This window comes from Thermobia domestica, chromosome 13 (genome assembly GCF_964235325.1).
Source record: "Thermobia domestica chromosome 13, izTheDome1.hap1.1, whole genome shotgun sequence".
NCBI lineage: Eukaryota > Metazoa > Arthropoda > Insecta > Zygentoma > Lepismatidae > Thermobia > Thermobia domestica.
In genome coordinates, this window is record NC_137466.1 from 96,184,554 (window position 1) to 96,321,484 (window position 136,931).

At 35.4% G+C, this 136,931-nt stretch overlaps 3 protein-coding genes across 5 annotated transcripts; all 3 read right to left on the reverse strand.

Annotated features, from left to right (window-relative positions):
* Positions 1-20,672: 20,672 nt before the first annotated feature.
* LOC145668364 (uncharacterized) lies at positions 20,673-90,986 on the reverse strand. Of its 3 annotated transcripts, none has more exons than XM_081736137.1 (7): positions 90,798-90,986; positions 72,817-72,891; positions 56,468-56,618; positions 53,207-53,372; positions 46,716-46,832; positions 43,385-43,469; positions 20,673-22,753 (listed from the first exon to the last, which is right to left on the reverse strand). In XM_081736137.1, exons 2-7 carry the CDS (start codon positions 72,870-72,872, stop codon positions 22,537-22,539), a joined length of 792 nt encoding a protein of 263 aa, XP_081592263.1. In that variant the 5' UTR covers positions 72,873-72,891; positions 90,798-90,986; the 3' UTR covers positions 20,673-22,536. The 3 variants fall into 3 exon arrangements, with proteins under 3 accessions (XP_081592263.1, XP_081592262.1, XP_081592264.1); XM_081736136.1 differs by lacking the exon at positions 90,798-90,986 and adding an exon at positions 90,565-90,602; XM_081736138.1 differs by lacking the exons at positions 46,716-46,832; positions 90,798-90,986 and adding an exon at positions 90,565-90,602.
* A 6,470-nt stretch (positions 90,987-97,456) lies between these two features.
* On the reverse strand, positions 97,457-97,888 carry LOC145667686 (uncharacterized). Its single transcript, XM_081735145.1, has one exon. It carries the CDS (start codon positions 97,886-97,888, stop codon positions 97,457-97,459), a length of 432 nt encoding a protein of 143 aa, XP_081591271.1.
* A 5,401-nt stretch (positions 97,889-103,289) lies between these two features.
* Positions 103,290-124,796, reverse strand: LOC145667687 (uncharacterized). The gene is made up of 4 exons (XM_081735146.1): positions 124,728-124,796; positions 122,050-123,324; positions 120,912-121,491; positions 103,290-103,415 (listed from the first exon to the last, which is right to left on the reverse strand). Exons 2-4 carry the CDS (start codon positions 123,021-123,023, stop codon positions 103,290-103,292), a joined length of 1,680 nt encoding a protein of 559 aa, XP_081591272.1. The 5' UTR covers positions 123,024-123,324; positions 124,728-124,796.
* Positions 124,797-136,931: the final 12,135 nt, after the last annotated feature.

Sequence of the window (136,931 nt, forward strand, 5' to 3'; positions counted from 1 at the left end):
TGTAACAATATTTCAGCCTTTTTTATATTATTCTAAAAGTTACAAGAGTGTAAAGATAAATAGTCCACTAAGTGTGTTCCTGTCACGTTATTTTTCATTTTTACCCTAAGAATGTTAAACACGAGTGGCCTCTAAATAAATCTTATCTACCCCACTCGGGGAGGGGACTAGAAGATTCAAATGACACCATTGTACAATCACTTACCTCTGTTTCTTTTGTGGCTCCATCTCTGGATCACCCTCGGCCTCAATAATCTCTTCCAGTGACTGCTGTCTTGATGTTTCCTGTATAACACCAACGTGTCATGATCTTAAATGGTACCACAAGCCAGTCGTTGAATTTCGATTGTGGATAATACTTCGACAGTAATTGCATTTTGAAGAAACACCACCCTTTTCACGAGTGAAATGTTCCCATATATTCGACTTTCCCATTGTAAATACTTCCCGAAAATATCTCTTCTTGCAGTTCTCTTATATAGTTCGAAACAAACTCTGCGTTGGTAACTGATATAATGAACGTCGGTTGGGTATTCCTCATAAAGAACTAATGCTTCTCCCACTAGGCCAATAAACATATCAGAAGTGTTGATATCGTAGGACACGTGTCGTTTCTCTAAACAACCATCTTATATTGTTACCAAAATATTCAGTCACAGCGAATATGAAACCACGTACCGTATCAGTAAAGGCGAGTACGAGATAGCTAGCTAAAAGAAGTATCAAATAGCTATAACGATTAGAACACGCCGCATCAGCGAAATAAGATACTATTCAATTTCAGTCCACGAGTAAAGCTTATCTGTATGTAATTATGTGTTTCTTTTCTTTTGTTTATAACTTCAATCAAACCAGGCAGGGAAGGAAATGTTGCTCTTTCGCAACTTCAAATTTCTCTTCAGTTTCGTTTCGTCCCTTCGTGTTCCGCCTCCAAACTTTGTCCTTCTGTTTCGATTTTTTTCGTTTTTCGTTTTCCGAAAAATTTTTCGTTTATCGTTTTTCGAAAAAATTTTCGTTTATCGTTTTACGAAAAAATTTTCGTTTTCCGAAATTTTTTTGTTTTTCGTTTTCCGAAAAAAAATCGTTTTTCGAAAAATTTTTCGTTTTCGAAAAAGTATTTTCCGAAAAAATGTGGCCATCCCTATTAGGAATGGTTTCTGCCTAAACGGCTGCGCAGTTTCTGTTTCACGCGAAAATAATGGTCACCGAATGAGAGAAAAAACGGAATGTAAAGTTTTCAAAACTTTTGCTTTTTTCATTGACGTCGAATAAGACACTGAAAAAGATTTACAGTAAAAACTTCATTACGAGATTCCCAAATTTGCTTCCAATTGTCACATTTGGTGCAGTTTTACCTGTGAGTACTGGTTCATGTGAGAGAGGCTTCAGCTGTCTCAACAGATTTAAGAGTGCCTACAGAAATTCACTGAAGACTAACACACTGGGTGATTTGCTGACAATTTCCATCAATAGCCCTTTACTTAAGGACTTTGATCTGAAAACTGCAATCGACAACTGGTACTTCAGTGCAGAGAGAGAGCCTTACACAAAGGTGAAGTCTTAAGGGAAGATTTTAACATGGATATGGGTTGCTCAATTCAAAATTGATTATCCTAAATCTAATTGTCTGATTTTGAAAATTTATACCCTGAGGTAATCTCTTTCTTTGTCAAACCAAAGGCTTGTGTGTGTGTGTGTGTGTGTGTGTGTGTGTGTGTGTGTGTGTGTGTGTGTGTGTGTGTGTGTGTGTGTGTGTGTGTGTGTGTGTGTGTGTGTGTGTGTGTGTGTGGAAGAAGGGGGGTCCCACCATTTGTACATGAGAGATATTGGCGACCATCATTTTTGGATAGGCAAGTGTGTTTAACTTTGAAATTTTGCGCCCTGCAAACTGGTATTATATTGTTTGCCTGCAGGAGTAAGTTATGCAACTCAAATTACAATATGTCATTTTAATTGCCTAACCACTTTATCAAGTATCAGAGGTATGTATCTTGTGACTTGTGTTTTACGAGTTTCAAACTGGGAGGCAATAAATAGTCTAACGAGGGAACCTATCCAAGTGTAACTCTGACTTCGAGTCGAGACTATGGCCGTTGGATATCTTGTCCCAAAAGAACATAACACGAAAAGTGATACATCCTCGATCGCAACCGTTGCGGAGATATAAGCGTGAAAAGTTAGAAATTGAGCTCCATACTATACATTACAAAGTCAGATTCCGGGTCATATTTTTCGGAAACGGTCGAGTAAGGAAACTCAGCGAATACATCAAATTAGTGTGGGGAGCACAGCACCTTTTGAATGAAAAATTTGTGTCCCCGGGGCACTCGCAGGGTCCCAGGCGGGGTCCAACTCAAAATGTGCAAATGGAACCGGGAGTCAAGTAGCATATTGTATGAAAGCTATTGTTAATAAATTTCAATTCTCTACGATAACCCTGTGCAAACGGGCAACTGGTCAAAATGTCAATACAACCTACATCAGAAAATCTATGGCCACGCTTCTAAATCCGTTAAGTTGTGACAATAACAAAACCGAAAAACACGTTTAAAAGTGCACTACACTCAGTACAAACATTTATAAAAGAAAAAATAGGGTATAAATTTGAATTTCAAAACTGACAACATATTTCAGTCCATCTGCGTAATCCTGAACACCTCTACAACGAGAATAGATAGAAGAATGATACTGCACAATTGAGGGGTTGATAAAATAGTCGAGAGCGAACTTCACAATAAGACAGACCTGGTCGGCCATGAAAAGAACATTTGGAATGTCTTATTTGCGTTTCATTTCCGTCACATACATTTGCGTTTCATTTCCGTCATTTCCGTGATGTAAAGTATCACGCATTTTGCAAATATAGGTAACTTCTGTAGTTTAAAATTTACATTCTGCATCAAATTCCCTTTAAATTCATGTATATTTCATTGCATATTCTTGCTTACTTATGTAGAAGCTTCTTATTAAACCTTTCATTACTAAATCATATGCTTTGTCCAAATTTCAAATTACTAGCTTATGCGGTTTGGCCTGAGTGTTGATCAATCAATCAGTCAGATATACAGATATACCGACAACGTTTGGGAGGTGATTCCTGACACCAAGATAAGACAAAAATATAGACCTTTAAAGTTCATTTTTTTCATGTTTTCGGCAGCCTATAACTCCGAAAGGAAGCATTTGTGCACCCAGGTTGGTTTATATTGTTTGCCTTATGTTGGTGTCAGGAATCACCTCCCAACGTTATCGGTGTTGTTTTGAAACACCCTGTATGAGATAGATAGAGAGATAGATGTTTCTCAAACGACTCACTGAGATAGATGATTCTCAAACGATATATGAGATAGATGTTTCTCAAACGATATATGAGATAGATGTTTCTCAAACGATTCATTGAGATAGATGATTCTCAAACGATATATGAGATAGGTGATTCTCAAACGATATATGAGATAGATGTTTCTCAAACGATTCATTGAGATAGATGATTCTCAAACGATATATGAGATAGATTTTTCTCAAACGATTCATTGAATGACCGCCTACGGAATTTCCATTTTCTACGAAATAAATATGCGAGAAGCTAATAGAAAACAGTGGCTTAGTAGGAGAACGCTTACCAGTCTCGGTCATCCATTGTGAAGGGTCCCTGTTTCGATTGCAGACCGTGAGAATTTGCTGTGGACATTATGTCCATATTTTCGAGTTTTTCCTTTGGTCCAGAGGCACTCTATAATATAATAACAAAGTCACATTCCTTTCCGATTACTAATACGATACATATATATATACCGTAAGACGGGGTTACTTTGCACAATATTTAAGCAATTTTAAAGAAAATCGCGTGTAACTTAGAAACGTAATGATTTAGAACACTGTATTGTAAACATATAATAGCTAGATGTATAAGGAAAACATTAGTGGAAGTTCATTAGTAAACATTCAGTATGACCATAGTTATTGAAAAATAAACTTTGGTGCAAAGTAACCCCATAGGTGGGATTACTTTGCACAACATACAAAAAAAGTATGTTCAACATATGAACACAACGTTTCTGTGCAATGTTTTCCCTTCAATATTTATACATTTTACTTTCTACGCAAAAATTCATGCAGTCTACAAATATTGATATTAGAATTAATCCTATGCCGGTATCAGTACTTAGTTTGAATTATCCTTATTTGTAAAGAAAATTATGTATTTTTGGTACCGGCACAGAAACTACATTCTAATTGTTCAGCATACGTCCCAGAAAAATGCCAACTCAGGAACAGGAAAAAATCCCTGTGAACTGATTTGCCTTGGTTATTCCTTATGTCCAAGAATACCATCCCAACCGTAATCAGTAAAAGATTTACGGGGTTTCGGACTTTCAGGCTGAAGTCCACCCAAATTGCATAATTTCTTTTAAAAATAATCTAATGTTAGTCATTCCTATGCGTATAGGCTGTAAGCTCTCCCACCAAAAGTCTAGTGATTTCTAAAAAGAGCGAAGCCTTTGTGAGTGAAGCTCCTCTCAAATTATCTTTCTGGATCCGTCCGTCACTGTTCATAGTTTATTTTTTAACAAGAAATTCATTCTGGTATCTACCTAAATAGGAAATTTATCTAAATTTAGAATGAATGAAGTTCCAATAGTAATATTTTCCTATCTAAGGGGTATTTTGGACCGGTGCAAAGTAAGAGAAGATAGAGAAGAAGAAAAAGATGGTTCGGGATAGAGAGCATAGGAGAAAAAACGGAAGTCTTAAAATACTTATTGAGAAAAGGAGGAGTAAGAACGTGCAGAAAAGGTAGCAGAAGAATGTTAGATGCGTTGCGAACGAGGAAAAAGAAGGTAACACAGATTCAAATGAGTGATGAAGGGGTTGTATATAAAATTAAATGCAAAGAATGTGATATGAGTTATATAGGGGAAACAGGAAAGAGGTTACAAGAAAGGAAATGAAATGAAATGAAATATTTGAGTTTTACGTCCCACGGTTATGCCGGTTAGGCTAAAGGAGACGGTGAAGATGAGTAATGAATGAAACGGTGGAATGAAGAAAGCGGGAGGAAACGGGAGAACCCCGAGAAAACCCACGCACACGGTGTTTGTCCACCACAAAGGTTACAAGAAAGGATTAAACAGCACAGGGACGACGTTCGATTGAAGAGAGATAGTAACGCTATATATAAACATATAAGGGAGACAGGACATGAAATAGACTGGGAAGGCGTAGAGGGGCTGGAAAAGGAGAAAAGAAGCATTATAAGAAAATGGAAAGAGGCAGAATGGATAAGAAAGGAAGGAAGCGAGAAACTTATGAATTGGAATAGCGGACTAAATATACATGATGTATGGAGAAAGATATTGGATAAAACAGAGAAGAAAGAAGAGGTAAAAACAGGTGTATTGAAGAACGGATAGTTAATTAAAAGTTTATGTTTTTCAAAAGTGAAAGTTGATCATTAAAAGTTGCGTTTGTATTAATTAAAAATTGTTAAAGGAAAGGACGAATATGATTGGTTCATGGAATACCTCCTCTCATTTTAAGAAGTATATAAGCTGTAATCTTAGAAATAGTATTTCACAATGTGTCCGATGAAGGCAAAGTTAATTTGCCGAAACTGTAACGCTATCATTTATTAGTTAATATATGCTTTGGTCAGAATTTATCTGTTATTTTATACAAGAAGTTCCAAAGCTAGAATGAGTGGTATTCACATATATTCTATATTGAAACTGACGGGGTGGTAGATTACTACAACATCCGGTTTTAGAAGAGAGATTAGTTCCGACATGGAATATGTTCTTGTGATGCATAATTTGCAAGAAACAGGTTCTCGCTACATATCGTTTTTATTCTATAGCGATCAACGTTAAAACCAGAAGTGTTCGATTTATGTCACTTTTACTTTGAAACGAGAGTCAAGAGAAGAGAGTTAGAAAGCTTAATCGATTCCAAGCAAACCTTTCTCACTATCTCTTATCGTTTTTCATTTGGTTATGTTTAAACATTTGAATTGGCGAACCTATTGCCAATTCGTAAGTATGTGAATGAATGAATGAAAACAAAGTTATGCAAGGTACTCCTATAAAGAACTACTTAACGTTGAGCCATTCCTGCTAGTCTAGCGGTTAGCGCGTGGGCCTTTGGTGCACGTGATTCCAGGTTCAATTCCCGACAGTATAGCACAAAAAATTAATTTTACTAATCACCCGTCCATTTTAGCCTAAAATCGTAGTACGCAAAAATAAAATAATCAATTTAACACTTTAAGCGCCAAGGGTCAAAATCAGAATTTTCCTCTTGGGACCAACTACATATTTTCTATTTTCCCTTATTTGGCCATGTGCATAAATTGTATGCACAAAAAGTTTTTACCTGTGGGCCATGTGCATATATTTTCTGCATGATTCAGTGTACAGATTATAGGCTTGTGTAGAGATTTTCTATACATTTATCGTTGAAACAGATATACACTTATTTAGTACTGGCCCCCGGGAACAACATATAGCGATAGGCCGTTAATTACTCAAAAGTTGGTACCGCTGCAGGCAGTCAAAGTTCATTGTTGTTAGAAGCTAAATTGTAGTGCATTTCAGTTAACATTACGCTGTTGTGAGAAGCACCTGCTCCGTGTAATAATTCTTTTTCACCTCAATATGGCAAACGAGGACGCAATAAGAGATATCTTGCAAGGAATGGAAAGTGATATGAGTGACTTAAGTGAAGATTTATTTAGTAACATTACTAATTCTGATGATCCTCCTTTTTCACCACCCAAGACTGTCAGTGATTCTTCTAGCAGTGAAGAATACGAACATATCCTTAAGCCATGCCGGAAAAGAAGACGTAGATCAGAAAATAGTGAATCAATATTTAGTGGCCTTCAAGTGAGTGATTCCGAAACGGACCCAAAGGAAACCGAATCTGGGACTAGTTCCACAAAAGAAATTGTGTGGTATCCAGTGTCTGGAAACTTGCACGAGTTTGAATGTGATTTCGATAGTGGTGTGGCGGTCGAGGTTATTGACATTTTGCAAGGTACAAAAGACGTTCTAAAATACTATGAGCTATTTGTTGATGACTCAGTATTGGACTTAATTGTAACTGAAACGAACAGATACGCAGAACAATGTATTATTTCTCATATTGAAAACGAAACGTCAACTGATCATGCACGATTGTCCATGTGGTATGATACAGATAAGAGTGAAATACTCCAGTTCCTAGGTTTGATTTTATGGATGGGGTTGGATAAAAAACCAAATATCAGGAAATACTGGTCTAAAAGTCCACTATATGAAAACAATATTAGTAAGTGTATGCCTCGAAACCGTTTTGAACTACTTCTTAGTATGTTTCATTTCTCTGATAACGAATCAGTGGAAAACAAATCTAACCGAATGCATAAGATCAATCCCCTTATTGCCATGCTGAATGAAAAATTCAAGACTGTGTACATACCCGAGCAAACTGTATGTATTGATGAGACAATGGTTCCGTTTCGAGGAAGACTTAGTTTCAAGCAGTACATACCAGGGAAGAGACACAAATACGGACTGAAATTATTCAAGCTTTGTGTCAAGGGTGGATACACTTGGTACGTAAAACTCTACGGAGGAAAGGAGGCCAAATCAACAAAGCAAGCTGTGTCAACAAAGATAGTGATGGAAATGATGAGTCCGTTATTGAATGCCGGTAGAACGTTGTTCACAGACAATTTTTATACCAGTGTTGCTTTGGCTCACGAACTCAACAGCAATCAAACACATTTGATAGGAACCTTGAGGAAAAAACGGAAAGGAAATCCAAAACCAGTAGTTTCAGCGAAACTCCAAAAAGGTGAAATGATAGCTCTGCAAAGCAATACCAATGTGATTGTGGGGAAGTGGAGGGATAAGCGTGATGTTTTATTTCTTTCCACCAAAGATGTGCCAACCATGACAGAAGTTACATACAAGCACAAGAAAAACACAACAAAAAAACCTTCCACGATTTTGGAATACAATGAAGCAAAGTCGTATATTGATGTATCCGACCAGATGGCTTCTTATGCAACAACAACACGGAAGGGAGTGAAATGGTACCGAAAAGTGGCAATAGAACTACTTACTAACACGGCTGTAGTTAATGCGCACGCAATTTTCAAAAAGGTGACGGGCGAAACTTACCAAATTACTGACTTTCGTGAAAAGCTTTCCCTTGCTTTGATATTTCGTAAGAAGAAAGAAGACACAGTTAATCCCGATAGGCAACCTTCTTCAAGAAAACACATTCTCCAAACATCAGATAAGAAAAGGCGTCGTTGTACAGAATGCTATACCAAGCTGTCTCAGAGCTTTGGAAGAGCACATGCAGCAAAACACTCTAAGCAAGTTTTAACCGTGTGTCCCGGGTGTTCAGAGGACAAAGCAATTTGCCAAGATTGCTTTTTTGAAAAACACAGTGTAAGTTTGAAAAACTGAAAAAAAAATGGTGATTTCCCTGCTAACTCTTGAGATAAACTGTAATTTGTTCTTATATTTTCTTTTCTTATATTTTATATCTTATTTTCTTATATTTTGTTATCTCTTGGTTTATAAAAGCTAAGAATGAATATTTAGAAAAAAAATATGAAAAATATACTTGTTTGAAATGTTATCTCCAAATGCTTTGAAATTTCGAGAATTATAAGAACTTATTTAGCCAAACTTTTGAAATAAATTTATCGTAAATTTCAATAACATGAAAATTTACTTCTCAATTTTATCCCAGGGGCCATGTGGATATAATTTATGCACACTCGTATTTTCGGAAAAAATCATCATAAAATATAATCAAATGTATAGAACAACAACAAAATTAATATTTTTTAACAAACAAAGAATAAAAAAAGAGAGACCCGAAACAGAAAAAAATGAAATGTATGCATTGGCCTCCAGCAGAAAACAAAAGTGTGCATAAGATATATGCAATGGCCCCCAGGAACAGACCAAGTGTGCATAAAATATATGCACATGGCGCTTAAAGTGTTAAAGAACGTAAGGAACACTTATTTAAATTAAACTTACTTAATTCCATATTTCTGATAATGCAGTAGTTTGAATTTCAGTTTCTGAGTATTTCGGAAGATATAACGCGTTCTTTATTCAACAATACAACGTCTTTATCTTGTTCTGGCAATATCTCTATAGGTAAATACAGTGAAACCTGTCAACTTGGCCACCTCTTTAAGTTGGCCACCTGCTTATCTTGGCCTAGTTCGTCTTGAACCTGCATTTTCCCATAAGACATTCGTTACTTACTACTCTATAAGTTGGCCACCTGTCTATCTTGGAAGTTGGCCACACTGAAGCAATGTTTACCCTATGATGATAATGATAAATTTACCTGCGTATCCTGGCCACGAAAAATACAGTTTTGTTATTTTTCTTAACTTTTTCGAATTCCCATATGAGAGGCAGATGTTCTGTATTTGTGACTGGGCACAAAAGAAGCATAGATTCGCACGATTTGTTCTTGGAGGTCAATGGCCAGAACACTACCCTCATAAAAGGGTGGTGAAGGAAGATGTGAATAAGAAAAAGCACGTACAGGAATTCAGGAAATGGTTGTACGTATTTGCTTACTCTGTCTGTTTTGGTAAAACCATTAGCTATATCGGCGCCTTTCATCAGTGGGAAGCTTTAGTAATTCCGGAAAATTCTCAAGGTTAAAGCTCAATTGTCATTTATTGGCACCTGACTGCATGTCAAAAGGTAGCGGAGGTTTTGAGATATGAATTCCCTCAAGACTTTCTCAAAACGACTTTTGCTCCGAGGGAAACAAGAGGTAGTTAACTACAATATTAGAATGTGCATATCTGCCAAAAAGAATAAAGCAAATATGTCTAGAATGAACCACCATTCAGTAACAACTGAAAAGAAGTCATATAAATTACATATGAATTTCTCAATTTATAACTTAGCTTTTCTTGTTTTCAATCTGAATAACTCAGTGTGCTATAATATCAATTTCAATAAACTGCGTACACAGGCTTCTATTTAATGGTTGTTTGTGTTATTGTGTTTTCAATCCGAATAATACAATGTAGCAGACTATTTTTCAGGAAGAGGAAGGTATGCATATATATATTAAACATACTAACTTATCAAGAGTGCCGATCCTGGGGGGACTGAGGGGGCCCGGGCCCCCAAAGCTCATGTGGCCCCTATTTTATTTATGAGTATACAATATTTGGTATAATTTGAGTGCAATTTGTCTTAAAATTTTCACATATATACCTTCTGCATCTGAATGCCCCCCCCCCCCCCCAATTTAGAGAGAAATCGGCGCTCTTGCATACTATAGTAATATTTTATAGTACTGTATATTTTTCGATTACTCTATATACATTATTTATAAGTAGCTGTCGTGCGACTGCTTGTTAAAATTTTACAATCAAGTAATACTAGAAATCCTATTCTAAAAATACAGAAATCACACTTATTTTCTGTAAGTTGGCCACTTTTCGATGGAACCGATGGTGGCCAACATAGACAGGTTTCACTGTACGTATAATATTGTGAGAACACCGTAATCCAAGAAAACCCGTTAAATGAAAGCTTGTATGATTGCTTAACTATGAATTTCTTGGAAATCTCTCTTAATAATGCAACCAGCTAATGTATATCAAAACTTTTTCTGATGTTGCAACACTGAGTCATACATAAACAATATAGACCAGTCAATCAAGGGTCGAATAAGGAAAGAAAATGGTGGAAAGCTCGAACAAATTTGATTTTCTTTATAAAAGTGTCCGTAACAACATACTAATTTTGACGCCTCTGCCGCCCTGGATTTGACCGCCGTCTTGAAAAATGGCGGCAAAAATGATTTTTTTTTTTTTTTTTTTGGTAAATATCTCGCATGGAAAGCATTTTAGAGCAAAACATGTTATTAGAAACACTAATCTACAGTAAATTCTCTTCTCTACGATGGATAAACGTAGCGATTATGCATTTATTTTTCAGCATCGTTTTGTAGCAGAGCCTTTACCGGTATGAAAATTTTCTGATACTGTTTTTCTTTTCGTGATTTTTTTTCAAAATAAAATGTAATTAATATATTTTCATTCATTACAGATGTGACTAATGATAAGTAATCAGGTCTATTGAATCATCTACGTTCAAGATGTCATCAGCTGAAAAATGTTTTATCTGTGAGAGACTTCTCAGCGATGGTGTTACATGTATAATAAAAGAAAAGGAACTTAAAACATTAATAGACTGCAGTATTAAAATGGAAGTTGGAAAGGGACTGAAAAGTGTAGAAAAGTTTACACAAAAGCAAGAGGTAGCAAAGTGCTGCTATAACGATGTACTTCTTCACCTACGCCGATAACCCTTAGGTCAGAAGTACTACGATTTAATTTTCAAGAAGCCTGCCTGTTTTGTAGACAATGTACAACAGATGAATTTTTAAAGAGACAAAGTAAAAAACTTGTGAGGGGGCGTGAGAATGTACGTCGCGTCGAAATCATTCAACTGAAAGATTCTATTATCGAACCAGCTGACAGAAAAAAATTACGACTGCTGCAAAAAAGGTGGTATTAGGATTGGCAATGTTCATGAATTAGTTGCTGTTGAAGCCAGACACCATTCCCAATGCATGGAAAAGTTCTGCAAAATTTCTTCTGGAATGAAACGTGGTCGTCCGAAAGATAATGTTCCAGATGCTATGGTTCATGCTTTCAACTACCTTTAAGCTAACAAGGAAGAGTGCAAATTTTCATTCAGTGAAATTTTTCAAAGAGTATGATGATGCACTCGCCAACTGAAGAAAAGAATAAGAACTAAACTGAAAGAAAAGTACTCAAAATATTATAGGTAGGTGCTAGGGGAAGTCATAAGCCAAAAAGTTTATATGGACATATAGTCTATTCTTGCTGGTTTCCGGGATGGGGTACCTTTTTAGACCCCGAAACCTGTTGAGTCTGTTGGTTTACCCTGTAGTTGGTGTAAAAACGAAAATTGTGTCATTCAAAAGATAATGAAGTATGCTTTTCGATGGTGTACAGATCATTCCTAAATGAGGGACGTAACAGAAGGAAAATTATATATATATATATATATATATATATATATATATATATATATATATATATATATATATATATATATATATATATATGTGTGTGTGTGTGTGTGTGTGTGTGTGTGTGTATGTATGTATGTATCAGCGGCGGCTGGTACTATATGTTGCATGATTGTGCAACCATATTTTTAAGTATTAAAGTAGTGTATCAGTAAAAAATAAACCTTTGCTCTTGAGCGCAAAACGGTATTGATGCAGTTCTAAAAAACAATTAAATTAAAAAACAAAGAAAGAGAGTGATTTACATTCCAGTTGCAGAGAGCATTGCCACTGGAAGCAGTAACACTGAGCATATGGCAGCGGGCTCCTATCTCTTAACATGGGGAAGTGGATTTATTCTTGCATCGCTCCTATCTTCCTGTATTGCCCGCTTGCAGTTACACCTTCTTCCGCAACTGGTCAGCTTCTGTAATAAGTTACGAATTCCTCGGCTTGGCAGCGCTTGATTCAATTGATAGGGTGAGAGAGATACAGACGCTCGGAAGAAATTATTCACAAAACACTAACTCGCAAAGAACAAATACAGGTCTGATAATAGCAGAGACGGATCTAGGCTGAACGTTTGGGGAAGGGGGGATCGTTCGAAGTCAATAGATTTTATTTAACATTTATAATACAAAGGTGGAAATTCTTGGGATAAATTTTATTTTTAAAATAAAAAAAATATATATCCTATTCTGGGAGAGGGAGATCGAGTCTCGAGAAGAAAATGTCTTACCACTGGTCTAATTCCTAGCTCTGTCTATTTGGTGCACATGATTCCGTGTTCGGTTTCCGGCGGAGAGCATAAAAAATTAATCTCAAATCATTTACTTTCAATAATCATCTGTCTTCTTTAGCCTAATTTGCTGGAATCTTAAACTATTATTATTATTCATTTTCGAAGGAAAACATCTTAGATTTCAAGCATCTTTATAGTAGAACAGCAGACAAAAATACGTGGTTTCTGAAAATGGACTTTTTGTTCCTTATATTCATACAAAGAAATGCTAACAAAATGCACATTGTCGGAAGAGAGAGGTGTTTCTGTACCCTAAAGAAAAGAAAGCGGAAAATATTTGCGGTAGCGATGCTTTCTATTCAGAAAATCTTGGCGAGCAGCATTTCAGATTTCAATGAAGTCATAGAAAAATTTGAAGGTCGAAAAGAACGAAGAAAACTTCCATTTTAAAATAATGCATAATTTATATAATTAAATAATTTTGTTTAACTGCGTGCATGAATATATGCAATTTTCTTACTTTTTTCTTCTTTTTGGATTAACACCATCATTCATGGGTTACAGCACATGCTACATATTCGATTTTCTCTTGTTCAATAACATGAGTGTAGAAGTTTTGCACATAAATAGTGTATAGACGTACATTGATAGTGGTTGTTTGAAAAAAAAAAAAAAAGGAAATAGCTTATATATTAAAACAATATTAGAGAAATACTTTAGTCAATAATATAGAAAGAGAGCTTAAAAGACTTTCCTCCTCATATTTCCTGAATATTTTTTGGATACAACTCAAGAGTGCTGGGGAAGGGGAACACTTGCGCGCACTGTTAAATTCAGACATTTTCACATGGGGGAAAGTGAACTCCTTAGGGTGAAGGGGAGTTTGGGTAAAGTAATTTCTACATTTTGTGATTGAAATTTTGAGTTTCTCCGGAGGGACATTTCCCCCGGGATAACCCTGAATTCATTCCTGCTTGCGCGTACCTACATACCTTTGATATTGCAACATTGCAACCGGTGCTTGTACAGACCACGATTCGCTACTGATATATATTACAATTATCTTCTGTTGCTGAATAGAAACACTGTGTCACAAGAGCAACAGACGAAACTGGGTGGATACTACTCTCTACACCGATGATGATTTAAAAAAGTTATCAGTACGAACGGTAGCCGATAAAAAAAATCATAATGTAAGTATACGCCGGTAAAAGCAATATTACTTGGGCCTTGTGACTGTTTATTTCAATTACGTTATTTAATAATAATTTATGATTCAAAAATAATTTATTTACAATAACGGTGCCATGGGAATTTTATTAAAGTTACAATACAAAAAAAGAGTAAAGTACAAGAATACAGTATATATAAAAATAGGAAGGTAATGTAGATGTAGTTGGACGCAGTTTCTGTGATACAGTAGGAAAGCAAATTCAGTAAAAGGAGATATAGAGCAGATACCAAATAGAAACCTGATGTCGAGATTTCCTATACAGTTTATGGTATGTGATCAAAGGTTTCCAAAAATATCACCATTTTCGATGCAGTTTGCAGTACGTGTCATTATTTGTCTTGTTACCCGTCCGATGTCTTTTATGCGCTCCTTGAAAATAGTGAATGCCTGGACGATTGAGTTAAATCTTTGTTTGTAAATAATGTCTTCAAACATCCTAGTAGGTGTTAGGTTGGGTGAATGAGGTGGCCAGTTAACTGGTCCTCTCCGACCGATCCAGGGTCAATCCATATGAAGTGGTCCAGAGGTGGTTGCTCGACCATCTCCGAAAATTATAAAAATTTGAGTGTGGTGACCCTTGTGTATGAGAAGGTCAATACCATTATTCAAGTTTTCGTATGTGCAAGTGTTCCTAAATGTCGGCCACCTTTGTCGTCGGTGGAGTGCCAATTTTTGCATTTCCAAGCGTTTATGAAAACTACAGTTGCTCAGGACGTAGGAATCAGACAAACACCAAACAAAAACAAATGTTTACAGGAGAGACTGAGGTACACGGGAAATATAAACTTTTGCGTCTACATAAATAGGCAAGTTTGCAAACCAATACGTGAAATCACCAGAAAAACTACATAAAATTACACTTTTAAAGGGGCTGTATTTTGGAATGGCATAAAGTGGGAGGGAAGGGGGTCTCTAAGTTTTGTGCTGAATACTATTGCATGTAAAGAGTATGCTAAAATATCCACAGCCAGGGCTCATAGTGGTCTGGTCTCTTGTAAATAGTTGAAAAGTGACCAAAAGCACACGAAAAAGTGACCACAAAGTGACCAAAAACACGAAAAAGTGACCAAAATCTCATCATGCCCCTTTTTTCCTTTGTCAATTTCTCCATCACCTCTCTCTTTGTTTGTTGTTTTGTTTAATCCTTTCTTCATCTTTTTGAGCTTCCTCCTCTCTCAGGTTTTCTAAGTATGTTTTGTAGTTACAGTAAGCAGACTTAGCAGATGTAAAAAGCTTCTGAGTAAGTGGAACCAGTTCTGGCCTATTTCCGAATTTCTTCACCCCCAGACATTATATTTAACTTAGCATTGAGAGTTCCCAAAGCCATGAAATATTCAAATTCATCACCTACTCTTAAGACGAACATACAAGTAGCATAACACAAGACGAACATGATGAACCACACAAAGACATGATGAAGACACAACGTTGAGTGGAGCGTTAACTATTACGAGAGAAAACTAAAGACTTATGATAGAAGAAAGAATAGACACAGAAGGGTTCTCAACCCCACCTTGAGAGCTTAAGCATCCACCAACCATCCACTGTGCTTTAAAGAATAAAAGCTGAAGTGAGAATAAAACTGACTGTTTCACATGTGGCAGAGAGTACTGAAGTTTTCAGAAGATTAAGGAGTAAGAAGTTTCTGCCTTTTTTCCATTTATTTTTATATTTTTCTTAGAAAACTGCCAAAATTAAACATAAATCACACGAAAAAGTCACTTTACCTCCCAGAAAGTAACTTTTAATGACAAATTAAAAAAAAAAAAAAAGTAACTTTTAGTGACCAACTTGAAAAAAAGTAACTTAGTTTAAAAAAAAAAAAAGTGACTCTCTATGAGCCCTGCACAGCTATGATACTGCTAGCACCGTAGATTTATGGGGGTTCGAAAATTGTGATTTTGATGACATTTTTGGGGCGTGATATCTCAGGAGGCCAAAGTGCTAAAAATTTCTTCTTATGCCACTAAGTAATTCTACATATGAATAAACTATTGCAAAAAATCATGACATATTACATGGATAAAAAAAGTCAAGACATTTTAAAAACGAGAAGAAAGTACGTGCGTTACGATGGTTGTAGTCAGGATAAAAATTAAATGTTTGAATAGGTTTCATGCTAAATCTTAAAAAGTATGCATGGTGCAGCAATTAGGTCTGGTTTGTTTGTGTTCAGTTGTGCGAAAGCTTGCGAGTAGTGTTTGTTCCATCTTTTTAGCTCCATGATCAATGCCACGTCTATATGGTAAAGGGTTAGCTCCCCCTTGCTCCCACGACACACATCGTCGAATTGGACCGCAGTATTAAGGCATTTAATGTATCAGTAAAGTATCATTGAAATTCAATCACAGTTACGGAAGTTAACATGTTCATAAAGTATCGTTATATAGGATAGACCAGTCTTTGGCTAGCTGGGGACTCCGCCCCTAGACCCCCGCGTTTGCTCGGCCTACGGCCTCGAACCTCTGAAACCTAAATTCTACCAAATTTCAAGTTTCTTTTTGTATTTCAACTATCTAGAAGATAAGATTTTGTGTCACAAGAAAACACCCACTTAAATAACATGGGAAATATTTCATCCCTCGAATAGATACCTTAATATATATATATATATAATAATTCACTTTTGACAATTTTCCTGTTGGTTAGCCCCGGAAGTCGACAATCATGCCAAATTTCATCATTCTAATCCTGCCGAAAGTGCCTAAACATTTTGGGGTGTAGAGAGATGTAAATACAAATAACATTGGGAATACTTTTCAGTTCCCCATAAAACCTCCCTACGGTTGAACTTTTATTTTTGGTGATTTACTTAAGTAACGCTAATGGAAACGTACAAGCATATCAAATTTCAAGTATTTATTCTAAGTACCCAAAATATGAGATTATAAGTCCAAAAAAGGGCTCATTTAAATAACAGATTTTTTTTATATCCCCTTTAGACCCCTTAAAAATTAAAAATATTAACTTTTGGCAATTTTCCTGTGAGTTGGTACTTGAAAGCTACAATCATGTTAAATTTCAACTTTCCACGTCAACCGGAAGTACCCCTTTATTTTATGTCAGTTCATGTAGTTTTATATATAGTTAGGATAGATAAAACGCAACCTTTTGAACATATTAACTTCCGTATTGGGATTGGATTTCAATGTCACTTTGCAGATACATTAGCATGAAACATAATTCAAATATTTAAATTTTTCCGGGCTACGACCATCGTCACGCAAGTGCTTTCTTATCACTTTTACCATAACCTCACTTTTTTTATAGAATTACTTTGTGGCATAAGAAATTTTTAACACTTTGCCCTCCTGAGATATTACGCCCCAAAAATGGCATCAAAATCACAAATTTCAACTTTCGGACCCTATAAATCTACGGTGCCAGCAGTATCATAGCCAAGGATATTTCTGCAGACTCTTTACATCAGGGATGCAAATAAGCAACAAAATTTTACTAGACAAAAAACTAGCCCACATCCCAGTCTTTACACTTTGAAATAAATAATAATATAAAGTCGCTCGCACAGATGAGCCACTCGCCCGGGCGAGTGGTTATTTGTATCCCTGCTTTACATGGAACAGTATTCAGCACAAAACTTAAGAGCCCCCCCCCCCCCCACTTTATGCCATTCCAAAATACAGCCCCCTTTAAAAGTGTAATTTTATGTAGTTTTTCTGGTGATTTCACGTATTGGTTTGCAGCCTTGCATATTTATTTAGATGCAAAAGTTTATAATCTCCGTGTACCTCAGTCTCTCCTGTAAACATTCGTTTTTGTTTGGTGTGTGTCTTGATTCGTACGTCCTGAACAACTGTAGTTTTCATAAACGCTTGCAAATGCAAAAATTGGCACTCCACCGACAACAAAGATGGCCGCTATTTAGGAACACTTGCACATACGAAAACGTGAATGACGTTATTGACCTTCCCATACACACGGTTCGTCACACTAAATTTTTTATAATTTTCGGAGATGGTCGAGCAACCATTTTCACCGTTTATGGACCACTTCAGATGGATTGACCCTCCAGCGACTTGGAAATTTTTTAAATCTGTCTAGACTTTTTAAGACAACTACATTGTTTCCAATATTTTACATTGTGTTCATATGTAACTAATGATATTTCGATTATACTATTATTATAAATTATTACTGCACTTAGAATGGAGAAGTTCTTGAGCTGGTATAGAGCTCGCCGAACACGTGACGAGCGCACTACGCTTGTCCGATTTTATAGATACACCCCTGTTAGCAGTAGTACGAACTCAGAGATTACACCACCACTTTGTATGAAGGGGGAGTGAAAATAGTACTGAGAAAATACTGTTAACACGTTGAGCATTGTCGGGGATGTGCACCGAGGAAAATTTCGTAGTTCTTTTTTTTTTTGGGGGGGGGGGATAAAATTTCTTCCCCGGGCTATCCTTTGAAATCCTCATTGTTTCAAGCAACTCCAAAAATAGAAATAGTAGTATTGCAATGTGACCTGAAATATTGCTAACTTCTCATCAAGTCTGTTATTGAGCATTTTTCCAGCTTAAGGGAAAGACATCTGGAAACCAAAAGGGATTTCCAGATGAGTCAGTGATCTCTGCGCCTCTCTGTTTTCTTCTCCTTCAATCAACCTTTATTCATGTATGTGTTACCAAAGTTCACTAGTTTGTGAAATCCTAAAGTTTAATAACAGTGATCTTATGTTGTAGGAGAGATCTGTTTCAATGTATAATAATTTTTGTGACTGATAGTTGCTGTTGTAATTGTGGCAATACATGTAGATATTGGAATAGTTGCATTTTCTTTATGAGTTGGCAACACACTTGCAATCGAGTAGAAACGAAAAGCTGTCTGCTGGCTAGATTCACAAGAGATTTGAATAGTAGTACTATTATTAAATAACATTACTGAAATAAACAATCGCAAGGCCCAAGCAACACTGCCTTTACCGGTGTAGTTACATTATTATTATTATTATTATTATTGACTACTGTTCATGCAAACAACGTGAATCTAATATCCTCCTCAACATAAAATGAAGTATCCAGCCACTTTTTTCTGTTTCCCTAGTGACAGTATTTCTTTTTATAATTGCAAGAAAAAGGGAATTTTAGAAGGATTTTTAAAAAAATTTTCCTTTGCCACTTCCCTCTTTCAGGCATACTTGCAACGATCTGTATACTGCCGGAAAGCTTACTTGATTACCTTTCGAACAAGATATATTATTTGTCTTTACACCAAATACAGGGTGCGTTACACGCAATTAATTGAAACTCAGATTTCAAAAGCTGAAAATCTAACCCCCTACTCTACTTCGGAAACCAGAATGAATAGACTATATGTTCATACAAACTTTTTGGTTTAGTATACCTTCCCGTAGCACCAACCAAAATATACGTACTTCTTTACCGGACACCCTATATATCAACATTTTTTAAAGCGGTATCGTATTGCAGTTTGCGATACAAAATCACAGAAATGCGACGCAAACGAAATATTTCATCACCAAATGCGATACATTTCTGATTATAATTTATTATCGAAGTCAGGTGCTTTTGCAACACAAACTGTACATCATTGCCTTTCCTTCAAGGGAGAAGCATTCTTTTGATGTCACACACACTAGTAAACATTCATTGGTAAATTTCCCTTTGCTCGAGAACTCAACCTTTCCCCGTTGTGTGTATTTTAGATACTCAATAATACAAACCAATGCGCTTTGGACTACATGTGATATTACTGGAGACTGGTCAACTGCATCTGGAAATAAAACGCCTTAATCAGATTTCGACATGCAAGATTCCATTTTAGTTTTAAATCTTGTAGAGATGCGGGATAATTAATAGGATCCGAGAAGCATTTGACTACAATATTAGGAAATTAACATTTACGTGAAATTTACTTACTGCATCTTTATCGCAAAAATGAATGTTCACTTTGTCGACTTTCCAATTCTCAAAACTCGATACAGACACATGCAAAACTAGCTACAGTTTTGACAATATATAGGACAAAATTAGCAGTTTCTTTTTTTAAAGAAATACAACTGATTTAATATTGCTTTGCATTATCACTAGTGATTCTTACTTCCTACACTGCCAGAAATGATACAAAACTTACAAACTACGATGTAAATTTAAAACTGCCTAGCAATTTGCGACACAACAAAATCTAAAAAAATGCTGATTTATATTATATATATATATATATATATATATATATATACACATGTATGTATGTGTGTATGTGTGAGTGAGTGTGTGTAAATATTATGAATACAAGATAAAGTAGAAGTCTTGTTCTGTTGAATATAGAAAGGCATTCAATCTTTCAAAATATTCAGAAATTGAAATCAAAGCTCTACATTATCAGAAGCATGCAGGTAAATAAGTTTAATTTATTGCTATATAGTTAAACAATTTCATGTAGCGTACTCAAGAAATTTCCCGCATCACATTCAGAGTAACATGCATACAGAAATATCTGCTATAAATGAAGAAAACTGTCTTAGAGGATACTTACTTTGATGATATTTCAATCCTTTTGACACATGATTAGGGAAGTTCGAAAAAGTTACAAAAATTGAAGTACTGAAAATAATAATAAACAAGAGAACTTTGATTTTTTTCATTTAAAAAAGTTTACAGTTTTCACTAACTGTGAATTCAATATCTGAGCAAACTCTATTACACTATTTACACATGAAGTATCTTTGTAACCAAAACTTTTACACAAACTGTGTATTACATGCAACTAATTTAATTTTTAAGGGCAAATAAGTATTTCAAAATTCACATAAAGGAACGTAATTTCTTTACAAAACTTATACACATAAAAAAAATATATAAATACGGTATGCTGTCACACACACCACACAATAAAAGAAAATAATTATTTTCACAAATACATACAAGCATTTGCCAGACAGTTTGCACATTTTAGATTAGAAAATTTAAGAAAATTAATATTGAAAATAAATCATATTTAAAACTTTTTCCATTATCTCCAACCTACTGACATTGTCATTTGATTAGGGACATCTTTTTATATTTTCACGTCAGTCGCCAATATTGCGTCAATCACCCACTAGTCCCGTGAGTCTGATGCACAAACCTGTGGAGGTTATGTGCTTGTTATTTGTAGTAGTCACGTTAAGTACAAAGCTAAGTGAAATGACAACTATTTTTACTGATTTTTTATTGGTAAACATTTTTCATAATTTGTTACAACCGAAATTCAACTGAACTCGCAGTACAGAAATTACATTATGCTAGATGCCCGCTGTCGAATCAAGCAGTTGACGCTAATGGCGTCAATAATAATAACTATTATTACATTAAAGTTAAATTTTATTGTTCGTGCTCTATGTGGTGAGCCAAAACGGGAGTGAACTTAAATTTATGAATATTAATTTTTATGGCGACGGTGTTCATGTTCCCTATTTTGATACAAAAGTCAAGTATTATTGTATATAAAACCTGTAATATGGCTTTAAGTACTAAGGATATAGAAGGCCGCTGGCGACAGAAACAAAACACATACGCACCAGACAGAAGTAGATAAAATGTTATTCATTTTAATTAGAAGATACATACGCCTCTGCCATCACCCGACGCACTGCACTAACTCGGTACTTGATACAATACACACCATCCGAAGTGAAACGACATTCCACGGGTGAAGATTAAAATCTGACACTGTGTTTAACTGGATGCTTCACAGCTAGGATACTTTATTGTTCTTTCAGCTTTCTTTTCTTCCTCTACTTATCTGACGATAGGTTAAGTAAAGCCTTTCTCCGTATTGTGATTATTTTCACTACTTTCTGATACAATGTTCAATTTCTATTCCCGTTTTAAGGCTGCCTTGTTTCAACCATTTCGTTAGCTTTAGAATTTAGCGCAGGAGACAAGCACAAAAATACAACGCAACAAACAAATTACTAATGCTTCGAGAGAAAACTAATACAGGTCTCCCAAGGGAAGGAGGCGTTATCATAAACACAAAGGAAAAAGAATATGTAACTTATCTGGCAAACATTCATATGCATCTGAACTAATATAAAACTCAATACGTGTTAATATACAATTTTCACACTTTTGGTATTAGAATGTTGTGTTAAATCTAATGTTCCATTACAGGATTCTTCATCGAATACCACAATAACGCACAGCACCTAAGTATTGTCTCTTCTTATGCACGTACGAAGGTAAACAACGTTTAAATACACACAGCATTAATAGGTGTCTATTTCTTCATGAACACAGAATATGACCACACTTTTTTTCTACGGATCGTTAGTCAATGGCAGTCAAGTATTTAAAAAAAATAAGTAAAAACTTTTATGAAGAACGGTAAAGAAGCATTATAGTTAGTTTCGTAGCATCGCGAAACAGGAATCGCTATAAGCACTTTGTTTAATCATAGTTTTGTTTGCTTTACTGATTCACGTGCTATTTAAGTTCTTTGTCCACATTTAGTCCCAGTTTTCCTCAGTTGACTCATTCATGTACAGATCTAATTCTTTGTCCAAGTGAGATTTTGTACTGGCCATGTACTCATCCAACTGCATATCTAATTCTTCCTTCGTTGGGAGTTTTGCCTTTCCTGCCTGCCCTCCTCGGCCACCGCGACCTCTGCCGCCGGAAACCCCAGAAGCACCTCCTCCGCCTCTTCGTTGACCTCGTCCCCTTCTGGGAAAACAGAAAATATACTACTGTATCAGGTAATTGAAACGTTATTGGATTAAGGAAAAAACAACAAAAGTATTATTTTTATACAACTAGAATCAATAAAACACAAAACCCGTATTTTTATACAACTATTCTTCAATCGCTGAAAACAAAAGAACAAAAACGGAATACCACACACCAACTAAAGATTTTTATCCGTTACACAGCTAGTCAATGTCCCATATTCCAAGGGTTACATAAACTTCGATTTCGACTAGATGCCTAATACAAATATGAAGACACACACTAAAGCTTGATTTATATTTTATTTACTTTATTTTCGAAACGTGTAAAATGTCTATCGTGGTATTCAGCAACACTATCGTTATTTTACGAAGGCAGAAAATTCTCTCTATTTAGTGTACAGGATTGCTATACAAACTATGGTAAAGAATTCCCCAACTTTTCCCAGTTTTCCGGAACATTTTTTGAAATTTTCCCTGGTATGTAATTAGCCACGCAGACTTTCACGTGTTGATTGAAAAACAAGACCAAGAAAACATGCCAACTATGATATACAAATAATATTTATTTTCCCTACTCAATTAGAATAATGAACGATATAAAAACAAATACAACGTATTTTATCATAAAATTACAGAGCATACATCTAATAAAAATTTCTGTACAAAGCAAGAAATCAATTAATCTGTAACTTTCGTCACATATGAAAGGAAAGTGTCTCAGTGAGACACCCATCCAAAAAGGGTGGATGTATGAACATAAACGTGGCAACAGTATATTAATGACATATCTTTAAAAGAAACATCGATGGTTCACTGAACTTCTTCAAACCCTTTATTTGCTAATCAATATTGTGCACATCTTCAACATTTTAGCCTTCTTAGCTTTAAGCTCGTTCAGAGTGATCTTTGTTTTCCAGCCGTCAGCTTTTTCTTCTTTCGTCGTTTATTTGTTGCTTCTGCAAAACGAATACGCGCATTTCGTGTATAATGATTATTCCTGGATTTCCTTATGGAAAGTTTAAGGCCACCCAAAGAAGCTCCTGAATTATACACAAGTCTCAGTTCTACTAGTTTGTTCTTTTAAATTATCTGCTACACATTGTGCATTGATTGAAAATCCACTTTCTAGATTTGAATTTTCAGAGAAATTCAAGACAATTTTAACATCATCTTCAATCATTTTACTCTACAATATCAAAATTTTTTAACAAAAGTCATCCAAACACTCACCAATTCTGACTCATAACTGTTTTATAATTTGGATTTGAAAAGGAAGAAAAAACTCTCGACTGCTTCACTGTTTGCCCTGTTGCTGTCTAAGCAATTATTTTCAATCAGTTTAGCTAAAGGAGATTCCATGCGATTCACTTCAATATCAGACATTAAATGAAATGAAATCTTTAAGATTTACGTCCCACGGTTATGCCGGTTAGGCTAAAGGAGACGGTGATGATGAGAGATGAGTGAAATGGTGGAATGAAGAAAGTGGGAGGAAACGGGAGAACCCCGAGAAAACCCACGAGCACGGTGTTTGTCCATCACAAAGTCCACACGGCGCGAGGTGGGATCGAACCAGGGACCCCAAGCACCGGAGGTGAACGCTCTACCACTGAGCCACCGCGCCCCCATCATCAGATATTAAGTTCTAAACACGAAACAGCTCTAGTCAAATTATAATTTACAGGTAACTTCTGGTCCAGAAGTTTAAGAACAAATTTCTTTCGACATTTTCCGCAATTTCAGCGAAAATCCAGAATGTCCAAATCCGCTATTGGTTGACGTTTCTTTATGGCAATGTGTGTAGCAAAATCAATGTCAACGTTTTTCACAGAAAGATGTTCTTAATTTTTTATATCAATTCTTAATGCAAGAACTAACTATTACAAATTTATTTTGCATCACATTTTTATGACGCCCGATAAAGTGTTGTAAAGAAATGGCCTGACAGAGTCAGTTTGAAATTCACTAAAGAAACGCCAAGTGAACTTTGTGGTGGACAAACACCGTGTGCGTGGGTTTTCTCGGGGTTCTCCCGTTTCCTCCCACTTTCTTCATTCCACCATTTCATTCATTACACATCATCACCGTCTCCTTTAGCCTAACCGGCATAACCATGGGACGTAAAACTCAAAGATTTCATTTCACTAAAGAAAGGTTCCACTTCTGAAGCAAGTGTTTCACAAAATGTATGTTTTAGAATCAGCATTAATTTCTTTTAACTTCTGACATGACGTGATAGGCAGAGCTCAAAACTTTCTTATCTTTCCTGATACAACAGAATACACGAATAAATGCCAGTGGGTGGCTGGGCAACACTGTTTTCAAGTTAACACAGAACAAAACTTCACTGGAAAATTTTCTGAGCTTCTATAGGAGTGTACTAGACATGTCGTCGTGGAACATCCTTAAAATAAGTTATGCAAAGCTCTTAGAAATTCAACGATTCTCTACCTCAATTGCAGCCTTAAATCCACGTAAAGTAACCAACCCAAGGTTTCCTATATAAAGTATTAAAAGAATCATTTGGCGACGTCTTGTGATATCTGACTTGAAGATATGCAGAAATGTAAAGCTTACATTACAGCCATCCATTAAAATTTGAAACCTACTTTTCAAGGATGAACGAGTCTCTCTGAAAGAGATTAAAAGGTAGAAGCTGTAGAATTCCTTAAAAACGTCCATATCAAATATCGCGTGCACACTTGTTCTTTTACGCTACTACGGAATCGGAAATCTCCCTCAATAACTATATTACGAGGGGTGATCGAAAAAAAGATACAAAGCATGCAACTTCTGTGTTATATATGAACTTAACGAAAATTTATTGTAGATTAATATCATTTTGCCTTGTTACAAAGTTTGAGGACTTCAGATTCTGACTACGTACATCCGAGAAGCTAACGTTTAAAATGGTGACTCGTCTGGAAAATTGGTCATGAGTAGAAGTGAGGTTAGTGGTGTACTTCCTGAGGGAGAAAAACATTATATCTCCTATCTCCTGGTAGCCATAAGCAGATTGGGGAGCTGCATGAGCAGGGTTCAATTTCAAGACAAAATGTAAGGAAATGGTGTCGTGCCTTCAAAGGATGGACCAATGTTAATGACAACCCTGGACACAGTGGTAGATCCAGTACTCAACCACTGACGTGAACTGCGCTTGTGTGAAGAAAAGAACATTACGGTTTATATCAGCTGAGCTGGAACTACAATATGGTATTGTCCAGAACATTGTGATTAATGTCCTTAAGAACAGAAAAGAGTGCCACTGGCATTATCCGAGAACCACAAGACAACCAGAATGGCAGCGTCATTGAATATCTTGCAGCGTTAGGCGGTGGAAGAGAACAATTTTCTTCACCGGGTAGTGACTGGAGATGAAAAAGAAAAAATATATTGCACCTGTTAATTTCACGAAAAAAGGACGCATCCATGTAATGACAGCATGGATTTTCTCTGTGGAAGAAGAAATTCAAAAAGGTTGCTTCGTTCAGGAAAGTTTTGTGCACAACTCTGGGACGTACCAGATGCGCCTACTGACAGTCTGAAAAACCCAGAGTATTTTTGAAGAAAGAAAAAAAAAAAAAAAAAACACATGGGCCCATATGGGTTTTTTCGCGTTTTATTAGGTTTTTTCGAAATATTTCAATGTCTTTGGGGTAAAAGTGTTAAAACGTGATTTATAATTCAAGATTGTCATTGTTGCAACTTGCAACAATTTTCTGTTCACTATTGTTTTGAAAAAAAAAATGACCGCCATTTTGAAATTTTATATTGGAGCGCCGAGACAATCTATACAACAAATTTACAATGTCTCTTGCTTCTACCCTCAAAATTTCAACTTAAAAGTCCGAAAATTGCACCCTGTAGCGTGGATACCCGCTACTTTAAAAAATGGCCGCCATTTTGAAATTTTACGTTGGTATGCCGCCAAAATATATACAGGAATTTTAGTGCGTCTCGTGCTTGTGCCCTGAAAATTTAAACGTAAAAGACCGAAAGTTGTATCCTGTAATGTGTGTGTGGTACAGGAAGACAAACGAACAATGTAGATTAAGTCATCCCAGAGCCTTAGTAACGTTCGCCAAATATGAATACCAAATATATTAATTTAAAACAAAAATACAATTCATGTATTATAAAATAAATGTTTCAAAATGTCTTATATGGCAAATATTTTCCAGAGTAAAATAAATGGTTTCATTGTTGAAGTATTGAACTTCCGATACTTTGCACGTTTAATTACGGGAATTTCCCTACCACTAGCAAGAGTTTTTCCCTGAAAATGAATTTAAAACAATTAACAAAGAGATAATGCATATTTTATAAAGTTAATGTTCCAAAATGTCTTTAACAAAATTAAATATCTTCCAGCTTAAAATAAATGGTTTTATTGTTGAAGTATTCACTTCCGATGCTTTGTGCGTTCAATTGCGGGAATTTCCTGAGCACATCTTTCCCGAAAATGTAGCTTTCTTTACTGTACATCGACACTTCCATTAGTGTGAAAGTTTAAATTCAGCACTTTAAATAGTAGCATTACATACATAGTCTTCGGAACTCCGAGAATTGAGCTTCTTAAATTTGAGAAGAATATTTATGCTATTGCTGGTGTTGATTCTGCAGAATGCTTATTTGAAGAGTAGCAACTAATGACTAAACTAAACTACTGTTGTTGGAAAACCAAATTTTACTGAAGAATACTTGTGTTACCATCAAATGTATGAAATAATACTAATAGTTTTACTAATCTATTTACATATTTACTGGTGATACAGGCACCTATGGTCTTAAACTCGTCAAATGTATGAGGGATAACATCCATCAGCGTCGCCGAGCACACTATTCACGGAAAGAATTTTTTAAATATAAAACTGCATACTTTACTTCAAATAGGCTATAAGCATAATCCATATACATTAATTTGTTCTATAATTATCTCAAGCTAAGGTAAGCTTTTTTATTCACTCAGTGCAGTCAGAACTTTATTTAGGTCTAACGTTGAATACTGCTGTATACTTTAACATGAAAGCATCTAATTCGCCCAAGGAAAGTCCAAAATCCGATAAAAATCACTTTCAATGTGATCACCATAATATACTAACAAAAAGCTCAAAAACCCAGGTGGGTTTTAAAGTGGGTCCAACCCTGCCTACTGACCGATTGTTTCAAACAGGCAGAGACTGAATGCTGAAAGGTATTGGAGAACACTTCTGAAGTTGCGGGATGCCACTATTGTCTGACATGTGATGTCGCAACTGCTGTCTCACAGCAGCTACGAGAACTTGGTGCAGATTTCTGTGCAACCGGTGTGGAAAACCTCATCTACCGTTGAGACAAATGCTTGAACAATAGAAGTGTTTACATCGAGGACTAGTGTTGAATGCCTTGTCATCAGATGTGTGTTCATCTTACAGCTATGTATAACACATAAGCCATAATAGGCTTTGTAACCTTATTTTCCCCGCTTTGTAACTTTTTTTTTCTCGATCATTCCTCTTAGTTCACTTCTAAAGTATGATAAATGTCTATTTTGTCACTTGGAAGTTGAACTTAACCGGGAATCTCACTGCCTGTGAATATATGTAATACTTTCACAGCTTAGCAGCATTATGCACTGATGCATGTCATTACACTTTCAAAACATCATCATAATTCTGCTTTTACAATGCTATCTTTTAATATGAGTATCTGTAAACTACTTTGATTCTTCCCCGTATTAGTGCGCACTCGCATCGTAGAATCCACACTTATGCATGCAGCATCACCAAAAACCTTTAAGTTCTGCACAGAAGTTATAAAAATAGGATGACACGGCTTGTTTTCTTGATTCACAACAATAACTGTTCCTAATATTCAAATGGACGTGGCCACCTGCATATGCTTTTTATCTTTTCATGTGACTTGTTACCGCTTGCTGTCCTATGTTACTCAGCGAAAGACCTTTCATCAGCTAATGTTGCAGCAAGCAATAATTTTTTGTCACTTGTACTTCCTGAATCCATGATAAAGAATTATCTAACAAACAGGAACGACTGAACGTGGACTTGGAATACTTGAAAACTGATATGCTTGTTACCTGCACAGGAACACTGAATACATCGAACGAAGTCGTTACCTGTGTGGAAGAAAGTTGTTGCCCGCACTCCACACCTCTGCTACTCGACCGCCTTCCTATACTATAGAACAATATGAATACCAATATGCTGTCGCAAATGTAAGCCTGTTGCTGATGACTGCATTGAATATGTTTCATTTGTCACGTACCTTGCCTCGATCCACTGCATAAATCCACTTGCATTTGCTACTTTTCCTTTTTGGGTCAAAGACAATTTTTGAGTTTAGCTCAGGCGTGCAAATATTAAGTTTGTAAGGTAAGAAATTAAAATTATAAACTAAAACACAAACAATGAAACAAGATTACGTCCTTAATAAACGATAATCAAGCATATACACTCATTCTCAGGATTCTATTTATTTGTTTGGAATTTCTTGTAATTGTCTTTATTACTTGTATAATCTATAAGTTCGCACATTTGGGCATTTACAAACTTTATTTTCCAAAGAACACTATCACGAAAGTAAGCTAAATTCCAACGCCAAAGCGAGCAGAGAACAGCTTATGCCTCAGAAAAATAACGAAAACTAATTGCTTAACATTTATACTTCATATTAAATTATAGTTTAACGTTCTACGAAAGAGGTAGTAATTACTGAGTTAATGATGTAACAACAAAAGGAATGTGAATAGGAGAAACAGAAGAACCCAAGAAAACTAACGTACTCGATTTTTATTTACCACAAAACCCATATCGCCCACCAATGATTAGAACGCAGAAACTTTGGCTCAAAAGTGAACACACTCCAACTATGCCACTGAATTTAAGTTAGTATCAACATGCACAATATTTCAAAGTTGCTGAGATCGATCCCTTGGATCCGTCTCCTTCACTCAATATGACACGTGATAATATACCGCCAGTAAGAAATAATCTATTTGTTTCCCTGGTTTCAAAATCCATGGATTTCGGCGAAAAACAAGAAACAGAACAATAATACAGGAACATAATGAAAACCCCATTTACACTTTTTCCTACAGTAAATGTATGATGTCAACATTAGAAACAGGAATATAGGAACATAATGATAACACCATTTACATTTTATCCTACAGTAAATTATGATGATGTCAACATTAAAAACTGGAATTTACATCATGAAACTGCCACTTCCACAGTATACTGAAACATTTTATTATTTTACGATAATTTGGGTCTCAAATTCTGACTATCCCTTTTTCCTAAACATCAGAAGTTTTTGTCGTCCTAAAGCTGCATTTTAGTACTGTTTTTTCTTACATGTCATGTCAAAAAAAAAAAAAAAAAAAAAGTTTCATTAAACTTTTCGTACTGGCATTGAAAAAGCATACAGACTTTTTGACTGAGAGAGAAACAAAACTCATGTACTATAAATGTTGTTCACGAATTGCTGAATCATTTTAATGTCAAGAGTAATTTTAAAATACGAACAAACAATATTAAAAAAAAAAATAAAAAAAACCAAGACAAAACATAATTCCAAAGGTATGATTATTTATTGATGGAACATTATTAAATATGTACCTATAAATGTATAACAAAAAAATACTGGACTGCAAACACAGTATTTATACACGTAACAAGCATCTGATGAAATTAGTCCGGCTATCAACTGAGTATTGACGCAATGCATAGGCTGATGTGTAACTTTATCAGCTATATTCATAAACTTTTAAAGTAAACCTATTTGCGAATTAAAATACATTACAATGAAAACAGGGAAGCTCAAGTACGAGTAACCGTATTCAAAAAATCTTTTCATTCGTGTGACAAGATACTCTCATTTGATGCACAACACGAAACTGATGAACTTGAAACTAGTGGGAACTAAAAAGAAAACTAGTTGGAATTATGCGTGTGTCGAAAATGAATTACCCTTGAATCGTTGGTCTAAGTGCATTTTATGGATAATTCACCATTATGATATTCCACTGTACAAGGAAAGCAAAAGATAATATGCACAACTACAGAACATGAGTTTGTTACTCATCGTTGGTGAAAAAGATAGAGGTTTGTAAGTTTAAAATTGTCATTTACGAAACAAGCACTCAACCAAATAGTCTTAAAATTAAGTTGAAATATCTTTAAAATCTCCTTTACAGATCGATTCCTGACTCTTTGCAAAATTTCCCCATCTCAAATTCCCCGACTTTTCCAGATTTTCCGTCACCCTACAACACTCCTTCAATTTCGATCCTTCCTCTGCAAGTTGAACCATCATGCTATTTTTTTTTTTTTTAATTTTTTTTTAAGCAATAAATTTATCAGAATGGTGTTACTATGCCTTGCCTACTTTCTCGATCGCCTTTCTATACAGTTATAAATAAAAAGCCTCTTGTTGACGATTGCATAAAATATGTTTCTTTTGACATGTACACCATCTTAATCAACTAACTGTATCAAATCAATTTGCATTTGCTATTTCTTTTCCTTTACGGTACAGCCTAATTTTGTTTACTCCAGAAGTTTTGGCCTCGTTAAGTTTCTAAGAAATAAAGATGATAAACAGGTAGAACATGAAACGCGACCCCGCGCTTAATAAACGATATTAGGGGCACGAGATTTTCGCACTAAGAATTTGAAAATTTCGCGTTTTCTTTTTAATATTTCGCGTTTTGAAGCATTTTCCAAGTTAAGTTTCGCATTTTGTAGCTCTTGTGGAAAAAAGATATTTCATAACATTTTTACAATTGTTCCTTTTATTCATACATTGCTACAGAAATAAACCATTAATTACCTAAAAACAACATACATTGAGTATTTCACTTGACATTGTAAATTTCACTTACAGAAAATTATGTAGCTTTTTTTAAAAAATCAAACTGAAGGAAAATCAGAACTAAACTTACTACGAGTGCGAAAGTTTTGCTGTTTTCTGTTTTATGCGCTTGATCTTTAGTAGCAGGGGACAGAAGGTGTCTGCTAGCTGATGCCATTGGCTAGCTAATTAAAAAGGCTCCTCCCCATCCAGCTGAGATGGTGATAGGTAATGCGCAACATGGTCTTTATACCCATGTCCGAATCACACGAAATGCACCGTTCATGCCATGTTATATCGTACCATCAGCATAAAAAAACTGGCGTTTTTAAATTAATGACAACATATTTTTAAAATTTCGCCTTATTTCCGTAGTTAGAAATTTTGCCAATTAGAATACTGCCAATTTCGCGTTTTATCGCGCAACGGAAACCAAAATATACACAGAATATCATAAAACGTCAAGAAACTGAAAATTACTTTGACACATTTTGTTTTATCGCGCATTGCGAAGAACTCGTGCCTCTAACGATAATGAAATATATATACACTCACTCTTTTAGGTTCCTATTTATTTGTTTGGCATGTCTTGTAATATCTTTTGTAGTTTGCATCGACTAGTACCTTCGCACACTTTGGTATTTGTAAAATTCTATTTTCCGGCAACAAATACTAGAACGACATTAAACTTAATTCCCATGCCAGAAAGTGAACAGAGAACCGTTTATTCCTGAGAGAATAAAATACTGTACCGGAACATTACTTACACGAGTGAACAGTCAATCACTACGAATTCGTAGTTTTACAGTTTCCAAAGATGCATTACGATTGACAGCCAAAAGCTTGTTGCTTAACATTTATAGTTCACATTAAATCATTAGTTCAACGTTTCACAAACGAGATCATAATTACTGAGTTATAGTCCAGTCAATGAAGATGGTGTAGAGGACATGGTCGAGAACAGAATTTTTGACTTGAGGGCTGTATTTGGAGTAGTTAGGAGGTAAACATACTAAAAGTCCCCGGACCTACGAGGTGAGCTGGGGACAGGAGGGGCGGGGGAGGTAACTTTTTTCGGGTTTTCGCTTATATCTGGAAAATGATGCGTCGTAGCGAAAAAGTTTTTATGTTAAAAAAAAAAAAAAAGCTGAGAAAATTTCCTACAGGATTGTTTCTTTTCCTTTTTTCCTTATTCCTAACAGTTTTGGAGATATCTGCTTACAAAAGTTGCAAATTTTCAAAAATCACCTTTCTCCCCTCACTTTCATAGACAAACCCTGCAATCTAGCACGTCATCCCTGATCTGTATCCAAGCCCTCCGGGGAAAAAAAAAAAAATAAAAAATCGTAGAACTAAATGACGAGTAAGGCTAACATTAGTCGACTACAGTACTGTTAATTTTGAGTATCGTAATAAAAAAAAAGTGAAAAATAAAGACATTGCTGAACAAGACTGCACTTATTTAATATAAAAACACATTTACACGTGACGTTTCGATCTTCTAGCCAAGATCCTCATCAGACGTACAATCTGTCTGATGAGGATCTTGGTTAGAAGATCGAAACGTCACGTGTAAATGTGTTTTTATATTAAATAAGTGCAGTCTTGTTCAGCAGTGTGTTTATTTTTCTGATTTTATTTGCAAGAGTATGACTATGATTATGATTGTGTGTGTTTGAAAAAAAGTGAAAAAATGGGAAACTAGCGAGAAAAGTGAATGAAATGCGCATTATTGATTTACCTTTATTTACGAGTTCAAAGAACAGCCGCTTTCATTGTCTATATGAAGAAATTATCCGAAAAAGAAACGAAATATTGGTGTAAGGGTGGAGCTCCTTTGGCGTGAGAGACCCGGGTTCGATTCTCGGCGGGAGCTCATGTGGTTCGGATTCCACGTTAATCAGTAGGTCCCGTCTCATATACCCTCTCTGCTGAAAGGCACAAACTCAATCAACTCAACTCAACTTTGGAAGTGTGGACAGGGGAGGGGAATTTCCCTTTAAAGTCCCCTTCTATTCATGCATTACTCGAGTTCAGTTTTTTTTTTACGCACGTCGTATGCCATTGCTAAGGAATCTTTTTGATTATAAGAGTGTTTTTATATTTCCTTAGAGTGATTCACTTTCGCAATGACTACCGGTAATAAGTATTTTGTGTGTGATGAGACATCAATGAATCAGCTGATGACGTTTCAAGAGCGTCAGAAAATGGGAATTCTTTATAAAAGCAAGTAAGAAAAGAGAGGGACAAGAGCTCTCAGATACAAGGTCTGAAATCTCTCCTAGTTCACACTTCATGTTGAAAAAATTACACAAGGATCCAAACCATCGTGGCTGATTTGAAGAGAGATGCTATATCAATAGCATTACAACCAACTGAAATGATGAGTTTGGGATCTTCACTACCAGATTTTGATTTCAAAAATAATTGTTTTCTATGTGTTTACCCTGTTGAGAATGAGGTATAGAAACCCTATGACAATCACGCTGTCACGCAAAGATAGAACACTCCCTCTTTCCTCTGTGAGTCCATCCACAAAGATCAACGATGAAACGGTTACAGTAGATCCTTTCCTGCTTTTTCAAAGGATTTCAAAAAAGGATTAAGACGAAGAATATTTTGGAATATGAATTGGCCCCATTCCCGTTAGCTTTGTTCAGTGAACGTGGAATGAGAAAAACCAAAAAATCAGTCCTATACACCCTGTTTGATCCAACCACCAAGAACTTACATCTGCCAAACTTTGACGTAATTGTTGATACAGGATTTCTCACGCACAAAGAGATTTAGCAAAGAGGATCTTCAGTTTCCACCAATTGTAAAGGATATGTGAAATTTATCAAGAACCACTATCCTGGGAAGAGCTACACTGTAGTGTTTGATGGGTACGCAAATTATGCAAACAGCTCAAAGACAGATAAACAGGGACTACGCTATAGAATGAAGAAGTATGTCGACATCAGTTTCAATTCGAACACTGAAATAACAGTGAAGCAAGATCAATTCCTCTCTAATGAGCACAACAAAAGGAAACTGATTTACTTGCTGAGATCAAAACTCCACAACAATAAGAGATTGAGACTCTACAAGCATCAGACGATGCTGACGTGTTGATTATTACAACAGCCATTGAAAAATCAAAAACAACCAGTGTCGATGTCATTGGCGAAGACGTTGACCTGGCAGTTCTCCTAATTCAAAAACTCTAGGTAACCGAGACATTTTGTTTGTGAAACCTGGCCGAGGGAAAAATCAAGACCACCATATATTCCACTTAACAGGTGCAGCAGTTAGGACTAAACGAGTTTGTTCCTGCATGCTTTTACAGGCTGTGACACAACGAGTACAGTATTTCACAAAAGTAAAGTTGGTTTCGTCAAATTTTACCAGAAACGCCCAGACATTCGCAAAACAGCTGAAGTCTTCTCAAGTCGTTCCTCATTACAAGCTGAAGTTGAGGAAGCTGGTCGCAAATGCATCTTGATGTGGTTTGGAGCTCCCTTAATCTCTACCGTTATCAGTCGTTTGTCAAGTCTGTAGGAAACATCAAACTTGACATCTCTCCTAACAACTGAGGGGGTAGCTAAGGAGCATTCCTTCAGAACGTATCACCAGGTCCAGCACTGGTTCGGAAACGAGCTACCACCTGAACTGTGCGGCTGAGAGCGCAAGACAGACAACTAGCTCACCCCTGTGCAGACTAAAGACCTCTTAACATCAAATAAACTTTTAAAGAGGATTTTTTGCGGGTGCACCAAGGACTGTAGTGGCAAATGTGAATGCAGAAGAGCCTCAAGGAACTGTTCTCTTTCTTGTTAATACTGTCTGGGAAATTGTTCCAATGGTGTCCACGCGTTGGACAATGAGGAAGACGTCGGTGAAGAGACAGAATCTCTGAAAGACGTGGAAACAAGTGGAAGAAAATATAGATTAAGATGAGCATTGCCGGACCCTCCCGTACCAAGAGAGCTAAAACGACAAAATTCCCGTATATTTTTCTCTAGTTTTATGAATAACTACATAAAATATTAAATATTAACTCAATTCAAAGAAAATTTAGTGTTCTACATTTTTTTTCCTGAGGAATTTGCTGAAGTTAAGGGATGAGTTGCTAAAAGGCAAAGTTTGTCTATACAAGTGACGGGAAAATGGATTTTTCAAACTTTGCTATTTTCACAAGCGGATATCTCGAAAACTATTAGGAATAGAGAAAAAAGGAACAGAAACAATCTTGTAGGAAATTTTCTCGGCTTTCTTTTTTAACAAAAACTTTCTCGCTACGACGCACCGTTTTCAAGATATAAGCGAAAACCCGAAAAAAGTTACCTTCCACCGCCCCTCCGCACACCTCGTACATCCGGGGACTTTTAGTATGTTTACCTCCTAGCTGCTCCAAACACAGCACTGAAGTCAAAAATTCTGTTCCCGGCCATGTCCTCTACACCCCCTTTTGAGCGTTTATTGACTGGATTATTAATGATGTAACGAAAATAATGCAGAAAAGAATACGAAACGGAAAAACTCCGAGAAAACCCGTCCACTCGGTTTAATTGCCACAAATCCCATACCGCGCACCCAGAATCTGAAAGGAAGAACTCTTACTTCAAAGTGAACGCTCTACCAACTACGCCATCGAATTTGTTTAAAATAGGTTCAACATGTGAAAACATTTCAAATCTGCATAATATCTGAAACATGATCCATCTCTTGGATCAGTTTTTTTCATTCAATGTAACATAAGATATTGAACCGTCAGCAAGAAAAAAACTGTTGACTTACCTACAACCGCCCACTCTGATCCTTAAGATATGGTCCAGCTAGGGAGAGCGTAAACGATTGACGAAGATAAAAGAACAACTACTGAAGTTACGAATTAATGCAGAAATAACCAACCAATATCCCTTCCATTGGTTTCTTTTAACTTATGATAAAATATGAACGATCCAAAAACGACATGCCCTCGAGTTCACACAAATAGATGATAAAATAATACTACTGTAAATGATGATGAAAATTTATGGCAGTGGAAATGTTATGAAGTGACCTTTAATGCAGTGATCAAATCTTTTACACCACCTCAGTGAGCATCAGCCAAATTACCATTTTTAAATCTCGAAAATTCTGGGAAGGAGTTGAGAAACGTCTCATATGGACTTCGTCTTTGTCTCCACACAATGTACAGCTAGGAGAAATAGGATAGATATCGTAGAAATGAATAGTGATGATTTTATTAGACATGAAATATAACCACGAACAGAATTATGCCAATGTTTGCACTTGAATAGCTCTGGTAGGGTAGGCGAAAATTCTGAAACTTACCGTAAATGGCCTTGAGTTCATAATATAGTAAATAAAAAAACTGAAGTTTTAGAGTTGGCAGATATATAAACTTTAGTGTTGGAAAGTTCCATATAAAATTACGTCAAGATACATGGAAATACATATATTTCTTACAGCTATACCACGTACAACACGTGCATATGGAACAACATATAATTAGAATAATAAAATACCATGTAACTAACAACGCATGAACAAAAAGTAAGACTTAAAAAGCACTTGTAATTAGTTTACTAACGTGCACGTCATTGCAATCTGAACATGACATTGGACTGCACGCACTTGTGTGAAGCAGCACTATCAGGCAAGTTTGAGCACGCCTACTGCTGAAACCAGCTCGTAGCAAGATCTCAGTTCAGTAGTGTACTGGATATTGGGAGTGTCAGATGAAGATTGCAGCGCTCATAGTGGTCTGGTCTCTTGTAAATAGTTAAAAATGTCCAAAAGCACAGGAAAAAGTAATCAAAAAAGTGACCAAAATCTCTTCATGTCCCTTTTTTCCTTTGTCAATTTCTCCATCACCTCTCTGTTGTTGTTTTGTTTCATTTTTTCCTCTTTTTGACCTTCCTCCTCTCTCAGGTTTTCCAAGTATGCTTTGTAGTTACGGTAAACAGACTTAGCAGATGTAAGAAGCTTCTGAAGTGGAACCAGTTCTGGCCTATTTCCGAATTTCTTCATCCCAGACATTATATTTAACTTAGCATTGAGAGTTCTCAAAGCCATGAAATATTCAAATTCATCACCTACTCTTAAGAACATACAAGAAGCATTACACAAGACGAGCATGATGAACCACACAGACACACGCACACATTAAGCAGAGCGTTTATTAGGAGAGAAAACTAAAAGACTATTATGATAGAAGAAAGAATACACACAGAAGGGTTCTCAACCCCACCTTGCGAGCTTAAGCATACACCAACTATCCACTGTGTTTTAGAAAGAATAAAAGGAAGTGAGAATAAAACTGACTCTTTCACATGTGGAAGCAAGTACTGGAGCTTTCAGAAGAGTAATGAGTAACACGTTTCTGCCTTTTTCCATTTATTTTTATTTATTTATTTATTTATTTATTTATTTATTTATTATTTTTTTTAAAGAAAACTGCCAATGCAAAACATAAATCACACGAAAAAGTGACTTTACCTCCCAAAAAATTAACTTTTAGTGGCAAATTTGAAAAAAGGAACTTTTAGTGACAAGGAATTTTTAGTTTAAAAAAAAATTTAAAAAAATGTCTTGCTATGAGCCCTGAGATTGAGTGCTCTGTCGTACAGTGTGTTCAAGAGGACCGTCATAAAAATACATATGGAAAAATATGTAGACGTTTAACTCAATGATTGACTTAAGTGAGGCTGATCAACAGCTTTCACAACTACGAACAGGAAAGAAAAATAAAAATCCAAACTGTATCACGAAAAGAAGTTTCTTCCCAAATATAATCATCTTTTTGGACAAGTGTGTTGCGATTCTTTTCAATACTACAAAGATAGGACTGAAAAGGAAGAAAACTAACCAGCTGAACTTATTCCTGGAAAGTCACTTTGTCTAACGTGCTACAAAGCAGTATTTGTGCCGATGTAGATAATATGAAATGAACCAGAAAATGACCAAGCATAATCTAACCTAAAAGAAGTATATGAGGTGTGTTCTATATTAGGTATGTCACCAGTATCAAAACTAAAGGGACTTAGTGCTGAAAAACGGAAGAATGCATTACGTAAAAAGTGTAAGAAAACAACGAACACATTGCAAACGAACTTGGAACAATCGTTTTCAGAAAGTGTGATTGTGGATGGAAGACAGAATCGTACTAATACTTTGTGCAAAGAATATGATGTCCTTATTGAAAAACTGAAGATTACGTGCGCGCGTGCTACCAATTAAACAAAAAATATAATTGTTAGTTTAATGCTGGAAACTTGGCCGAAGTTTAAAGTTTGCAAGGAATTGTAAATGTCGAAATATCTTGTGCGAATCAGTAGGGAACTAATCAAGAAACATGGTGTTCTTCCTGAACTTGAGGAGAAAGGACGAAAGCAATTAAATATGGAAGTAATAAAGGCTGCTGAAGTCTTCTACCACCAGTTCAATGAGAACAGCAGAAAGTTTGCTGAGAAAAAAAAAAAATGCATTTCAGTGAAAGTGAATAGAGCGAAGGGAAGCAGATAAAAACATTGATTTTGTGTATAAAACTGTCAGTGTTAAACAGTGGGTGCGTACAGACAGGTACAACATTGTTTTGAATTCCAATGAATTCAAAGTCTCACACAGAAATCGTTAGCCCCGAAACAATATCATATATCGAAAGCTGTCTGCGTATTTAAAGGAATGTAAAGCCTAGCTCGATGATACTGACTGTACCGGTGATACCTCGGTGATAGTATTAGCTGATTCTGCAAAAAATTACACGATCGTAATTCAAGATAAGATATAAAGTTATCATTGGGTAAATTCTCGAGCCACTTTACATCCTTTTGTGTATTATTATACGTTACATGGTACATTATTCAGTCACAATGTGTGTATCATAAGTGATCATTTACAACACGACATTACTGCCATGTATACATTTCAAACGCAAGTCATCTTACCTCCTGAAGGTTTCGTTATCGGTCAAAAAACTGATTTATTTCAGTGATAGGAGCAGTTGCCTTGTACAGCGGTGGACACTTCTAAATGGTACAGCCATATGGAGATTTACGGCTAAGGTGTACCATTTAGAAGTGTCCACCGCTGTACAAAACTGTACTATTACGAATCTGACTTTGGTCTCTCTGCGTTTTTTTTTTTTTTTTTTTTTTTTTTTTTAGGGGGCTGTTCATGGCGTAAGTGTTTCACCCAAAAAAGAAGCGTCAAGAGCTAGTCTATTTCTGATTGTACATGTTATAGCTGAAATAAATACTTGCCATTGTCATGTATCTTGACAATTTTGCACGCAACTTTCCAACGTTTGTATACTTACCTACTCTAGAACTTTTATTTTTTTATTTTTATTTACTTTCTTAAAAGCGCATTATGAACTCAAAATGAGTTAAAGTAAGTTGAAGAATTTTCGCACTTCCCTTACCAGAGCTATTCAAGTGGAAACATTGGCAAAATTCAGTTTGAGGTCATATTTGGTGACTTATAAAATCATCACTATTCATCTCTACGATCTCCCATTTCGTCCAGTTATACAGTATGTGGATACAAATATAAAGTCGATATAGGCTAATTTTGGCTTAACTCATGGTTAATTTGGTTGATACTTATGACTGTGGTATTATTTGAGATATTAGAAACTGAGGTGGTAAAAAGATTTTAGCATTGCATTAACCTTTCCAAATCGAAGCTATGACAGATGTGGTCCTACAGTTTCACGCTGAATCAGAATCACATGATGTCTCCCCATATTGCCGCAAGGGAACTACTGCCCCAATTGATGACTTGCAATTGCATATTGGGAGATACAAAGTATTTTTTTATGAGTGTGCTAAACGAAGGTGTTGAAATTCATATCCGTGCCAACTCGTGGTTAAAAGGTTTAACTGCCTCCTTTCTGTGAGTGAGGTCATATTTCATTACCTGCATTACCTGCCTCAGATATAAATATGAGTAATAGTTTGGAACCTATCATAAGTTGTAGATTCTATCTTGTGTAGCCTCAATGCCAAGAGGTGACGAATAATAATAATAATAATAATAATAATAATAATAATAATAATAATAATAATAATAATAATAATAATAATAATAATAATAATAATAATAATAATCATTCTCATCCTCTCCCCCCCAAAAAAATAAAATAAAGGTAAAAAAAAAATATCTATTTCCAAATCTGATCGCAGTCCACAAAATAGATTCTGTTCATTATGAAGTTCATAGAACTTTGATACCCCAAAACTATTTTTAACTAATACGTTAAATTAATAGAAGGGCATCTAATACTGATCGTAACAAACATACTACGCTGTTTATAGTATAAATTTTGATACTCCATTATTCTGCCGTCTTAAATGTTAGACTGATTAACTGTAGCAGAGATGAGTTTAGAAAAAATTTTCCCGGGAGGTACAAGCAGTACACCGGAAGTACTTGTGGCGTAGGTTGGGTCTGGTCGGAAAAATCACTGAATTGTAGGTATACATTCTTGTAGAAGAGAAAGCACCTTTGGCAGTTTATGAGCAGATTGCTTGGCAACCCTGATACTAAGTATCAAAAGTCACATCTAGCTTAAACCAATGTTTATACAAGTGTGTCGAAACTTGGTATTTCGTAACGGCATTTCGTTGCTAAGTATATACAGTCCCTACTCAAAGAATACACAGGTTCACACTTAAAAAGTAAGTAAATCGTAGTCTCACAAAACGTATATATAAATACGAGGAAGATAAAATACTTTGTTTATTCGTGAAGTTAAAAAAAAAGAAGACTATTTCAATCGTAAAAAAATTATTAATCTGAATAGGCACTTATTTTAGTGTTCTTTTTTTTAATTGTTTAAGTACAAGTACAAAGGCAGGTCAGTTTTCTCACACTTATTTTTCTTTAGTTCCCAAAATATAGACTACAACCACCTTCGTATAAATTTGTTCTTTCGTAAATTTAAGGTGAGTACACGCGGACTATTAAAAATATTATACACCCTATCACATCCCTGCATAAGAGCTCCCTAGACGTACTGTGAACACCCTACACTCCTTCCTCGTGGAAGGCTCGTGTTTGTGTAGAAGCACCTTCCGCATGGAAGATAGAAGCTCACGCGGTTCGGATCCCAAACTAAGCTGTGGGTCCATGTTTCATAAACTTTGGTGCTAAAAGGGACGCTAAACAACAGAACCAACCAAGAAATAGTGTAAGTTACCAGAAAATAAGAATATCGAATGATATAATAAAATACTAAAAAAAGAAAGAAGAAAAGACAAGCAAATTAAAATACGCAATAGCGACGACCAAATAAATTAACTAGATATTACTTGTGTTACATATAATTGAGTCTAGAAAGGATAATTAAATCATTTCAAACATTACAATGTATGTTGAAAATGTTATCCATTTTTAAATGAAAAAAAAAAAAAATCGTATAATATTGCTCTTCATAGTGGATTCTAAACGAAAATGAATGAAAAAAAAATCATATTGCTCTTCATAGTGGACAAATAAACCAGTAATGTAGAAGAGGAAATTCTAGTTTGAGTAAGTTTTACGTCCTTACGAAATCCCGAATGCACTCTGAGAACAAGTAACTTCATTAAAAAGTAAATAAACAGTAGTACTCTGATAAAATATATTTGTATGTACTAGAAAATTAATAATAAGAAGATCGTATAGGTCTATAATGTACACTCATGTCCAAAATTATTGTCGCAAGTCTACAAACATGTTGTAGGAATATAATTTGATAACGAATTCGCCCGGTATTTCTTATAATGTTAGTATGTGTATAATCGGCAAAGACATGTATGTGGCAAATTTCACGTCAAAAGAGCAGTAAATAAAAACAATAAAACGAAAATAACTTTCTTGTCCATTTAGCAACATTTTGTTTTACTCATTCTAATTTTCGCATTTATAATTATTTCCCTATGAAAATTACCACAAATAAACATCCCGATTATACACACAATATCAGTATTAAAAGATCGTGATTGAAGCGAGAAGCTTTACAGTCTGTGGCAAAGCCCACTAACGTCCAGAAAGGTTACGCTGTGCGTTTGGTGGGATTAGAAGGGCATCATGCATCACAAACTGCTCACCCCCGGATCTGAATTTTCGACAATTAACGCGAGTGCACCTGTGTCGTATACCATCCTAACCACGCACGACCAGAACCGTCAAAAACAAAGAATTTGACTGGAGATTTTAATGCATTCATCGTATAACCCGCGCCTGACAGCGTTATATCATCATTTGTTTATGTTTCTTCACAAGTCCCTGAATGGTGTTCAGCTAGTTTTCAAAAAGGCATGTGAAAATCACGTGTCATAATGTTTGACCATTAACCAAGGAAGTTCTACAGCAACGAATTATGGTATTGCTGGGAGAAATGGCAGATCATCGAACAAAATAATGTGTATTGTTGTTGTTGTTGTTGTTATGTTTCCATAATGGTATTTTCAAATAATATATGTATCTCAATTTTGACCTCCAAAGGCGCAATACTTTCTAGACAATACGATAGTTGAACTGTTACTAATCTTCAGAATCTATTCGCATGCAACCTGAAAATATTGTCTTCACATTTATTCTCAGTCTGAGAGAGAGAGAGAGCTAGCTAGCTAGCTCCTGAGTATTGTTTTCACTTCTTTTTATAATCTCGGAACCTGGTACTTAAGACATTATTACGAAATTTCAGAAAGATAAAAAGGCGAAAAGAGAAATAGGTTTAAAAGACTCAACTTCTTATAGCTTCAGGTTCATTCGCCGTCATTAATAAATAAGTACCTACCTAAACGAACTATTCCAGTTTCCTCGTCCTCTTTGTCCTGAACCTCCTCTTCCTCCTTGGTTCGCTCTTCCGCCTCGTCCTCCGCCTAAGAAAATACAATTAAATATTTTTACCTTGGTTAGCAGCTGATAGTGTTCACTAACATATACAAATTTAGTTTCACACTGAAGCAGAGAACGAATAATGATTCCCTGTCGTCTATGAATACTAATAAATCCTCTTTCTTTCCCTCTGCCTTTCTCTTCCTAATCTTGATCAAGGTAACTGAATTATAAAAATTATTTATTTTTTTGTATATTTAAATCAAGTTTATTCTAACAAATAACTACCTACTACTATCTGTCCTGTTAACTACGGACAGCTGGTTCACGGTTATAGTAGAAACCTCTTCCAGTAATTTTGATATCAAAATCACCAAAAGGCTATTGTTGCGTACGGGCCTTAGGAACATACTTATCAGTTTGTCAGGCAGGTCTGTATGAATATGGCACCGAAAATTACACCTGTTTAAAAGCGGCATACTTGTGCCCCTTCCGATATAAGCTACTTTTACAGTCAAAGTAGTAATTCAAAGTGTTCAGTGTTTTTGATAAAGAAATTAACGATATATTAATATGCAATAAAATTGGCATCCCAGAAAAAGCTAGAATTTATTGAAAGACGCAAAAGCAGCACCCTATCCAAAGCGCTTATCTGCCGTTTAGGAATGTGAACAATTTACTTAACCATTCAAACCCACTAACGCAGAAGACAATTGCAAATCATGTGAAAAAACATAGTGCACCATATTACTAAGCAAATTTCGGGTATGAAGGGTCGCTACTTCTACTCGAACAAACTGAAGTTATTGCCTACCTAAGACATCCTTCGCCGCTATATCGATCATGCTTGATGTGATGGGCATCGATAGAAACTAGCCATTTGCAAAAGCCGGCCCGTGAACAATACCCGGCCCGCTGGTCAATTATTGAAAACGATAATTATTATATTATTCTTTTTTTAATAAAATCTGTTACGAGTGAATTGGAAATTTTCCATCGAACACGCAGTGCGAAACGTGACAACTCCTTGACGACGAGCACTTGACATTCGCAAGTAGTTGGAAGAAAATTCCCTCGGTATAAGGATTGCTAGATGTAACGACAAAGTCGTGAGTCGACAATACCGCCCTCGAGTTCGGCTCACTAGAAAGAACGATTCACAGCCACTGCAATTTGATTCTTTTGTTCTCGCCTGCGTAGGGGTGTTTACATATTTCTAATGACTTCCTTGTGTGTGAAGAAGTGTTAGAGCTGCTATAATAATAATAATAATAATAATAATAATAATAATAATAATAATAATAATAATAATAATAAATAAAATAAAGGAAGAATTAGTTAAAAGAAAAATTGGTATCAGTAACTTGTGTTTTTTTTTTTTTTTTCCACTGCTTTTTATACCATGTACACTGCATTTTTCATTGTGCCAAAACGTTGAGATTTGCACATGTTATGAATACAGTCAATTTTTGTGTGAACTAGAAGTCTAAAGGCCTCAATCACCACCAATTTAAAGCTTTTCTAGACGAACTGGAAACGGAGAATGATCTGATCTACTATTCTGAAGTACGCTGGTCGAACAAGGGTAAGGTGCTGCAGCGTTTTTATAATCTGATAAAAGAGGTGCCACTTTTCTTGGACATTGAAGCGAAACCTATGTCCCAGTTACGCGATGAAAAGTAGTTTGTGACCTTGCATTTCTTGTGGAAATTACCTGTCACTTGACTCACGAATTTTACGGACAGTCAAACACATTCAACGAAGGTGAAACTGTGGGAAAATTAAATGAAGAATGAAAGTGCTTCCCTCTCTGCAATCCTGTTGCAGTGTGATAGATCATTCTGTAACCCCCTTCTACGCAAAATCATTGGCAGTTTTGTTTGAAGAACTTAATGTTCGATTTAGAGTAGCCTTAAATTGCTGGTATTGTATGGAACCTGTTTTAAACCTTCTCATTTTTACAATTGGTTGACAACACTGACAAACTGGGGTCCTTGAGAGAAATTACGTCCACACTATATTTTCTCTAGTGACGAATGATGTTTATGCCACGTTACATGAATATATATCCAGTGGTAGAAAAACCATCTGCTATATTCTATTTACAATTCGTTGGCAACACTAACCAAAGGGGTACGTCTGGGTGCAAAGTGATGTTATCAAATCCTTGCCCGAGTCACGTTCTAGCAATGAGAAACAAAAGAGGAGCATGAAGGGCTCAGTCGCTTACGCGTGATGCATCGTAACATTCATTTTTACTTCTGTCGAATATGTCATTCGGAGGGTCACAAACACAAACTGGCCCCTTATAGGGTCAGGTTGCGGTTTCGTACTTCTAATGGCAAGAGCTTTCAGAAGATATTTAAGTTTTATCCAGGTACTTGGTCCCGGTATGGAATCATCCCTAGTTAGGTAGATCCATGTTTCGTCCATTAACACAACGTATTTCGAGCGGTCATCAGCTGGATGGCACTCCTACAATTTTCTGCCTTGCGCTTTTGCTCCGCGATATGCTGTGGTGTTAGACATGCATACTGGCCTTGCGAACAACTTGCAGCCTCAATTTTTGATGGATTGCACGATGCACTGTTAAACCATAGGTAATCGTTTAGCCTAGCACGCTTGTATTCTAATACGTCGCCATATCCCGGACCTTGTTTAGCACGTCTAGTTTCACTGACCCCCTGTATGGATACAATATCGATGTGGGTCGTAGAGAAGGTTGTTAATTATAACAGTGGTTCGTCCTAACACCGAGCCATTGTTGTTACAACTATGTAGAAAATGTTAAGCTTGCATGCAGATATGATGAACCATTCAGAGAAGCTTTGAATTTTTTTTCGACATATTGCCTACTACATCATCATCTTTGCTACAAAACAGCTGAGAGACTGACAAATGTGTACATACTTTTGTTGCTCGGTGAAATTTGATTTAACAGGTATCGTAATCTGCAAGCTGCTCCCATGGAAACGGATGAATCTGTATCTAACAGGTCACTACAGCATGCACTTGTCTGAGAAACTACTCTTTTGAAACTTTTCAAAAAAGTTTTCATACATCTGTGTACAGAAAAGGGCCATTCTTTATTTGATCAATATTTGCGTTATTTGACTTCTATAAGAACTTCCGTACAGATTATTCTAGGGTGAGATAAAAACAAACGTGCTATGCGCAATACTTCACTGGAGCTCGCACATGAGCATTTTAGCATGTTGTAAAAATCATTCGCATACATCACGATGGGCCTTCTGTACACGTACTCATAATGAATATCCACAATCGCTCACCTCTGGATCTCAAGCCTCTGTTGGAAGATACGTTTCCGAACTGCCTCCTCTGATTTCCTCTAAATTTTTTGGATAAACCTTCACTCCTGTTAAGGGAGGCCATACTTTGGCTTCTGCCTGTTAAATAAAAACAGCCACAAATTAGCTAATTATTTTACATAAAATATGATCAGGAGTCAGGCCGTTAATTCGCATTACGTCTTCGAGAACAGAATCTTGAAACGAAAACATCTTACATAGAACTCCATATGCTGAAAATATAATGGGAAACCGACAGGATTGATCTGTCTACACTGGAAGTCGAGTCTCGTTAAGTGGAAAATTCTGATGCAGATTTGAAATACGCACTAAATAAACCTTTGTTTCAACTTTTTAAAATTTCTTTTTTTTTAAACTTAAAAATGGCATTTAAAATACAATTTAAAATGCGCTAAATGCATAGAGCATCACTCACCAATACTAGAGTTGAAGGACAAGAATTTTATCAAAATATTAAATATTGTAAAATGACTTAACTGCATCCAATTAGGCACATCAATCAGTTCCGATTCGAGTTCTTTCTGTCGAACTGTCAATAGCTAAGAGAAACCGAAGTTACTGATTGAAGATTAAAGGTTAAATTGTGTCAAAAATGATCAAAGTTACTTGTACTTTTGAAACATACCAAATAATTAAGATTGATACGATGTATATGAAGATTTGTTTTAAACTATGATTGTAACCTAACATAAAAATGAACTTTTTTTAATGACATGGAATAATTGCTTAATCTTCGAAATTGGTCTTAATGTCAACATTACCGTAGTTGTTATGCAACTGCGGTAGCCACAATTAGAAAACTAAAGTATTGACAGTACTCACGTATCTGGTCTGCGTGTTCTGAATGTCCTCGATATTGAAGTTTTTGAGTTCAGCTACTTTGCACAAAAACGCACTTCAGATAAATGCTTCAACTGCGGTAGACGAATGTTTTCTGTCCTCACTTTGGGTCCGTCTTGTACACTCACCTTTCTAGGCAGTTACTCGAGTAACTCCAATCCTCTATCTTCTTATGATCAAGTCTGGAAATTTGTTCTTACTGGAGTTGTGATGTCTATGAAGCAAAGGACCTAGATTCGATTTTTCAGTTAACTGTCCTTAAGACACCAAAATCTACGATGTTAATGCACTTAGTGTTATTTTTTTAACATCTAGTGTAGATAGTCTGCATCACTTGATGTTTGCGCTAACATACTTCTAATTACGGAATTAAAACTTACCATCCGAGTCACTAAGTTGAACTGTGAACTGCCATTAAATTGCGACACTCGTCTTCAAGAGGAAATTTTATAGGTTTCTGGACGCATTCAATCGCGTTCTTTCTCAAATCCTTTCAACTAGTACAAATGTTAGTGCTGGGAAAATTATAATTACACTGGTTCTGTGGTAATGTGATTTCAAGGAATGTGTTGACCTAAAGACTAAATGACACTGAAAATAGAAGACGTACTTTGTTGTTTCGAAGATTAAGCTTATATTGAGGTCGAATCGGGTCTGATTGCCTACTGAAAAGTCAATGACTCTTGAAAATACATCGAGCTCAGCCTTTGGATACTTGCATGCTCTTTTTGTCCTTAGAATTGAAACAGAGATACCAATAAATGAATGAATAAATAAATAAATACATAGTAACTTATAAGAATATACATAACACGCATAAGAATTAAAACGTACACATCACTTTTGGCTATCTGTTCTTTATGATCTTATACATTTTATTAGGGAAAATTCTGCATTTACAATATTACGCTAACTAATCCTAACTTCTCTACCATCTACTGAAATTTCGAACTTCCGCCATACAACGAAAGTGATTCAAAAGTTATATTTAAAAAATGGAATATAGTGGCTTTTGCTTCAAGATTTGGAATGTATACATCAAAATATGACCCACTGCTTTGGAGTGTCTTTTCAATAATGTCTCCTTTGTCCTTAAGATGATATTCATAATCAATCCTTTACGTAAAGCCGTTCTCGTCACACTTCGCAAGATACTTCAAAAACACGAAACACTTCCGGTAAAACGTTTAAAACAAAAGAGTTTCCTTGCATAATATGGAACCTAAATAAAAAGATTAGTACATTCCATTTTAAGATTCGTCTTCCGGTCTAATGTGAAGTTAAAAATTTTGAGAGTTCATTAAGCAATCAGGATTTAGTTAACACAGTATTTAACGTTTGTAAAATTAATGTCCTTTAACTTTTTCTCAATGTGATTTTTAAAGCAAAGGAGCAATTTTAGAAAAGAAAGGAAAAAGGTTTTAAACTAAATTTATTTACCTGCACACACTTCGAATCCGGATCAAAATTTTCTATTTTACATTTAAAAAGTTATCTTGGTTTAAACAGCCAGTTCTGATTGAGGTTCAAAATGCCATCATTATATCTGTTTCTTGTGATTTTGTATCTCATGATCTCATGTTTTTGTATCAACATTCTATTGCAATACTAGTACAGTTAATGATACAAATTTGCGACCTCACTCTATCCAATTTTCTATTTATAGCCACAATTTTGTATATATATACAGATGGTGATCAGAAAAATGGAAACACATGAACGAAATTGCAACTTACCAGATTAATATGGTGTCGGGCCTTCAGAACAGCCTTGATGAGACGTGGGATGGAGGCATAGAGGTCGTGAATGGTAGCAAGTGGAATTTTACACCATTCCTCGTGCAGGGCATCGGCCAGTTCTGTGAGAGAGGATGGAGGTGGAAATCGTCGCCGGAGTCGTGTTTCCAAGACGGATCACAGATGTTCAATTATGTTGAGATCTGGGGATTGGGCGGGCCAGGGGAGGTGTTGAACTTCATCCCGATGTTCCTCAAACCACGCTGCAACAACGCCAGCTGTGTGAATGGGTGCATTATCATCTTGGAAGATGGCGTCATTGTCCGGGAACAACATCCGGACCATAGGATGCAAGTGGTCTCCTAAAATTGCGACATAATCGTTGGCAGTGATTCGTCCGCTTAAGTGTGACCACAGGACCCAATGAAAACCATATGGCGGCCCACAGCATCATCGAGCCGCCGCCATGTTGCACAGTTGGGCGGAGACACCGTAGATCATAAGCTTCTTTGGGCGTTCTCCACACAAACACAACACGGCCCGTGGTTGGGAATAGGGTGAAGGATGATTCATCCGACCATATCACACCTTTCCAGTCCTCAACCGTCCAAGTTGCATGGTCGCGGCACCATTTGCGGCGTGCGAAAGCGTTATGGTCCCTGATGAGCGGTTTGGCCGTGCAACACGACCCCGTAAGTTCATGTCATGTAATTCGCGGCGGACTGTGACTGTCGAAACGGGGTGGAGGAGGTGCTGATTGAGTTCCTCCGTCACTTGCTCCGCAGTGGCACGACGGTTCTGCGTGACAATGCACTTTAATACCCGGCGTGACCTGTCACTCATGATTTTCTTCCGCCCACTGTTCCGCTTCCCCGATGTGGTTTTCCCGTGTGTTGTGTAGGCCGTCATCACCTTCGACACTGTCCCACGCGACAACCTAACACAGTAGCCACTGCCGTTACACTCACTCCACATAACCGCGCACCAACAATTTGCCCTCTTTGAAAATCTGAGAGGTCTCCCATTTTACACTACCTCCGTCTGCTGCAGCCACTGGACACTGCTGTTCCATTGCGCCTGACGTAGTATGGAGACCGACCTAACACACCACCACCAGCGGTCCGGCGCTGCAGGCGCCACGTCACTACTGCCAACCCATACATCTGACGTGTTGCCAACTACAGGTGTTTCAATTTTTCTGATCACTATCTGTATATACACACACTAGAACATGTACATAAAGAAACTACACATCTTTTCTCAACATAAGCGCCGAGACACTACAGACATTTCTACCAGCATGGCACTAGTTTAGTATGTCTTATTTTGCTAGTTATAACTACCTGTAGATAAAGAAATTCAGTTCTTCAGTTCAATGAATTACTGATTACCTATGGGTTCCTTCAAGAGAAAATGAAAGAGCCGGGTTCGGACTGTATGGTGCGTACTGAAGCGCCTCCCTGCCTAATTGAACAGTTTTAAGAGCATATTAAGAAGCATGAAGAATGGACGTTATAATGAAATAGTCCAACATTTGAAGCGTATCTGCTGAGATTTTCACGAAGACGACGACACAATTTTCACACATTAGAATTTCAGTGCATAACGAAATTATTGATTCAAATTTCACGTCACAGTAAGTAGTAAGGTAGACGCTCCCAAAATGAAAAATGTTAGATGGAGGAAGTTTTGAATATGATGGTTTGATGTTTCAATACTTTAACCGACCCTGTTTGTTTCAGATAGAATAGAGTGCAAACGAGAAATGAAAACCGGTGGGGTCTACATATGGCAGATAGGACTCGAGCGAAATATTGAATTTCCTGCAACTACTTGTAATTATCTGTGTGTTCGTCTGCCAGACTATAGATACAAGCAAGTGTCCACTGTTAGGGATAATCCACGCACTCTAAGCACTCTCCTGGCTACCAGAAATATAAGCACTCTGCTACCACGAAATCCACTGCAAAAGAAAATTATGATAACAGAAATTAGACTGCATTCACGGAACAAGTTCTGGATATTACGTGAAAATGTAAGAGTTCGTGCCTGCAAACGCAGCAAAAAACATTTCCTAATTTTGCAGATAGGCGAAACAGGATCATAAGCGCACAGCAAATTCTTCAGCGGACAATTTATTGTTTATGTAAGAGAAAAATAAATCGTTTAGGAGTCCTTAAACGTCCATAATGATATAGGGTATGCAAAAGTGTCCAGTAAAATCCTTCGATACCACCAGAGTCCAACAATGCAACATCCAGCTGCGATGATGATGCGGTAGGGGGTTGCGTATCAGAGTCCCAAAGGTCCACTTCTGTGAAACTAGAATGAAATTATGTACTACCAGTGTGGATTCTAACACCTGCACTTGAATCTCTCTATCTCCATAGCCATTGAGTCTTCTAACAGAATTCAGCTCCGACCCATAAGGCAAAGTCATGGATTCGACAGTATTTCGACTTCATAGCGGGTAACGAATGACCAACCTCAATCCCTTGTCCCCAAATTGGGGAGGCGAGGTCCCTGAAGGATGATCTCGTGCTAGAATTAGAAGTTTCCTTACAAAGTGGTGCGTACCGTCATTGACGACCGATTATCGCATCTACAAACCTGTGACTACCAGTTGCGGACATTTTTATCAACGCTTATGTATAACTATAGCCAATATCTGTTAAAAAAAAAAAAACACGCTCATACTTGCTTCTGGATAGCAACTATCGATATGTAAACCAGAACTTCTAGACTACATTTACATATGGGTATGAAAATAATGGAAACACTTGTAGTTAGCAACATGTAAGATGTATAAGGTGGTAACATTCAGGATGCGTGTACAGCGCCTGGTCTTTGTCAGGGAAGTTAGATGATGGCCTGTAGTACATCAGGTGGGGTAGAATGGAAACGTGTGATAAAATGAGCAGACTATTTTGAAGCAAAATGGGAAACCAGTGTTATAAAAAAGTCAAATTGTGGGTGCGCAACTATTTCTGATGTGACCAATGTATTAGGTGAGTCGTGAGGAAACGTCCAGGACTGTGATGAACTACAGAGCTTCTGGCAAAACATTGGCGAAGAGTATTAATGCACAGAAGAGAAAATCTACGAGACAGATCACTGAGCACTGGGGATGATTGTAGAGAGAATGGGGCAGTATCAAAACTGTTTTCGCCGCCAACAACGCTTTAGCGTAAACAAAATGATGCCGAGATCATCTAAAGAGAATCGTCAATGATCAGAAATGGGCAATATGGTTCAATGAGTCATCTTTTACAGTATTTCCACTACAGACCATGTTGATTTATGCACATGTCCTGAACCATAGCGGCTCGGGAAATAACTTTCAGGTATTCCAAGAGACTTGGACACTCACAGGACGCATTACTGTCAGCAATTACGTGGATATTTTAGGTGATCCCGTCCATCCTATGATCCAAATGTTTCCGCCTAATGACAATTTTCCAAGAGGACAATACATCAATTCATACTGTTGACACTACTCAGACGTAGTTTCACGAACAGTGCAGTGAACTACAAAACCACCTCTGGCCTGACCAATCCGCAGACCTCAACATTACGGAACTCCGGAGCGGACTCCAGAGCAGATATCCTCTTCCATCTCTGCTGATGGAACTGAATTACACATGCATAAGAAGTTGTGCAATATTTCCTTGGAAACCATTCATGACTTACATGCTACATTCCACGATGTAGGCTAATAATAGTCTCACGCCGTTTTTCAGGTTAAGTTGAATTTTTTCCAGGTGTTCCCATTATTTTGATATCGATCTGTGTTAAGTATATATATATCGCATGTATTGCTTTGTTACCGTGTCGCAGAATATGTGGATCATCTCTAATGAGAAATATTAAACTAACTTAATCCTCCTGCTCCTCTTCTTCCTCCTCGTCTCCGAGCTCCTAATCCTCCACCACCACGTCTTCCTTGCGGTTGGCCTCGGCCTCGAAGACGACCAAAACGACCCCGGTTTAGTGTCAGTCGATCCTTCACGTTTAACTGTCCTAGTCGCTGGCGGACACTCTTCTGCAATCAAACAACAGAAAGTATCTTCAGAGTCTATTCTACTTTACACATTCAAAACCTATTGTACTTTACACAACATGTACTGATATTTTTGAATTAATATCTGGAATCATGACACATAAGTAAAGAACAATCGTTCATTGATGGACTGAGTTTGAAATATTGCTTTTCAACACTGACTATACGACATGGCACAAACTAATTTATGAGGGTTGCTTTAAAATTATTTTTATTTTATACTATTACTATGTTCATTGGCAGCACAAAACTTTTTTTTTTTTTAATTTTACTTTCAATGCCAAGCCGTTTACGAGTGCCAGTCATTTTTTTTGAGTACCGCGTGCCAATTGGCAACTTTGCGGACGATAGCAAAAACTTTTACAGTATATTCTAGCACTGAATTATTCAAAAGCATTGTAACAAACACTACTTTCTTCAGTACTTTCTGATTTTTAATCTTGTCTATTAATATGAAAAACCTTAAAGGAACCCCAATAGGTGAAAATTACTCCCCAAATTTCGTATCGAAATACGCATTAACAAATCCCACTTTTTAGAGCTGAAGTTTTTAAAGAAGAGGTGAATATTCAAGATGCTATTTTTAAGATTATAATTGTATGTGGTACTATACTCATTATAGCTAAAGCAACTACTGATATGTGCTTAATACAATTTTTATTACTTTTAAAATGTTGTAATTTTTGCAAAATTTAAAGTTTAATAAATCTAGTAGGAGATTAAAAAAAAAAAAGTATATCTATATGAGAAAACTACAATGAAAATTTCAACTTTGATATTTGACTGTGAGCACAAATCTTGGAAGTTAAAAATTACGTTAAAAAAAAACTTTACACAGCCATATTTTAATTGCTATATATATATATATATATATATATATATATATATATATATATAACACATAATAGGAATCTTCTTGAAATAAGAAGTCCCTTACTCATCAGTAAAAGATAGATGATAATATTCACCTATTAATCTTAGTTAGAAAACTGAGAAAAAGTTACATTTGACTTTTTTCTAATCTGAAGGACTTAAGGAACAGATTATTTCTTCAGAGAAGTTTTGTGGAATATTATGTTATCTACCCGTTGCAGTTATAAGTTCAACAGGTGAAAGGGGTTTATTCACAGTTCCACTTGCAAGGGTCCCAGAAAATAAGACGCTGACCAATGGGTGTAATGGGAAGTACTCGTCAAGCCCTACCTAGAGGTACTGTTATTTTGGCCCTAACCCCCAGAAGTTGGTCAAAAAGCGCAGCAAAGGTAAGGGGCTCATTGGTGATTTAGAGAAACTGAAGGTTTTAGGAATGAAATCAATATAGGAAAAAGATCAGTATGCAACCGCATTTAGCATACATGACAAGCATTTACAGAGGATAGCGCTAAGCCGAGATATCGGCATAGGTGATGGGTCAAATATTTGTTCAAAGTTAGACATCTCGAAAGAAAAAGGTAGACTAGAGAAAAATTATAGTATAGAACCGTTCAAGCGCTTGCCTATGACATGCAACTTGTTTCAAGCAAACTTCAGGAACAGAGTGAAAACAGTCAGACGATATTCTTCACCATGTGAAATTGCTGCCACATAATTACAAAAATCTAGTCATATTTCCATCTTCGTTCATTGACTGACTGACTGATGATGGTTTACCGCTTTCAGCAGCGACGCTATATGAGAGGTGAATTTACAGTATAAAGTGGAATCCGAACCACCCTTTCCATATGCTCTCCCACCGAGAATCGAACCCGGGACCCCTGATACCAAAGGCGCGCGTGCCAGCCACTGAACTAGTGGGTAGGGCATTTCCGCCTTCGTAGCCAGGGCAGCACATGTCCTTTGCGATGCTTGCTTGACAGTGTACGCCAAGGTGGATCAAAGCAACGCTGCGTTCAGTTAGTGCTATACCTTCAATGAGAGAGGTTCGTTGCTCTAATTTGTAAAATCAGTTTTTTTTACATTTGTGTGCATAAATGTTTTGAAAAAGCAACTTGTTTACATTTGTTTGCATAGGTTAGTAGATGTTCAAGTTTCTTTAATGAATCCACTAACCAAGTCTTCGTTTGAAAGTTTTCTAATTGGGCAAGTTTCACAATTAGTCAAAATAGAATCACCTGTCAAAAGATTGTGCCTTAACTGCTCCAAAGATCTCACCAAATTGACTAGTGGATTGTATCAAAGAATCGGGCGGGTATAGCTGTAACAAGTACTACAACTATCCATACAAGCAAGCTCAGCAATCAAGGTCATCTTGACCTGCTTCTTCAAACCTAGAATCATCATACAACGATGCAAAAGCCTCAATCGAATTGGGTATCATGTACACCGCACAGCTCCATCACACTTTTGTTTTTCACTGCGAAAATCTTCAATTCTTCATCTGTGTTCCACAGGATGCAAGAATTCATGCATTCATATTCACCAAGATTCTCAGTCCTGGGAAGATTCGGTGCTGCACCACTCATCTCATTCCAAATCAGCTCTTGTGTTCAGCATCATTCCAGTCTTTGCCTCACGCTATTCACGCCACCACCTCTACTTCTGCAGCATCAGATTTGGAATCGCTGATTTTTCGCTTAGAAACAGTTCTCTCAAAACAAGCAGCAGGAATTTGTCCTTCGAAGCAATGAGTGACAGTCGAATTCGAAATCAAACAGGGCTTTTTCGCGAAGATACTGACTTATATGGGGATGATCGAAGTCCCCCCCAATTTCAAAATCCTGACTACGCCGCTGTTACACGTATTTATGGAGAGCACATATTTTCGGGAAGACTGTATGAAACAAATCAACCATACTGGGTAAGACTTGAAGACTCAATCATCTTCCATAACTCTGATTTGCATATAGTGATCTGCACGCTAGGCAGAGAAACAAACAGTTCTGCAGAGTAAAAGATATCTTTCTCAGACATTTCGAAAGAAAAACTCAAATTCGCAAATATTTCCTGTCACTACCTAACGTAAGTAGTTACTGCCACATTTTCCGTACCTTGGTAAATCGTATGAGAATGATTCCCTATCAAGAAAACAGTAACCACTACTGTTTCTCATAGGAGGAAACAAAACTTAACAGACTTACCTTTTTCAACTTCAGCGCTGCTCTTACAGCTGGCCTTCGTTCCATCTGCTGAGCCAAACGTCTGTTTTTAGCAGAAGCCTGTTGTTGCAGCTGCAAATTCTGCCTTATAACTGGAACAGGGTTGACTGAATTTCTTCGTAGATAAGTAAAGCTATATTGTGAAGAAAGTACCAGGGTATTGTCATATACAGTAATTCACCACCGTTATTAATTTTTATTTTTATTTTATTAACTTCATTTATTAGAAGTAGGTAAAAGCAGGTGCTTTTGATTTGTATAGGCACGATGGTTGTATTTGTACACTACCAGTGCTTACAGAAAGAAGGGATTTGCAAAATATGTGATTTTATGAAGGTGCAGTTTTATGGACTTTAAGCTTAAACATGGAATTCTCATCCTTTCCATTGTAAGCTATTTGTGGCTGTTAACATATCACATTACATTTTTTCATGGCGGCCATTTTGAAATTTCATTGGTTATAATTTTAATTACATTATTTTCCACTTCCAGATTTTACGCTTCATTCGTGGAATTCCAGCAATACTGTTTGTGGACAACTTCTCTTCTTGCCTTGATTTCCCAGTCCATAAAACAATCTCTTTGCCATATAAGAGACATATACTAATACCAATCTATGGATACTGACAAGTGGAAGCATTCCATCAACGAATAGGAAAAAGCAATGCAGAGCCCATGTTCGAATTAAATCATTGCAAGCTCAGAAATATAGACAAAATGCCTACCATCAAACTACCATCAAGTTCTATTAATATTAGAACATCTCTGAACATATCGACACCACAACTACACATAATTTATATAGCGGTCTTCCTCTAAGTTGATCTCATAAAATGCACTACATCAACTAAGCAAACAAACTAATTTCAACAATAAAAATGGAATATTATAAAACTGAAATGACAATAATCATATTCACACCTAAGCTGCTCTCAAATAGTATCTACAATAGATTACGACTTCCTTATTAGAAATTTAAATTCGAATATCAGGAAACGAAGAACACAAATACTGTAAATTGTGTGATTCATAGATATAGGGTTTCTAAAAATTATTGTCGGGGTTTTGTCATTGCTGTACTGGATCTGCTTGATTCACCGAGTTAACGAAAACATATGTACGTGTAATCTAATATTCGTCATTTGTTTCGAAATTGTTTCCAGATTCCTGCCGCTAGGTCGTAGCTTCGCAGCATACCTGATGTTAGTGAAAAGTCTTTTCGTTTTCTTGAATACTGAACAGGTACAGTTCTGCAATTACATTTTCGTACGGGTTATGGGGAAAATGCACAGTCTGACAATTCCATTAGAAGGTGGTAGGCACAATTTAAGGAAAGGAGTGCATTTGCAAAGGCAAAAGCAATGGTACATATTCAATGTCAAGATGTTGTGGAGCAATTCGTTCAAACCTACTAACGGGCTAGCGAAGAAATCGATTCCTGCTGGATTCAGGGAATTTGAAATTTCACTCAACATTATGACGTATTCTACGTAAACTATAATTCATAAAACCATACCGAATAAGTCTCACTCAGATCCAAACATCCAACGACTGTCATGCACGGAAGAGTTCTGCATTGATAATATTACAAAAGAAAGCAACGAAGGCAGAAATATTATGGTGCTTGCAGTAAGTTTATGTTCATTCGTTACTTTCTGCAACTGGGCAAATACCGAATATTTTCCCCATTATGTGTCCTGTCAGTAACATTGTCAAGCAGATCGCAATTGGGAGGTCAAAAATGGCATATTGTATCGTTTATGGTACAGCACATTATTTGTTGAAAAAATGAGAGATGCAACTAATAGTGTTTGTTTTAGTATTTCATTTGATGAAAGCTGAAATAAAATAAGCTGAACCTAACAAATGGACTCTATAGTTAGATTTTGGGGTAACAAGGAAGAGCAGTTGTTAGTAAGTACTTTAGATCATCGTTCTTAGGTTATTCGAGAGTCGAGACTTATTAGTTGCGTTCAAAGTAAAGCTTCAGTCTTTTGACTTAAGACGTCTTTTGCACGTCTCCATGGATGGACCAAACGTTAAATTTTTGCGGGAAGATATACATGATGGTTCAGTTATCTTAGAATCTGGAACGCGTGGTCTACATAGTGTGAATAATTCTTTTGTGGAATATCTTAGACTTTAAGAGCTATATACACACACAAGGGTCATTTAAGGTTGACTGGGATTTTAGTACGTAAATAATCGATGAATAGCCGGATCATGATGAAACTTGCGGGTGACGTAATGTATTCCTTCTCGAGTAACTAGCGCCCGACATGACGGATTTGGCACATGCGCAGTAGCTGCATCGAACATGGCGGCAAGCAGTGTGTCTGTGGCTGTGACGCAGCGGTGTGTAATCGAATTTCTTGTGAAGGGGAAAGTTAAACTAGCTGAGATTTTCACAAGATTGCAAGCACAGTATGGTGAGCAAATGATGTCATGGACAAGAGTGTACGAATGGTGACAAATTAAGCACATGGACACATTTGCCCGAATGCAGTCACACCAGTGAATATCGCACGTGTTGAGCAAACGTTTCTTGAGAACCGGCGAGTAACAGTGCGGGATATTGCTGCTGAGGTGAATATCAGTGTCGGAAGTGTTGAAACAATCATTCACGACCACTTACGCTTCCGAAAAATCTGTGCAAGGTGGGTTCCCCGCCAGCTGACATTTGATCAGACATGGACAAGCATGATGGTCTGTGAACAGCCAAAATGCGCCGGGAAGTTGTCCCATCCCTCCTACAGTCCAGATTTAGCCCCCAGTGATTAGCATTTGTTTGCACCTCTTAAAGACAATCTGGGAGGGAAAAAATTCACGACAGATGAGGCACTGCGGAATGATGTCCCCCAGTGGCTACGACAACAGCCAAGTTTTTTCTACGCCAAAGGAATCAGGGAGCTACCACAACAATGGCAACGGTGACTCGACGCGTACGGAGAATACTTTGAAAAGGTGACATAGTTTGGTACTTCTTGTGCTATCCGTTTCCTCAGAAAAAATAGAAGTCCCGGTCAACTTTGAACGACTCTTGTAGTATATTTAAAAACGTACCAGGAAGAAAAGAAGATTGTGTGTCCTTTACTGGTTCAACAAAGTTTCCAAAGAAAGGCATTAGAAATTTTTAAGGATTTCCTTAAGAACTTATGTTGAAATAGGAGAGAGAGAGAGAGAGAGAGAGAGAGAGAGAGAGAGAGATACATGACTGGTAAAAAATTAGGTTTTTTTAAATTGCTTGTTTCCGAAGTTGAACATTTTAAAGAGCATTTCAGGCCGAAGAGCACGGTTCCTGTCTTGCTTTCAGAATGATCAAACATAACAGATTCGGAGAACTTGGTTAGTGCAAAAAAATGTTAACTTGGGATATGGTGTTCATGATGCTATTAAACAAGTAGAAAATGTTTCCTCGAAAGATATACTTCTTTTCAAACAGAGCTATCGGAAATGTCTGTAGACATTTTGCAGAAACTTACTTGAAAAGATCGCTATGAACAAAGTCTGTCGTTTCGTGATCCCAACGTAATGCATAAAATCCCAGACATTGCTATGAAACGGGTGACATTGCTTGAGACGTTTGTCGAAAAGAAGTGGATTTCTGGTATGTGCGCTGGTCGAGTAGAAAGATAATTTAAAATTTTATGTTTAGATCCAGTGTTCCTTGGATAGACGAATAATTACTCAAGGGTAACCGAGTCTGACAGACTCTAGAAAAGCGTTACTGCATTTTCTGATTCAAATCTCATGTCATTCCTTAAAGATTTTTGAACTTTCACGTGGTAACGCTGTCATAGAGGTTTTAAAATAAAAAATGTTTAATTTAAAATTTATCTCAAGAATCACTTACGGCACAGAGACTAGCATGAGAAAGATAAAGAATGCTGGTGGTGTTGACAAGGTAGAAATTAGAAAGGATATGATCCATTATGTGAAAAATATCCAAGTGAGATACCGCGAAAGACATGAGCAGAAAAACAGAAGGGGCATGAATGAGAAAACGAATGACAAAGAAACAAAGGAATGAATTAAAGAAGAATTTAAAAGAAAAGGGCTATGTTGAAGGTGCAGTTTACTACCCTTCATTATCGCGTAAAATTGACGAACACGAACTAAGGTGCGCATAATCAATGCCCTCTAAACTGTTATACGTGACATGCTAGCCCGTGTATGGCAGGAAGTAGACAACCATCTGTATCCGCAGGATAGCAAGAGTAGAGCACACTGAACACTAGTTGCTTCACAATCAAACTTGGTAATTTTCTGACATTTTGCATGTATTTTACCGGTGTATATATTTCTTTATTATATAAAATACATTGTTTGTAACCCCGAGAATCATGCTTTAAAAAAACGTGTATATATATATATATATATATATATATATATATATATATATATATATATATATATATATATATATATTCAGAAAATCCGTTGCATTTCTTATACATATAGACGGAGTCACTTTAACACATGATATCATTAGTTTAAAGATTGATATGATTTAGTAAATTAATTCCAAACATTTTTTGAAACGTAACTGATTTTGTAACAGAACATAAAACCTCCCAAAGGATCTCTAAACTGACTTCTGGAATTGAGGAATTTACGAATGAAGCCTTAGAAATAACATTTCGTACATGATTACATATTCTCAATTATTTCGAAGATGTAACGTAAAAGTGTATTTTCACGCTTAAATTGAAACTGTCCAACTATATCAGTTGGTAACTGTTAAATGTATAGTTGGAATTGTTATTTTCTCTCATGCGATAATAATAATAATGCTCCAGGGAGCCCTGCTACGGCTGATTCAGGACGTTCAAGTGAATTACATACATCGAGTATTTCCATTTAATAAAAGTGATTTCGCATATAGCTAAAACAATAAATTAAGACTACAATGTTCTTTTAAAACATAGTACCATTTACTACAGATTAATAAAAACTTCTTTTATATTACGTTTTTACAGTAACAAGTAAAACGGATATCGTAAATTCTAAATTATTAGGATATAACGGGGAAAAATATAACCAGAGATGAGAAATGTATGACCTGATATTTCATTCAGTTCAACAAAATGATGAGAAAATCGACAATTTTTTAAACTTAAAAGTGGATGCTATGACATTAAGATGAAAAACTGAATTATATACTTCTCAAGACTTTCAATATGCCACTAGCAAGAGAGTATACACTGTATGGTTAATGAAATATAATCTAAAAATATGAGTAACTCGAACTTCAATTACATTGTCAAAAGATAAAACACATATCAGTCAATAGATCACACCGAACTGAATATAATGACACTTAACGCTAAATTCTCACGTATAGTTTTCTAAAAAATCGAAAAATTTCTGGCCGTAAATAGTAAGTCGAACGTTGATAATAATAACTGATAGGTTTTATTCTGCTACAACAGATCGTTATTTATGTACTGTGTAGGGTTACCAGACGTCCGTATTTACCAGTACAAGTCCGTATTTATATGGCTTGTCTTTGCGTCCGTATTTATTTTTGGAAATTTGCTAAATGTCCGTATTTATTTTTGGAAATTTGCTAAATGTCCGTATTTTTAGCTACAAGTGATATTCATATAATCTTAGCACATATTTGAACTGAGCTTTGTTGGTTACTCTGCCAATCGCAAGTGAAACACGTAACCAGTGGCGTATTTAGGGGGGTGGCTTCCGGGCTTAAGCCCCCCCCGAAATCTTACTTACTATAGTAAAGTATATGAAATATCTTGCAGAATTTTCACATTTTCAGGCAAAGCCCCCCCCCCCGAAAGTTAGCAAAGCCCCTCCCGAAACAAAATCGTAAATACGCCACTGCACGTAACTCACGGACATACGGTATGTAAAGCAACCTTTATGCTTCAACATCGCTTGTGTGTGTTTTCATTTATACTGAGGTTTTTTGTTGGAACTGCAACTGGCCACATTGAATTTGTGATGACAATTGAGTCGCGTTTTCGCGTATGAGCAAGAAAGTGTCAGTTCAGTGTATACGTCAGAGCTGAATTCTTTTAGTTTGTGCACAAAGCTGTAGTGCATTTTTTCCATTTACAGTAATCAATGGGGAAGAGGAAGTGTAAATTTACTACAGAACTAGAAAGTACAAGTGCTTCAAGAAAGGACGTACAGATGTAGAAGCTGAATTTTTAGTGTGCAAGGCCGGGACGTACGTGTCTGTTGCTAATCGAGGTGCACTGGACCTGGAAAATCATATTTCTACAACGAAGCATAAAAGTAGTACACATAGTACACCATCGTCATCCAAAATAACTGACAAATTCTCTAAAATAAATTTGCCATTGACCGACAAAATACGTGCTGCAGAAGGAACGTTAGCCTATCATACAATTGTTGTTTTTCGAAATTACCAGCAAAAATATTTCCAGATTGTGAAGTAGTGAAAAGAATGTCGTTTGCGCGAACAAAGTGCGAGGCCATTATTAACAGTGTGTTTGGTCCTGAGTCTGTGGAGAGTTGTGTGAGAGAAACCGAGAACGTGTCTTGCATTGGCGTCAGTACAGATGGAAGTAATCACGGAAACATAAAAATGTTTCCTAGTTATTCAATATTTCAATTTCAAACAAGGTGGATTACAAACGAAACTCATTGATTTAAGAAATGTAACAAACGAAAAAGCAGAAACAATTTCCTTCTTAATTAAAGATCTGTTGTCTCAGAAGGGAATCGAAAGTGTGTTGCATTTGGGGGTGATAATTGCAATACGAATTTTGGTGAAATACGAAGAAGTGAAGATAACAATGTTTTCTCAAATTTGAAGTCCCAGGTCAATGAAAATTTGATAGATGTTGGGTGTCCAGCACATTTTACACAACCGCATTCAACATGGTGTCGATTTATTGCGAACTGACATTAAAAGTATTATTCTAAAAGTTTTCAACTATTTTTCTGTTTATACAGTTCGAAATGGAACACTTAAAAAGAGTTCTGTGAGTTTGTAAATATTAATTACAAGACATTATTGAGTTACCCCAAGACTCGGTGGTTGAGTCTTTTTCCAGCCATTGAGCGGGTGCTTGAAATGTACCCAGCACTAAAATCCTATTTTCTTTCAATGGACCATCCTCCAACAATCTTAGAGAATTTTTTCAGTAACGATTTAAGTGAAGCTTACTCGTTATTTTGTCAGTCACTAATGTCTGTGTTTCAAGAGAAAATTCAACAAATTGAAAGAGAGGACAATTCGGTCATTGAAGTGAAGCTACATCTTGAGAGTGTAATTAATGTGTTAGAAGGTAGGCTAGAGCACAAGTTTATACCTCTCAAAGTCAAGAACGTTCTGAACGAGTTAAAGGAAAATGGGCTGCAGAAAATTTGTGATACATTTTCTGAAGAAATAAGTCAAGTTTATGCTTCCTGCCTTGAATATCTCAAAAAGTGGGTGAAGCCAATGGAAGATTTTGCATGTTTTAAATGGTTGACTCTGGATTCGGAGCTAAGTTGGTCAGAAGTTGAAGAAACTGAGTTATGTAAACAGAAGGGGGTTAACATTGATGATGTTAAATTGTTTGATCAGTTTGTAAATTTGAAAAACCTACGTAGTAGTAAAGAAGCAAGACAAAACATTCATTGATACTCCAATGCACAAAAAGTGGACAAACTATTTCAATACCTGTAATATTGAATGTTTTTCTGAACTATTAAAATTCTGTGAATTTTTTCTGTTCAATTCCAGCTCATAATGCAAACATTGAAAGAATTTTTTGTTTAGTGGGTGCTCAGTGGACAAAAGAGTTCAATAGGCTGGATATTGAGAGTGTAAAATGAATGGTTTTTACGAAGTTCCATTTCAAAAATTTTACATGCAGTCAGTTTCATAATTACCATTTGGAGAGTAAGGACTTGCTGAAAAAAAATTGGCTCGTCAGAAAAAGTACAAATAAGTAAGCTCTATGCTGTAAGTCAGATTATTGCATTTAATTCAGTACATACCATTGTCTGTTAATTTATATATATATATATATATATATATATATATATATATATATATATATATATATATATATATATATATATATATATATATATATATATATATATATATATATATATATATATATATATATTTGGTAATTTTGTATATCATTTTGTTAATTTTGCCGGAAAAATTTGGCTTCAATGGTTTCTTAAATGTGTCCTGTTTTTTGATCACATTTGTCCTGCTTTAAACTCATGAGTATATGGTAACCCTAGTACTGTGTATGTGAAAAAAATACAGTTCAATAGCAATTATATCTGTTCTCGTCTGTCGTATTCTAACAGTGATGCACACGCTATGTAAATATATAGATTCATAGCCTTGAGTGTGATCATGTGCACTGAAAAGTGTGCAAATAATGCAGTGGAATGACACACAGTAAGATGATTTACAAATTATATACCGGAACTTTTAAAAATAACGAGTATGAATTTTATAACCGTAAGTGCTCTAATACAATACAACTATTAGCTATTATTCAAAAGAAGCTAAAGCATCTTTTCGATACCTCCAACAACACAGTATGTGGATTTAGCAATGACTTCGTAATTACAGAATCGAAAAATGACAATCTAAAATTTTATCCAAAAAGTTGAAAACAGAGGAAAATGTGACTGTACAAACCTTGCATTCAAGAAGCGTAAGCCAACACAGACACTTTCGAACCTTCAAATATATTGTTAATGCGTTATAGTAAGTCGGAATAGTGGAACCAAATTAACTCCAACCGAAAATCTGGAAAATGTATTTTAAATGCTTCCACAAATTTGGATGTATCATTTACAAGACCTACTTTTGAGTACCTTGCTACTTTTTTTTTTATTTGGGTATGAATATAATTTAAATAAGTTTAATTTTCAAATTATGTATCTTTATCCTAGTACTGTTATATAAATAGGTAAAAGTACTAGCTCTAAAGTTTTTAAGAAGTCTCAATTATTATACTTGTGTATCTATATGTTTATGTATGTGTCACGTATTGCTTATTAGAGAACCTGCCCTACATTTATTTTAACAAATTATCCCTTACATGCTTTTCATAAAACCTATTGATTTGTCCAAATGTATAATTAGGGAGGATCACTAATTCTGGAGAACATGTCGCAAAGATATGAGTCGGGAATGGCACGCAAAATAAAGCTTGCAACTCAAGTTTCATCCCTCATCTAGAATATTTAGAAATTGAATGAACATTTGGTCGTATATGGAATTTTGAGCTTTTTCTGGACGATTAGTCCATTAACCCTTTATTGGGCACTGTTGCTCTCAAGCAACATCGCATTCTATTGCGTAATCCCACGAATTATAACTTCAGTGATCATAATTGGCATTATTGCTTTCATACAATATTCATAAACATGATTTGCAGGTCGCTTGTTTAGATATTTCTAACCTTCGTCAATAGGGGACAGTCAAATTTAGTATTGTAGGAGCTTTATCTGCTACGTTTCACGAAAGTTCTTTTTTATTATTTTTTATTTGTGGTTTCTTGCTTTGCAGGAAAATACTTCAACGAAACTGTTGGTAATTACTGAGAGTATTCTTATGATATTTTAACATAATAGGGCAATGCTGCTCATTAGCTACACATAAGACCTATTTTATGGCAATGTTGCTTTGAAATAAACACCCTGTATTTTGTAACCAAAGTACAAAAATACTTTAAAAAATTACGAAATTATGATCAGGAAGACATGGTTCAACCATAAAAGCAAACTAAATATTTTAATGATAATGGTTGTTAATTAAAGGGTTAGGGAATTTGACAGATACAACTTTTAATAATTTGAGAGTAAGATATTTTTTTTAATTTTTTACCTTTTTTTCAGTATCCGTTTAAAGTGTGATTTGTTAGAGGGAAGACACAACAGCCAGACATCCTATAAGAGCTGAAGATTGTTTTATAGAAATTGATGATGATGATACACCATTCCTCTTAGCGAAAAGTTCTTTGTGCAATAGTCGAACGAACTATGTTGTATTTCTCCATTATTAGAACAATCCTAATGCTGCTGCACTATAATAAGAATAACAAGATAAACCCAAAGACAAAATGCAATCACCAACTTCCTATCAACATATGTAGAGTAATAATAATACCTTAGAACATATTGAAATATACTATCGTACTTCGAAGTTCATACAAATAATATTTAAAAATAAATAAAGTTTATGAGTATGAATAAAAAAATCTCGCACAAATGAATATAGTCGACTTGATAAGACAAATACGTACTCACACAAAGGTTTTTCTGAATAGACAGGCATTGCGAATGGCCTGATTATGGTAAAGTTTGGAATACTGTAGGAAAACCATAAACTGAAGTATTACTATTGGAACGTTCTAGAACTTTAATTCGAAGTTATCGTCTTGTTTCCATGTTCTCCAATTCTAAAAATTCAGAAGAAATATGACTAAATCATCACACTTTTCTCTCAACTTTTTCCTCTAATCAGATTTTAAAGTATCAATTATCTGATCGGCCTTATCTCTAAAGCACAACAAATAAAACAATGTGCAACTAAAGCACGCTGATTTGATGACATATCGATGCTTTTTCTCCTCCGCAAAATAGTACCACTCTCATTTATTAATTTAACAACGGAACAAGCATATAAAACTACATTAAACAAAAATAAAATACAGATTATCAAATGAAACTGCAATCGAGTATGTTTAATTAAACAATATAAGTACTACATGTTAGCATGCGCAGTGCTTATGGCAACAATTTGTGTGTGTTCTACTTTTAAGTCAGAAAGATACCTGTCATGAATCCTGGTCCTGCGAATGTTGTGGTAAAACTAGCGAAACTTTTATGCAATGTTAAAAGCAGATTGTGCCAAATATGTTTAATGAGTTCTGCTTACTAATGACTTTTTTTAAACCAATCGATTATGTGTGTGTGATTGTTTTTCTTTTCTGTTGCTGCCAGTACTGTGCACAACACAGGATTGTAAAAATGCACGTGCTCCGTAAATAACCTGCTCCTACCTGTGTGAGAGTGCGAGTCATGCGCCAATAACCCACCCGTTCTGAACAGCGGAAGGATACGAATAATTTTGTTTATCTGTGTTTAGAGGTAAGCTGGAACATACAGTAGTATTATATGTGACGATTACTTCACTTGAAATAGGGTATCGGGTTTCGCTCCGATCTCAATGCAAGGAAAGAGACGGACGTTTCAAAAACCAAGTTATTTTTAAATCCTTTCTGTGACTTCTTCCTCCTGGGCTACTACGATAACTGGAAGACCAACAATCCTTCACCTGTAAAAAAAAAGCCCAGTTTGCACTTGTTTTCTGTCGTGGAAACGGATATTGTGCTATTTTTTTCTCTCTCTGATCTTATTTACAGAAAAATTTCTTCTCTAGTCTGGATGCTTAAAGTCTCAATGTTTGCAAGACGCGTGTGGTGTACTACTAGTGTTACTTTTATTACTGTTCCTGTTTTTCTTTGTAAACTTGGCTGTTATTATTCTACACTTATCTACGTTACGAATGGTATCAGGTAAGAAGTTCTTCGAACAGTAACGTAACTACACGCGAGAAAATATAACCATAATCTAGAACTTACATGCCGCTAAGATGATGCTATAAATGTGTATTGGAAGTTGTGCAAATATATGAATGCCCACTATCAAAATTACAATATTCTCTAACGGCGAAGAACTGGTTTAAAACGTCTGTGTAAGAAGCTGCGAAATATTAATTCAAGAGAAAAAATACATAAGAAATGCATCATTAAAAATGGATAATATTACAAGCCAAATATTATGGAACAATGTGGCAATTCCTTAGTAAAATAAATTACGATGCAGTTTATGAACCTACATAGTTTTTTTTTTTTTTTTAACCGTTGTATTTCAATGCCATCGAGCCTATACGGATGAGTCAAAAAGGACATGCCGCAAAGTATAATACGTTCAAACTGAAGACACTACCACAATTTGTACTTGTGGAAATCCAGCAAACGCCCACTGATTACTTGTTGAAAACATACGTAACGCATTACGGAAGAGGCATTGAGAAATAAATTAATAGAATATTCTTGAAAAACCTGCACGAAGAGTGGACAGTGATGACAACAGCAAATACAATAAGAAAGCTATATATTATTTTTAAAGCTATAGAACATTATCAATTCAATTTAACCAGGGGCTCCAGCTGTCTCAGATTTAGCTGAAATTTATCAATGCTACCATGTCTGGAACGCTATTGTACAAAGTATTAGGTTACCCTGAGTATTAGTTCCAGAATTATAGCGTGCGAAAGAAGGTAGTGTGACCCGGAATATGCAACGCGTATTTGGAAATCAATCTTCAGAGCTTAATAACTTCGGAACTATTCCTCATAGTCCAGTGAAATCTTTACCATCTACAAACATCCACATGTTAGGGTGCATTTTCCGAATCGCACCGCCTTCTTTCGCACGCTATAATTCTGGAACTAATATTCAGGGGACCCTAATACTTTCTACATCAGCGTTCCAGACATGGCAGCATTGGTGTGCTAAATTTCAGCCAAATCTGAGACTATGAGCTGGAAACTTTTCTCACACTGGTTGAACTGACGTGGAATTCCCAACCGGAAGCAATATTTGACACCTCGGGTATTTTCGGAGAGCTCGTTTTGGCTCTATAAGAAAAAGTACGCACCTAAATATCCTAACCCTAGTAATAAGCCTAGTAACAGCATGACAAAACGTAAACGAGCTATCCGTATCGACAGGTTGCGTGGATTACCTTTTTTTTTATGCTGCTTACTTTTCTTACAGGCAGCCTACTATTTCGACGATGAGGACAGCTCTTTATGCAGATGTAAACAGTTTGGATATTAAGGAACAAAAAAAGTTAACCCTAAAAATTCATACATATTCCTTATGATTACTAATTAGGGGTACCAATGTTGAATAATAATTTGAACAATTAAAAATAAAAACAGAAAATTATCTAACTGCCAACTTCACTAAGAGCGGTTATCTGGATTATACATTTTATTCTCACCAATTTTAAAAATTTCTCTTAAAACTTTTAAAATAATTTCATTCTATCCTTGCGATTAAGAATGAAAATTTTCAGCCGGCACAACTTCACATACAGGAGATAATTTTCAGCCGGCACAAATTCAACTCATTTTTAAGCTACTTAACTATTGACAAAGCCCCTGTTACAGTTCAAGTCAACTTCCGCTAAACACATAACAAGGGGAAAGGAATCTTGACAAGACAATCAACTAAGTTCCATATTAGCAAATACCGCAACAGCGCTTGTTTCATGAGACTGACGACAAACTTATCTAGAAAACTAGTCACAAGATTTGAACCCAGGAGCTCGTGATGCGAAGCAAGGAAGCTATCAATCTACAGATTTCTTGAAAAGCAAATTACATGAACACGTAGTCACGGAAAAATCCACACGAATGATATACGAATTTATTCTAGCATGTACGCTTGGGTTATCACAAGAAATTAGTAAAACCTTATCAGGCGCAAAACCACATAGAGGATCGAATCCGCAAAACGTTTAAAGGTATTTCCTTAATTTTTCTCTGTGTTCTTTAGCAATTACCTTAACACGTTCGCTGCTGAGGACACCCATCGGCGTCCAGTACTGAATTTGGCATATGCGCCGGACGCCTCTCGGCGCTTGTCCCTACAGCTGAATCACTTTACCACCAGCGCTAGTGCAGGTATTAACGGAAAAGTGAATCAGCTGCAAAAACAAGGCAGGGACAAGCGCCGAACGGCGTCCGGCGCATATGCCAAATTCAGTACTGGACGCCGATGGGCGTCCTCAGCAGCGAACGTGTTAACTCGTTCAAATGAAGGCTTCACCAAAACAGTATACTCCGTCTATTAATTATAGAATAATAACAACTGGTCTTAATTTGTCTCAATACATCAACAAACTTCGTAGCATGTAACTCATACTTTGATTAAAATACCATGGTTGGGATAGTTCAGTTTGAAATCTGTGGTGAAGAGCAGGGTTGGCAGAAGTTTGAGATTTTCTGGCATGGCAGTAGCATTTTGTAGAGCTATATTCCTAACTGCCTCCCATTTTCTCTAACTTTAAGAATTACCTAATTACAGCGGACACTATTCGGGGTTTAATGCTTAATTTCAGTATCATTTTAAATCTACCTTTTGAACAAAACTTCTATAAATGGTCTCTCGTATACAAAAATCAGGCTGAAATGGTTACCTTCTCTATACTCTCAGACTAAACACGAGCAACACTATTATAAAAGTATCGCTTACATTGAACGCTGAATCTATATATCGTAAGTCTTGTGTCGGTCTGGCAACACTAATGTTCTATTCACCACTTCGAACAAAGAGAGTCAAACCTATCTGACTCTCAAATGAACGTACAGAAGTTCCTCATGGTGTAAAAAACGTTTATTCGTAAGTGTGTAGATTAAAATCAAAATTTTCCAGATGTTACGCTTTTAATTGCTTAGTATTATATTTCGACCCCGATTCATACAATAACAGAAGGAAAACACTTCTTCCACACCTCCAAACGTATCAGCATTAGGAAAGAACGAAAATAAAACATTGGAGTAACCATGATATCAACTAGTATGAGTTGTTCACGTAACGAATTGCCGAACGCAACTGTTGGTAAATAAAACTGTGCAGACACTGGACTCATGGCTGACCAGACTTTATATTAATGCTTACTGTAAGTCAAGGATTTTTGAATGCCGTTTACGTGACATTAAATACTGTATAATTGTACAGGAGAAAGGATAAGGTCGGAATAATATATCTGATTTAGTGCTATCAAAAGAAATAAATAACTTAAGTTACTTATTCAGGGAGTCGATAATCCTTTTCATGCTTCATACCTACTATACCGAAATCAGTTCTGCGAAATTTATTACAAGTTAACCTATATGCGATTGTTACAGTAACTAATTTCAACGATGGTTTTATTTTCAAAACTTTACTTCTATAATACAGAGCATGATCCTGTTCCAGTTTAAAAAAATCTGAAATATCAAAATTAACATAAAGACGGCGTACGATTCTTAATGATGCCCGTAACATTTCTTCCACCCATATCGATGATTTCTAACCTGTCCTGTACTTATATATATGGACACCTGTTCGGACTTTAAAAAAAAACTATCTTATTTTGGTTTTGTCAATCCTATCTCAAAATCCGCCAATACGACATAAATAATCACTTTTAAAAGTTTGTGCCAAAAATCTTGAAAATACTCCGTTTATGAGTTGCAAAAATTTGGCATATTTACTTTTCCTATTATTATTCTTATTCTTTCTTCTAAGGACTCAAAAATTTCCAGACTTCTCATATCAATCACCACAACTTATCTCCTGATCTATCACAATTCCATAGTGGTTTCAATCAAATAACTTCGAGACTGGCTTATTATTAGTATTATTATTATTATTATTATTATTATTATTATTATTATTATTATTATTATTATTATATTATTATTATTATTCCGAGTTGATATCTCAGAAGTTACTGAAATTTTTAAAGTACATTTCCCTATCGAATGTACTCCACTGGATTTCGAACCCGATTGCTGTGCTTCGTATTTTTATGCACGGAAATACTGATGTTACTTATTTCAACTTTAAACTCTCAGACGGAAGTGTGTGTGGATACCGAGCTAAAGCCATATTATGTTTTAGGATTTGTCGAAAGAAAATTAGAGGAAGTTCTTAAATGCTTTTATGATAGCCTACTCAAAATATTGTACTATCAACTTTATAATTACCTGAAAACCATTTCACTTGAATTCTACCACATACACAAACTGCCAGTCAGGAAGCAGGTGTGTGGGGAAAAAAAATTAAAAAACCTCTATACATAAGCTTTCAAATAAACAAGTACAAGCATTACCACAGCCACTTTAATACAGATGTTCCAACAGATGAAATCCCATCCATAGGCTCCACCTAACCAATCATCGATTCAAATACTGGCGACTATATTATTCATCTCGCAAAGATCCAATCACACAGTATTGCCTGTGTTCTGCTACCAGTAATACTCCTTTTCCAATGATATTTGTAATAACAAAAAATAGCTGTATGAATCTGATGTATGCACTGGTAGTGGCCCATTAAGGATAAGATTTTATTTACTAAATCCATGTCAAAGCCACTTTATTATTGAGTACTGTTTCTGAAACAACTTTTATTACTCGAAGTTGCACCTTCTAGGCCGCCACTATGTATTAATTATTTTATTTTATATTTGTATACATTGAAATATACATGTGTATTGTGGTGGTGACTATTATACAAGGGTATTACTCTCACCGATCATTTAAACTCATACTGGTTGTGCTTCGTAGCACAATCTTCTTCAGAGACATTTTCACGTTGTTGGAGTTCCTGGAAAGAAAAGAAAATAATTTTCACTTAAAAGTAATCAAAGTAGTAATCAAATATATATCGTTATTCTAAAATGTAGTTATTTGAATTTTGAAAATTGTTTATACCCGTTTGTGCAGTGTCTATATAAATAAATACAAGAAAAAAAATATCCTGTAGTCTCGTATAATATATAAACAATTTTGAAGGAGGCATCACATTATCTTCGTATAATCCCACACAAGGATCTTCTGTGGCGGGAGATCACACGCAAAATTAGTTCATGTACTTATATGCTAATTCTAAAGAGAAATATGTCAGTATATGCACCACGCTATCCTGAGTGTTGTATGAATATAATTAAGAAATTTGTAATGTTGGTTGTAGAAAGATAAGGGGCATATTGAGAATTTCTTATAATGCATCACGATAATTCCTAGTAGTAAACAGTCACGCTAACAGATGACGCTAAGTGCGCTATCAGCTGCCTGCCTAATGCTAATAGATGCTGCTACCTGCGGGACTGTTGTGTTTAACAGTCTTTTAATAATTGGATAAAAAAAATATGGTATGGTTGGTGGACGAACTCAAAAGAAATAACCTGTTATACGTATATGAACAAGAGGAGCTTTTAACTAAGCCCGATTTTAACGTACAATGCACAGCAGGCCGAAGGTTTGGGTGCAACAATAATAAAAGAATATTAACTTGAAAAAAAATATTACCAGTAACACTTACAAGAGATCCATCCTTATTCAGTGACATCAGGTTATGATTAGCTTTGCTTCGCGTCGTTCAAAGTGTTTGTTTCACTCATTCATCGTACGTGGTTATTACATCCGCTATAGCTTTAGAAAAGCAGTAAGATTCATATAGGCTCATTTGTGGCAATTCTCCTCTCTCTCTCTCTCTCTCTCTCTGAGAAGACCAAAGAGAACTAAGTTTTGCATCAGGAGATATTTTACAGAGAAGGTAATTTCTAACAATTAATATGTTTCTAGTTAAATCTACGTTTTTAATGCCAAAATTCGAATTACAGAGGCTACCATAGAAAATCGAACTCTGATCTCCACCAAAGCAGGAGAAGGGGGGTTCAATCACGACAGTTCCGATTTATTTTTGATCATTTTTAGTTCAGCAGTTTGCTTTACTCTGAATTCGCATATCTTTTACGTGGGAAACCCTAAAACTAAACATCACAAACTAAGAACACATAATTCATAAAAAGAACACATAAAAGCAAGATTTCTTTCATAACACTGATGATAATCGTAATCATTTCAATTCTTTAGCCCTCTGAAAGAATTAAAGATACTGTTTCTTTAATGTTCACAAATCTGCATTAGCATTTATCCCTGTCAGAGAATTTTTATTTCCTTATATCGGAGGAATACTAATTGACGTGGGCAAACGAGTGTGATGCAGTTAAATACATAGTTTTCAATCCTAATTCTAAGTCCATCAATAACAACTTGTAAATGCTCTAGGATGCATACTTAATATAGAAAAAGAACTCAACCTACAGCTGGTGCCTTTGAATCCCTATTAAAAATTCGACATTTCAGCCCGCGCTGGGGCCATGATCGCAAACATCCCTACCACAAACTGGAAGAAATCATAGACATTCTGAAGTTTTTTTCCTGAACTATCGAAACAGGACCATTCTAAGAGAATAGTGCACATGGTGAAACAAGCAGAGAGAAGTGAAAATACTAAACAAACCTTCTCTAGACTACACCTTAAAATGAATGGACATAGTTCGAACTGTTAAAGTGTTAAATAGCTACTTGTTAGATCTTTGTAACACTTGGGTGCTTCGTTAATACAGGCATAAATCATTCTTTCCACGTTTTCGTTTTCGTCACTTAGTATTCATAGTCTTATACATGTGTACATTCTCATATGGTTTATGTGAACGTTGCCATGGAAATATATGTGTGAACCCCTGATATGAAGAACGTCTAGGGTTGAGATTAAGCAGTTGAAGGTGATTGCAAACGGAAGTCTGTGGTGCTTAGCTTCTGATCCGGAATATATTTAGCGATTTTGTTACTTTCACCAAAAAATAAGATATATTTGACACTGAAGCACAATTAAGAAAGCTCAAAAAGAAGTATTGAACTAAATTTGGTGAAGAAAGCCTATTAAATAAAACAATTTGGGAAAATACCTGACGTGTAAGAAGTACCTCTTATTCATCAGTGATTTAAAACTTGTTTAATCTGCTTGTTGATAAGTAAATCTTGAGCATTAATATTAATGTAAGATAAACCTTTATTTGACTTAGGTTCAAAATTAAGTAAGAACTATATATAATGTTTTAATATTACTGTTCAAATTAGTTCTGCTGGCAGAGGAATTTGAAATTTTGAAAGCATGCTAAAGACAAGTAACACGATTGATGGCTAGTTTTGTTTTAGTCTCTCCTTCCATAGAGTAAAATGACTATTTCCGAGCACTGCACAATATTTTACTATGTATTTAAATTGTGCAATATGAAAGAGTCTTGGAATAAAATTTTAATTTGGTTTTTTTAGTTAATTCGAGGCCTTCAAAGTTATTGTATTGATAAATTTCTTCAAACCAGTTTTGTCCGTAGAATGTTACGTATTATCGCAGCATATAGTCGCACCAAATTAATATCAACGGAACAAGTACAATTTAATGGATACTTTTATTTAAAATGATTCTTTGCTTGTATCTGGAAAATTATCACAAATATTTAGAGCTGATTACCTTCCTATTTTCATTCTAATACAGATTTATGCTCAGTAGTCCAAACAAGATGATTGAATTGTGTTTTGATAATATTTGAGTTTTATTGTAATTACTGGAATGTGAAGTACAGAATACTAATGGTATGTAGTGTTATTTGTGTATGGACCAATAACAGTAAATTAGTGATGTATGTTATAAAATATGTAGGAAGCACGCAAGGCTTTATAATAATTTGATCTGATATGCATCTTGATATTGCAGGTATGGAAAATAACTGTTTGATACTTCATGAACTATACATGTAAACACCTGAACACAAACTTGTAAGAAAATTTGAAATTTATTTAAAATTTGAGGACTTCGTAACTACTGAATATCGATTACAGCTACGATTACTAAGAAAACTGTACATAAATTTAAATCATTTGTTACGAGATATTCATTACAGATTCCTTTCCCCTTTTTAAAATATTCATAATTTCATATACAATTTGCTGTTAATAAAGACTACCTAATCAATATATAATCTTGTTTCAGTGGTTAGCAGGGTTGGCAAAAACCACGGTTTTTATTAAAAAAACCAAAAAAACCGGTTTTTTTGGTTTAAACCAGGTTTTTTTGGTTTAAACCAGGTTTTTATGGTTTAAATGATTTGCTCTATATATTCATATCATATATGTACAGATATAAGTTTGTTTCGCCTTGATGTTATTATGCAACAACCGGGTTATGCTGGAAGGGGTCACATAAGCTTAAAGCGGAATAAAAACCGCTTCTCGAGTTACATCCGAGAGAAATTGTCCTCCATTTGAACTCAGAACCAGGACTAATTGGCCACAAATGCGATACGTCTGCCGACTCACTCGCAAAGGAATCCTGATAAAAAAAAAAAAAAAAAAAAAAAAAAAAAAAAAAAAAAAAGTTGTACTGATCTTTGCATGCTTCTTAATATAACTGTCAAGAGTCATTTCAGGAGGACAAAAAGATAAACAGTTGCATAAGTGAAACCATTACACAGAATTACATATGAACAATTTCAAAGTACTACGGAGTACAGAAGAACTAATTTAGTTCAGGTTAGTTAACAACGATTTTTATTGGTCCAAATTAAAGAAATACACCGACTTAATCTGCATATCAATAAGAAAAGTGAATAAAGATACGAATTATTTGAGTCCACTTTGGCTCAAACTCATTTATACATAAATAGACACCAAAGATACTTATTTCACTAAATGCTTCTCGTGGGGTCTGTATGACCCCCCCCCCCCCCACACACACACAAAAGTACGGCATTTTCGATGTATTTTATCAATAGTAAACATTGAAACGAAACAATATTTAGAATTTTTCTTCGATTGCAATTACATAACAATAATAACAACTACAAAAAAAAAAAAAAAAAAAAAAAGAAAAAAGAATCACGAAATAAACTTGTAAAAAGAAGTTGCTTTTGAAGTATAATCTTTTTGAGTAATGAATGGGGAATTTAGGTCTGAATATAATACGAATAATATACGGTAGTGAAACGTAATAACCCACAAATGTGTGTTCATCAAGATTTTACAAACACTTACACTTTTATGAACATTTTTTGTTTTTTGGTTTAAACCAGTTGGTTTTTTTAAAAAAACCAGCTGGTTTAAACCTTGGTTTAAACCATGGTTTAAACCACCTTGGTTTAAACCAGCCAACCCTGGTGGTTAGCTAGATAATTTCTTTCTTTTTTGAAAGTAATTCCATAAGAATTCATCAGTATACTTCCAATTATGAGAAGAGGAGTTTTATTTTCTTAACTAGCAATAACAACAGCAAGCATTCAAAGATGAGTGTGGAATTTATCTTCTGAATTATAATTTCGACAAGTTTATGAAATGGCAGATTGCCGATGCCAAAGAATATTTTTTATTATTATTATTATTATTATTTATTTAAGTGAAATTTCGTTTGTAACATACGTAAGGATATTCCTAAAAGCAGCTAAATTGGCGGCCCAATTTAAGTGAATTATTACACCATTATTATTATTATAAATTCATACACATTTTAAACAGTAAATAATAAGGAAAAGTGGATGCTTTTAGCTAGCATCCTTGGTAGGAAGTTCAATTCGATTAGAGATAATTTGCGAAGAAACTGTCTTTTTCATACTACCATAGAGGGAAAGATGGAAGGAAAGCGAGTAGTAAGAACACAACTAATTGATGAATTGAAAAATAGAAGAAAATGTTAAGTTTTAAGGAAGCTAAAAATAGCAGAAATGTGAAGAAACATCTTCAGGCCCAAACTTAAGAAAAGAAAGAAAGCTAGCAAGAAAAAGAAAGCTAGCAAGAAAGCAAGCAAGAAAGAAAGAAAAAGAAAGAAAGAAAGAAAAAGACCGAGACCCTCATTACTCTCAGGACCCGATACCAGGCGGAATTTATATTAAAATGATGGGATTATTATTATTATTAAACAAGAAATAGAAATAAAATCCCCTATTGCACACAAGGTTCACGGGCCAGGCGTCCTGACAAGATTTAACTTCCTTCAAAACATGCCACGTAAATACTAGGACACTATCTCACGACAAAAGCAACTTTAATAATTTCTTCGATACGAATGCTGTGTCACGCACACACATCAATTATCAACTAGAGCCTATATCCTTGGTTCAGTGTGGCTTCTTTTCTTATGCCCAGAGGGTATGACGTTAAATGTATTTTCCGCTCCTTGCGATTGACGATATGGAGTGAGACGTTCCTTCACGCTGAGTTTGAAACGAACCTATGTACCAATGTAGCGTACAAATATTTCTGTCTTTGCTTCACACAGGACTAGGTCCACAGTTCATCGTATATATATATATATATATATATATATAAAAAAAAAAAAAAAAAAAAAAAAAAAGATTACAACTATTCCAGTTCCTCTCTCCCCATTTCCCTCCTAACATCCAGAAAATTATACGATTATTTCTCAGCCAAACAAGGAAGTGACTTATTTTAGTTGCTTACGGTTTGTTGCATTTTTGTTAGCGAATAGTAATTGCGTGGTGCCATTTGAGTAATGCGTAGTATATAAGGAGGGCGGGCTGAAAAGTTTTGCCTGTTCGTTAATATCTCTCTCATTATTATTTGCAGAAATATCAAAACTTTTGCTGAGCCTTCCTCCATTCCTTACCACAAGGTCACATAGTGGAAGTTGCCATTTGCACACGTGATCAGCAGGTATGGCCAAGATGGCGACTAGTATGGACATGTGGTTAAAGCCGAGAGCTGTATAATTGAATTCTTGAGGGCGAAAAAGTTTCGCCCGCGAAAATTTGTGTACAGTAAGGCCTGCGTGGACAAGAGTACCGTTCGAAGATGGGCCAACGCAGTCAAAGGATCCGACCCACATCATTTCCAGCTTAGTGACAAGTCTCGTTCTGGAGGGCCCGTAACTGCCACTGACGTGACTCAAAGAACGGTCGAAAAGTTTGTCTTAATGCTTCGAAGCAAGCATATAGGTTCTAAGGAATAATTGATGATACGTGTGCGTGACACCATTTGTGCCAAAAGAGTTAATAAAGCCGCTTTCTTTCATCTCTAGCTCCTGACTTGAGGACTGACTGGTATTTGCCTGGCATGTTTTGAGGAAAATGAAAGGAATCTTCAGCCAGGACGGCTGCTCTTGAATCCTCAATGTAATACAGAATCTTATTCCTATTTTATATCCTATAGAATTCTCTGTTATCCTACCTCATTGTCTACTTCCTTGTTTCTAGAAATCAAACTATAAGCGAATGCCAAGTGCAAAATATGTCGTACAAAACGTGGGTGGGTTTTCACGGATTCCCTTTATGCGACAAGGGAATTCCAGTTTCATTTTAAATATGTACAATAGAAGATTAGTGCTTACGTAATATTTTAAATAGCAATACAGCTTTAAAGGTAAGGACAAAATTTAATAAAACCCAATTATGCCAAACCAATCCAATAAAACCCAATGGGCTGGACTTTTAAAAAACCCTGGTAACAATGAATTTGATCGAAGGCGAACTAAAATCGTTATACATCATTTACAACACATTTTTTAAATGGTATTCGGTGCTAGAAATCTTCATTTGGAGCCATTCCATGTGAAATCAAATTTTCAGGGAAAATAAAACTCGTCGTCTCAGAATTTGATGAAACTTTGTGTACATGTACGCCCCTATGAGAGATAACCATGAACCGAATTTTAGCTCTGTACCCCTGTAGTTTCAGAGTACAGATGGTTAAAAAAAAAAAATAGACGAATTTGATGTTTTTTGTAGAACCTTGTTCGCTTCAATTGGTCATATCTTCCGTAAATATTGAGCTGGAGAGAAAAATAGTATACTATTCTGAGAAAAAAAATAGGCTACAAGATATGTCAGGAACATTTATTTGAAAATCAGATATTTCCAGGGAAATCCCGCGAAAATTTTGGATACTTGATATTTCAGGAAATGCCCATTTGATTTTCTTGAAAGTGGGTATCAAGGTAGCCTTATATGTCCAGTGTAAGTATGTCAAATTCCAACTTGGGTCAAGACTGGGCCTGGAGTCAACAATGATTTTCATGTGACTATGTCGGGAGACACACCTCGGGTGCCGAAGTGGCAACTTGCCAATTCGTCAGTACTGGTGTGGTGAAGCAAGGTGTAACTGACCTAGCTGTAATGTTTTTCTGATGCAATCTGTAATTCAGTAATCCTGTGGGAATCTTTCGAGCATTCCATTACTAATCGTAGTACATTGCATTGATCTAAATATGTAAACATTCTGGAAGTTTCTCAAATCTGAAACATTCTAGAACCGTCTAGAACAAGCTAGAAAGTTCTAGAATCATCTGGAATATTCTAGAAAGTTCTGGAACCGTCTGGAACACTGTGGAAGATTCGTTATCTGTATAAAAGCAAAATGCATCGACAATGTATGCCAGTAAGCTATTAGCTTTAGACTGGACAAGTCTCGTTGCAAGTGTCTATATAGTGTGAATAGAAATGGACAAGCAACACAGGCACAACTTAAAATTGATCATTTAGCTAGTACCGACCTGCTAGAAATATTTCTTACACCTTACTTCACCAGTACTGACAAATTGGCAAGTTGCAACATTAGCACCCCAAGTATGTCTCCCGAGATGGTCACATGAAAATCATTGTAGACTCCAGGCCCATTCTTGGCCCAAGTTTGCATTTTGCACACTTAAGTCGGACATATGAGGTTACCTTGGTACCCAATTTCAAGGAAATCAAATGGACACTTTCTGAGATATCAATGATCCAAAATTTTCCCGGAAAATAATATTTGATTTTCTAATAAATGTTCCTGGCCTATCTTGTAGCATATTTTTTCCTCCTCAAAATGGTATATTATTTTCTCTATATCAATATTTTCGGGAGATGTGGCAATTGAAGCTAACAAGATTCTACCAAAAAACAACAAATCTGTCCATTTTTTACCACCCTGTACTCTGAAATTACAGGGTTACAATTTGGTGCATGATCATCTCTCATAGGGCCTACATTTACACCAAGTTTCATCGAAAGCTACCACCATGAGGTTATGGGCTTAGTTGATGTCACATGGAATGACCCTTTGATAAATACGTATTTGAAGCCAATTCTGCAACCAGATGTATACTGAGAAACACGATTGAGGAAACTAAGTATGATCACATTTATATATAATTAACTCTTTGCGGCACGGTTTCTAAAACGTTATCTAAAACACCGTGCTTCAAAGAGTTAAGACAATACTCCAATTTTTGGGGAGTACTGTGTTTTTGTTATATAGCTTTTATTCAGGACAACTTTCTATTTTTGGGCTGGAGAAAATTCCAACAACCCTGGTCCTTAGTCCCAGTTTCTTTCGGAACCTGTAGAACATTATTTCATGTACTTATTTGTCATTCTACATAAATTTACCCTTTCCTTACTTGTACACTTTTCTTTCCATGAAATATGGCAATGATGAAAGTGCCTACGTTCACCTCTAGGGCACCATTCTCGCAAATGCTTTTTTTAACACCCCCATCAAAATTACGACCTTCATTCTTTTGTTCTGAGTTTTCCTGAGAGCTATCAAAACTGACAAAAATTTGCCTGTGACACTTCTTCCTAGTTTAATCCTTATTCTTTTGCGGCTTGGCTACCCAGAAGCATTCTCCAAATTTTCCCGTACGTAAGTCTGTAATTTCGAATATCAGGTACTTTCGCACTGCTTCTGACCATGTCCGAAGTTACCCCCTTTCTGCTTCTGAATAATAAAGATATAGTTACATTACTTCATTATTATAACATCTAGCTGAAATTTTCTACATAGGCAACAAGAAACAAATTCAATGCTTTGACCGTAATAGAAATATTCGTATTTTCGGTAAGTGTTTGAAAAAAAGCAACTGATTAGTGCAACATTGATAACATAAATAAAATCGTTTGACTAAAAATTGCTTTTATATAGTTTTTTTTAAATGAATTTTTATTGGTCACTTGTTGTTCAAGATGATTTCCGAAAAAAGATTAAATATTTTCGTAGTACACTGGTGATAATGCACCTTAATATATAAAATTTCGTTTTTGTAGCACCAGCGGTTTTGGAAATGACTTGAGTGTCCGTATCGGATTCAAAATGTATTTTCATAAGCTGTCACAGATAACGCACCCTTTTTTTTCTTTTTTTACCTAATTTAATTTGTGTAACACCAGTGGTTTGCAAAATGGCTTTCGAATGTCCATTAGATTTAATATGACATTTTTTACAGTATTTGGCTTAAATAATTGTATTGTTATTGGAATTGTACACACATGTACATAATTTTTACTCAACTGATCATCTGAAGGTAGGTGAAATTTTAGTTGCAGAAATTTGATTGCTATTTCGGAATACTGATGCAATTATTTTAAAATAATAAATTTTCGAAAAGTGATGTTTCAAGCACACTTCATGTTGTGCTAACTTTAGAATATTTTCCGCAAGCCTGTGTATTGGTTGTTGCTAAATAATCGTACTGAAAAAAAAAAAAAAAAAAAAAAAAAATGGGACATTCAGAGCACAATGAATCAAAGTCCATTTTCAATAAAGTTCAGTTTTGCTCAGCAAACGAATGCTATTTCAAAACGTAATATCTTCGCAGTCAAAAGTACGAAATAAATGAAACAAACCAAGTGAAAGGGCGTGGGCTAGTTTCATATGACAGCCGTTAGTCAGGGGCGTCAGTGAGGGCAGCCGCGCCCACCCCCACTCTGAATTTCAGATTTTGGGGGCAGTAAGGTAGATGTAGAAACTTTTTGATAAGCAAAGTCCAACAGAACAAGTTTGAAGTCCTTACACCGAATAAATACGGAGGAAATATACGTAGATTATCAAAACTGGAAATTGCTTAGGCACAATTTTCAGAATTTTAAGTAGGCCCGAAACTCGAAAATAGAGCCACCTTTGGAATCCTTGGGTAATTTAAAAAAAAAAAGCAATATAAGCCTATAGCTCCTCGCGGTCAATGGAAATGGAATTTAACTGATCAAACTCCGTATTTATTCGGTGTAAGGATTTCAGTTTTTTTCTGCTGGACTTTGCTCAGCAAAAGGTTTCTAAATCTGCATTACTGTCCCAAAATTTGAAATTCAGGGTAGGCGGTAGGAGGACGAATGACCTCTAAACGGACGCCCCTCTAGCGGTAATCATATAAAACTCTAGATTGCACCTTGTCACGTAGTTTTCTTTCTTTCTTTTCGGATTCGTAGTTGCGAATATATGTTTTCCGTCGGTGTATTCTTTCTGCCACACCCTGCATTTAAGTAATTTTGCATAACTGACTATGACATTTGGCGCTTGACTCGTTAATCTTTGTCACGCTGCAGCATACACAATATCTTAAATTTATGAGCAAGGAGGGAGAATTAGCCCTCCTGTTCCCCCGTTGTAGAAACGTTCTTGTCTAGCGGTTGTCCTATGAAACTAGCCCACACTACACCTTTTCACGTGGTTTTTGGTTCATTTATTTCGGACTCTTCGCTACGAAGATACTACGTTTGCTGAGCAAAAATGAACCTTTTTGAAAATGGACTTGGATCCTTGTGCTCTGAACGACCCATATCTAAAAATATTTTTAAAAAACCTAAGTTGGAGCCAAATTTATCCTGCAACCCAAATTTGTTCGAAACGTATAAAATTAGTTTCTGCGGTTTACTTGAAATGATGTCCTTTTTTCTTCCCGTAAAACCTCATGTTAAACGATTCCAAGTTGTATGAAGACTGAGAACCAATATGTACTGTATGTATTAAAGAATGCCTGCGTTATTTTAATTTCAGAACCACAATTTAGTAAAGAGCCCTTTGTTTTCTGAATACAACACAGAAACTTGTTTCAATGATTTTTTTTTTTTTTAATTTATCGTTTAATATCATTTCTACAAGTAGTTCAACCTTCGACTACAACACTTTCTCGCATGTTAGCTGATAAGCATTTAAACAATACAATAGACGATAAAGAAACAAAGGAAAAAAAGAGACGAAATAAATTGTGTATCACCACATCGACCTGCTGTAGCCACGAGAAATCAAAACATTCACACGGGAACAGGGTTGCCACAGTCCTAGCTCTGGAATGGGCTGAAAAATAGTACCAACTTAAAACAAAAAGGGCTGAATTCATTATTTTATCACAGTGTAATACATGGCTCTATAACACGAAACTAAAAGAAGTACAGTTTTAGAACACTCAGCCCCCTTTTTTCAAGAGTCCAGATCAAGAAATTGCACTTTTTAAAAATATCCAAATAGGAAGACCCCGAACAATTGTGGAAGTAGATGAAACTTTTCTCGCACGTAGGAAGTATAACAGAGGCAGCAAATTAAAAGGGAAAACAGTCATCATCTCCGGTATGTATTGTAAGGAAATCAAACGCGCCTCTATTTCGAAGTGATCAATAGACCAAAACGGTATTATTGTCATATATGAAAAAATATATAAAACTAGGAACAAATCAATCATGAGATGTAGAAAAAGTCTTACTGATACTTTTGAAAATGTGCCAAGTATCTGTTAAATGGCGCTGAATTGGATAGAATTGTACCAACTTTTTTCACAAAAGGGGCTGAAAATACCAGCGTAGTACCAACGGGCCGATGAATGACAAACAGGGCTGAATTTGGTAATTGTACCAAGTGTGGCAACACTGTACGGGAAGAAAATCGCCTTCTGAAAGGGATCACTTTTTGGAAATTTTCTTTCTCTGGCAATTTTTTTTTTTACAAAAAATAAATAAATAAATAAAATAAAATATAAACATATGTTTAAAACAAGCCTTAAAAATACACGTGTTTAAAACAAAATGTTCAAAACTTATATAAAATTTGTTTTAAGCAAAACCAATTGTTTAAAACAAGTTTTAATCATTTGTTCTAAACAAAACAACCCTGCTTTGTGGTTCTCGTTGATTTATTGAAATTGAGCGGTATATTCATAATTATTGCCCCCATAGCAGAACATGCTGCGATCTGCAATGTGATCGCAGAAAATCTGCCGCGCCTGTGCAGAAAAATTGTTAAAGGAAACAAAAAATAGCCAAGAGAAAAGTATAAAAACATGCCTGCTATGTGCAGATGTCTTAAATGCACGGACGACTCGCATAAATATAGTTTGAACTGTTTTTTACGTCGCGTAAAGCGTATTTTTATCAATCATAAGTGTTTCTTCTGCAGAAACTTTTTGCAGAATTCCTGCAGAAAACTTTTGACTTACGGTTCATCGCAGAAAGACAAAGAAAGTTCTGCCATCGGGATATAGCATTCTCTACTATAATATATTCAATCGAGGGAAGATTACTAATTAATGCCGTAGCTCAAGGAGTACTAAATGCTTCTATACTAAGGCAAGCTATACCGGACGAACAATTTAAACTTAATATTTAACTCTCATAAATAATTACTTAAATCACCAATATAATGTATCCTTAATGTATCCACTGCAAGATCACAATCATTAATATTCATTAAAATATTCGCACCCCCCATGGCCTATTCATCAAATAATCTCAGCTCCCAGGTGTATTTTTATGTTAATATATTGTGACAAACTGCAACTTAAACTGTACGGCTTCATTTTCATTATTTGAAAATGTATAGTGATGATCTGAACATGAATGTGCCTTCCTATTTATTACTATATAGTAAGTACTGTCACCATATTTTGGCTTGAGCAATAATATTTGTATAATTGCACGTCAGCTGGTGGGAAAAATAATAGAAGTTACATGTAAACAATTAGAGCCCTTAATTAAGCACAATTTTAACATAGTGGGATTAACTTTACAATACCCGCTCCGCTCCAGCTGTTATACTCACTCAGAAACGAGAAATTACACTTTAATTAATTTTTTGAAAATGGATCAAAACTTTCCAAACCTTAAGCAAATCCGTTCCTACCCATATCCTACTTATCCCTATCTTACTCTACTCTACCATACCCTACTCTACTATATGCTTTTAAAGGGCCCCACTTTTCGATGTACAACTGGATCGTATATTGTAAAGTTTACCCATATAGTAGACTGAAGATTCGAGCGCAACTAGTGCTTCATAACGCTTCTACGCTTATAATACACTTTCATGATTAACGCCCATATAAATAAGTTTCTTAAATGTTACTCTTTGCAAAAGGTTATAAACTTAATCTCAACCGGAAAGTATTGACTTGATTTTGAGTTTAACGCCCCCTTCAGCAGCGTCCCTATATGAGACGTGGAAATACTGATTAACGTGGAATCCGAACCACATGAGCTCCCACCGGGAATAGAGCCCGGGTCTCCCACGCCAAAGGCGCGTATGTTAACCGCTTAGCCATGGAGGAGCTCATCGGAAAGTATTGTGCAACACGAAATGTTATGGCTACTTGCATACAGCAGTGCTGTGATACTCGTCAGAGGTGCACCGTAGTACGAGAGTGAAACTGTGCGACAACTATAAACGTACTCCAAAATGGAAATACGTCGAACGCTCTTTGTGGAAAAGTAGGCTTTTAACTGCAAAGCTACTGGAGATTCAGCATTCTATCAGCGCTACTTACACAATGGGTCATATCAATAAAACGGAGAAGTTCCTCATTATTCCCAATTTTGTAGTAGTTACTCGCATTGGTATCAATAAAGAGAACTGAGCACTACTCGTCTCGGCTGACCTCGGAAAAGCCCCGCCCATTTGAAGTAACCTCACCTCTATTCTCGAGCCGAGTAACTACTCCGCGTTTGATATCAATAAAAATCAAAGACTCCTCTGTCATGCTAATAACTTCTCCAAATTTGTGTAGCAAGCTAAATAGGTGACTCCGTGCGAAATATGGCAGAGTGTATGATTGTTTTGCTACGTGAAAACTTGTAAACTGCATAGAAATGTTGCAAATGGAAATTACAAAAAAAAAATATAGGTTTATGAAAGAAAATTTACAGTGATTAGCTTTTTTTAAGGAGAATCAACCGAAATTCGGGGTGGTGCACTACGTAATGAGGAAAAGATGCGGGTTTTCTTGCGTTATGTGAGTGATCCGGGATTCCAGGTCGGAATGTTAGGGGATTCTGGTGTGGCTCAAGGTACTGTGTCTATGACTACTACAAGTGTAATGGATGCGATTGCGAAATCTGAAAATCCGGGAGTGTGCGTAATATGCAAACAGCAAAGGCAGAGTGGCAAGAACAATATACATTTCCAGGTGCCATCGAAGCACTTGACTATACACACGTAGCAATAAAGAAACCTAGTATTTTGTACCCGAATACACTAATAGGAAGAGCTCATTCGTGGCTAAGTGGTTAGCGTACATGCCTTTGGCATGGGAGACCCGCGTTCGATTCCCAGCGAGAGCTCCGTGGTTCGGATTCCACGTTAATCGGTGGGTCCCGTCTCATATAGCCTCGCTACTGAAAAGGACGTTAAATTCAAAACCAACTTAACGATAGGAAGGATGTATACATGAGAATGTATTTCGTTTATGTCAAGGGGAAAGGGGACACGTATGGTGTGGAAAACGCAATCAGATGGACGTGCTTTATGACGTGACTGGCTTGATTTTTTTTTTAAAGGAAACAAAGGAACCAAGTGTCTGATTTCATTTTTAAAGCCAAACAATCTCCAAAGACCTTGAACAACACGTGATATGCACTTGTTGTGTTAACCTTGATATTGCTGGATTCGAATCAACATCCATCAGCTCCAATAGGTTCGTTCCCATGGTTTCAGTGTTACTTTCTTGTTCCCCCCCCCTTTTTTTTTTTTTTTTATTCTCGCTCGAATATTAGATTCTATTTTGGATTTGTGTCTCAGTCGTCGATGTATTTGATATTTCGTTGAATTTCACTGTAATTGCCTTCAAAGCTTCGGCTTTCCTTCGTTTACTTTTTCGTAACTGTGACTTTGAAAGTACGACTGGAAACTCTTTTATGACATCCACAAATGCACTTTGAAGCTGTCGTTGCTACTTGCCCGTTCCATGGCGTTTAGGATACTACGCCATAGGTTAAAAACAACGAAATGACCACGCGACGGATGGGAGAAATGAGTAATCACCTCTTTTATTGATACGACTCACTGCCACACGCAGAGGAAACGCGAGTGAACGTTCATAAATCAGGAGCAGTCTAGACCTGAGTAGTAGCTTGTTTTATTGATACGAAATTGAGGGAGGAGTTAGCTCCGATTCTCGAGCAGGGCATCTTAGGAGTAGTTACTTATTTTTATTGATATCACCCAATGTTGCGTCCAGTCACAGTGAACAAAGTACGCGCAACGGATATAGTATACGTAAGACCGCATCAGTTCCAGAAGGAGCTGGACTCTCATACTTTTAGGGATTATTCATTGGGTATCTACGAACTTAAAAAGGGGGTAACAAACCCACTTTCATTTACTTACCGACTGATACGAAAATAAAAAATAACGTAGTTGTCTTACACTTTGTTGTTCTTCCTCAGTCGTGTTTACCTTCACGACTGCTGATGTGCAAATGTCTGAGGTGTATCTAGTAGTACCAAGTCAACCATAATTGCTTAGCGGTGTTTGCAGACAGAAAGGAAGTTTGGGAGTCATTCCGTACAGGTTTTCGTGAAAAGAACGTAACGAGAAGTTTGCTTTTTTTATGTTTACTTTTAGTTTCTGGTCATTTTGAATGCGAATTATAATGCTTAGAATTACGTGTATAAATTGAGGAAAATTCCTCGATGATCGTATTACAACTTGGAACTCTAAGCACAGATGCCATTTCTAGTGATGCGTTTGCACACACTGACATAAGCAGCGGTAGATGGCAGCATGGTATGAAAAAGAAGTCATTAACAAGATGGAAGGAAGATTGTAACGGTTATTTCGTTTTACGTGAACTGCTTCTTGTATAAACGTGGGATCGTCGAAATAAGTATAAAATAAAAAAGTGCTGTGCTGTTGGTGTGATGCAGGAGCACGTGCTGCTCCGCATCGGTAAGTTTTCTTATGGATTGGTAGGGATGCGGCTCTTTTTTAGGGAAAGGAACATGTTTCGCTGTTGGAAAACACGTTTCGTTGGTAATTCGAGGAGGAAGACGAGGTGCAGTTTTTCCTCCTCGCTTTTCAATGGAACGTTCTTTTGTAGAGCTAAACTCGATTTTTTACTGCTTTCTGTTCTTTATTGTCTTTTTACTTTAACACATTATGCCCTTGTACTCTATATATGCATGTGTAGTGCCCTTGTACTTTATCTATGATTATCTGTGTGTGGGACTCGATTTTTTAATGCTTTGTGTTCTTTATTGCCTTTTTACTTTAACACATTTTGCCCTTGTACTCTATATGTGCATGTGTAGTGCCCTTGTACTTTTTCTATGATTATGTGTGTGGGGGGGGGAGGAGAGATTTAACGCATATCGCATGTCTTGTGCACATGGATACTTCTTACTATTGCAGTACGTAGAAAATTTGTGGTATTTCATGTAGAAGTGGTAATAGAACACAGAGGAAACCCAGATCATGTTGTATTCACACTCGAATATAAAGTGTGAATACAGCCTGATCTGCGTTTCTTCTGTGTTCTGTTACCACTTCTACCTGAAATACCATCAATTTTCTACGTAGTGCAATAGTAAGAAGTATGCTCCTGCACGGAAGACAAGGGCGGTCTCATGTATACTATTACCCGCGCAACTACTACTAGATGATGCTGAAGCAGACATGAAACCGTCACTAAGTGGTGTCAGTAATCATCCGTCATTCCGTTGTCAGAGACTAGCAGCAGGATCGGAAATAGTGCGCACATTGAAAACCAAACACAAAAACGCAAGGCATGCACAGTTTCTTTGAACTTCTCACAGTGCTACTCCGTGGAGTGAATTCTTGAGCCGTATCATTATGAGGGATCATACATGGATGTATAAGCTCAAACCGGAAACAAAAAGGGGCTCTATAAAATTGAAACACACAATCTCACCTGTGGAAGGAAGAAACGTAGAAAATTGTTAGCGGGGAAGGTCATGTCCACTTTTTATCCTTAACTGTGAAGGGGTGGTTTAACAGTCCATGTGAAGGGGTACAACTACTGATGTCGAATCGTACAACCAAACACTGCGCACTGCGATCAATAACAAGAGGCGTGACAAGTTTACAACTCAAGCCTACACACGCTATGCACAGGACTTTTATTCAACTGTTAGGAGACGCATCAGCAACTGCATTACTATCCCATGAAAAAGTAACAAAAATAGTTCTTTATTGGCTAAACTGCAAAGAAGTGGATTTCTGTCGAAGGAAACTGAACGATTAACGAAACGTTCTAACTACTGTATAGACTTGATGACATTGTCGAAAAAGTATCATCAGTCACTGTGCATTGCTGAGCTTCACTCAATCCACTTTCACCTCTTCCAACTATCTTGTAAAATTTCCTGGGTGTACTTTCATAATACCTGCTTAGGAAGGTTCTAGATTACAGGTCTCCCTATATTTTTCATAAATAGAAGTATTTGCTTACCTGAAACACGCTCCTTCTTTCATCTGTAATATAAAATGTTGTGTGTGAGTGGGTTATCCCATTTCTTCCTAACGATTTTTATGTCTTTCTTATTCTTTACTTATGCTCCTCCAGTAATTTGTATACTTCTATTATGAATTTCATTTCCACGTATTATTCCTTAATGTTCCCCTGACGAAAGCTATCAAAACTTTCAAGTATCCAAAACGTTTATGGATTATTATAATACTTACCAGATCAACTTGAAAACAGCAGTGGATTTGATATGCTATGTAGACACTGACTTCTGATAACTATAATCTGTGTAATGTAACTATAATAAGTTCTGTGTAATCTAAGTACTGAACTCTCAACAAGTTTATCCCTTCTCTCTTCTTACCACAAGCCACATTCCCACTTACTTTCTCGAAAATAAAATGGCGCATTCCAACCTTGCAGTGTTGGCAAATATAAAGTAATTTCGTCATCGAATATAATGTAGCAATTTCGCATTCAATACAGGATGAATAGGGTACGACTATCAAATACGTTTTTTGATGAAATTGGATCGTAATGCTTAATGGCCTGTATTGTGAAATGAAACCAAATATTTAATTTAGTGTACTGCACCAGATTTGATTTCTTGAGGGAACAAACAGAAAGTCAGCTTTTGTTTCTAAATAAATAAACGTACTGAAAACCAATGCTTATGTTACTTGACCTAGATTCAGTGCCAGATGGATCTATATACCACAAAGACCCCGCGGAGCGGAGGGGGCGGACCCTAAGGGGACCAAGGGCTTTCAAAGGTCTCCCGCACCTCTAAATACTAATTTTTAAAGCACTTAAAAATGAATATTTTCACAATAGTTTACAGAAGTAATTACTTTAACCAAGTAATGAGTTACTAGGACTCACAACGGCGAACGAGATGTCTCTTACTTTTACTAATAAGTCTACTCAAACGCCAGATTAAGTATCCCAGCAATGATATTCAAAAACAAATCATTCATTCCCTGGCTTCAAACTTATCAAGGGAACCAATAAAGTCCTGTCGCGTTTTCACCCACGGCCTTCGAACATCGACAGATCACCTAAGACGTACCTGGAAGATCAAAAATAGTCCCCATCAGCATCGATGACTTTGTGCCAACGTTCTGGAAGGCTATGGATTCCAATGCGGTAGAACTTGGTGGGCCGTGAAGCGAAGAAGGTATTAAATATATTTTGGACCTCTTGTAGCGATTTGAACTGGCGTCCTCTAAGATGATTGTCCAAGGAATGAAACAGGTGATAATTGGTGCAATGCTCGTGGAGTATGGCAGATGCAATAGTGTATCTCATCCAAGGAGTAGAATGGTGTTCCGGGTCATCCTACCCACGTGGGGCTTAGCGTTGTCCTGTAACAGGAAAACCCCTTTGCGATTTAGAAGTGCTGGCTCCAGAGTTTTGAGTTTTTCTTGAACACGTTTCAACTGCTGACAGAACAGAGTTGCATTGATGCTCTGACCAGCTGGTAGTAGTTCCCGATGATGCCGCGAGTAGTCTACCAAAAACACACGAGGAACTTCTTCTGGTGCAGTGCTGGTTGCGGCTGTTTTGGAACTGGTTCTTGGGATGCTAACCGATGATGACGGCACCGTGGAGTTTCGTGCAGGACCCACTTCTCATCATATGTCAACACCTTGTCCGGAAATGGCTCCTTCTTCAGACGAGACAGTAAAGAAACACAGGTGTCTGCCCGCGTTGCCTTCTGGTCCGGGGTCAAGTCATGTATGACCCCTCGACCCAACTTGTAGTGCTTCCCAAGTTGATGGAGTTGCTGCCGAGTGGTTTTTCCACTCACACTGAATTGTAATCTCAGTTCCTAGCATGTCTGGCTATTGTTCACCTCAATTGCTGGCTGAAGAACTCCATTTTGTACATGTGTTGGTCTTCCGACAACTGGTGCGTCTTCGAGTGTTTCGTCTCCGTCCGCTTGTTAGACCACCGCTGTACTCTCCGCGTAGTCACGACACACTCAACAAAGGCCTGGTATATCTTCCGCCTAGCTGGAGCGGCGTTTGATCTCAGTTTGAACTCCTACTGCATACAAGCCCCTATAACGCTCTGTGGAGGTCCCATTTTCACTATGTCCTTATGCAGGTTCACGGTGTAACTAAACTGCCACAATCAGTAGTATGCTGGATATACCTACACCAACAACTGACCTTTGCTGTATCGCCATTTGCATTCAACTCATGTGTGAGGGCCAATGGAACACAGACCTCGTCAAAAAGCGAGAGAACTTGCTTGGTTATCTTTATAGAAGCTATTTATAATTTTTTGAAGGAAATTAAAAAAGTGCAATTTTTCTCATTATTCACTGATACAACTCAGGATTTATCAAAGAGAGATCAAATGAGTTTCATTATTCGCTATGTAAATTTTACAGAAGTAAACAATAGCTTAGAAAACTAAGTTTTTAGATAAGTCGAGATTGATTTTTTTTTTTTTTAAGAAATTTTACATGTAATACTGCTTATAGACGATCGAAGAAAGCACGAACAAGAGTCTTGTTCAAGACCACTCAAGACTATTTGATGAAAAAGACGTCAGCACTGACATCATTTTTGTCTCGAATTCAATAGTTTCGTTCAAGAAATTTCATTTCGGTCCTGTTCTAAACAATCCACAATCCAATTCAAGAGCATTCAAGAGTTAATTAGCGCTTGAATTAAGGCAGGAAAATACAAAACAACTATGATGGCGTCGTGAGACAGAGCGTCAGTTGTTGAATAAATATCTTTTTTGTACTCTTCTCCATAATTATCTGATGTTCAAGTTCAAAGTATATATATATGACTTTTCTTGCTTTAATAAGACGTTTTGTACTGTTATTAATCGGGGATAATAAAATAATAATTACGTACAGATTGATAATATGCTGGCAAACTGAAGTACCCTGGAAATGATTATATGTTATCCTATTATTTAAAAAAAATATTTTATTACAGAATTCACACGTAGCCTTCCAGGAGTTATTTCTTAAGGTAGGAGTTGCTTTCATGCATGCAGGTTAATTTTACGAGGACTCCCGTAAGGTACAAATGCGCATCCAGACATATGCCACATATACGAAAGTGAAAAAAGTCATTAAAATCGAGAATACTATTTAAAAGTTTCAGGGCAGTAACATACAAAGGGGCCACGCGAGTGGGCACGTCCGTCGGAAGCAGGTGCGTCACCGAAGGAAGTTATAGTGCAAGAAACATAAGAATAAGAATAGTGCAACAAACTTTTGACATCGTATTCACTCATTTGAACTCAACTACTGTCCTTCTAATGATATGATACTGGTAACATTAAACTTCTAAACATAAAATACTAGATTCCTACACTATACAGGCATGTTCCGACAGTGGAAATTATTATCCCAAATAATCCTCTTTCATACGCACTCACACATTTTAACAGAAAAATTACTATTTGTTTGAGGGGTTATTCTTAAATAGTACCAAATATGGGATAGGTTTGTGAAGAAAGTCTGATGCAGATATGGGCGGTAAGTTCAGTGGCTGGGTGCTTCGTTTGGTTTCCTGTGTTTTCAGCTTTTTCTTTAAACAGTCTTCGATGCCATAGCATAAATAACATCAAAAGGCAGTCATTGCCTCGTGATACAACTTTTGGGAAACAGTTCGATTTTTTTTTCTTTTTGAGTGTGATTCTGCCATTAGTACAGTACGCCATTTGTAGAATCAGATTTTTAAAAAGTTTAGTACAGGGATTTTATATCTAAGCAGGACTTTATTTTTTTTAATTTAAGATAACCTAACACGCATTTAATGTAAAAGGGGCAAAATACTTAGTGAAAATTTGAAGTGGGTTGCTACAAAATCAATTGACCTGTTTTCTAAATGATTTAATATACCGGTAATCTATTAAAGTCCAAATGCCTGCAGAAAATTAGGAAAGATACGCTAATATTATAGCTATTCGTGCGCAGGTCGCATTTTCGCCGATCCCAAGAGGTTCGTCCATTACATGGCTGAAATAGCACTCTTATTAGCCACCTAATGATGACGTCACAGAGATTCAAGTTCAACCTGCTAATATGCGTGTTGCTTTCGTTTCTCTGTTTTGTGTGTATGAGTGTTTAAAAACAGAGAGAGGAGATTATCAATATTATTACTTGTGAAATACATTGCATTATAATTCTTGATTTATGTTCACTTCTTACGCGGTACAAATAAATTATCCTTAAATAAGTCTTCGTCCAAATAAAAGTGTTATAAAACGCACTTCATATGAATGTTATTATTGACTACAATTTTAAGATTTTTATTAAATCACAGAGACAATATTAGCTGATGGTGCTCACTGGCTTTTGAAGAAATCGTGCACTTTGTTATGCAACACTTCTTTCGCTTTCAAATTTATATACAGAACTTGGGTTAAACTCAATTGATGATGTAAAATTGAAAACGTCTTGGCCTTGTTACTTTTACCATGCACAAAAATGTTTTTCAGTTAACTTTACATTACACGCTCCAGTTCGTCTTTGTTTGCATTCAAAAGTAGGTCTGGTTTAGAAGTATTTTTCGGCAAATAACGTTGTATTGTCGTTATTGATAAGCCATGCTCGGTTCAATTGCTCGAGAAATGCCCACCAAACTGAAATAGATGGCCATTATTAGCTAGCATTCTTTATGAACCATATACGGATACTAACTAGAACATACAATATGAATTGCATTTTATTTCGTTGGAGTTTAGCATCCATTTCAACACCAAGGTTATAATGAGACATGGACCTACTGCTTCACGCGGAATCTGAACTACATGGGATTACGCCGGGAATCGAATCCGGACCTCCTTTGCTAAAGACGCGTACGTTAACGATATAGTCACGATACAGTTCCAGACAATGTAAAGTTAACCCTGATTTTCTTTAGAATGAATATACCAGGGTCAACTTTACATTGCCTTAAACTTTAAACTAGTGGTTCCCAAGGGCCAGCCTTCTGAAGAGGACTTGAAGAACAAGCGAGAGATCACAAGCTGACCACAGAAATAAACTATAAAATTGTCAAAGACCTTAACATATGTTACGTGTTTGATATTTTGTCTTTCTTATACTCCCATTCGAGATTTTTAAGTAATAAATCACTTAGTCTAATAAATATAAACAGATGAAAACAAGGCGAGTGGTTTGAGGTTTGGAGTCCCGTTCAGCAACAAAGCTATATGAGAAGTTAAACTACAGCTTAACGTAAAATCCTAACTACATAAGTTCTCGCCCAAAATCAAACTCAGGTCTCTCGCTCCGAAGACGTCTATGCTAATCATATAGCTACTAGCAGGGTTGGAAAAAATACAGTTTTTTAAAAAAGAACAAAACATGTGTTTAAAACATGAAGAAAGTGTTTAAAATGATTTAAACATGTTTTGAAACACAAAAAAACACGTTTTAAACATTTTGAACAGTTTAAAACATGATTTTAAACATATTTCAAAATCGGATAATAACTTATTTAGAAAATATTAAGATTTCTTGATCTTTACTAGCAACCAGTGATATTATTCTAATTCTTTAACAACTTGTTCTGTATATATACATATATATCGTTATATATATGTATGTATGAGAGAGAGAGAGTAGATGCATAGATAGATAAATTGATATAACTCTTTTAGGAAACATGCCGTACAAGGTAAACAAAAGCAAATTTTTTACTGGATACAACAAGTGACAAGAAGTGACCTACACAGCATTCTAATACAAGGTGGTGTGACGAAATTAGGTACTACTGCAAATATCTAGGAAACAAATTACCCAACATATATTGTTGTCAAAAAGTATTGGAAAGATCTTAATCCAGCGATGGGTCAGCAAGTATTGATAATATGTATGCGTTTTAAATATACGTAGATCTAAATGACCCTCACCACTATTGTCTGTTTCAAATGATAAGCGGCATGACCTTGAGTTGGCTTCACGCGGCATTCAATTGGCTTTGAGTGGTGTTGACAATTTGCGACAAGTAGTTCTGCACGCTGACTCCTCGCTCTACTGCGAATCTTGACAATACCAGAGGCGCTTATTAGAAATATTGTACTAGCACATTAACTGCTCACTTTACCAAGAAGAGAAAAGAATTACGAACACATACGTGAAAACTACATCTTTTTATGACAGCTGGTTGTCGTGATACACACTTTTAAAGGTTTCCATATAAAACAATTAGTAAAACGAGCGTTGATTCCCACGTCTAATTTCCAGTGGATTTTTCTTCGATTTGGAACTGGAACTCAATTTTATTACAGGAGAATCTGTTGTGTAATCAGCAGGGGAACATTACTTTCAGGGGGAGGAAGGCTTTTTACACATTAAAAACAGAACAAATGACCTGTTTCAGAATATGAAAGCATTTTAACTCACCATGTATACTATACACATATTGTTTTCACGATGCTACCTTGTCAAAAGACGGATCTTGTCAGTATTGAAGTTGAAAACCGGATTGTAAGACATAAATGAATAAGCTATTCATAAGAAAACAAACGCTGTTTATAGCAGTCTGTTTATCTGACTTTGTGTTCATGTAGGTTAAAATACTAAAGGAAAAAAACTCGAAAACAATATCAACTCAGATATTATTATGCAATAATATAGTAGCAAGTTCACAGTGCCCCAGTTAAGGAAATGAGAATGTAAAGCTTTCTACTGCAGATGTTGGATCTCGTGACAAGCTGGTATATGCTGGATCTCGAAGTAACTGTGAAATCTTCTCTTGATAGACAACTGTGGGAAGCACTACAGTGATGTTTCCTTTGTCAGCTGGTAGAATAGTGATACTTGCGTCTTCTCTTAATGCTTTAAGTGCGATCCATTCGGCTTTGCTAATGTTTGGTCTGGGCATGACAGCTCTTTTCAGGACCACGCTGGCTTCCTGACGTATTTCTTCTGCTGTATAATTTGAAGATTGCTAACTGCTTGTTCTATGCTGGCAATGATGTCTATGGTCGGAATTTTCTTCGGTGTGATGGCAAAATTTAGCCCTTTCTTTAGTAAACTGGTAGTGTTTTCATCCAAAGGTACATCGGTGAGATTTACGGCCACTTTCTCAGCCTCGATTCCATGCTTGGTTGGTGTGGATGGTTTTAGTCGATTGAATTTCTTAATTTGTTTAGTCGTCCTTTTGGTGCGTGAGATATCGGCCAACGCTGTTGAAGACATGTCGATCCATTCCCAATCTATTGGTGAGAGACAGCCGGCTAGTTCCAGGTGAGTTGTTAGAAGCTGTCGGTCCGTACGGTCCAGCTGCTGACGGGTGAAATGTATGCGTTCTCTTACAAGTGCCATACTTGTGTGTCTTAAGATTCTTGAAATTCTGGCAGACTTTAGTAGGAAGTGCTGTCTGGTAAAGATAGGTGACACTCCATTGTCTCTGCATCTCAAGAGGAAGGCTAAGTTGCATAAAAGGCGCGCCTTCTTGCTTCGTAGTTCTTATAGATGGTGAATGCTACGAAGTATTTCCTCCCCGTAAAGGAATCTAAAGTATCTAGTGAAGCTTTCCTGGCGATGTATTGTGAACAGGTCTTCTCGGGCTAGCAGCCAGGTGAATACTGTTATATTTATATATATGTAATGGATATCCATGTGTGAATGTTAACACCACGACATCGGCAACTATGACTGGAATGAACACGAGATCATCGCCACTGGATCTTGGCGTAGTGGCAGAGCGTTGCATTGTGTGATGATTCCCGATACCTTCTACATCATGACTATGGGAGGGTGCGAATCCTTCGTGTTCCAAGGAAACAGTTCCTTGACACTTGTACTGCGGGAAGGAGACAAGTTGGCGTTGCTTAATTATGCTCTGGGGAACATTCACGTGAGTGTCCATGTGTTTAGTGGAGCTCGAGCAAGGCACCATGACGACTGAGGCGTATGTCACAAGGCCGGAGAGTAATGGAGTGCTTTGAGGAACACAGGGGCGAGTTCCAAGTTATGTGCTGCCTCCCCACCACAATCGCAGGATCTGAACCCAATCAAACACATCTGGGAAGTGATTGAACGTGACGTCAGAGCGCATCGCCCCTCCCCGGAATTTACGGGAATTTGGTGACCTGTGTGTGCACATGTGGTACAGTTCGCGACATAGAAATTGTTACAAAAATTTTAAGTCCAAATTAATAACAAACTCTTGCCCCGTTTTCTTATACATCCAGAAATGCATGTCTCAATCGATTAGTTACTTCTAGTACGATCCAACTCCAACTCCTCCCCTCCTCCTCCTCACCTTCACTAAAGCAGTGTGTGTGACGTAGTACACTCTTTGCATTCAGACAAAAGAAATCAAGTATACAATGTTTAGGAATCAAGTTTACAATGTTATAGCTCTAAAACAGTCTTTTTCATTCTGTTGCGCGGTTTTATTTAATTTCATGAAAAAAATTAAGAAGATTACTGTTTAGTTAGCTTTTGTTTCCATAGTAACCAGCCTTGACCTTGGCCTCCAGGCGGTCAGGTGGGTGGTTGTGGTAGTCCAATAGGTGCTAACATCTATAATGTAAAATCTGGGGGTAATAGGTAACGAAAACTTCATACGATGGAGGAACATCGAACCGAGTTGATCTAAATGGAACTTCTTGAAATTTGTAATTTACAATGTTAATGTGGACTGTGTTAAATTGAACTTATGTTATCAGTGTTTGGAAATATTTGCAAAATTATATAATAATGGATCTATTAGTCGGACTTAACTTATAAACAAATATTTCTTCGTAAAAAGTGATTAAACCAAAATTAAATATGAACTTTGTGGAAAACGATTGGAAACGGCAAGTGCTAAAGTGTTGTGAAGTGGTGAATTGATTTTTATATGACTATACAGTGGAATATTACAGGTATTTGTTTGATTAGTGGCATTTGAAGAAATTACCGAGAAATATTTGTATAAAACCTAAATTAGCCACATTTACGTTCGAATGCGGATTCATATGTTTCGTTTCTATTCTTTAGTTTTGATTAAAAACTTGTTTTCATTTAAATGGCTATTTTAAAATTTTATATTTAATAGAGAAGCCACATCCGCAGTTGCAAATCTAATTTATCATGCAACAATCATGGAACAATTCGTTTGTTCTGAAATATCTTTTACGATCCTAAATTTGAAAAAAGACACAATCTTTCTATAGAAATTAAATAATACTATAATACTATAGAAATTAAATAATGAAATTTTAAAAGAAATTACAAAAGTTTAGAGAACTAATAAAAGCACCAGACTTGTTATTAACTACATCTGTATGTTACTCAACGCTATTTCCTAATTATTGTGGAAAAAACATTACTAAACCTATATTACTTACCTTATCTTGATGGTCATGCAGTTGTACGTTATTATAGAGTTCATAAACAATTCGAAGATAGTCAGAGAGAGTACTTTAGTAATATTTGCAGATAATTTGATATTATGTTATGTTATGCGTATACCATATACTGGTTCTGTATATTTATATTTTGTATTAACAATTTGATTTCAAATCCAATTAACTTAATAATTTGTATTCCGGTCATTATTTTAGTAATTTGAGGTATGCTCTTTCTGAATACAACTATTTCATAGATTCGATTTCTTGGATACGGGCTCTCCACATTCCGAATTTGGATGCGTTACTGTTGCTTGGGTCTAAGCAGGGCCGGATCTACGGAATATTGCGCCCGGGGAAAAGAAGTTTTTCTGGCGTCCCCTTCCACCAAGTCGAAGTAATTTATGTTAGAAATTGGAACAAATCTTAGGTTAAAGTATGTATTTTAAAAAGTTTAAACTATTTGTCATCTTTCCCCCTTTTATAGCTCCTACTGAAATTTGTGTAAACATACGAGCTTGAAACCAATTACAAAGCGTATCCAAAAGTTACAAACGGAGAACTATTAAAAGTCATTTTATCGTTTAATTGAAACACAAACCGATACATTATGCAGTCTTTACGTTTCATTTGTATTAAATATTTATGATATTTTTAAAACTTAAATTCTGAAACTGGTTCTTCTGTTGAAAAAAAGCTAATTTATTTCGAAAATAAAATACCCTGTTATACTGAAAACAAAATTCTCAAGATTTTCCTCGTAAGAAATACATAGTTGTAGAAGATGCACATTTGTTATATACAGATATTGTGACCTATTGTGAAATGTCCTTCAGATTTTTAACCTAAAGTAATATTAGTGTTATAATAGAATAAAACAAAACAAATACATAACAATTCAAACAAGCTATAAAGGAAACCAAGTTCTGTTGCTTTTTGTGGAGGTATGTGTTCCATTGGCCCTCACACTGTGAGTTGAATACGAATGGAGAAAAAGCGAAGGTCAGTTGTTGGTGTGATTATATCCAACATACTACATGGTTGTGACAGTTCACTTACACCGTGAACTTGCGGAAGGACAGAGTAAACATGGGACCTCCAAATAGTGTCATAAGGGCGTGTATACTTTACGAGTTCCAACTGAGATCGAACGCCGCTGCAGCGGGGCGAAGGTATGTCAGGCCTTTGGTGAGTGTGTCGGACATTGCAGCGGTGGTTCAACAAATTTAAGGACGATGACGAAATACTCGAAGACGCATCACGTGCCGAAAGACCAACACATGTGCAAAACTAAGATCTTCAAGCAATAATTGAGGTGAACAATGACCAGACATGTAAGGAACGAGAACTACAATTCAGTGTGAGGGGAGAAACCATTCGGCAACACCTCCATCAACTTAGGAAGCAATACAAGTTGGGTTGATGGGTTCCACATTATTTGACTCCGGGCCAGAAGGCAACACGAGCAACACCTGTGTTTCTTTGCTGTCTCGTCTGAGGAAGGAGTCATTTCTGGACAGACTGTTGACATATGATGAGAAGTGGAAAGCTCTACGGGGTCGTTATCATTGGTTAGCATCTCATGAACCGGTTCCAAAACAGGTGAAACCAGTACTGCACCAGAAGAAAATCCTCCTGTGTATTTGGTGGACTGCACACAGCATCGTGCATCGGGAACTGCTACCAGCTGCTCAGAGCATCAATGCAACTGTGTAATGTCAGCAGCTGAACCATGTTCAAGAAAAACTCAAAACTCTGGAGCCAGCGCTTCTGAATCGTAAGGGGGTCTTCCTGTTACAGGACAACGCTAAACCTCCCGTGACTAGGATGACCCGGGACATCATTCTACGCCTTGGATGGAAACACTACGCCCCCGGACATTGCCCGTCTAATTATCACCTGTTCAATTCCTTGGACAATCACCTTAGAGGACGTCAGTTCAAATATATAGTAGAGGTGCAAAATAAAACTTGATACCTTTTTCGCTTTACGGCTCACCAAGTTCTACCGCGATGGAAGCCATAGCCTTCCAGAACGTTGGCAGAAGGCCATCGATGCTGATGGGGACTATTTTTGATCTTTCAGGTACGTCTTAGGTGACACATCGATATTCGAAAGTCGTGGGTGAAAAAGCGAATAACTTCCTTGGTTAACTTTATATTTAGAAACATGATTCCATAAATATGGACCCTTAACTTCATAACCCGTGGCTTCCTCTTCTTCTGTTGGATCAGGAAATTCTTCATTGACTTACTTTATGATTCCTCCTGTGTGTATATTGGTTTTTCAGTTGTATGGTTGGCTTCACTTTATGTGCGGGCCTTCCACCTGTATGTAGATAATTATGTATATTGACTTTTGTCAAGTGACATTGGCTTTTCTCATGCAATATTGGAGTTACTCATGTATATATTGGCTTTTCTCCACGGGTAAAAGTGAGGGGGGACGGGGGGACTTCGTCCTCCCACTTCCATAAAGTATTTCTGGCGTCCTCCCACTTTCTAAAAATATACAATGAGTAAAGATAGACAAGGGGGAGTGTGACGTCATGCGTCCCCCTAACTTTTCAGATCCACTTTAACCCTTTTTTTCTCATATGTATATTGGCTTTTCGCGTGTCTATATTGCATTTTCCTCGCATATGTATATTGGTTTCACTTTATGCGCGGACCTTCCACCTGTAAGTTTAAGGTAGATAGTTACACACGTTTCACATCCATTTATATGTAACAATAAATATAGAGAACAAGTACTTTTATTTATAGTATCTATTAATAACGGTATTCTATATAATTCCCTTCTCGTTTTGTAACATGCGCTCACAAAAGTAGTTTTTTGGCTTTCTTTTATGCAAAAACCTCAATAATTTTTTTTATAAGATGTTGATTGAGCAACCTTGTTTCATTAACAAATATTGCCAAATCTAAGAGCCTTTCCTGTCCCATGGGAGTTTAAGTTTGCTGAAACTTCTTTACAAGTTGCCACTCTGCATGAAAGTATAAGAAAAATCCTAAGAGCCACTGAGACGTTTGGACAGACACTTTGAAAGACATTTTCGGTAATCGTGTCGAGTATGTTGCTTGGGGTGCACCTCTTGAGGTCCGGCAAGAATATAGGCATAACAGCCTGATCATTAAGACTCACAATTTCTACACATAATTCTACAGCATTCAAATTGTCTTGATATTTCAAAGCGAGATACGCACACGATTTTTTCAGGTCCTTCGAAGACATATCACAATGAGCTTCATCTGAGAAAGCCGAAGTCCTTACTTACTTTTTTGAGCCTGTACATTCTACTAAAGAGTTCCTTCCGTAAGAGGTCAAGAATTCTGGAGGAAGATTGTCTAAGGCGATCCTCTTAATCTTCAGTAAAAAGTCTTCCTTCATTCTCTCCTGACATTCTGTTCTTCTTCAAGATACACTTTTCTCTGACCTTCCACATCTATCAAACTAACAGGAACCTTCGCTTCCGACAGCCATCTGTCAAATACATAATTCTGAAACTGAAGCTTGTGTTCAAAAGATCACATAACAAATTAAGAGACATATGCAAACTCAAATCCTTATTCTCAGTGTTTCTTCCACACATGTTTCTAGGGGGGACTACTTCCCCGGAGGAGACCAAAGTAATACGTCTATGATATAATAATAAATAGAATACTACCAGGTGAAAAGAATATGCGCCCCTCCAAATACTAAGTGTGCCCCCAAGGAACATATTTTTCTGAAAGAAACACTGCTTATTCTTTAGTAAGACTATTCTTGGCTTTGGATTAATTGTTTTAACAAAAGAGACACTGACCAAAGCTTAAAACTTTACTTTATTTTAAATTATAATTTGTAACTGTTTCGGATATCTAGCATATCCTTCTTCAGACACGATCGAAATGTTGTTATAACAGAGTTTAAATTCTTTAACCGTCATATATATATTCATTGTTATAAAAAAAATTTAAATTCTTTTAACAGTCATATATAGAGTCATTGTTGTACTTTTTTATTTTTATTTATTTATTTATTTTTCTTATTTACCGAGGCCTTCAGCCCATCCTGTAAGTCTTCGTGTTCACTTTCCAATTAATCACTTTCTTTATTTTTGGTTCTTATAAGGGCCCTTTATTTTTATTTATTTATTTATTTATTTATTTTTCTTCTCTATGTTATTCAAACTTCCTTGCCATGATTCATTAATTGGTAAGCCCCCTGTCCAGTTCCTACCTTCTTTATCCAATCCGCTTCTTTCCACTTCCTTATTATCATTCTTTTCTCCATCTCCAATACTTCCTACTCGAATCGGGGAAGAAGGATATGCTAGATATCCGAAACAGTTACAAATTATAATTTAAAATAAAGTTTTAAGCTTTGGTCAGTGTCTCTTTTGCTTATTCTTGTTTTTTTTTTTTTTTTTTGTTAACTCCATTTATTTCATGCAAAACTGAATCACATAATACTAAATTAATTACAAATTTGAGATCTTTGATTGATTTCATGAAGTTTTTGGCAACTGATTTGATTTCTGAATTAGAAGAAGTGGTTATAATTTCATCAAATGCTGCGAGAACATTTCTCAGCTCAGATTTCCTCCCACTTTCTTCATTCTACCAACCATCCCATCATCATCCATACGGCCTTCCAAACTTGCCAGCGTTAACCTTGCCTCGAAATGGCGCTCCCTACATGCTCTCAATCAGCTGCGCCCCGGGGCAAATTCCCCGAATTGCCCCCCTCCCCATAGATCCGGCCCTGGGTCTAAGCTCTAAGCTAGTGACTCGGGTGGTTTTAAGTCGCCTAGCGCCGTTTTCTCTGGATTGTGTGTACTGTAGGGCACTATGGACAAGTAGAGAGGATTATATATTCAATTGGGTACGAATTACATACTTGGTTTAATGCCGTCCCATTTAGTGTGCACATCAGATTTTTTCCGACATCCATATTTTAGTTCACTGTGCAGTGTACCATGAACCATTTTCATCAGAACTTGAGCAAACAGATTACCACAGGTTTCTTTCCCTCAATAATCACCTACGTGGTAGATCCTTCAGAAGTAAGGGTTAAGCGTGAATTTTACTAATTAAACTATATTTACTACGTACAGTACTAATTATACTAGAACTTACAATACTTTTAAAACTGTTTTGTTTCCATGATATTCAATTAACTGGATGGAACAGGAAACCGATATATGCATTATACTTGAAAATTAGAGTTCCTCTGTTTATAGTGGGAAACTTTATATTTGTGATTAGTTGGGAAACTTCTTGCCAAGTTTGAACGGAATAAACGTTTATTGCATGATAATTATTGTTCTTGTAGATCTGTACACTGAATAAAAATATGATTACAGAAATATTAGTTTTACCGATAGTTTCATTAGGAATTGCACTAAGAATCCCATGCACTAGAGTTTACAGCCGAACACTTAATATTTTAAAGTTTAACGTCCTACGATTATGTCTGCTAGGGTAAAGGACACACTGATGATGAGAAATGAATGAAACGGTTACATGTGAATGTGGAAGGAAACGGGAGAACTCTGAGAAAATTTTCAATGCACGATGTTTGTCCATTACAAACATACATGGTTCAGAATTGAACCGTAAGTGTTGGCGGTACAATTAGGCAGTGTGTTCCCTATAATTAAGAATAGAGGACATTCTTTTGTTTGAAAAATTGTTGATAATTGCAGGGGTAAAATTATCCACTTTATGTGATAGATGGTGTTGCAGAACTATTTATATATCATGTGGACTTAAGGCTTATATTTGATTACAGTACTAAGACTATTGATTTAGGCGAATATTTTAGTTGTGGCCTTTTATAGAGAGTTTTAGTTTAAATTTGTTGACTGCATTATTACAATTTTAAATTAATATAGTGAGGATATTTAAACTTGAGCCCTCAAATTGAGTCGAATTGCAAATCTTTTGGTTGACACTTGGACGTGCTAGCTGATTAGTTATTTCCTATGCTGCACAACATTTATCACACACGATTTTATTTGACTAAATCACTGACAGAACCATGGTAGGTAAAAGTTGTTTTTGTTTCGAAATTTTATGTTATGTGTTTCGGTTGTTTACCGTAAAGAATATTTTATCACGGAGTATATGTGAATTTGATTCTGCCTAAGGTTCGAATATATCGTTATTGATAGAGTATTTGACATAGTTTTAATTGAAGTTGGGAATCAGTGATCCATACATTGACATGTGATGTGTATATATACAACACACTGACATTTGGCTTATTGTAGATATATTTAAATTTACAATATAAGAGAATACTAGAAAATTGCCATAACTTGTATTATATTTATGCTGTAGAATTTTATTCCGCAGGTCAACTATTTGAAGATTTGATTGAATAACGCTTGTATTCTGCTGAAGTAGGATGCTTATGAGATTATTTTTGTATAGAGATACAGATTAAGTACACAATATTACTGTATTTGGTGAAAATGATTGATACTTTATTATTGGGATACTAGATATATGATTATTTGGTTTGTAGGAAATGAATTTATGGAAATTTGTCTGTATTAAGATTTCAGATTGTAAAATAGAACTTTGTTTGATGCTATGTAGCTTACGTATAGATGATGATTACAACTTGTTTAATTATATACACACTATATAAACTTGAAAGCTCTTTACTGTATTATATTAATGTAACAATACCAGGAACAACTACAAATTAATTCGTCATAACTTATTATAACTTATTAGAAATATTTTATCAGAACTGCTAAATATATTTGAAATAAAATTAAAGACAGAGAACCATGCTTGAATTTAGCAATGATCAATATTTGCTTACTATATTGACTAGAGCTTTAATTATGTGTTATAATACCTTCTCTGATATTACAGTACGATTAGAATTTATTTTATATTTGAAATATGATACAATATTAAGTATGAAGTATTGATAACTAATACTTTAACTACGATTTACTAGGAAAACAAGTTCAGACTATAGTTTCTATGTTTGAGATTACTACTTTTCTTTAAGAAGTAAATGGTTACCAAGTTTTAAGAGCAAGGACAATTGATTTGCACACTAGTGTCAGCTATTATACTAGACTGGAGATATGCTATCTATATAACTTTAATTTATTTGTATTGCAATTAGCAGATAGAAGTACCTTATTTTATAAATACTTGGTGATACTGTTTCCTTCATGGTCGTTTTCCAATTAAATTTTCAGTTATAACTTTTAAAAATGTTCGTACTTTCTTCCATTCTGAGTACATGATCTGACCACCTGAGTCTCCTAGCTTGGTAGTCCTAACGCTGTTTGATGAACGATAAAAATTCTGCAGTTCATCATTATGAAATTTCCGCCCTTCCCCATATCCCATTCCTCTTGCATCCAAATTCTCGCCTTAGGATCTTGTTCTTAATTACTTTCAACCTCTGTTCATCCCTCAGAGTAAGTGTCTTTGTTTCGCAACCATACAAAACAATAATAATGATTATCGTTATATACATTTTAAGCTTCAAATTCCAATTGAAAATTCACAACAACATATTCTGAACTGAATAGTATCACGAATTCCCTAGTTTTAGTCTACATTTAATTTCCGAAAGAATATGCTTATTGTCTGTTAAAATTGGCAAATGATATTTGAACTATCCCTTTCTCGAAAGTATTATTTGATATTTTAATGCATTATCATAATTTCCAGTATTTCAATCCAAAACTGACTTCTATATATTTAGTTTTCACTGCATTTACTTCTAGACCTAGGTTCCTTCAGCATTTAATAAGTTCTCTGAATGTTTCTATTATATTCGTATCATCACGTAATGTATTTAGAAGATCACTATGCATCATAACTCCCTAAATACCCTTCAGCTCTAAGCTCTGGTTATTGTTTTTAATTTTCCTTATAGTATACTCCAAACAAAGCTAAATAATAATGGTAAGAACTCAACTCCTTCTTTCAATCCAATCTTCACGTAAAAGTTCAATTCAGAAAAAACTTACAGTTGCATCATCATGTCGTAGCTAGTGTGTATAGCAACATCATGTTGTAGCCAATGTGTATACCATTAAACATCATATCAGAAATATCCATACTAAAATGTATCAATATCTTCTGCCCGCAAGTATGTTGTGTCTGTTTAATCATTTTAATTGTTTAAGTTGTTGGGTTGTAGCACAATAAAATAATAATATATCGGTTATTTCTAGTGTAATAGGTCATTAATTCAATATGATATATAAATATTTTGTGTTGAATAACATCGTGTCGGTATAGATTTTCATGAAATATTAATTTCCTCCTGCATTGTCTTTCCTACATTTCTTTCATCATCAAGCAGTTGAATTACTCATCCATCTCTCTTAATCTAAAGAATATAGTCATGGAGAATAAGTTAAAAGATTATATTTTTTGTTTAAGTTAATAGTAAAATGTCATATGGTTCAATTATCAAATAGGATAAAGAGCATAAAAGCTGAAATTCTATCTAAATATGTTAGAACAAATTTAAGACTACAGCTTTCTAATAAAAACGTACTGTATAAGCATCAATTATATCCTGAATGTAATTGGTATATATATGATCACTCCATGTTGTGTTATGATAAAGTAAAATAAAATATGAAATCAATACGATCTATGTGATCTTAAGTTTGTACCATTATGTTGTGAAGAAAAAACAAAAGTGAAAAGACATTACGTATGTATCAAACTGTTGAAATCTAAGCAAAATGTCAAAGGAACATATAGTTAATATTGCTCCAAAGAACACAAAAATATTTTAATAATAAAATGCAAAATATTCAGTATAGCAAAATAATATATGCAATAAAAACTGCTAGTAATTCTTCAATAAATATTAGTTGAGCTTTTGGAAATCATTTCTGTTAATGCATTTACATGCTATATTTCTAACACTAAAAATGAAAAATAAATATCTGTATTCTACACAAAATTAATAATGTCCGCATGTTGTAAGTAATATACCCCTAAATTTCGTTGTATTATACAGTAATATATGTCAAAATATGTAGTGTCACCTGTAAGAAGAAAACTTGTTATTGATCTAATGCAATAATATAGATTAAAATACAAAATAAGATTAGAATAACAAAATACTATGTACTGTTCTAGCACACAAAGTACAATTTGCTGAAATCAATTTTTCTTTCTACATAAGAGATCCAGAAGTAATAGTAAGACTCTTAATAATCATAAATGTCTAGAAAGCAAATTGGTTAGCATCATTTTATCATTTTCATTCAAACGTCACAATGCAGTTACAACATTTTTCACTATACTGAACAGATACGATCAACAGGCCTAACATAAAACATATCTTGCAGAAAAAATAAAAGAATCATCATAACGAAAACAATTCTATGTAATTGTTAATGTTAATAGTTTCAAAACTGTAACGTAAGATGAAAAACGCCTATAGTTTTCTAATAATTAGATCATTGTTTGTATGTGTTGAATCTATGAACAAATCCTACATTGTGTTGATTCTTTGATTAAAATACGTTTGCATTAAAATACGTCTCTAAACTCTGCATTTCTTCTAAACGTTGCTATTAAATCTGTTTCGTTGTGTGTTGTTTCATTATGTTTTAAAATCATACCTTCTGCTAAATCACAGTGAATATTTATAGTATCAAAGGGATGAAATTTTGGTAGCTTATCTCCAACATGTTCTAAGTTTGTAGCTAACTTCTTCTCACTAAAACCTAATACAGTGTTAATAGTATCTAAGGTAATATCACACAAAATGCTAAGTATTTTAACTCTATTGGTCTTTCTGTCTTCGGTGAATTTAATACTCCTATTAGATATGAATTCGTTTGGAAGATTTGATTTAATATATTCTTCTAATTCCTTTAAATTATATTGACCAGGTTAAACTATGACTTGCTCTGAAAGTACAGGACTATTGCTACAAATTGTTAACTTATTATTTTTTCTGTAATGTTTGGAGTTAAGTATGTTGTGTAAAATCCTGCAACTGCTACTTCTAAATCGTTTTCAAATGGATAATGTAAGTACATGCTTAGTTCAGATGAATAACCGTTTAAATTAAATACTTTCATTAATAATATAATAAAAGTTGAAATGAATAAATGGGATATTCAAGTAAGGTTATTAGATCAAACTGTAAAAAAGAAGAAGAATGGTATATTGTTACCTGATGATATAAGATGTTTAATTATAGGACCTAGTGGTTGTGGAAAAACGACGTTAATGATTGATAATTTTTTACTAGCGCCAGATTGGCTTAAATATGCGAATGTTTATATCTATTCTAAAAGTCTACATCAACCTAAATATCAACGGTTAATACAACTTTTCCAAGACGTAGAAGGAGATATTAATAAGACAATTGCAATAGTAAAAGGAAACAACGAAGAGATTATTCCATTAGATAAGTGTGAGAAGGATTATGTAGTTGTGTTTCATGATTTCATTTTAGAACAACAAAACCACGTTAGAAAATATTTTACTCGAGGTAGGCATAAAGGTTTAAACTGCTTCTATCTTGGACAAACATATTCTAAAGTACCAAAACAGCTAATAAGATATAACTTAAATTTTCTTTGTATTTTTAGACAGGACAATGTAAATTTAAAACATATATATGATGAATTTGTTGGATCTGATATGTCGTTTGAAAAATTACAATCACTCTGCAATAGGTGTTGGAAAGAGCAACATGGTTTCTTAACAATAGATATGACTAGGAAAACGAATAATGGAAAATACAGAAATAAAATTAAAGACTTTTTAAAAGTATAGAGAACGTGATTGAACGTAGGTGAACGTGCACGTTATTTTACGTTTTTTATATAATAAATGAGTGAGTTAGATGCTGCTGAAGCTAAGAAATATATAAAGTTAAAAGAAGAACTTGTAAAAAGATTTAAGGAAATTAAACGAACTAATCGAGGTAAATACGAGAAATATAAAGAACAACATCAGCCTGTTATAGATGCGATTGAAGGCTTAGGACAAAATATAGCAAAAGTAAGAGAAGAAAATAAAAATCTAATTCAAGAGCTAGTTCCAGTTGTAAAGAAAAGTGCAAGATTAGATTCTGATTTATTTGAAACACCTTCAAGAACAAACTATGATAGTTCAATGATTCACCTGTGACTAAAGAAATTAAGCATATGAGAAAACAAATTAAAGATAAAGTAGAAGGTATGGAACCAATTGAAAAAGGGACATGATTTGGTAAAGTTGCTACAAAATATTATATAACAAGAGATGATAAGGTTTTCGGAATACAAACATATAATGAGGATGGAAAAATAATAAATATGATTGGAGATAAAGAAGTTAAAATAAATGGTGATGATTTAATAATAAACAATCGATATTATACAGGAACAGAAGGTTTATGGGAACTGTTGACAAGAAACAATCCGACAAATTATGGTGAGGATGATTTACAAAAATATACACAGATAGTTATAGTAGATGGGGGGCACCTGACCCCCGGTAGCTGAAAAATCGCCTTTTTTTCCATGGTCTTCTGAGAGCAAGGACTCAATTTTCCACCGTCTCACGATACGCTATGACCCACGCCCCGTCCACCCATGATCTTTTACGACCTCCATGTTAGGGGTGTATTTGTTCCCTTTTATGAGCACTTTTAAGGGGGTGTACTCGTTCCCTTTTATGAGCACATTTTAGGGGGTGAACTCGTTCTCTTTTATGGCCACTTTTCCACCCCCTACGAACACAGAGATAACACGTAACACATAACAAAGGTGTACTCGTTCCCTTTTATGAGCATATTTTTCAACCCCCATAGCAGAGACAATGAACACACAGCAGAGCAGATAATACAAAACACAAGAGCATGGCTTATTTTCCAACCCCAGCAGAGACTATGAACACAGGGGTGTACTCGTTTCAACCCTTACGAACATCAGACTACGTAACACACAGCAGAGCAGATAACAGATAAGAATACGTAACATATAAGGGTGTATTCATTCTCTTTTATGAGCATATTTTCCACCCCTTATTTTAACATAGCAGATTTGTTCTCTTTTTCCACCCCTATTTGAACATAGCATAAGTACTCGTTCTGTTAGAACCTTCCCTCCTCCTTTCTCATCCAGGGCTTGGGACCGTCAATGGCGGAGTTAAAAGGTTAGGTTATTCATTTGTAGACATTTTAGCAGAGTTTAAAAAAAAATAACGACGTCTGGTTATTCACACACATATAATCTCATGTCAACCACCATCACGCATACATGGTTTACGGAGAACTTAATCTCGCGCCAGTGACCATCACACATACATGGTTTACGGAGAACTTAATCTCGCGCCAGTGACCATGGTTTACGGAGAACTTAATCTCGCGCCAGGGACCATCACACACTCGGTTTACGGAGAACTTAATCTCGCGCCAGTGATCATCTCATAAATGAATAGAGCATAATATCATTAGCAGCAATAGTGGTAAGTGAAAATTTGTTTAAGAAATTGCGTAGTGAATAACCAGACGCACGGCATGTTAGATACAAAAAACAATAATGTCCACAAAATTGAGATAAATCACCTTGAATTCGTCTTTTATTCCATGTATAATACAGACAGTTTCGTTTTAAAAACCTTATATGATGATGTACATAAGGTGGAATACCATAGCTATCGAAATACTCCCCCACACGCATATTAGTTATATAAACAGCAACCCAATGTTCACCAGGCTTATCGCTAGAATCAGTGTTTATAATTATGGCTGCTGGAAATGTATGAATAAACAGTGGTAGCTCATCTGCAGCATATACTCCAATAAAATGGTTTTTAGGCAGATTTTGTTGTAGCGCCTCATAAAGTTCAAGTGTATTTAACATTTTTTGTTTAATTAATATATACTTTTCTCTGGAAATCAATTTCTAATTCTGAAGAGAATTCAGCATAAATAATTGATGTTACAGGAGATGGCAGTGCTTCTTTAAAATGAACCTCTAGGCGTACACTTCCTTGTCGTTGTGGGCTAGTATGAAAGCCGGCACTAGCACTAGAATCGGGAGTTAAATCAAACACCAGTAGAGTATAACCACTAGGATATTCGGCGAGTGAAATATTATTACCTTGATTAGAATAATAAATACCTGAACCTGTAAATAACGTGGAATATGCTTGTATATATAGCTTATTATCAAAATCAGGTTGTAATGGTTTGGAAGGCACAGGCGTTCCATCAACATACAATGTAAAAAATGACATATTAAAATGTTGAAAATTGAACGGATTTGTCTGATAAGTACCATTAAAAGCAGTATTAGTAACAAAACCAATAATAATACGTTTAGGCACTAGGCCTGAAAATAGATCTGGAAGTGTACTATCCATAATTCCTTGTGGCAGCGTTTCAGTCTTCACTTGCACTTTTGTTATAGGATATTTTACTCTAAATTTAGGATTTTGTAATACTTTATTTTGCGCTATTTTAACGGCCGGTGATACATCAACCTTTTTCACAAGCAATGTTGCATCTGTAATTACAACTTTTCCATCAGCATCTGCGTCACCCATTAGACAGAATGTAGGTTTAGCTGGAATTAGTTTAATGCGCAGTTGTACACCATTCAGTAAAAATTTCTCCTGATTAAATATATCAGCATGAATATAACCCAATAATTCAAATGACTGACTTAAAGTAGTGAGAAGAAAACGTTGTTTAAATCCTACATTACTATCGGCCACACTGTCCATATGTCCTGCAGTATCTTTAAACCACATTGATGTTTGAAGATGCGTTGATTTAGCTTCAGCATTATAATTTAGTAGTTTTTCAATATACGCCCGATATGGATATGTGTGTGAAGAGTAGGAAATAAGTTGATTATTTAAATATAATTGCAATTCACTGAACATTGCATTGAGAAAATCATTTACAGGGCCGATTTTCTTATCGGCAGAAGTTAAATTAGAACCATCTGATTTAGTAATTTTACCTTTAATATAAAACATTGTGTGCGATAAGTCAATATAGTCATCCCCATGACCGGGGACGACAAATTCTATTGGTGCATTATCAGCTATCGAAGCCACAGGCTTATATGGAACTATTTTATTACCTATAATACTGGTTTGAGTGGGTAAACCAGCAAATAAATCTAATTCTGATTTCATACACTCACACTTCATTTTTTTTTCTCTCTATTAATATACACACATGGTAAAATTTATAATACCGTATTACGTTTGCGAAAATGTAATTTTACACATACACTGCCATGTTGGAAAGGAAGTGGATTACCTGTACTATCTCTTAAATCAATAATAATTTGATCAAATTGTTTACGTTGCACGGAGACATAGTGAGGATTGTCAAAAATATGTACATTATTAATACCATACTCTGTAATATTTGTATTTATAATACGTAACAATGGAGCTACTGTGTCACCCACCATTTGTGGTTCTACAATATCACTGTAAATATACATAAGTGTAGGTAGCGATTTTTGTAAATCAGGTGGATAACGAGCATGATGCACAACTGCAATATCTTCTTGTTGTATGTGATCAAAACCTAGTATTCTGGCTAGTTCAGGAGATAGACGTACTTCTATACGCCTCTCTTGATCTTTTATTACTCTACTGACTTCAATTCGTTTTACTGATGCTTTAACTTTTAATTGTAAATTTAATATATCACTTTTATGATTAATTTGAGATAGAATATCATCGACATTATAATAGTGTCCTGGTAAGATTTTAGTTATGTTCCAGCTTTCTGTATTCATGAGACGGTAATAAATATTATTAGTATATTTGGAAACATTCTGAAATGAATTTGTATAATGTACTTCAACAACTGCCGTCTCCCACTCACCTTTCTCTAGCACCAATGGATGATATAATTTGGTGGTATAACATGACAAAGTATTTTGTGGAAAATACTCCATAGAACTGTTACTCGGTAGTGTAAGATAAAAGCTAGTCTGTTCCATATTAATCAAAAATATCACTCTTCCTTTTCTTTTTACCACCAGTCGTCTTTGCAAAATGAACTTTTCTCCGTTTTCTTCCAGATCCTACCAACACTTGATTTATTTTATTTTGAGCTTTAGTTTTTAAATTATTTTTAGCTTCTTGCCAACGTGATGTTAAAGCTTCGTCAATAGGTCTATTATCACCTAATACATCTCCAGCTACATTAATTCCTGTACGTAACAATTCTTTACCAACAGTTTTTGCTCCTTGTTTAATTAACGGAAATACACTTCGAAATAAACCACCTAAAAAACTTCCAATACCATAACCTTCTTGATATGGTGCACCTCTATACACGTTATAACCACCTCCTGCTTGGTGAGTATAGTATTTAAAGTATGGATCATTCATTTTCCTATATACACAAATATAACAGTCGTTTATAATATTGTATTGTGGCTAAATGTTTTTTAAATGTGACACAGGAATCCATGAATTAAACGAAGGGGGATATCCCCGCCAACGAACAAGTACACGTTTACCTTTAACTTCTAAAATATCGTCTATTTCATAAACTTTAGGCAGAGGCACTCCTTGTAATTCCTCCTCGTAAAATGTACCATCAATTACTTCACCATTTAAGTCCTCCAACACATAAACCACTTTCTTTTCCTTATGTATCACCTGTTTTATTTTAAATATTTCTACAGTCCACTTTTCCTTGTACCCTTTTTCAAAATGCCGTTTTGCTTTAGTAATGCGCACAGTATCACCTTTTTTATATTTTGCAATGTTAGTATGTGGCATTGGTTTTATTAATTTATTCCAAACTTGTTGAAAAGTGTCCTGGTTCACACTGGCGGGTGGTAATTGATGAGCTCTATGTGGTCTAGAATTATATGCCTGAACAAGTTTCGATAGCACATCTATGTATCGGTAAGTCTTCTTGGCTGTAAAATATTTCCACATTCGTTCTTTAAGAGTTCGATTAAAACGTTCCACCACACTTGCTTTAATATCGGCGTTTTGTGTTGTGAAGAATTTAATATTTTGCTTTTTTAAGTATAACTGAAATGGTCTATTAACAAACTCTGTACCTTTATCTGTTTGTAGACGTAAGGGTCTACGACGTGTAGATGCAAATATTTGCTTAAATGCTTTTATAATGTTTTCACCAGTTTTTGTACGTACAGGCACAGCCCAGGCGTAACGACTAAACAAATCAATCACTGTTAAAATATACCTATTACCATCATTATACTTTTGCAGACTTTGCATATCGTTTAAATCAGCTTGCCACTGATCATCGATATTGAACACTAAATAGGGATTACGTGGAAACTTTTTACGTACTGGCTTATGCAGAGTATAAGTCGACTGTTCTTTTACCCACTGTTGCACTTTGTGTAAAGGAATAGATTTCTTCACAGCTCTCCATAATGACGTTGCGGTTGAAAACGAGGCAGGGTGTGAAGGGTTATAATAAATAGCGGCCAGCTTCTTCATATTTTATAATCACACCATCTGTTGACAACTTTACGTTTACGTGGTGGCTCCTCCTCCTCCTCCTCTTCTTCTTCCTGTTTTGGATCAGCAGCAGCAGCAGCAGATGACGTCAGCTTACGAATATATTCTATACGCTGTGGGTTACCTATATACTCTAAAGGTATATTGGATTTTGCTAACAGTTCAGCGAAGGGTTCCCAACCTGTAGGGGGAATATTTTTCTTGCGATACCTGACAAAATCTGCTATTAGATCTACTATATTAGCTCCAGGAATTAATTTATTATAAATATTAACATTACCATTGTCATCCCAATGAATGTTGGAATTTTGTTTTAATCTACGTAATAAAGGTCTTGCTTTACGCAGACAATTTTCGGGGAGAGTAGATAGTATTTCATCGTCCTCATCCTCCTCCTCCTCCTCCTTCTTAGTACCAACACTAGTTGATGTTGTTGCAGTAGGTTTTTGCACAATGTGTAAATATTTTTGTAACACCTCTTTATAGCGTATCCATTTTTCTTCAACACTCATATTTTTATTATTTAAAATATTTTTCATCTCATCATCTAAATTAGATATAGTTTGATATTGGTGCAATTTTTCTGGTGCAATTAAAACAAGCTTTTGTGCATGCTGCATAATTATTTAATTAAAGTAGATAGTATTCCTCCAATAATAGGTGCAAGCAAAGCAGTAAGAAACCCACCTTTTTGTACAATTATTCGTTTTTTCTTTTGTTTTAACGATGGCCCCTTTTTCGCTAAATACCTCAATTCCTTTCTATACCTTTTTAATCTATTTTTCTCTTTTTTATTTAACGGAACATTTCCTTGTAATACGTTATAGGAACATTCACAAATAGAACGAATTAATTCGGGATCAGCATTTTGTAAAATTGCTTGGCGTACTTTGGGTTTCGCCTTTGCTAAAAGTTTTAGTAAATGTGCACTCTCTTTGCTAATCATTTTTTTCTTTTTTTTGTAGCTATTATACTAAAATTGAGTATTAAAATATATCAGTTATTGAGATTATTTTTTTACTGGTACATAAACATAATTGTAAGAATCTGAGGGGAAAATTTTTGTTCGAACCCGATGTTCGTCGGGAGTGCCCTGTTTTAAATCAAAAACCAAATAACTATGAGGATCTCGCGTTGCGTCCTGATAGGCCTCCTGTACAAATTTTGTGTTACCAGGATATAATTGGCGTGCTAGATAATTAATTTGAGCCTGGTCTCTGGGGTTTTTAAAACATATTATATAATGGCAATTTAATGATATGTCTCGCATACCTTTAGCTTGATGAAACATATTTTGTGTTATAAAAATAACACTTAAATCTCGGTGGTGGCTACCTTTAGTAAAAAAGTCAACAATTCGTGTATCACATTCTCGCATTAAATCGTCAATAATTACCAGATGGGGGCCAGCTTGTGCTGGAAAATCATCTATTTTGGGGAGCCCTTCTTTAAATGTACAACCTGAGGATAGAGTTTCATACAGAGGTTGCCACTCACCATAACACCATACTATATTTTTCCATTTTTCGGCATAATGTTTTAAAAACTCTTTTACAAAATATGATTTACCACACCCAGTGGGGCCAGCTATAATACAAGTAAATGGGTGTTGAAACTCCATATTCTGTTACACCATAAAATAATTATGAATATAATAACATATTATTATTACTTTTCAGGCATGTTTACAACTTTACATAATTGAGAACTAGTAATTATGGTCCGCTGAATGCACGGCAAATGTAGCTGGAGTTTTCGCCATGTACAAACACTGAAATTTACCTGACCATTACTATCGTCATCTGACGATTGAATAAAACACTGACGAATACCGTTAAGAGTATCTGACAATGATATTTTATAATTTTCACTAATGAAAAATTGTGTAGGCAATGAAGAATCTGTAACAGCGTTAAAGTAGTTTTCAATATCTGAATAATATGATAGAAAAGTATACCACTCATCAAGTGAAAGACGAATACGATCATAGTAATTATGTAAAATGATAATAACAGAAAATTCTCTCTCACCATCGTATGCTAGACCAACACATACCTCGATTTCATCGAAATAATAATAATAACGATTTAAAATTTGATTATCCATTTTTTACTCTCTACTTAATTAAAAACTATCGTTTCTACTAATACTGTATTTACCCTATTCGTATAACACCATACTATATTTTCCATTTTTCGGCATAATGTTTTAAAAACTCTTTTACAAAATATGATTTAGCACACCCAGTGGGGCCTGCAATAATGCAAGTGAAAGGATGTCGAAACTCCATTTTCTCTCTCTTTTATATTTCTTCAAAAAAATAAAATATTTATCAATCACCCAATAACATAGAAACTAATTCTAGTTGAATACGATTTGCTGTGACAGTATCTTCAACAAAAGTAACTTTAGAAAATTTACCCTTCACAACACATTCATATAGATATTTACTTATTAGAGGAGCAAGTGTAGAACATGAAGAAATTGCTTCATCAATACATGGGAAATAGTAACATATTTTTTTCCATGTAGAAAAATCTATTTCAACTCTACTATTATCATCATTTGCACAAATATACATTAAATTATCATCGTCATTATTAGCGTCAAGTATTACTTTCGTTTTCTCACTTAGTGCGTATTCAGTTGCATTCTCACCTTCTCTAAAATAATCATTTATATACATGGAATATGATAAAAACCTGGACCATTCATTAATTGATAACACAATACATTCATTAACAATGCGTAATTTTACAAACACATAAAATTTATAATCACTACTATATTTCAAATATACACAAAGATCTGTGGAATTATCAATGAAGTAAAAAGAACTTAAAAGTTGTTTTTTATCCATTATTATCTATTTACACAACTTATTCTATTTTACAATAGTCTATTTCTCTTAAAGCCATAAGGCACTGTATCATAACTTCCTTCAACTCTTTTGCGTTTTGTGTGTACCAATTGATAGGTTTTCGTTTCCTCTTTGCTGATAATTTTGATGTCTTTTGTGCGAGCAATTTTGCAAGGGTTTGACACACTTACAGGAGGGGCATCCTTCAGAACCATATTTCTAATTTGTTCGAAATTCACAATTTTCATTGTTTCACTATTTAGAGTAATTCCCCTCACCTTACAACAGGTCTTTGTTGTACCTCCGCTGAATACCTCGTACGCATAATTTTTGGTCCCGCCGCTACAAAATTCATTAATATATGCATTGGGACCTACATTATCTATTTCATTTTTTAACTCGCCGAAATAATCCCCAAGAGGTAATTTTATGCCTCCAGCTCTTACTATATAAATGAGACTATCCGTATCCATATATAACACATCTTTATCTAGCTTCTCTAAATAACTGTATAATTCTAAGCGACCATGCATAGTAGTATACGCAGCCAATATTACATTAGTATTTTTTAACGGAATAATTGCATCATCCAAAATCTTGTAATTTAATAATAATGCATCTTCATCAATTGGAATTACCTGTGTTACCTCAGTATTACTGTCGGTTAATTTATCATAAAATATGGCAGGTTCTCGAATAATTTGTGTGTGCGTCATATTATCATTCTGAGCAAATTTGCCCCATAAACAATTCAGTGCTAATTTGCAAATACTTTTTCGTGCTTTGTTTTTATTACCAATTTTCCCTTTGTCTAGTTGTACTCCCTCTCTTTCATAATAATCCTTAATATATTTATTTTTCTGTTCTTCACTTTTACACCATTTAGGCCAACCATGAGCTTCTGTTTTCAATTTCATGAACAAATTTATATAATTTGTAAATAAGCCACCTTCTTTTTTAACAGGATCATATTGCACTACTTTATATTCCCATACCTCATGCATTTCTAATATTTTATAACCTTTCTCTTGGGCTTTACGTACTTCGTCCACCACCCACGTCCCAGTGAGGGCCCTCTCCGCATCACTATGCTCACAGTCCTCTGTATTTAGAGTGTCCGCGCATCTGCGACACAGAGGGAACAGAAGTTTATGATTGCTGCGATACGGTAGGACGGGATGATACAAATCCCGGGGAGGAAGTACTGTACATTTTACGATACCCTCAAATTTATCTATTGCAGGACAATCGGCACCCACATAGATTTTTGGGTGCCCAATGGGATATTTTTTCACCTTGCAACAGTAGGGGTATAACGAAATGACGTCCACGTAGTGCACCTCCTCCCCGGGGGCAGTCTTATAGTAATATTTAACAGCGGAACATCGCCCCCCATATAGAGCATCTCTAGGTTTGATAGGATCTTTTCTACATAGGGGGTGATGTGCCACCAATTCTGCAATTTGCGGATTTTTACGTAGTTCATTCTTCCATTCACACCCCCACATTTCATGAACTACGTAGCCCAAGTTTTTTAAATGATTAATTTTTCTAATGGTGTTTTCATAGCGTATTTCAAGAGTGGTATGCGGATCATTATATATAGGTTTATCACGCCCTACTTTAAAACATTTAACACATCCGTGATAGAAACAACCTTCATATTCCCATACATGGATCTGTTCATCTATACGTGCATAACCATCTACTTTTAAAACACCATTTAGAACCATTTCCTTTCCATTTGCTGCGTGCTTGATTGTAATACCAAGTCTTTCTTGTTCGTAAACCAACCATTGAATCGCTTCGATGGACTGTTGATCTGACCAACGATAACCATTATGAGGAATAATACCTATAGTCTGTTCTTTGAGAAACTTGCGTCGAAATACCAGATTACAAGCCGAGGCTATACTAATTGCTTCGACTAGTGGATTAACATCAGTTATTTGCTGGAATTCTACTACGAATTTAACACATGCCTTCCGTAGAAGGTTAACATCCATGCGACAATAACGAATTAATTCTTCTTTAAAATTAAATGTCTGATTTGAGGATTTTTCATACCATTCCATAAACTGTTTTTGTTCTTTTTCCTTCATATACTGAAAACCATAGAATTTAGGGTCGGGCATAGGCCCTTCATAACTTTGATTATCTTTCGTATTAAAATAGTGTGGGAAATAACCTTTTGTTTCTTCTATGTCAAATGCATCAGATAATTTTGATAGAGCCATCGGAAAGAAATTAATGCTATCAATAAATTTTAAATATTTACAATCAATACTCATTATTTTACACCCCTTCATTATGACGCTTGGAGTCCATCGTTTCGCTGATATCATTGCACGCAGGATAAAATGTGCATCATATCCTTTTGCATTATGTGCAATGCATATAACTTTATTAATATTGGATGGTTTACTGCATAAATACTCCAGAAAATCAGTAACACACTCTTCACCATAAAAAATGTTTTCCTTTCTGTTGCAAATAGTACATGAATTACCCTCGCTATTCTCAAGACAATGATAACATACTTGCTGTGTGATTACCAAATTAGGCACATGTTCACGGAATATTTCATCTTGCCTACACTCAATGTCATATAATATCATCATCCATTTTCCTACGTTTGAATATTTTCGTGATTGCATGTAACATAAATGACGGTGGGGCATCATATTATCACAGTTTATACAGAATGTTTCCCCACACTGGTGAGGATTTCTATTTTTCTTGATAACATACGCTTTAAGACATATTTTACATACTTTTAGCTGGGAGCACAAACCTGATTTTATATGATACGCCATACATTCGTTACCGTAAAAACATCTGTTACAATTATTACAATTTAATACTTCATCTGTCTTCTTACATGGAGGATTTTTTTGACATTTTTGGCATAATGCCTTACAGTGCCCTATATGCTTTTCTTTCATATTATATCTCTTATGGCATGTTTCGCAAAAGTATGAACAACTAAATGCAGCACATAGATTGGTAATAACATTATAATGATTATTTATCAGGAGTAAATTAATTTTCTTTTCACCACCGATGCCCTCGAAAAATGTTTTCTCCCCCGTCAAATCGTCGTACACTGTAATCGTATAATCAGTTAAATATGATTGAATTAGTTTTAATTCAGGTATGCCACCACCATGCATCAAATTAACGCCAGAACTCTTACACAATAATTTAGCTTCTAAAGTCATAAAGTTCTTTTTTTGATTATAATAAGGCTTACATGCATTTTTATTCCCTTTGTTATCAATGAGCCCTTTAGCAACTACAATGGCGTGAGCAAGGCAACTACTATCTTTATTTTTAATAACGACTATACCATTGCATTTTTTCATATATTCTTCATCAGAGGAAAAATTTTGACTTTTCCTCCCTTCGCCTATAGGTAAAGCCACATGATGAAAATCAATAACAAAACGATCTTGTTCCATAAATTTTGCATTTGACTGAACGACTCGATTCAGAGCCTCCCAGACGAAGTCTTCACCGACATTCGCTGCTTCTCGAAATGAAAACCAAAACGATCTATCTGGATTATTCTGATTCCATAATGTCAGCCCTACCTGATGGTGGGAATCTACATCCTCCATCAACATATTCAATAGTTGAGCAATTCCACTTCGCAACCAGGTAATTGGGTTTTCCCCTTCAGGGGTTCTCGCAAGTTGTGCAGTTATCATTGTACCATTCATTCGGAATTTTTTGTACTTTCTAGTTATTTTGTTAATGATTGTAATATTACTAGAACTTTCCATTTTTTATTGCTTTATTCTATCAACTAACAATTATTTCCGCTGTTTGATGCTTTTACTGTAATTGGGGCTGTTCCCACTATAGAACACCAAGAAGTGTTTTTTCCAATAACGTTTTAGTGATATTTTCTAAAACTGAAAATAGTATTCTACCAACTAGCAATTATTTACGAAAACCTATATCTCACGTATTTCCGCTGTTTGATGCTTTTACTGTAATTTGGGCTGTTCCCACTATAGTACACCAAGAAGTGTTTTTTCCAATAACGTATTCTTCCTAGCGGTTTAGTGATGTTTTCTAAAACTGAAAATAGAGAAAAGCAAATTATTACATTTCTTACATTGCAAAATCATCCAAAAAATCGCTTATTAGGCGTATCCCACATAAACTAATATTTATGGGAAAGAAGATATAATATTCATAATTAGCATGATTGAAAACATCGAATATTTCATCAACCAACCAACTATAGCGCAAGTTATGAGGAACACTTAAAATCCGCATCGAAAATTTTGACAAAGTTCAAAACTAGCTTATTTTAAAAAAAATCTATATTCGGGTTATTTTTGGCCGCTGTGACACCGGGTTTTCACGAACGTACTCAACACAACGTATTCTTCAAAAAATAATCTATCATGGGTGTGGTTATGAGGAACACTTAAAATCCGCATCGAAAATTTTGACAAAGTTCAAAACTAGCTTATTTTAAAAAAAATCTATATTCGGCTTATTTTTGGCCGCTGTGACACTGGGTTTTCACGAACGTACTCAACACAACGTATTCTTCAAAAAATAATCTATCATGGGTGTGGTTATGAGGAACACTTAAAATCCGCATCGAAAATTTTGACAAAGTTCAAAACTAGCTTATTTTAAAAAAAAATCTATATTCGGGTTATTTTTGGCCGCTGTGACACCGGGTTTTCACGAACGTACTCAACACAACGTATTCTTCAAAAAATAATCTATCATGGGTGTGGTTATGAGGAACACTTAAAATCCGCATCGAAAATTTTGACAAAGTTCAAAACTAGCTTATTTTTAAAAAATCTATATTCGGCTTATTTTTGGCCGCTGTGACACCGGGTTTTCACGAACGTACTCAACACAACGTATATTTCAAAAAATAATCTATCATGGGTGTGGTTATGAGGAACACTTAAAATCCGCATCGAAAATTTTGACAAAGTTCAAAACTAGCTTATTTTAAAAAAAATCTATATTCGGGTTATTTTTGGCCGCTGTGACACCGGGTTTTCACGAACGTACTCAACACAACGTATTCTTCAAAAAATAATCTATCATGGGTGTGGTTATGAGGAACACTTAAAATCCGCATCGAAAATTTTGACAAAGTTCAAAACTAGCTTATTTTTAAAAAATCTATATTCGGCTTATTTTTGGCCGCTGTGACACCGGGTTTTCACGAACGTACTCAACACAACGTATATTTCAAAAAATAATCTATCATGGGTGTGGTTATGAGGAACACTTAAAATCCGCATCGAAAATTTTGACAAAGTTCAAAACTAGCTTATTTTAAAAAAAATCTATATTCGGCTTATTTTTGGCCGCTGTGACACCGGGTTTTCACGAACGTACTCAACACAACGTATATTTCAAAAAATAATCGGTCCGGGGTGAGGTTATGAGGAACACTTAAAAATCCGCACCGAAAATTTTGACAAAGTTCAAAAAATACTTACCCTTAATTCACACTTAAAATTCACTTCACTGTTCTCACACACTGCACACGATGTTATCTTGCACGCCGACGAATAACTGAGTGAGAATTGCTTCGAACCTCACCCCTTATATAGTGTTCTGCTTTCCTCTGATTGGCTAAAATAAAACTCTTTTTCATTGGAGCAAAATCTACAAGTCAAGTATCTCATTGGCTAGAATAAAACTATTTACTATTGGCTCCGAACAAAAACGACTAAGATATGTGCTAAATATTTTCTACGTCCATTTTGGGTAGCCAAAATTCATAAAATGGCCCATATCTCGAAAACGGTCAAAAATATCGAAAAAATAATCGAAAAAATCCCCCCGTACCTCACCCCTTGTCGTTTTTAGACATGAGGAACCCATGGAACCATGTTTCAATCTTGTACGATAAGTGTGGGGGGCCACGGTGGCCCCGAAAAAACTTCTCTTGAAAACTGTAAGAGATAGAGCAGCCATAACACATTGAAGTGCTGTTTCTCGTCTTTCATGGTTAATATTTTCTAAGTCCATTTTGGGTAGCCAAAATTCATAAAATGGCCCATATCTCGAAAACGGTCAAAAATATCGAAAAAATAATCGAAAAAATCCCCCCGTACCTCACCCCTTGTCGTTTTTAGACATGGGGAACCCATGGAACCATGTTTCAATCTTGTACGACAAGTGTGGGGGGCCACGGTGGCCCAGAAAAAACTTGGTGTCCAAAAATCATAAAATGGCCCATATCTCGAAAACGGTCAAAAATATCAAAAAAATAATCGAAAAAATCTCCCCTTTATAAATCCCCTTGCCGATTTTACACATGAAGAACCCATGGAACCATGTTTCAAACTTGTACGACAAGGGTGGGCCAAGTTGCCAAAAAAAACTTCGGATCGTCATATCTCGAGAACGGTGAGAGATAGAAATAAAATTTTAACGGCATTCGATTTAGGATCATCAAATGTATAATCTACCCAAGTTTGGTAAACAAACATCGCCCAACTTTCAACTTTTTCGAAAATCGAAATTTTTTGCCTCTAGACCGTCATATCTCGAAAGCGGTAAGAGATAGAGCCACATTTTTGACCGGTCTTTCCAGTGGAGTGCACATATACAGAGTTTCAAAAACTCAGAAACCAGATGGGTCGAAATTTTGAAAAATTCGAATCGTTATATCTGGAAAACGGTGAGAGATAGAAATAAAATTTTAACGGCATTCGATTTAGGATCATCAAATGTATCATCTACCCGAGTTTGACAAACATCGTGCAACTTTCAACTTTTTCGAAATCAAAATGTTTGTCTCTGCTAGAACAAGTCTTGTCCACCACATCTGAGCCCTACTGTGTTGAATGCTCCCTTATTATCTGCTATGTTAAAATAGGGATTGGAAAATATGCCATACTCTTTTTTTTTTACCTCTGCTAGGGGTTGAACTGGTACAGGGAATGAATCTTATGTAATATCTGCTATGTTCAAATAACGAGTACACTCCTGCTATGTTAAAATAGGGGTTGAAAAATATGCCATACTCTTTTATTACCTCTGCTATGTATAAATAGGGGATGAACGAGTACACCATAGCTGTTTGTCTACTATGTAATCTGTGCTATGTTTGTAATCTCCATGTATTCTCTGCTATGGTAAAATAGGGGTGGAAAAAGTATGTAGTCTTATGTATTATCTGCTATGTTACGTACTCTTATGTGCTCTTCTATGTGTTCGTAGGGGGTTGAAAACGAGTACACCTTTGTTATGTGATACGTACTCTTATGTGTTATCTCTGCTCTTCTTTGTGTTCGTAGGGGGTGGAAAAGTGATCATAAAAGAGAACGAGTTCACCCCCTAAAATGTGCTCATAAAAGGGAACGAGTACACCCCCTTAAAAGTGCTCATAAAAGGGAACAAATACACCCCTAATATGGAGGTCGTAAAAGATCATGGGTGGACGGGGCGTGGGTCATAGCGTATCGTGAGACAGTGGAAAATTGAGTCCTTGCTCTCAGGAGACCATGGAAAAAAAGGCGATTTTTCAGCTACCGGGGGTCAGGTGCCCCCCATCTACTGTTATTGACTCTAATGTTGCATTTCAAGATAGCGATCCAAGTAGAAGAAAACAAAGGTCTAACAGAGGTAAAAAATATCTAGAAATCATTAAACCCATTTGGGATGAATATATAAAACCAACATTAGGACTAACACCACCAAAAAAGAAAACACCAAAGTCAGGAGAAGGAATAAAAATATACAACGAATTACCTAAAGAATATATATGGATGGATGATGTGAGAAAGTTAATTGATAGGTTTATAGTTATAGATGGAGAAGAAAAATCTAGGAATGATAACTTTTACAATGAGAAAGTAGGCATAGTGGATATGATTAATTCTAAACTTGCACAATTTATTCCTAATGATCCAAAGGGTATAGGTTATTTGATAAAGATATTGAATACGTTACCACCAAAGTTTTGGAACAGTGAGAAGTATGGAAAAGGACTACTAAATGATTTGATTAATAAACTTCCAGTTGAATTACATATTCCAGGATACGAATTTTGCGGTCAACTGGGCCGCTGTCGTGCTTGAAAAGAGCATGGCAACACACGCCTTATTGCGGGAACGTCCTTAGAGCCTAATCTACCACTTCTATTAGGAAACTTTTAGGGGGAACTCGGGTAATGACCGAACACAATGGTAATAACGATTAGGATTGGATAATCCGCAGGCGAGCTCCTTAGTTAGCAAAATAAAAAATGAGTTAGTATAATAAAGTTGATTAAGAAAAAAAATAAATATGAAAGGTGTTATCTATAAACTCGTAAATAGTACCGATAATAAAATTTATATTGGAAGTACAATGATGAGATTATCTCGAAGAATAGGTTCTCATAGAAATGATGCCAGAAATAATAATCCTAAACTTGTTAGCGAGCACATGAGAACTATTGGAATAGATAAATTCTCCATTGAACCTATTAAGATAGTAACTGTTTCTTCACGAAAAGATTTAAGAATTAGGGAACAGCCAGAGCTTGAAAAATTTGATAAAAATATTATATTTAATATTCTTCGAGCTTATTCATTCAACAGAGAGAAAACAATAGATTTGGATAAAAAGAGAGCATCAAGAAGGGCTTATTATCATCGACATAGACAAGATCCTATTTGGCATGAAAAAGAAAAAGAAAGAAATAAACTTAGAATGAGAGAAAGAAGAAGTAAAGAGAAGCTATTTAAAACTGTATGGAAAGAATTATGCAACATAGAAATATAATGGTCAGTCTAATATGGAGCCGTCTCAGAGACTGAACGGGTGTGGTGGTGAGGAGTCTGATCAACTCCTATGATCCATTAAGATACAGTCCAGCCTTCAGGGAAACTTGGAGGGTTAACTGCCAGGAACTAAGCTACAAGAAAGATTAGAAAGAGGAGATAAAGGTATTAACCCATTAGATGAGGCTTGTAGAGAACATGATATTTACTACAGAGATAATAAAGATACATCTTCTAGACATATTGCAGACAAAGAATTAGAAAATAAAGCATGGGAAAGAGTTTTCTCGAAAGATGCAAACTTGATAACAGAACGTTTACCAGCTTTAGGAACTGCTTTAGCTATGAACACAAAAATAAGATTTGGTTTAGGTTTATAAGTATTTTTAGATTTAGGTTTATAAGTATTTTTAGATTTAGGTTTATATGTGCTTTTTATGGAATTTTTTTCATAAAAATTTTTTAATTATATAATAAATATGAAGTTGAAAAGTTTTATATTTACTATTCCTCACGAGGAACTTAAAGAATTAAATATTGATCACATTCTAACTAAGAGACAACTCAAACAAAAAGAAGAGAAACTAAATAAAGAAAAATGTTTGTCTTTATCTCTTTCTATACCACAAGTTAAAAAATTAACAAAGAAATGAAGACGAATGACAATAAAGTTCAATATGGTGGTTTTATATTTACAATTCCAACAATTTTATCTTTAATAGGCGCTCTTGGTTCTGCTGCTGGAAGTGTAGCTACTATTGTAAAAGCTGTAGATGATGTAAAAAAGAATAAACAGGAATTAGAAGAACAAAAGAGACATAACTTAGCAATGGAAGAAAATCAAGGTGGTAAGCTTTCAAAAACGTAAAATCCAAAACAGTAAAGAAAAAAAGAAATTAACCCTTTAAGTAATTTAGACCTAATACAACTTGTTAAAAAATTTAAGATAAGAAACTTTAGAGGTGTATTTATGAGTGATGAATTGCCTAAGCAACCAAGGAAGAATGAGTGTGGTATTGTTAATTTTGATACGTCTAATAATATAGGAACGCATTTTATTTGTTATTGGAAAGAAGGAAATAGAAAGTATGTGTTTGATTCATTTGGAGGTAATCCACCAAAAACACTTGTAAATATCTTGGTCATAATGTAGAGTACAGTAGCAGTCGTATACAACATTTTAACGAGGTAATCTGGGGGCATTTATGCATTATAGTGTTAAAAATGTTTACAGATGGGTATAATTTTCTAAAAATCATTACTCAACTGAATAGGAATAAGGATATTTGGAGAAGTTATATTTAAGTTGTTTTATGAGTTTAATTCATAAAACGATTACAAATATTTTTTCTTTATAATAAATGGATAAAATAGAGTCATATGAATTACAATCCTTTAAACCTAATCAAAAAACAATCGAAAATTTAAATAAACCGAATAGATCTATTGAGTTTGATATAGATGTTGGAGATGGGTTTGTTCATCCTTATTATGCTGATATTTATTTAACTTTTGAAATTAGAGGTAGAGATGCTAATGGTGAATATACTACTGGTCAAAATATTAGACTTATTAATAACTTCTTCCCACATTTGTTTTCTCAAATACTAGTTAGTAAACATGGACAGATATTGAATATTATTGATTACCCTGGTTTAACTTCAACAGCTGTAAATACATGTACGATTTCAAAACCAGAGGCAAATCATTATGATGAATGTGGATGGGAAGGAATTACATGGCGAAGAACAGATGACGAAATAGTATTTCTATTAAGACTTACCAGGCTTTTGTTCTGATAATAAAGATATTATGTGGAAAGGTGGATTAAAAAATATATTTAAAAGAAGTGGTTCTGATGATAATGCATTTGCTATTTGGAAAACAAAAAAGGAAGATGGAACATATGAGAATGATCAACCACATCCAGGTAAAGTTAAGATTACAAATATGGAGTTAAGAATGCCTGTTGTTAATTATGAACCTAACTAAGCTACCTTGCTAAAATCTAATATGTTAAAAGAAGGTGGGATTCCTATTTCCTTCAACACATATCAATGTTTACAGAAATCAGTTAGTGGCAAATATTTAGAGTTTGATTTAACCACACAATTTAACTCAAGTGAATTTGATATGCCTAATTTTGTGATTGCCTTTTTTCAAACTGATAGAAATGATAATCAAGAAAGAGATTCAAGCTATTTTGATCATTGTAAAGTTCAGAATATCCATTTTCGTAATTCTAGAAACGAATCTTTTCCATTAGAATCTTTAAGCTTAGATTTTGCGAAACATAAGTATTTGAAAGCTTACGAAATGTATACGATATATAAGAGAGCTACAATTGGAAACACTGAGATGTATTACTATCCTAAAGGGTTTTTAAAAAATAGACCGATGTTTGTAATTAATACAAGCAAATATAAATCAGTAACTAAGTGATAGAACTAATTTGAAACTGACTGTTAATTTTGAAAGCGATGTACCAGATAAAACGATTTGTTATGTTGTTTTGATTGATAAGAAGAATTTAGAATACGATGTACAAAAAGAAAAAATAATTGAGAAGATATAAATTAATTATATGTTTATTAGATCTGTTTAGTTTGTAAGTGTTTTTATGACAATATAAAAATTTATTTAATAAATGAATATTCCAGATAACATACCACGTGAGAATTTAATTGTGTTAATTGAAGATACTATATTAAATATTGAGAAGTTATTAATGAAAAACAAAAGGAAGTTTAAGAGAATAAAGTGTGTTTATACTACTCTTATTACGTTATCAATTCTACTATCAGCTTCTACAGGGTTCATCAATGTGTTTATTCCTGTTACAGCATATTCAATTATTACAACTGCATTTGCTTCGGCTTTTGCTGTTATCACTGGTCTATCAACACGGTTTAATATAGCTTCGAAGAAAGAATATTATAAAAATATGGTGAATCAAATTGAATTGTTTAAAGATGAACTTAATCTAATTAAGTTAATGAATGGTGAATTAACAGATGAAAATGTAAAGGTTATTGTTAATAGAATCAATAATATACTTAATGAAATTCGAAACTATTAGAAACAAAAAAAGAAGCTCGAATACAAAATTACAGAAAAAAATTAGAACACATGTTGATGAAAAAGATAAAATTATCTATATAGAACAAGGGGTCTCGTTTCAAGACCCCTTTCAAACTCACAACCACGCAGTTTTTATTAATGAGTCAGGATTGTATTCTCTTATTGATTTTTCCTATATAATAAAAGATGGCTCAACACATTGATTTTATAAATAAACTTGGAAGTCTTGAACAAAAACAGGTTATTGAATTAAGAGAATTAGATTTAAATACAGAATATAAGATTGTGAAAATGGAAAAGATAAAAACTAAGTTTGGAAAGAGCATTTTAGTTGAATGTGAAGAGTTTAAAGTATTTCTTCCACCTAGATTTACAAAACACTTAACAGATAAAATGACTGATGGGATCGTTAAAGATGGAATAAAAATTAAATACACTGGTTTAAAAGATAATTATCCAACTGTTGAGTTCTGTACGTAAATTTCAAATGAGGATCGCTTTTGTGAATTCAAAAAATAATAAAAATGACTAGAATATGTCTGCAGAAGTAAAAAAATGGAGTGGTTAGAATGGATCCCCAAAAGAAATTTATACTTACTAATAATTTCAATGTAATTGTAAAAAATGTGCAAACCGAAGTTGAAATAGTTTTTGATATTAACGGCTGTCTATTCAGCTTGAATTATGATCAGTGGACAGAGTTTAAGAAGTCATTGTTTCCTATAGAGAACGAAGTTAGCAGAAGATTCCATTATCAATATCCGAACTTGTAATTTTAAGTATGTTTTAAGTGTATAAGTGTTTTTATGATTTCATTATCAATAGCCGAACTTGTAATTTTAAGTATGTTTTAAGTGTATAAGTGTTTTTATAGTTTCAAGATTATAAAAACTAAGCCCTTCGGATATATAGAACATAATATCATTTGAATTTTAAAGATATATGTATAAATAAGGGATTTATTTGATTTTCTTAAATTGTATCTTTAGAGTTATGGAATTTATAAGACATTCAATAGATAGTAAATTTATTACTCTATTGAATGCCGTTTGAATTTTGAAAATCGGTTGGTATTTAGCCGACTTATTACAAATTCAAAATTTCGGGAATTTTCTTACGGGTTTATTTTTGAGTTTTTGGAAAAATGTTATTCTTTAAGAAAGTCTTAGAATTAAATGTAGATTATGATAATATTTTTATTTTTTCGATTTATATAAAATTAGTAGAGATATTGAAAAAAGGAGAAATATCCTGTAAGTTATGCAACCATTTGTGCATTTTATAAAATTGGCTATGTTATTAGTATTAATTTGCCGTTTGAATTTTTGAAATCGGTTAATTAAGGACCGAGCTATTGAATTTTGACGTTATTTGTGGGTGAGATTGCAGTGTTACCAACTCACTTTTAACAATTATCATATTTATTAGTAATGGGGTGAATTCATCCCTATATGTTTTAAAGCGATATCTTGAAAAATTAAAATCCTGGAACGTTCCGAAAAAATATTGAGTTGGAAACACTGACATTTTTCTTTTTTAAACATTGATGTTTTAGCTATATTTGCTAGCTAGGTGAGCATTTTAAGAAGTTACTCACCTACTCAATAGATTGTGTTGCATATCATGTAATTTATCACTGAGTGTTGATGGGAAGGAAAGAGAGAAAGAGACTCGAGAGATATTTTGTTGTGGATTCAGTGACGTCGTCTAACAGCTATTATACTTCGTCATCGGTACAGCGCTCTCTGGTAAAGACAAAAAAAGTGCTTGAATATGTATATATGACGTTGTCTAACAGGTATTATACGACGTCATCGGTATAGAGCTCCATCTCACGACTGCTAGCTAGAAGTTGCGTTGGTGTGAGGAGAAGGAAAGAGAGAGGCTATAAATGTCATGTACATGTATGTTATTACTTCTCTCAACTGAAACTTGCTTGTAAACTGGATATATGTATGTGCATGTGCTAGAGTGTGCAATTGATGCCTTCAGCGCTTCATGACCAAGATTGTATGTATGATGATGAAATGTGGTGAAACAATTTCCTTATATAAAGAGAGCTCTCCGTTACTTTTTATAGTAAGACTAGTGAATATAACACAATGTATTAGAAACGTAAGTGAAGAATTTTCTTTTACTAGGTTAGCTAAAGATATTGCTAGTTATAAAGATGTTAACTTGATAGTAGAAGCTCTTCATTCTCTAATGATTTAAGTAATTTAGCAAGCATTAATTTATTTTTCAAAAGAGCCTATAAAAAGCAGAAGAAAATCTTTTAAAGCATGAAGAACCATGTAGAAAAAGTGTAAAAAGTGCATCCTAATATATTTGAGGAAATAAAAGCAGAACTATATAAGACCTTAATTTGGAATAACGTATTTTCTGAATATTCTGCTATTAATATCGATTCATTTAATAACTAATTAACTTCAATTCCTCTTATAAATGAATCAAACATTAGTACATTTCATTCAGAACTTCGTAGATTTGAAATAGTTTTTAATTCAATTCCGTTATTAGTTGTTTATGTTCGTAGAGCGTTTTATAATTATTTAAAGGAAACTAACAAATTTAGTATAGATAATATTATTCAGTTATTTAAAATATCATATAGTTTAATTTATAAGTATATTCAAGCTTATATTTTAATAAAAAAGTTTCCCCTAATTTTAAAATCGAAATTAACTTTATCAAAAATTGCTAAATATAATACCAAAATAGATGAATATATAGAAAATACAGAGGAACTTAACATTCCATATAGAATCCCTATTCCTTCCCTTTCAATAAAAATTGATGATAAACATTATGAAATTAAAATCCCATCTCTGTAATTATTTCAATTTGTTATGTATTAGAGCTCTTGTGAATTTCATAGCCATAGTTTGGTGAAACAGAGCAATATATAACAAATAATTTCCTTCAATTGGTTTCTCTATCTTCTAAATTTATTTTCACCACCTTTTAATGCTACCATAGCTCGTCTCCAGTCGAGATGAGAAAAGCAGAGAGGAAGGTGTAAATAATTTCACGATTTGATTTTAAATGTCATAAAAGCCTATGCAATCTCACTGTGGGCTATGCAACTTAGTATAGTTTCTTAGGTCCTTCTGTGAGGTCCAGAAGTGAGGTTCGCTATCTACTTACGATGTTATGTCCGTGTTGGCGGTCATAGCATAATTGAAGATTTGTTTCAGCATTTGCTAATATGACTGGTTCTCTGTGTCATTGTCCGTGTCTTTACAAGCACTTCAACTGGAGCGGTTTTTTAAAAGTGAACCGTTAATTTTTCCACCGTTTTTTTCGCTGTAGAGTTTGCCGTCTACTCCAATAATACTATCTGGAAAAGTTGAACGTAATGTTTATACTTCATTTGATAACGTAGCATAAAGTGAATGAACTCAGCTGTAACCTAACAATAAAGTAATTGTAAGTGATACCTTACTGAGCTCCATCATGGAATCGATATTTTATAAAATCGCGGAGAACTCAGCATTACTGGGGGAGTATAAGCGCAAGCTCGAAATTTGAATTGAGAGTTTTTAAATAGTTAGCCTTCGATTTGATCTTCTTGAAAGAAATCGGTCCCAGTAACAATCCATTTCTCGTATAATAGGCTAATACGTATTTTTTTAAAAGTAAGTCCGGTTTAACTGATAATTTTAGTTTTTTCCATAATACTAAAGTAGGTTTTCTTTTGCAAGGCTGTGTGTAATAACGTAAAGTACAAAATTTTAATATGAGCGGAAGAATTCAAATTTTCTTGTGTGATCATGACTATCGCTCGGGCCGAATTATTAAGTAAATAAATCTTAGAGAGCTATAGACACAAGAGTGAGTACAACATTTAAACACGTTCAGAAAAGTTAGGTGTGGTGTGTGCACGTCAGACATCATATACATAATTATTGTATGTGGATTTATTGAATTAATAAAACTTTTATTTATTACAGACGACATGTCATATTTATGTGTGTGGGGGTGGTGGATAAGGCATTATTGTCTCTTTTTGAATTATTGCACCTTCAGACTCTACGCCCTGTTGGCCTAATTTTATTCCCCCCAACATAAATCATCTAATTTGCACACCGACTGACTGCGTCGACTTCTTGACTGATAAAACTGGCAACTACTAAAAATGAAAGCAGGCATTCATGAGTGACTCAACAATGCCAAAATCACGGCATCTTGTTCCAGAGGCAACGGCGTGAGGCTGTGATATCATAAATAACGAAAGTGATCTCAGATCTTTTTTCTATTGGGCTTCAAATGGTTACTTTCCCTGGTCCAAGAAACTGAACTCTCAATAATTCTATTGTCAGATTACTATACTTTCGATTTCCTTTTATATTTCGCCTTACGAAGTGTGTTGGATTTCACTATTGTTTTTGCTTGCACCGATTTGACTCTGAAGCTGTCATATAGCCCATTCTTACTTTATAAGAGACGTGAATCGCTACAAAATTTTAATGAAACGCTCAAAGAGCTTGACGTATGAAGAATGACGTGGTAAATGTTCACAAGTATTACGCTAGTTTTAGACGGAAACATTTACCGTAGCAAAAATCGTATAATCGATATCCTACCGTGTAAAGTAGCAAATGCTATAGTATTTCACATGCCATGCATGAGTAAGGCTAGTTTTAGACGGTAGCATTTATCGTAGCATTTCTCGTAGTAGATGTGCTGCCAAAAATCTCGTATAACATTCTATGACATTAAAAGTATATGGTTCTTTTACAGGGTAGCATTTTGATAAGCATCTTGTCGTGATGTAGCAAATCACTAGAGAAGAGCGCAATTATTGCTCCGAAACTAAAGCGTGAGGTAGCCAAAGCTATAGTGGTTGTAACAACAGTTTTCGCCGGTTATATTAAAAAACGGAAACCACAAAGACGTGTGTGGGCAAAGGGGATCCTACTCCAACTCATTTTTCTTTACTACAATTCAATTTCCCGCACAAAACAAAGAGCATGGATATTTGGAACAAAATATTTCGCTTCCTTTTAACACACCATGACGCTGGAATCGGAACAGAAATGCTGGGGAAAATACTACGAAATAGAGCAGGTTCTATGGACAAGAAATGCCATGGCATGGGAACTGCTATAGCATTTGCTACTTTACACGGTAGGATATCGATGATACGATTTTTGCTACGATAAATGCTTCCGTCTAAAACTAGCCTAAAAGTGCGGGGGAATGACGTCCCCCGTCTTCAAAAGATATGTGCTGTTTCCACCCAGTTTCTAAAAAATTAGAATGGGTAAAGATTGGCTGGAGGAGTGACATGACATCATGCCGCTACCTACCGTCCCCCTACCTTTTCAGATCAACTTTTACCCCTGATGCCATGGCATATCCTATGGCATTTCTTGTCGATAGAACCTTCTCTGTTTCGTAGCATTTTCCACAGGATTTCTGGTTCGATTGCAGCACCATGATGTGTTAAAAGGAAGCGGACGATTTTGTGCCAAATATCTATGCTTTTGTTTTGTTTGGGAAATTGAATTGTATTAAAGAAAAATTTGTTGGAGTAGGGATGCTATTATTATGCTGATTGAAAAATATGAGGAGCATCCTTGTTTGTACAAAGAACTTTTCGAAGGCTTCATTATCCATACGCAGGAAGTTCTTGAATGCAATAGAATACTCAGGCTTCAGTTCTTTCTCTACTATAGAAAGAACTGAAATATTATCATCCCTCCGCAAAAACCAATTCTTTGCCCACATACTTCCTTGTGGTTTCCGTTTTTTTTTAATATAACCGGCGAGAACTGCTGTTACAACCACCAAAACTTTAGCTACTTCACGTTTTTATTCGGAGCCATAATTGCTCTCTTC

Bases quoted from the DNA above. Each gene is read 5' to 3' on its own strand.
- LOC145668364 (XM_081736136.1), bottom strand. From the start codon at position 90,587: ATGAAAGAAGGAGCGTGTTTCAG. The intron at 72,892-90,564 runs GTAAGCAAATAC...TTTTCTTTCCAG, and splicing joins AAAGAAGGAGCGTGTTTCAG to GAACTCCAACAACGTGAAAA. The intron at 43,470-46,715 runs GTGAGCGATTGT...GTATTTTCTTAG, and splicing joins CAGAGGCTTGAGATCCAGAG to GCGGAGGACGAGGCGGAAGA.
- LOC145667686 (XM_081735145.1), bottom strand. From the start codon at position 97,888: ATGGCACTTGTAAGAGAACGCATACATTTCACCCGTCAGCAGCTGGAC.
- LOC145667687 (XM_081735146.1), bottom strand. From the start codon at position 123,023: ATGGAAAGTTCTAGTAATATTACAATCATTAACAAAATAACTAGAAAG. The intron at 121,492-122,049 runs GTATCATATAAA...ATTTATTGATAG, and splicing joins TACGGTAACGAATGTATGGC to CATTAATTTCTTTCCGATGG. The intron at 103,416-120,911 runs GTATGGGAATAT...TTTGAACACAAG, and splicing joins GTATAGATGAACAGATCCAT to CTTCAGTTTCAGAATTATGT.